The sequence below is a fragment of the Sinohyriopsis cumingii genome, unplaced genomic scaffold, assembly GCF_028554795.1.
Source record: "Sinohyriopsis cumingii isolate HCF-2022 unplaced genomic scaffold, ASM2855479v2 utg002552l, whole genome shotgun sequence".
NCBI lineage: Eukaryota > Metazoa > Mollusca > Bivalvia > Unionida > Unionidae > Sinohyriopsis > Sinohyriopsis cumingii.
This window is the reverse complement of record NW_028316242.1, coordinates 1-130,822: the sequence shown is the minus strand read 5'-3', so window position 1 is coordinate 130,822 and position 130,822 is coordinate 1. Positions and strand designations below refer to the sequence as shown.

General features: G+C 37.3%; 1 protein-coding gene across 2 annotated transcripts; it reads right to left on the bottom strand.

Annotated features, from left to right (window-relative positions):
• Positions 1-60,474: 60,474 nt before the first annotated feature.
• LOC149770173 (uncharacterized) lies at positions 60,475-130,071 on the bottom strand. Of its 2 annotated transcripts, none has more exons than XM_089949287.1 (2): positions 129,945-130,071; positions 60,475-65,798 (listed from the first exon to the last, which is right to left on the bottom strand). In XM_089949287.1, exon 2 carries the CDS (start codon positions 64,906-64,908, stop codon positions 62,557-62,559), a length of 2,352 nt encoding a protein of 783 aa, XP_089805413.1. In that variant the 5' UTR covers positions 64,909-65,798; positions 129,945-130,071; the 3' UTR covers positions 60,475-62,556. The 2 variants fall into 2 exon arrangements, with proteins under 2 accessions (XP_089805413.1, XP_089805412.1); XM_089949286.1 differs by lacking the exon at positions 129,945-130,071 and adding an exon at positions 122,805-123,470.
• Between the last annotated feature and the right edge of the window lie 751 nt (positions 130,072-130,822).

Below are 130,822 nucleotides of genomic sequence, written 5' to 3'. Positions count from 1 at the left end.
AAACATTGCAATAGATTCTATGTTCAATATGGTTATATTCCAACAAGCTGAACAACAGCCTCCCTTCATCTTCTGATACTCCGGACCTGACAGCCTTTGTGATTTTACAGTAAATCTTACTGAAATTACCTTTAAATTATGGACTTCTAGAATAGTAGCAAACATTACATAAATATGATCGCTGTAGTCAAATCAAGATACTGACTTTTGTCCAAGCTTGAGCCAGATCCAGGTTTCATATGAAATTAAGGAGCTGGCCAGGGAACCAGACTGACTTTAGTGGAGTACCTGAGACACTTTAAACTGCCCATATTTTTCATGCAAATTCATGTGAAATTCAGGAGTTGGCCAGGAACCAGACTAACTTTAGTGGAGTACCTGAGACACTTTAAACTGCCCATATTTTTCATGCAAATTCATATGAAATTCAGGAGTTGGCCAGGGAACCAGACTAACTTTAGTGGAGTACCTGAGACACTTTAAACTGCCCATATTTTTCATGCAAATTCATATGAAATTTAGGAGTTGGCCAGGAAGCAGACTAACTTTAGTGGAGTACCTGAGACACTTTAAACTGCCCATATTTTTCATGCAAATTCATATGAAATTCAGGAGTTGGCCAGGAAGCAGACTAACTTTAGTGGAGTACTTGAGACACTTTAAACTGCCCATATTTTTCATGCAAATTCATATGAAATTCAGGAGTTGGCCAGGAAGCAGACTAACTTTAGTTGAGTACCTGAGACACTTTAAACTGTCCATATTTTTCATGCAAATTCATTGCATAATAAAGTTCTTGCTGATAGTATTTTCTAAAAATGGTGTCAAGTAAATGAAAACAAGTTGAAGGCAAAAGTGACAATTAGCTTCTTAAAATGTTTCATCAAGTTGCACAGTATTTTAAAACAGAATATTCAGATTATGGTGGGGGAGAAAATGGAATGGTAACAGTTATTGTTATTGGACAGCATGTGTTGATTTGAGTATGTCTCATGATGGGAGAGATGACTGCCATCACCACAAGAAAATTAAACGAAACCACAAAGATAATGTCAGATTGAATGATACCGCAAGAAGCCATTGAGCTTCATGGGGTTTGGAACTGCAGTTTCTGAAATTCTGCTGGAGGTAATAAAAGTCTAAGTGTAAATTACAAACTTTTTACTTGAACATAATGTTTGCAGCTCAGATAACACTTCTGAACTGTAAATGCATGTTTCCCAAGTTGACAATAGCTGTACCTGGATTTTGTCACACATTACTGAAAATTTGTCTGAAAATATCAACTGCCATACTGAAATCTTGTTTGGTTTGGCAGGTCTGTTATTCCAGCTGGTGATATTAGGAGTCAGTTTCATGAATGGTGGGTGTCCTGAACAGAGCAGTACATCAGTAGTATAACTACAGTGTCAGGTAACCTATAGCTCAGCGAAAAACATTATCTTCACTTCCATCAGACTTGTTTTTCAGTATTGATGTGGAGGAAGTCCACAAGCAGGCTGCCAATCTCACATAGGTCAGTGTCTTAAACCTCAGCTAATCTCACATAGGTCAGTGTCTTACACCTCTGCCAGTCTCACATAGGTCAGTGTCTTAAACCTCAGCCTTCATTTCAGAACAGTGACTAGAGAAACAGGAAGGACCTCTACAGCAAATAGTGAAACTGTCCTCAAGGCCCTGTTACAGGTCAAAACCAGTTTCCAGTGATGATGAGATGTTTGGCAATAGGAATTAATTTTGCCCAAATTATTTTCCACACCAACCATAGTAGTTAGAGCATCCACCTCAGATACATGGGTTCGATCCCCGGCCAAGTCACACCAAAGACATAAAAAGTTGTACTAGCAGCTGCCTTGCTTGGCTCTCGGCAATTAGTAGGTTCGTATCAGGACTGGTCATCCTTATGTCAGAATAATGTGACTGGGAGGGGCATGATGCTACATGTCTGCACCATGATGTCTCAGTGCTAGACATCAGTATAAAACTGACACACTGCTGACATCATAGTGATATGACTGAAAAATTGTTAAAGCATTAAAAGTTCAAATCACAAACATTCTCCACACCAGCCTCCTTTCCATAAGGAATGATGCTATGCTTACACTGCCCTTTTCCCATCTTCCAGTGGGGCAAGACTATGGCACTTTGCCACAGCATGGGAAATACTTTGCCTCAGTGAGTCATGAATCCAGCAAGTTGTCACAGAGGTTCTCCAGACCACATTCAGCATCCTTCCCCCTCCACTGCATTGAATTGACTATTGAGTTACAATGGCGTTAAGGGTAACGAAAGGGCAGATAAAACAGTGTTGTATTTTGACCTCATTTTTACAAACCAGTATGTTCTGTATAGTTGGCAAAATATGTGTAATGTAAATTCTGCAAACAAGCTCCTCATACTAAGCAACCCACCTAAGTGAGGTGGTACTGTACATTCACATATCAAACACACAACCTGACTCCTGCCTACTTTCTGAAGGGTGTATGCCATCAAGAGTGCATAACCTGCTAGTGTCCACTATCAGTGGAACACATTCTTGCCAAGCGTCAGTTTCCAGTGTCTTGTCAAGTGTCAGTTTTGAGTTCCACATTCTTGTCAAGTGTCAGTTTCCACCAACTGCAACAGAAATATTTTCAAGTGAAATTGATGAAGTTGTATGATGATGTACCATCTGAGGAAATGTAGTTTGTATAAAATAATTTAACCATATGTTTTAAGAATTTGACACTGTTATGACTCTATTTTCACAAACTAAATAACAGAAAGAAGCAAATCCCAAATTTTTTAAAAGCAACTTATCAGTTTAGTTATCAATGTTATAAATGAAAATGTGAGAGGAACTTTATTTATCTGAATCTAAAATAATCCTGAAAAAGTTATCTTAAAGTCCAAAAGAATGAAAAGTTCTGTATACATTTCAGAACCAGAAATGTACTGGTCCACCAAGAATTGTGACATCAAAATGGTGTTTAGAAATCCTTTGAATAATTCACAATAGTTCCAGAAAATATTACAGTTCCAGAAAATGAGAACTATTTATTTCCACTGAACAGTCCTCACAAAGTGTTTTCCCGCTCAAATAATATCTTAGTACTACATAAAAATCATCTTCAGACTTAATGTTACAACAGGAACACAAGAAATAAGGAATGACATCTGATTTCTCAATTCTCACTTTATATACACTTTCAAGAGTTTATTATAACTACCAGTATATGTCGCAATAGACCCCAGGTGACATCTTACTACTCTATTTCCAAATACCTATTCATGTGACCTAACTCATCCAATTGGAATTAATTGAATTCTTCTAAGATACCACCTGTCCAGTGGAAAAAAAGGTCAAATCTTGTCAACATATTTGTTAATGATTCTATTATTATTGTCAGCAAATACATAAGCATCTATTTATAAATCCTATGCAATTTTATGTTCTTAACATCATACAGTAGACTAAGCATGACACCAAATCAACTAGAGATAATTAATCAATACATTTTATAACCATGAGTAAAAATTTCATAAATGTTTAATTTGCTGTTGGTCTGCACTTAAAGATAAGCATATACAATATTCTTAATATAGCAGATGGTAGAGATGTTCAAAACATATCAGTTTCCTTGGCCACCTATAAGTGAGAAAACTGCTGGGCTGGGAAGCCAACATCCAGTCCTAATATATGGAGGTCTTCAGCTTACGGCCTTCTCAGGATTGACTATTGCACATCATTCTCCTGGAAATGAAAGCTGGAAGTGAATGCATTTCAATTATGAGAGGAGACTCCGCCTGGAACTTTCATCCTCATTCTATCTGACAGTTCTGCTGTAGTAAATTTTATCAAAAAGTGTGGGGGATTGGCCAAAATCCCCAGACCTGTTCCTCCTGTTTTGGATTTTCTCAGGTGGTGTCATCAATGACAAATCCATGATAGAGCCCATCATAGTCTGGATAAACTGAGTTTATTGGTAGACTAATTGTCCCAATGGAACCCGCTAATCTAAACTGAATGGTCGATCCACCACTCGGTATTCAGTTGAATCTGTGCCCACTGGGTTCAAGCACGATTGATCTGTTTGTGACAAAATGGAATGTGATGCTACAAACCTTTGACTCCTTGGTCTTATTTTCAAAGACATGGGTGGTCAGTACTCTTTCCATGGATTGGAATGGTCTTGATTCATATACTTTTCCTCCAACACTTCTGACCCAAAATATCTTGCAAAAAATGAGGGAAAAAGACTGCTGTCATATCTAGATTTACCCTCAAGTGGGAAAAATCATGGATAAGGATCTTTTAAACATGATTGTTCAAATTCCATAATCTTTCCTCTCCAGCTCAAGCAACTCAAATTGCAGGCATTACATCAGAACCCAGAACTGTTGAACCAGCACATCTGAAAATCAAATGAGCCCTCAGGGGCAAAGATTTCTTAAAAGTGGTGAATAGAATTGCTTGGGCAAGAAGGCCCACCACTCAGAAAGTGTATGTGAGGGGGAAGTGGAGAGTGTTCTTCCAGTGAACATCACTTCACATTAAAGCCTTGATATAATGAACAGCTAATGTTCTCCAGTTGGTTTTCAAAAATAGAAGTTGGCATCCATTACTATAAAAGGCTAACATTCCACAATCTTATACATTTTTCATCACTACAGAAGGGAGAATATGGTCAAAAGAAAGACCTCTCTGACCTTCTGGCTAATTTTTTTTTTTGTTTGGCCATATAACTGAAACAGAATATATCATGAGCTCTGTCATGGCTAAATAAAGTACCGTTTGAACCTCTATCTAGAGCCAGTTATTAAAGCCTTCTTATTAGTTGTTTTAGCTACAGCCGATGATCATTGAGATGCACACTTTGTCGGTTGAGTTTTGTCATGATGGTTCGATTTCATTCATGTCAGCCCTTTTTCATTCTAAGAATTTGCTCCCACTTGTGGTGAATCAGTCCTTTGTTATGAAACTTCTTGTTTGCTGGACCCTTTGCCTCCAGGGTGACTACAGCACCCTGTAAGGGCTTTGAAGTGGTACCTGAAATTAACTCAGGACAAAGTGGAAGATCTTGTATATATCTACCAATGAAAGAAGGTAAGGTAGATATTTCAGCATAGGTTCTATTCATCCTGGATACAGTGGTTTAATTTCTTGTGTATTTTGGCTTGTGAGGCTATGAGAAGAGCCTGTACCATAGCATCGGAGTGCAACAGTTACCTGACATCTTGCAAGCTGCAGGAGACAACTTTATGTACCCTTTACCTCAAGCTGGGCAGATGGAGATATGTCTCTATCCCATACATATTTCACAAGACTTGAAGGAGCTTCACATCCCTTAAAGAGTCAGAGATGGGACCTTCTCTGTAGTAAAGGGATGTAACTCTCACCACCTCTTAGCTATTCTCTTTACAGGTAACATATTTGAGGAAGAAACCAATTTTTGATAATACTTATCTCCTCATAATACGGTCATTCTTACAAATCTTGCAGCTACATCTTAACTGGCAGAACATGCATTTCTGCTTTGGTAGTATATGAAATATGGATGGATTCAGCAACATTTCCTCATCCTAAGGGTTGATTATTGCCAGACCACTGTTTAGTCTAATTTGGCTCAGAATTGTTCGATAGATCAGTCTCTCCCCCCCCACACACACACACATACACTCTTTGCTGATACTGGTGGACGCTATATGGGTCTGATGTCATCTGTTTATTAAAACGTGCAATTTTGCTGCATGCAAATCTTTTTGGAATACACTTGCATACAGATAAGACACCAGTATTTGATTGAAGCCATGTCTAGCACGAAATAGTATGCACATATCACCAAAAGAACCCTTCAGCCGACAGTGCTTAGCAGCCACGAGAAATACCAGAAAGTATTTAAAATACACACTCATGTGTGCAGACATGAGTGGCAGCAGATTTTTGCAGATTTTAATGAATAGGCGATATCAGCCCCTAAACCACCAGTCAGTATTAAAATCTTTAAATGACTTATCAGAAACTGCTCAACTGAATTCAGCAAGATTTGACAAGAATCATTAAAGCTTAAGGCTCAAATGCTTTCAGATTTGTACAATTTATATCAAATAAGGCCACCATTGCTAAAAATGGAAAATCCCTACATGACTTTTTTTTTAAAAAGCACTCAGAAGAATTTTGCAGAAAGTTATCTGGCTTATAGTTTTTTATTTTCTGCAGATGATGCCAAGCTGCCATCAGATATGGCTTCTGTTAATAAAAGGAGCCAAACCTTAACTTCTTGTAAATAACCACTTGACAGAATTTGACACAAAGTTCCATAGCTAGAATGTCTTTGAGATTTTTACAAATGTTGTCATTCTGCCATCAAATATGGCTGCCAGTACTCGAGTAAATTTTTTTTTACACAAATTAACCTCAAAAACAGAATATAACCAACTTTGTAACAACAGTGGCCTGTCATGGGGTCCTTTCTGCATTGGATAAACGATGATGTAGATATGACTAAAGATACAGATACTGGATTAGCCGTGAAACAGTTGTTTTCAAAACCTTTGCAATCAACAGCATTGGAAAAAATTTCAGTAGAAAGCCTTCTGCTTTACCAGATTTCTTGGTAACTGCTCTTGCACCTGGCAGTGAAGTGAATGTCAGCCAGATGATTGATCTCAGGCCCACATGGGTCACTTGTTTAGGAAAAATAAGAGGGTATGTATGTTTAAGCTTTCTTAAAAAACAAAATGCTGATTTTTATTTTGTCTGGCCTTAAGGCCACGTGAGCTTGTGGTATGGTCTTGCATCCTTTGTTCATTGTTGATCATTCGTAGTGTGTCCATCAACTATTCCTGTTTTGAACTTATGCTCAGAAACCACAGTAAGCAACTTGGCATGAAGTGCTTAAAAAAAATTGTACAGATGATGCTCATCGGCGATCATGTATGGCCACTGTTACCAAAAGTAGTAATGCTTTAATGTCAGAAATTGCTGAACAAACTTTTACTAAATTTCACGGTTTGAAATCCTTTCAGGTTTTTTTTTTACAAAGTGTGCCAGTCAGCCATCAGATATGGTCAGCGTTATTAAAACTAGCAAAATGAAACATCTAAACAATTTTATCTCCAAAAAAATGCTGAACAAAACAAAGCCAACTCTGACAAAAGGCATGTAGGTATAGTTTTTCAATATTTGACACGTATGATAATGATGCATTTTCATATATGGATAAAGATACTAAAAATAGAAAACCTTCAAACAGTTGTTTTCATAACATATTTGGAAAATAAGTTCACAGAAGGTATCCTGCTGGCTAAGATTTCTTGGCTATCTGATAAATTTGCATTTGACTGTTTGGCAGATGTCAGGCATTAGAGCAATTTCAGGCTTGTATGTGCCTTTTTTTCTCTCCCTAACTAGTGGAAATATTCATCTTTATACCCCACTTAAATTGTACCTTCTTACTGTCAAATTGTTTTAAAAATAATTTATTTAGTATGCCCTTCAATATGATAACTTACTTTAAAATCGTGGAAATTTTTTAAATAATGACGTGGGAATAAATTTCACTAAATGTGTAGATAAAAATATAAAGCACAATATGACCGTCTCTAATTTAAAACAAATAAGCATGTATGCTTATTATCCTGACTTTGTCGTTGTTATTGAGTTAAACCCGATTTTGCATTGTTTTGAATTTTAATTGTGTTTATAACTGGCCATGTTACAGGAAAAAGTTAAGATTATATTTAAGTCGCTGTCTCATACATGTTTAGCATTGCCAGATTGTATGAATCTTAGCATTCTCTTAAAAGTACTTTGTAATTTTTTAATGTATTGTGTAGGATAATAATACAAATGTGTGTGTATGTATAAATATATATATATATATATATATATATATATATATATATATATATATATATATATATATATATATATATGAGAGAGAGATTATGAAAAAGTTGAGCCCAACTTTTTAACATTTATATAAAAAGATAATAAAGATACAGAAATGAACAAATTTTTATGTTTAATTTCACATAATAATAATAATAATGAGGACTTTGTATAGTGCCTAATCTTTAGAAGCTCTAAGCACTTTACAAAATTAGACAACACCTATAAGATAAAAACATATAATGATATGATTACAAAAACAAACACCATGAAATTAGAAAACATTAAAAAACATGCTGAGAATATTTAAGGTAGGAAACATTATTAGGTTTTTAAGTTTGTTCTTGCAGTTGAAATAAGTGAGTTTTGAGAGCCCTCTTGAATGTGATCACTGTGTCTTTGTGTCTAAGTTCATTGGGCAATTCATTCCATGTTGCTGGGCCCTGGTATGCAAAAGAAAGCTGTCCATATGACTTTGTTTTTATAGTGGGAATAATGAGTATACTATTGTCAGAAGAGGAGTGTAAATATCTTGCTGGTGTGTACACATGGGTGAGGTCAGATAGGTATGTTGGACAAGAGTCCGACAGTGAAATGTAGCACAGAGAACAAATTTTGTATTTGATTCTGTATCGAATGGATAGCCAGTGTAGGGTACAGAGCAGCAGGGAGGTGTGCTCTGATCGTGGTACTCTAAGTATGATCCGAGCAGCTGTGTTTTGAACTTTTTGAAGTTTTTGGAGCAGATATTGGGATGAACCAGACAGGATTGAGTTACAATAGTCCAGTCTTGAAAGTACTAATGAACACACAAGTGTTTTAGTGGCATCAACTGAAAGATATTAACAAATTGAGCTGATGCGTCTCAGCTCAAGATATGCAGCCTTGCATATGTTCATGACATGTTGGTGCAATGTGAGAGTACTGTCCAGAGTAACACCTAGGTTTCGTACTGATTGTGTGAATTTAATGTTGGTGCTGCTGATATTTATTGTTTGAGGTAAAGGATGTGAATGAGAAGGTCTTTATATTGTGATCAGAATGGCCTCAGTTTTATCATCATTCATCTGCAGCTTGTTACATGTCATCCATGATTTCACATTAGAAATGCACCTCTCTACACCTTGGATGGTAGCATCAACTTCAGTTGGGTGGCTAGATTTGTATATTTGGGTGTCATCAGCATACAATTGGTGAGACACTGGATGATGATCTATGACACTTGAAAGCGACTGAGTGTACAGAATGAAGAGAACAGGTCCAGGAACAGACCCCTGTGGAACACCACAACATAGATCAACTGGGCTGGAGTGTATTCCATTTGCAGATACAATTTGTGTCCTGTTGACCAAGTAGGACTTGAACCACAGTAAGGCTGTATCATGAATGCCAAATACATGCTGGAGACGGTGAAGTAATATATCATGGTCTATTGTGTCAAATGCTGCAAACAAATCATGGAGGGTGAGAACTGTAATATTTCCGCTATCCAACCCAGAGAGAATGTCATTAAGTACTGTTAGAAGAGAAGTTTCAGTACTGTGGCTAGGGAGATATGCAGATTGTACATTGCTAAAAAGACTTTGAATTTAGATGAGATACAAGCTGGGATAGAACAACCTTTTCTAAGATTTTTTATATGAATGGGAGATTAGAAACTGGGCGGTAGTTCTTTAAATTGTTATGGTCTAGTGTTGGTTTCTTCAGCAGAGGCTTTACAATGGCAGTTTTGAAAAATGATGGGAATTCCCCAGATGAGAGAGCGGTATTAATAACATGAGTTAGTGAAGGCAATATTGGATCTAAGCGCTCAAGCAGCAGTGATGTTGGAATTGGATCAAGTTCACATGACTTGGGTGCACTCTTCATCAGGATTGTACGTACAAAATCCATAGAGACAGGTTCAAATGCTGCTAATGGTTGCCGCTCAAATTCTGTATCCCAATTGTATGGTGACGACGAGTCAATTCAAATTGTGGTGTCAAGCTTATCTCTAATGGTTTGTACTTTGTCACGGAAGAAATTTGCAAACATGTCCGGAAGGTCGACTAGAGAGAAGGTAGTTGGAAGTGGTGTAGATTTGTTCCTTGACATTAGCTTGTTAGTAATCTCAGAGAGCTCTTTGCAGCTGGAACTTTCCATGATCTTTGTAGTGTAGTGGGCTGATTTCGCTGCATGGACTATATTTGTGATATTCTTCTTAGCGGCTTCATAGATTTGCTTATGAATAGGTGAGTCTGGTGGAAAGCCAAAGCCTTTCAGCTTTACGGCGGTCTCTTTTAGCAGTGCAAAGCTGGTCCCTAACATTGCTATACCATGGAGAACACTTTTGAATTGATACTGTGCACTTGGTAGCTGGTGCATGTTTGTCAATCAATGAACGCAGGCAGTTATCGAGTTGTTCTGCGGTAGGAGGTAAGCAAGTTGTTAAGTTAGCTTGGATGTCGTGCATTAGTTTGATTCTATTTATCATACGGAGGTTTCTCTTAGTGGCAGATAAAGGTGGAGGGTTAGGGACTGATACGTCAAGATGGCATATACTGCAGAGGTGATCTGATACAAGGTCATGGGATACCAGGGAGGACGGTAGAATGTTATCATCAGGTCTATGAAGAATCCAGTTTAAAATGTGACAATGTTTATGGGTGGGTTGGCTAACTGACTGTTTCAGGTTGAAAACATTAATGGAATCTATGAGTTTTGATGTATTTGGGTTTCCGGGACAGTCAAAGTGAAAGATGAAATCTCAAGAATAACCAGGTTGTCACCTATCGAATTTCCATAGTTCAGGAGATTTGGAAACTGCTCCAAAAAGAGAGAGTCAGCCAGCTTGTTTTTTTCTACAAAGAGGAGGGCAGAAAAAAATAGACTGACCTTTGCTCCATTGTGAGTGTGGTTTGGACTAGTTCAAACGATGTGTGTTCGAAATTGAATGTTGTGGTGTGGTTAAGACGTTTTATCATGGAGTTCTTTGTGATGACAGCAATTCCACCTCTGTGAGAATTACGGGGGAACGACTTGATGGATAACCAGTGGGTGTTAGATCCGCACGCTTGGGCTCATCACCTGATGTTTTAGCCATGTTTCTGTCAGGAAAAATATGTCAACATTTTGGTCGTTGATAAAATTAACTGTTTCTGTGCTCTTTTCCGGTGGTCTTACTGACTGGGCATTGAATAATGCAATACGCAGAGGTATCTCCTGGATAGTTGACACAAAGGTTGACGAATTTATAGGGATTTGAATTAGGTTATCTAAATTAACGGTCGATGTTTTTTTTAAATTGTTTAGCTGAAATAAGGGAGATAACTGGAATTCTTCTTCCTGTTCTACGCCGGCCACACACTTCCTCCGGTTTAAGGGTCACTGTCTTTCCGATACATTAATGAATTTGGCAACTACAGATTTCTCAGCCTTTTAAATTTATTATCATTCAGTTTAGTCAATAAACATTCTTAGAAATGACACATAGGAATAACTTTTGCATGCAAACCAAAGAAACGAAAAGGATAGTGAGAGAGCAGAATTTGTGTATTAAGATGTAACATCTGTGTGAAGAGTAACACAGTAACAGGGGCTGCCAGCAACTGGCGCCCCAGGTGAACCATACAGTCGGCGCCCACCCATAACTGATAATTTCTCCTCAGGTTGGGCGCCCAAATTTAACTTTGCGCCCTCGACAACCGCCTTGGTCGTTGTGATGTTTTACCCCAACCCCTTGTATTATACATGTATTTATAAGTCTGTAAGTGGAGCCAGGTAAGCTTTGTTTTTCCAAGTACCTAAGTTGGCTGATCCTCTTACGTAACCCAGTCTTTGAGCTCTTGAGTGGAAATCTGGCGGGAATCTTTGTACATGGGAACACGTGACGTAGACAACTTCAAAGAGCCGGAAGCCGACAATGGTAGGCTGGACAGTACATGGGGACACACAGACTGACATTTTATGATTGACAGTTCGATCAAATGACCAGAGTCCGTCGCCATCCAATCGGGATGCGTTGTAGGTGGGACTTGATTCGAGAAACTGGCATAAGACTTGTACAAGCCTGAAATTCGTCAGTTGGTGTTTAAGAGTCGCAGTGACACACACTCCGTTAGCCATTCATAAAAATTGGCGGAATTTAGGAAATTCATGAAATAGCTTCGATCAGGAAGCTTTCGGGGGACGAAAGAATTTCAGAGAATTTTGGGGGACGAAAGAATTTCAGAGAATTTCGGGGGACGAGAGAAGTTCAGAGAATTTCGGGTGACGGTGAGAGATACCGAGTGAGTTTCGGGTGACCTCAAGGGATACCGTCAAGGGTTCCGGATACTAGAAGAGGAACCGGAAGTCAAGATAACGGCAAGGAACAAGGATTATAGAAGAGGAAGCGGAAGTGGAGATCACGAAAGGAGAGAAAGACAAGGGAACGAAGAGATTTAGATGAGTAGCACTCAAGAAGGGAAAAATCTCCTCACACTGTGAACTTAAATGATGATCAAAGGGATCATTGGGTGAAAGAGAGACATTGACTACTTTAAATTCTTTTAAATTTCATTTATTAAATTGTTATTGTTTAAATTTCATCTTTGTATTTCTTTTAATTTAACTGTCGGCATTGCTGACTGGGGGCTCGTAGCCATAAATATATTTAGTCAATAAATAATATAGTGTCCAGAATTAACCTTCTGAATAAGGACCAGGGGAACTTCTCATAACTCGTTAAAGTCTATAAGAAGAACCCCACCCCTAGACAACCAGGACACCCCCACAGTCGTCTATAAGGACGTGCGGCCCTGCAAAGTAGTTATTCTATTCTTACATTCCTAATTTTGTAGTGCTTTAATAAACCTACTTGTCACGTTAAAAAATGCCCCCAAAATATAATGTCCAATTCGTAAACAATATTTTTAAAAATTGCACAGTGTATATAGCCATCAATAATTTCCAAAATTCTATTTAAAAAAATCCAGTAAGCTTCGACTTACAAAAACAACAGTAGTGAATAGGGACACCCTAGCCTCAATGGGAATAAGCATTACAGACCCCCCTTGGGCAAACCTAGCCTCAATGGAAATTTAACATGGGAAAAAAATCATGGGCAAACCTAGCCTCAAGGGAAATTGAACATGGGAAAAAATCATGGGCAACTCTAACCTCAAGGGGAATTGAAAATGGAACAGGGTTGGGACCCTATTTTAATAGGGTCCCAACCTGAGGGATCTATGGAAAGGGAACAGGCGAAAATTGAAACAGGGAGGGTCTCTATTTTTTGTTTTAAAAAAATAAATAAATAAAAATAAAATAAAATAATAAAAAAGGGTAGGCAATGGAAAGTCAATCTCTTTTCGAGACCTATGAGTGGCCCTGAAAAGGGCCTTTGGATTTATGTTAATATGCCCTTAACATAAAGGGCATCTGCGGCATCTTCTTTTCCTCAAGTTGCGTCTTACTGCAGGGCCATAAATCAGAGTCCTCTTGAGGCATCCTTGTCTTTCCACATAGACTCTTCGTATCCACTGACTCGTGTCTGACTTGTGGACAACTGTCCACTTCGATCGGACATACATTAGCATGTCCGTCCTAAACATCACTGAAGACACAAGGGTGGATGAGTCGACTGTGGTCCACATCTTGAGGCGCTGAGAACAGGTGAATCAATGCAGTGAACTGCGCTTATTTATAGGTAGAGGTAGGATTGAAACGGATTTAGTTCATTGACCAATCCAAACACGCGTTACAAAATTCAGTCAGCCCGCATCCAATCGGAAGAGAGCAGTCTGTGACGTCACGTGGTCTAAATAGATTCGCTAGCGCTTGTGTGAAGTCAATCTATGCGACAGTGATTCAACATGACGGAAACTCAGAAAACGATCCATTGGGGTGCACCAGCAGTGGTGACCACCCAAGGGAACCCGGACTTACTTTCAGAAGAGGTAAATTGGGATTTTGTGGATTTTCTTACCTCGCAAGAATTTGTTCCGGAACCTTCGTCACCTTCTTCATTACCGCACGTGGAGAATTTTAGACAGAGACAGAAAGAAGAATTGGAGAAATTTATACAACGACAAAAGGAAGCGGAACAAGCTTTTCTCCTACAGCAACAGCAGCAAGAAGAAGAGGTAAGAAAAAAACAAGAAGAAGAAGAAGTAGCAGCAAAGAAACAAGAGGGTGAAAATCAAACGGTCACGGTACTGTTAGACATTTTAGCGGAGTTAAGAAGTCTGAAATAAATGTATCAGACTTCTTTATCACGACCGAAGAGAATACGACCTTCCCGAGCTAAACACGCCAACCCTGTGACTAAGCCTCTCGTGCCACCCTTAGTGATTTCAACCAAATCATCATCATCATCAACATTACGCAGTCCAGAAGTAGGCCTTGGCCGTGGCAAAGGCTTAAGACAGTTAAAGTTGATTGCTTAAACTCACCCCTACACCAAAAAAGGCCCTTTTCAGGGCCACTCCAATTTCTCGAAAAGAGATCGACTTTCAATTGCCAATAACTCAAAAAAAAAACATTTTACCCCTATAGTACGTGTCTGTGTATGAGTGCGTGAGTGTACGTTCTTATTTTAAAATCAAAACCCAGAGACACTTACCTTTTTATACCTAATTTATTCTTTTATCAATAGTTACAATCCAATTCACAATTCTCAACAAATCACTTTAAAAAAGTTCATACACTTCTTCTGTCTCATTGTTTAGTCTCTCTGTTTTTTGAATTTCTTCACCGTCACAGTCTTTTCCTCCTCTTCCTCCTCACTTTCTTCCCTTCTTCTTTTCTTCTCCTGTTTCTTTTTCTTTACCTGGCTGCTTTCTTCCTCTGAAGAATGTCTCATCTTCTGAAGAATCCCTCTTTTCTTCTGACTCCTCTTGTTTCTTTTTTGGGCAATCTGGAGACCAATGTCCCTTTTCTTGACAATAATAACAGGTATCTTGACTTTTGTCTTTTCTAGCCCCTTTTTTTTTCTTTTTTGACGGTCTGGACACTCTGAGGACCAATGCCCTTTCTTCTGACAGATATAGCAAGTATCTTGACTTTTATCTCGAAAGGAAGGAGAGTAGTCCGTCGGCTGGTCTGAAGAGAATTTTCTAATGACCCCTCGCAAAGCTCTGATGAAATGTTCGATCTGTCTAGTCTCTTCCATTGTTGTGCTCGGTTTGAGAGTGAAATGAATAGTGAAAGGACAAGACACACACCCTTTTATATACGCTGGTCTGCCATGACTATAAATTAGTCTATGGTGTTTAAACTTGAGTCATTTGACGTTTTGCACTCAAGATGAAACGATCCCATTCATTCGAGAAGAAAGAAGAAGAAGAAAGTAAGAGGCAGAAACGTGATCTATCGCCTCGTACCAGAGCTGAAGTCTTGGCACAAATTCATGCCAGTGATTTTGAAGAGGACATGAGTGAACCAGAATCCAAACCCTCTAAACGAAGTTCACCACCCTTAGTCAACCCTGAAAAGTACTATTCCATTCGAGAGACGGAAAAGCGCTCCTCTAGAAAATTTAGAACCACGGCTTACAAATACACGGTGAAGTTTAAAGATTTCAAGGCTGAAGTACCGTTAGAGAAAGCAGAAGGGTTCATCACCGGGGTGTGGGATTCTTTGCTCACCACACTCAAGCGACAATGTCAACCCAAAGAAAACGATCGCTTGAGACTTTTCATACAACACGACGGTTTGAAATCCCCTGTTTGGATCGAGTTTAGCACCCCTGCAGAATTGACCGCTTCCAAAGTCATGGACAAGATTCAACACGTACAACAATCCAATGACTAGTTTGACATCACCGATGGAAAAGCCACACTGGACATGACCCACGTCTCTCCTCCTCAAGGGACTGGACGAAAAAAGATGTTATTGGTGGACGAGCTTCGCAGCACCAAAACAAGTCTCGTCCGAATTCACAACCCTCAAGACCAGATGTGTTTAGCCAGGGCCATCGTGGTGGGACGAACCTATGTCAACAAGAACGACACGGTAGAATGGAAAAGAGCCTGGAAAACTATTCGTCAATTGGACCGAGCCAAACAACGAAACGAAGCAGAACTCCTGTTACGACAAGCTGGCTTGCCCAAAGACAAACCCTGTGGCATTCCTGAAATGCAAAAATTGCAAGATGCCCTAGCCCCACTCTACACCTTGAAAGTGCATCCTCAAAAAATGCGTGGGTCTGTTGTTTCGAGGGAAAGACTTTAAGGATGGAAAATACATTCACGTCTATCATCACGATGACCATTTCGATACCATTACGACTATCACTGGATTCCTGGGATACAGTTATTACTGTGAGAAATGTGACTATGGCTATAACAATCGAGAGCAACACAAGTATTGTGGATCGAAATGCTCAGGATGTTTGGCCTCTCCACCCTGTCAGAGCGAAGGACAAAAACCAGTACATTGTTTCACTTGTCTGCGCACGTTTGTCAGCCCTGTCTGTTACCAACAGCATTTGAAGACGCAAGGTTCACAGAAGAAATGCGCTTGTCAACTGCTAAGATTGTGCCCCACGTGTGGACAAGGCCTATGTACCAACAGTGCCAAGGGACACATATGTTCAGGAAAGAAAAAATGTCACATTTGTCACAACATCGTGGACTTGGAACACCAGTGCTACGTGCAAAAATACCAACCAGAGAAAGAGGATGGACACAAGAAGAAAGGCAATTTCATCTTTTTCGATTTCGAATGCATGCAAGAGACCGGTATTCACATTCCTAATTTCTGCGTGGCTCATCGAGCGTGAGAAACGTGCATTCAAGAACCTATCGTGAGTCATTGCCCTCACTGCAGCAAGATTCCTGGAGGGCGTGAAAAAATCTTTCGGGGACCCAACACGCTAGCCGATTTCGCTCAATGGGTCTTAGACCCCATCGACAAGACGTGGAGCCAAGAGGACATCGAACTTTACGGAGATTGTCATCGCCATGCCACGGTGATGGCTCACAATTTCTCCGGATACGATGGACAGTTTCTTTTGAGGTACTATACGGAACATGGCACCGAACGTCCTAAAGTCACTTTGAACGGAGCCAAAATCATTTTCATGCAAGTGGGACAAGTACAGTTTAAAGATTCGATGAGTTACTTGGCCATGCCTTTGAGTCGAATGCCTAAAACGTTTGGAATGACAGAAATGGCTAAAGGTTATTTTCCTCACTTTTTCAATACGGAAGCCAATCAACACGCCGTTCTACCCCATTTGCCAGAGGCTCACTATTACGACCCCGACAACATGCGTACCGAACAACGAGAAGCTTTCTACGCTTGGTACCAGGCTCACGCCTCGGACCCTTTCGACTTTCAGGAAGAAATGCTAAAGTATTGTCGTTCCGACGTGGACATTTTACGGCGATGCTGTGGAAAATTTCGAGAACTGTTCATGGAACACGGAGGGGTCGATCCTTTGAAAGAAGCTTGCACCATTGCCAAAGTGTGTTCCTTAGTGTATCGGCAACGATTCATGCCTGAAAACACCGTGGCTGTCATCAGTCCTCAAACTACCAACTATGTCAAACGTCAATACTCGCTCAAAGCCCTACGCTGGTTACATTACTTGTGCGACAAGTAAGACAAATGGATTCAGCATGCCCGCAACGGAGGGGGCGAAAAGACCATTGGAACGCATTCGGTCGATGGCTGGGACTTAGAAAACCCCAAGATCGTGTACGAGTTTAACGGTTGCTTATTTCACGGATGTCCCGTCTGTTACCCTGATCGTGGCACTAAAAATCAGTTTTTACAACGAACCATGGAAGACTTGTACCAGGTCACTTGTCAGCGACGCCTAAAGTTAGAACAGCAAGGATACCAAGTGGTGGAAATGTGGGAACACGAGTACGATCACCGTTTGAAAACCGATCCCGAGTTTAAACGAGTCGTGGAAAGTTACCAGTTCATGGACCCGCTGAACTCGAGGGATAGTTTGTACGGAGGAAGGACCAGTGCCACCTGTTTGCTGTACCAAGCCGACGAAAAGAAAGGAGAAGAAATCAAATACTTGGACGTGTGTTCGCTGTATCCCTACGTGTGCAAATATTGTCGCTTTCCTGTAGGGCACCCACAATTGTTCACGGAACACATCGACCTGAAAAACATTCGACAATACGAAGGCTTGATCAAGTGTAAAGTTTTGCCTCCCACGAACCTGTACCATCCCGTGGTACCTCACCATTGTCAAGGCAAACTGATGTTTTCTTTGTGCCGTACATGTGCCGAAACGTGCAACCAAGACCAACCTTGTCATCACACCCAGGAAGAACGAGCCAAACGGGGACGTGGGTCAGCGTGGAATTGTTCAAAGCTCTGGACATGGGACATCAACTGTTAGAAGTGTACGAAATTTGTCACTTTCCCAAGACACAACAATACCACAAAGGTGACCCCACTCAGAAAGCCATTTTTGCCGACTACGTGGATGCCTTTTTGAAACTGAAGCAAGAAGCCAGCGGCTATCCTTTCTGCTGTCACACTCCCGAAGACCAAATAAAATTCAGAGAGAAATACTATGAACAAGAAGGTATTCCTTTAAACCACATCGAGAAAAACGAAGGCAGGCGATCGTTTGCCAAAGTGATGTTAAATTGCTTGTGGGGAAAAATGGCACAACGGCCGTGTTTACCCAAGACGGAATATTTGACAGAACCTTCCCGCTACTTCCAGATGATTCACGACAAAACCAAATACATGAAACACGTGGACGTCGTTCGCGAGGATTTGATCTTGGTCAATTACGAAGAAGATCTGGACTTTGTACAAGACGACCCCTTTGGAAATGTCATCATTGCCGCTTACGTGACAGCCCATGCTCGCTTAAAATTATACGAAGCTTTAGAACTGTTAGGGGAACGCGTCCTGTACTTTGACCCGGACAGTTGCATTTACATCCATCACCCGAGTCAACAGCACCCTGACATCGAAGGAGACCGTTTAGGAGCCTGGACAGACGAGCATCCCGACGACAAGGTTCTAAGTTTTGTCAGTGGTGGTCCAAAAAATTACGGCTACGAATACCGGGACCCACAACGAGAAGTGCACACGCAGTGTAAAGTGAAAGGATTGACTCTGAATTATCGTACCAGTCGTGTGGTCAACGTTGGGGTATTGAAAGAAGCCTTGCAATCGGGAGAGGATGAACACTTTAAAATGACCACCTATCAACCCAACAAGATTGTACGTTTACCCACTACCACATCGTCAGTCGACCCTTGGAAAAAGTCTATCAAATCGTGTACCAGAAGCGAGTGCGACTGCCCAACCACTTTACTTTGCCGTATGGACATGTTTGTATAAAACATTGGTTGTAAGCGGATAGCCACCCACCAGAAGGATGACTTCGCCACAGCAAGAATCGAGTGAGAAACCCGATGAGAACTCCAAAGTTCAAACCCTACCATTTTCCGGTTTTCTTGCCTGACTATTGTGATTGTGCCCGTCGATTGGACACGTTTCAAGCATGGCCTACGGATAGGAAAGGATTACCTTCTTCGCATGTTTTAGCTAGAACAGGATTTGTCTACTTGGAACCCGAGTCAGGATTGGGATATGAAGTACAGTGTTTCGCTTGCGGACTGAAGTTACGAATGGATCTATGTATCTACAAAGATTCAGCTATTCTGGAACATACTCGATGGTCTCCGCACTGCCCTTACCTTTCTATGGCCTTTCCACCCATGACATTACGGTACAGTGATGACGGTACCTTAGAGACGGTACCTTCCAAAACAAGACATAAAAAACATAAAAAAAGGAATGATGTACAAGCTTGAGACTGCATTACGACTAGTATATAAAGGGGCTATGGTCAAGATCGATAGTTCATTGTGACTACCTACCAAGACCGAGCGAACAAGATGAATACTTTCAGAGAAACACACAACAAGTTTAGACAGGTACACTTCAAGTGTGGGGCTTCTGAAGTGGAATGCGATTGTGAGCCTTGCGATGGGAACGATGCTGTACGCTGTGACCTTAGCGATGCCGTAAAGCATCATGGGAACTTTGTTCTCACTACCCCTATCATGGAAAGTGATGCTGTGCGTGTCAAACCTGAGGGATGCGAAAGCGATGCCGCTCGTCCTCTTGGACATTTTACTGGGTTTCGTTTTAAAGGGGGATGTTCACCTTCACGTCTACCTCCCTACGGATGTCATCCTGCCCTGAGCAAACTCCTGTCCATGTCACTCAACCCTCATCGAAACGAACCTGTGAAAGACGAATATTCGTTTCCTGTGCGTTTGTCGGAATACTGCGACTTTGAAAATCGTCTTCAATCGTTCAAAGGAAAATGGCCTAAGTATCTGGGAGGACCGACCCCCGAAGAATTAGCCAGAGCCGGATTTTTCTACTTGGGCGAAGGAGATAAAATCAAGTGCTTCAGTTGTGGTGTGTCACTTCACTACTGGGAACCGCAAGATTCGGCCTACGTAGAACATGCTCGATGGTCACCGAATTGTCATTACTAACCCTTAGTGGGACCGAGACATTAAAGTAACTTACCATGTCGTTGACGAAGAAGAAACCAGATTGGTTAGGAGTCAAATCTTGGACATCACCGAGACCAGTATTTAAACTTCATTTCAAAAACGATATTGAATCATTACCTAAAGAACTGCAAGAGAAGATTTACAAGGAAGTTTGGCAGGGGTTTGCCAGAGTGAAATCTCAATGAGTGACTGTAGAACTTTTGTGCCGACAAATTCACAAGAGGAAAGTGAAAAAAATTAATCAAAGTGTTAGATTTCTTTCGGTCAAGTGTGCATTCGTCCTATTGTATTACTCTAGACCGTTTACATCAAAAGAGTTCAGTGACATTCTTGGACGTTACCATGAATGGCAGTGGTCAGAAATTACTCACTATGTGGATTACTTTTGCTCTAGGAGAAGATTGTGAATTGTACAGACTGACCTATTCATGGATACTTTACAAGAGAACATTCGTGCTTTGCCTGTGGAGTTGAGAGAAAGGATTTACCGAGAGCTGGTGAAAATACAAGTGAAACGTAAAGAACAATTGCATCCGTTACGTCACCAGATCTTTAACCACTGGTACCTGAATGGTATAAAAGAACTGATTCGTCAGAAATTGTTTCAGTGGTCAGACCTTGTTCAATACTTCCAGGGCCCCGATCATCCACGTGTTGATCATTTTGGTTACTTCGAGATTCACCTAGTGCAACGCATTGAGGAAGACAAGTTAAAGGATTACCAACATATTTTACGTGGAATCTACTTAGCGGAAGAGGAAACATCTAAACAAACTTTGAAGTTTAGGTTACAGTATGCAAGATTTAGATTCCCCACTGGAGAACGAAGATCTCTGGCTAGAAAGTACGTGTATTGTTTCCGAAACAAAGAGACTATCAAAACAGGCTGTCATGCCACGACTTATGTCGTATGTAATTGAACAGATTCCGTGGAAGGAACTCAATGACCATATTCAAACCGTGGATCATTACCATCGATTATTACAAGAACTGTATCCATTCAATTTGGGTCGACAAGTGGTGTGTGTCTTAGTGACTTGTTTTCTGGGATTTCGTTTACCAGCCGATTCTTTGTGGACTCTTTACGAACAGTATTTACCACCCCATTCAACATGAAAGTGGTGCCTTTAAATGTTCACGAGAGACTCCTTTTGCTCAAAGTCTTACGTTTTCATCTGGATACTTCTCGACCTCTACGGGAAAAAAAGATTCGTCAACTTTTAGCTACCCAAGACGTGTATGACGATGTGTGTGTAGCTTGTGACTTACACCCCCATTGGACAGATGTCCATGCCTGGAAAAAATGAGATTTTGATGCTTGGACCCAAGAAGTGGCCCAGTATGCTCGAGAGTTGTGATCCTTCCTTACAACGTCCAAAGACAAAAGTTACTGTTCAACCTGTTTTAGTGACGGTGCCAGAAGAACCAGTCACCCAGGACAGGACTGTCGTGGACAGGCCTGAAAGACCCTTTCGGGAGGACACTTGTGTGACCTTACCCCCTATAGAACTGGTCAGAACTTTATCCAAAACATGTTGTACAGACACTTGTTTTTATTCCACGTTAATGATTTTCATGTGCCTTTTATCGTTGTACTTAAGCCTTTGGCTTTTATGTATTTTTGTCTTTCGTATTCATGTTTAAAACATTCAATAAACGTGCCCTGAAAAAAAGGTATATAAACTCTCGTCTTGTTTGTTTTCGTGTCACAAGTGACATTCCTGGCACTATGGCTACTTCTGCTGTCTCTGCTCCCTCTTCCTCCACTGTCAAAGTCATCGACGAACACTTAGATCGTGCCAGTTGGGAAGCTTTGTATCTTCGCCATCCCTTTAACATGCTCATTGCTGGACCTAGCGGTTCAGGCAAAAACGAATTCGTCAAACGTTTGATCGAACATAAACATCATTTGATCGATCGACCACCTCAGCGGATCGTGTGGTGTAACAAAGAGTGGCAATCGGCGTACAGCCTCTTGCGAGAAAGTCAAGGCGATTCCATCGTGTTTGTGGGAGGCATTCCTAAAGAAGACGAAGGCATCGTCTCTGACTCCTGTCAAACCCATTTGGTCATTTTCGACGACATGTTAGGAGAAGACGAAGAAGAAATTAAACTGTGGTTCACGCGCAAAGGGCATCATCGTAATGCCAGTGTCGTTTACATCACTCACAATTTGTTTCAACAAAGTAAAGCCCATCGCACCATCAGTCTCAATGCTCATTACGTGGTCTTCTTTAAAAGCCCTCGAGATAAATGGCAAGTGCAAGTCTTAGCCAAACAGTTAGGGACGCCTTGGCTGACTCAGGCGTACGATGATGCCACTCAAACACCACACGCCTATTTACTCGTCGATTTGAAACCTACGACCCCCGAGGATTTGCGATTTCGTACCCACTTGTTTCACCACTGGTGCCAAGACGGAGGGTCTGTCCTGTACACGTCTCCGTCCTCGACTTAACTTCACTCCACAAAAAAATCTATAAAAACCTCAGACCCTTTGCGTCTGTCTCACACAGCATCAACATGACGTCCCTTCAATCGCATCTTCCCGTCAAATTGATTCGTGCCTTGTATGGCATCAGTCGAGAAAAAAATCCACAAATACGGGCTCGTGTCTTAGAAGCTAGTCTCAAAGAAGTCTTACGATGGTTCACGGTGACGGCACGTCAATTACTCCAAGGGATCATTCAGATTCCTCATCAAACCAAACGCTTTTTTGATCGAAACAAAGTCGCTTTGACCCAACTGGCCGATCCCCGCAAAAAACCAAAAAAACAAATCATTTTGAAACCTGGAGGGAGCGGTACTCTAGGATGGGTCATCATTCGCTCTCTCTTAAGATGGGACCCTAATGCCCCCAAAGTTCTCCCCAAGAAAAAAAGTCAAACGAAGCTCCAAGAAGAAGAAAAAGACCAGGTCCCCAAGGAGACCCGCGTCTCCAAGAACTTCTCCAGTGGCGGGACCCTTCTCTTACCAGACACCACCCCGGAAAAAGAAAAAAATCCCCCAGAAAAAGAAACAGAGAAAAAGTCCCCAGAAAAAGAAAAGTCCACAGAAGAAAACTAATCGCAAGAGAGGCACTTCGGCCAGGACGCAACCTTGCACTCGCAAACCACGACCTGCAAAGGTGGTGACCGCGTCTCCGGTAGCCTCAGGTTCATTCACTTCCCCGTTGATGTCACCAAGAACTGAAGAGTACTTGGAGACGTTGATCACACCAAGAACATCTCCGTTGATAACCCCAAGAACTTCCCCAGTGGCAGGTCCCTCCAATTTAGCGGCAGTGGCCGCTGCTCACAAAGTACCTTCTCCCAAAATCAAAGTCCAAGAGAGATAGGGCATGTTACAAAGTTTACTGGATTTGTCCAAGCAAGAACTGGCTCGATTTAGTCCGTTACGTACCCCTGCACGACGTGTCATGCCTGTCCTGAAGTTGATACGCCGTAAAGACAACCAGTGGCGACGTGTTCCAGTATAAAGAAGGTGTGTGACCAAGTCGGGGTATCAGTGTTTTGGTGCTCCTGAAGATGTCACCCTCCAGAAAACATCCCTCTTCTAAACAACCCCAAGGAAAGAAAAGGAAAGGACTGACTCCACGTTTAGTCAAACATGGGGACATGTTATCTGTCCTGTCCAAAGCTTCTCCACCCCTACGAAAAAAAACTCATTCAATCAGCCTCCAAAGAGGTCATCGATACCGTGTGCGAATGTTGTTTGAACGTCTTGAAAGGCACGATCCCTTTGTCCAAACACCAGAAACAATGCTTAGGCAAACATCGTCACGTTCTTCGCCAAATGGTTCAAAAGAAAATTCTCATTCGTCAAAAAAAGAAGATGTTGGTCCAACGTTGAGGTATTTTACCCCTCTTGTTAGGTCCATTGCTAAAAGGAGTCTTGGGAACCATGTTGGGAGGACTGGTGGGAGCAAGATAAAAAGGCCCTCTGAAGTCCCAAGATCTCAGAATTGACCCCTGACAACCCCATGGAAGAACGAAAACTAGCTTTAGTGCCTTACAAACGATGGATGGAATACCATCGTTGGCAAGAACAACGCACCCCACATTTACCTCCCAATCCCAATCTGAGCGAGATGTCCCAGTTACAACACGAATTGCAGTCCTTGATGGATCGCCAAGATTTGTCCGAAACAGAAAAACCGCAAAAGTACGGTCAACGACTGCAACTCTTTTACCAGAAAGCTTTAGACGAAACAACTCTACCCACTCTGAAAGATTTTAAGACCTTGATGAAAAGTCTTGCACCATCACCAGTACCACCACCACCACTAACAGTGACCAAGACAGAAAAAAGAGAAGAAGAAGAAGAAGAAGGGTTTCAAACTCCACCAGAAAAAGTATGCAAGTTAACAACACCACCTACCTCCAGAATTGGATGGATTAAAAAGATGATGGCCACCCCTTCTTCATCACAAGAGAAAAAGAAAGTGAAGACAGAAGTGAAACAAGAACCGATATCCCTTGTTCCGACATCCTCCTCCTCGACGCCTATTGCCGGTCGCACACGCAAAGCATTGCAATCCAAGAAAGTACCCCAAGAGAAAAAGAGTAGGATACTCCAAGAGTGGGTGCCTTATTAACACACAAACAAACAAAAAATGGAAAAGTGTTAACCAGCATTTACTACGATCCCTCCCATCCTGCAGGTTACGCAGGAGTTCAAAAATTGTATCGTGCTGCCAAAACTCGACTGAAAAGTCTCCCTTTACCTCAGGTGCAACGATGGTTACAAGAACAAGCTACTTACTCTTTACACAAACCCATTCGACGCAAGTTTTCCAGAAGTCGCACCCGAGTGGAAGGCATCGATCATCAATGGCAAGCCTATTTAGCCGATGTCTCTCATTTGGCCAGTTACAATAGTGGCTACAAATATTTGTTTTGTGCCATCGACGTCTTTTCCAAATTTGCCTGGGTCGAACCCTTGACTTCCAAATCGAGCAGCGAGTTAGTGCGAGCCCTGCAACGGGTGTTGAAACAAAGTGGTCGTCACCTTCTTCGATGGCAAACGGACAAAGGCACCGAATTTCTGAACCAAGCTTTCCAAAAAGAATTAAAGACACGTGACATTCATTTTTTTACCACCGAGAATCCCGAAACCAAAGCCAGCATCGTGGAACGTTTTCAACGCACTTTGAAAGAACGCATGTGGAAATATTTTACGCATCACCACACTCTGAAGTACATCGACATCTTACCGCACCTGGTGCAAGCGTAAAACCAATCTTACCATCGAAGCATCGGACGTGCCCCGCAAGAAGTGAATCCCGAGAACGAAGTGTTGGTGTTTGAGCGCCTGTTTGGTACGTCCCCGACGAGGGCTGTCCCCAAGAAAAGTGGAGTATTGGCCGTAGGAGATTGGGTGCGCATTGGCAAAACCAAACGCACTTTCGACAAAGGTTACTTACCTAACTGGACGACCGAATTGTTTCGTGTCACTGGACGAGTGTATGGCCGTCATCCTGCCGTCTATAAATTGGAAGACATGAACGAAGAAGTGCTCAAAGGAACGTTTTATTTGCCCGAGTTACAACGTGTCACCAAAAAAGAAGACGACGTGTACGACATTGAAAGCATTCTCGAACGCAGAACCCGTAAAGTGGGCAAACGACGTGTCAAAGAAGTCAAAGTACGTTGGAAAGGATATCCACCCAGTTTTGATTCTTGGATCGACGCTTCGCAAGTCATCGACTATAAAAAGAAGAAGTGACCATCATGCCCTTTCACACAGCAGCAGACGCAGCTACGTCGACCACTCCTTCTTCCCCTAGTTCTTCTGTGCAAGATTTACAAAAACAACCCTTGTGGGTGTGGTGTGGAGAACGTGTGCCTAAAACGCAAATCGTCTTTTTCTGCCAAATCTTCGTGGTGTATTGTGTCATCGGGGCAGCCATTGCCAATTTGAGTTTGCAACAAGGAGACAAACAATTGTGGACCATTTTATTGAGCAGTTGCATCGGTTACCTGCTTCCCAATCCCTCCCTGAAATTCTCTTCCAACGGAAACCACGGGTACCTTGTGTCCAGTGCCAGTGTCAGCCACCACTCCAACAACAACAACAACCCCATTTTGGGCGGAGACACGCCTCTGACGTCCAGTAACCCCTCGGACATCCACAGAACTCTGGAATTATGAGTCACCAAAACCAATTTTACTTAACCTTACCCAGTGACAGTTCCATGAAGGTGTTTCCCCACAACACGTTGTGCTGTTACACGGCCAAATTACCTCAGGCCATCCAATTAGATCACGAAGCCCATTGGGAAGTGGCTTTAGTGGAAATGATTCACCCTACACAAATCCAAAACATCACCGAAACTCAAAACACTTTTGAGGTCGAAATCATGAACCAACAATTGCATGAAGCCATGATTGACATCGGGTTTTCAGGGGTCACAAGACCATCCAACAATCCACCCTTCAATATCTACACCTTGAAAATTCCGTCAGGGTTTTATTTTAGTGGCCAACATTTGGTAGATACCATTGCTTCCAGGTTCGAGTTAGCCTTTGGCAAAGCCCTGAATAAAATCAAAAAAAGTGTCACCCTGGAGTACCATAAAGTGGCTCGTCGCTTACTGATGCAATTTCAGGATACCCAAACGTTGTCCATCAGTTTTAATTGTGACTTGTTTAATATTTTAGGTGGAGACACAAAAATGGCTCCAAATTTTAAACCGAAGATCAACAGCAATACGGAATTTTACAAGTTTTTTCGATTCCCGGTAGAACTGAACCAAGGACTGAATTTTATCTTTGTGTATTCCGATGTGGTGGAGTACAACGTGGTGGGACACACCTCCGTACCGTTACTGCATGTCATTCCTTTCAAAGTGGATAGTACCACAACCAATGAGCAGGAAGGTGGAAACACCTATCACGTACACCGGGAATTTGTACATCCTCATTATTTGCCTGTCAGTAAGTCATATTTGGACACGGTCAACATTGCTATAAAAGGAGATCTGGGACAAAATATTCCATTCACCAAAGGAAAAGTCACGGTGAAACTCCATTTTCGAAAACGGTTCTCTAGCGACTCGTAAGTCATGTATCCAGTGTACCGAGGGGTTGCTCGACAGCGAGGACACGGTTTAGGAGATATGCTAAAATCGGCCTTTCGTTCGGTGGCCTCAGTCTTGAAACCGATGGTGACACGCGGATTGCACGCCTTGAAAGATGCCGCACTGACGCAAGGCAAAGAATTTCTCCAAAATGTCATCATCGACAAACAAAATCGTAAAGAAGCCTTCATGAGGGCAGGCAAAAATGTCTTGCTGCAAACGGGTAAAGACCTTTTGGGTCGACGAGAAACACCTATAAATACCCTGCACGCTACCGAGTCAGGCATTCAGCAAGGACAAGGCAGAAAGAGACGACGAAGAAAACACCCTTTCACCAGACTTCACACGTCTAAAGCTAGAAAGGCAAAGAAAAGAAGAACCGTTCGAGACTTAGAAGTTTTCGATTATTGAGAAAGAGAAAAAATGATGCACCGAGAGTCTTGCGTCTGTTCCAAGTCGGAACTGGATCTGTTTGCCATGCCCCCAACGATGATGACCATGCAAGAATCTCAGTGGGTGGAATTTCACCCCGTCTGCTCTTTGACGGATTCCGCTCCCATCGAGTTTGAAATCAAAGGACAGCCCGAAGATTACATCGATCTGAATAGCAGTTACTTGTACTTGAAAGTCAAAGTTCTAGATAAGGATAATGGTGGAATAGAAGACACTGAGAATATAGCTCCCGTCAACAATTTCATGCATTCCTTGTTCAGCTCAGTGGACTTGTACTTGAATAACAAACTGGTTAGCAGCAGCATGGATACTTACCCTTACCGTGCCTACCTGGAAAATCTCTTGACGTACGGAATAGATGCCAAGAGTACTCATCTCAATGCTTGTGTGCTATGGGAACCTGGCGAAGCGAACAAGTTTGACACAATAGATAAAAACAATGACGGCTTTGAGGAAAGACGAAGCAAAATCTTAAATAAGAAGAGCTTAGAACTGATGGATCGTTTGCATTTGGACATGTGGTTGCAAGAGAAATATTTGCTGAATGGGGGTAAATGTCCGCTTCAGACTGAATCGCAGCAGTGCCGCTTTCCATTTGTTGGCTGATGATGATGCTACTAAGACTGGCAATCCTAAAAGCAAAATCGAGGAGGCCAAACTCTACGTACGACGCGTGGAAGTGTTACCTAAAGTGGGGAATGACATCCGTCAAACGTTGAGCAGAACGACTGCCAAGTATCCCATCCGACGCGTGGAAGTGAAAACGTTCACCATTCCACGTAACCATCAATCCATAATCGAAGATCATCTGTTCCAAGGACAGTTACCCAAGCGTTTAATCCTTGGTATGGTCCTGAATTCAGCCTTCAACGGAGACTTCAATGAAAATCCTTTTAGGTTTCAACACTTCAACGTGAAGAAAATCGAAGTCAGTGGCGATGGCAAGCCCTTTGAGCCTAACTTTACCCAGAACAATTACTTAAGATCGTACTTGTCCCTGTACGAAGCCACCGGTCAGTTGGGAACCAACACCAGTCACGGTATTACGTACGAAGATTACGCAGGAGGCTACGCTTTGTGGGCTTTTGATTTCACCCCTGACCAGGGCAGTGACGAGGGACATTTCCACCCTATAAAATCCGGCCCGATTCGTGTGGAACTTCAGTTTGCAAACCCAGCCCCTGATGTAACGGTGAACGTCATCATGTATGCAGAATTCGACAATACCATAGAAATCAACAGTTTGAGAGAAGTCATTCTAGATTATTAGAAGCTATGGAAGACTGTTATCCCTCTTTACCTAGTGGGGAAACTTTAGACATGGAATGTGGGGAGACTGTGGAAGAAGAAGAATCCCAAGACGAAGAAGTTATCATGATGAAGTCGAGATGGCCAGAACAAGAAGCCAATTTAGTCTCTTGTTTTGCTACATTCCTGACAAATGTAATGAAAGAATTGATCAAGGAAGAGTGCTATGGATGTCACAACGATCATCCCAGTCAAATTCAACACGACAAATGTCTGATGTTGAGCCAAGAAGAAAAATTGGACGAATATCTGGACAAAGCTTGGGGTGTCATCGAGATAGAGTTCGTGTTGAACGAGTGGTATAAAGGCTTGGATAAACATTCTTCTCCTCCATTAACGTCTCTGGAGCGCCGTCGCATCGAATCTCTCTTTGACCAGAATAAGAAGTCGGAGCCAAACGCCTTTTACTTGTCAGACATTTTCAAGCAAAAAGTCAGGATCGAATTGATGACTTATCACTACCTGTGAAGAAAAAAACAACACAAATCAGTGGATACCTGGGAACTTTATTATCTTTTGAACCACAGTTCGTACACGGCTTCTTGGAATCTTGTCGTCTGTGCTAAAGATGAACTCCCTCATCGCAAACCTCAAGACCATCTAGCTTATGTCATCAACACGGACGACTGTCATCTCCCAGGAACCCACTGGGTAGCCGTCTACTTTCCTCAAGAAGGATGTGTGGAATATTTCGATTCGTACGGATTGCCTCCTTTGGAAGACGATATCATTGACTTTATGAGAAGAAATGCTCAGACCACCCGATTCAATAATGTGAAATTACAAGGCACAGATTCCTTGGTGTGTGGACAATATTGTGTGTATTTTCTGCATCATCGCAGCCTGGGCTATTCCTTAGAACATTTAATAACTCATTTTGATCCTCGTTCTTCTTCTAGAAACGATGTGAAAGTAGATCAATGGTTTTGTGACCATTATGCTTATCTTTTGTCTCTAGCTAGGAAACGTAGTGTCCATCAATGGCCTAATGACTTCCAACAGTGGAAATCACAATTTCATTCACAACGTTGTCAGCCCTGTTTAAAGTTTTAATTGAAAAAAATGTTTGATGTTATATTGTTGGATTATTGTTAAAAAAATGTTAGAGTTGTTATTTAGTGTTAAGTGATTTTTGAATAAAAAATGCTGTGTTTTGAAAAAAATGCCTTTGTGGTTTGTTTGGCTATAGGAATGTTGATTCATGCTCTTTGACTTCTTACTATCCCTCTCATGACACTCATTGAACGTTACGGCTCGAAAACCATAGAGGGATGTTTTCCTTCACGTCCGCGCTTTGACTTTAAGAACCGGGGGTAGTTTTCAGTCTAACCATCCATTGTCGACTCATCCTCCTACGAAGATGTGCTCCAAACTAGTTAAGTTAAACGAAGCCTACGTGAATTTGCATAGGGTCAGACACAGTCTGATACCGAAGCCAGAAGAGATAGAGAATGTGAGAATGTTAAAAGTCACTGAAGACCTGATAGAAGAGCTCTTCAGAGAAGAAGTGAACAGGGAGAAAGAAGAATGGACAGAGAAGTACAGACTTCACAGACAGCAGCAACAGCAACAACAACAGCAGCAGCAGCAGCAGCAGCAACCTGAACCTGACAGAGGCTTTGTCGATTGTCGTATCGACACCAAAGAGTTCTTCTTCTCTTTCCGAAGAAACAGACCTATCGTCAGAAAGTCTATCCTCAGAGGACGTCGCATTCTTCGAAACTAAAAGATCGCCCTAGCTTCAACTTCGCACACAAAAAAACAGCCCTTTTCAGGGCTACCCAATACTCTAGAAAAGAAATAACAATCGATTTGCCAATGTGTGTATGTAGAGTAGTGTGAATATAAACACTGACTCTTTTGTGCTGTGAGTGTATGTGTTTGTGTGGATAGTAGATCATGATCATATTTTTTTGCTGTTTGACGTGCGTGGAGAGTAGATTTGGGGTTTGATTGGATTGCTTTGGGTATGTGAATAGTATATTGAAGTGATTAATGAAAATTTTTAAATTAGTAATGGGTAGTATAAAAAAGTGAGTGAGTATTTCTTTTAGGTCCGCGCGTTGTTTGGTCATGATCTAGGTAATATCAATTTTGTTTTAGGGGGATGTTTTCCTTCACGTCCGAGCTTTAACTATAAATTGAAAATCACTTGGCAGTCTAACTACCCTGTTCATTCGTTAACAAGACAATGAATACCAGAATTGTAAAGCTTCTAGAACTCCAGATGCACCTGGAATATGCTAGGCGCATACTAAATGAACTGGCCGCGGAGGCCATTGTCGAAGAGGGAAGGATGAAAGAGGAGGAGGAAAGAAGAAAAAAAGAAGAGGAAAAGGAGAGAGGAAATTTCAGAATCCAAAAGACAGAAAATTGGGATTCTGAAACCACTTATCCCGCCTCTGCACTCCCAAGAAAAAAGGTAAAAGGAGACTGGGGAAGAAGATGTGTATGTAGTGCCAGGCCTGGAAGGTACCATCATTAACCAGGTGTCACTGGAGTTCAAAAACAAACAGCCCTTTTCAGGGCTACCCCAAACCTTTAGAAAAGAAATAACAATCGATTTGCCAATGTGTGTAGGTAGAGTAGTGTGAATATAAACACTGACTCTTTTTTTTCTTGTGTGTGTGTGTGTGTGTGTGTGTGTGTGTTTGTTTGTAAGCGCTCACGTATGTTTGTGTGGATAGTAGATTTGGGTTTCATTTTAATGCTTTGCGTGTGTGAATAGTAGATTTGGGGTTTGTTTATTGCTGCTTCACTTATGTGAATAGTATATTATATGAAATGAGAAAAGTAGGTGGATGTTTTCCTTCACGTCCGCGCGTTGTTTGGTCATGATCTAGGTAAGATCAATTTTACGTTTTAGGGGGATGTTTTCCTTCACGTCCGCACTTTAACTATAAAAACTAAAAGTGTTTGCCATTGGAACCCATTCCACGGAATAAGCAAACAAGAAGATGCCAGTAGCTTCAGCTTTGTATAACAACCTTATGGGAAGTTGGTATTGGATGGTGGATGGATTGAATGTAGCAGAAAGGCTTGAACATGAATGGAGGTATGCAGTGACAAAAGACTTCGTCTCAAGACAAGTAACCATCCTCCACTTAGCCATCGATATTGTGAAAGAAATGATAGAGGATGAGGAGAAGAGAATCAGAGGTTTCATTAACCCACCGTATGTGAAAGTGGGCAAGTTGAAAGAAGATTAGTTTATGTGACGAGTGTAAGGTGTTTTTTAGAAGACATTGTAGAATGGACAGATTGGTCTTTTGTGAAGTGGGGTTTAGACAAGCTTCAGAAAGCGGAAGAAGTAATGAGGAAAGTGCTGACCGAAGAGGTCAAGAACATCAAAGAAAAGTGGTCTAAGCAAAGGAAAGAAGAAGAAAAGAAAAAGAAAAAGGGAAGAACTAGAGAAACTAAACGCTAACTGGATGAAAATCCAACAGAAGTTCCGAGCCATGGGTCACCCGGACTGGATACCGGAAAATGAAAAGAAGAAGAAGAAAGGAATGATGGAAAAAATAAGGGGATGGATAAAGAAGTTAAGGAGTTAGAAGAAGAAGAAACCCAAAGGCCCTTTTCAGGGCCACCCACATCTCTCGAAAAGAGATAGACTTTCCATTTCCTAGCCCTATTTATTTTATTTTGTTTATTTTATTTTTATTTTATTTTATTTTTTTAAAAACAAAGAAATAGAGACCCTCCCTGTTTCAATTTTCGCCTGTTCCCTTTCCATAGACTCCTCAGGTCGGGACCCTATTAAAATAGGGTCCCGACCCTGTTCCATTTTCAATTCCCCTTGAGGCTAGAGTTGCCCATGATTTTTTCCCATGTTCAATTTCCCTTGAGGCTAGGTTTGCCCATGATTTTTTCCCATGTTAAATTTCCATTGAGGCTAGGTTTGCCCAAGGGGGGTCTGTAATGCTAATTCCCATTGAGGCTAGGGTGCCCCTATTCACTACTAACAACAACATGATTTTATAAGATTTGTTTGAGCTGCATATTCGTAGGGATTCACATGAGTAACAAGGCTTCAGCTTAAAAAGTTTGAACATAATTTTTATGTCATGGAAGCCTCGTGCAAATAGATTGGTAATAATAACGAAATATTGCCTGAACGTTACATTGATGATATTATTGATGTAGAATGTTGCGTCATATTCAATTCACCATGATATTATTGATGTATAATGTTGCGTCATATTCAGTTCCCATGATTACTTATAACACCGGATTTTGGAGGTGCGAGGCAATGAAACAGCTGGCCAATTTGATCCAACAAAAAAACAAATTCTGTGACCCCCCACCAAATTGAAAAATGTTTGGCGGAACCGCGTATTGGCATACCTTATTGATCGACTATCTTGATTCCGTGACGCAATATTTTTCCTTCCATCAGTCGAAAACTATTTTTAAAAAAAAAAAACCACTTCTTAACTAGCCCCCACGTTTCCAGGTGAGTTTGTTCCCAAAAGATGCAGCGAGGGGACTTTATTTTAGCCTGTATATTTTTCTTATCGGCGCACCCACCAACCCATCACGACCTGCTCCCGATGGCGAGTTAGAGGTGGTGGGGTGAAAAACTTTAGAAATTTCGAGCACGGCAACATGCAATCAAATGTAGCACTCATCAAAAGCTGAAATTGACGTATTTTGTAAGGTTGCTTGATCTGATAATGCCTACCTGTATACTTTTATAGTGGTTCCAAAAGTCGAGAAAGATGGGATATAATTATTAATGACGTGTAAATTCATGGCTAGAGCCGCTGATTTTCGTTATGGTATCGACATTTTCTACTCACAGTGGTGACTGGGAGAAAGTTTCCCGTAACCCGACTGTATCGGGTTCGACACCCACCCAAGTCTACTGCCTCTGTTTGACCTTGGGAGGGCACGTAGGTCCCATTTCCTTGGCATGATGAATACATGCTACGGCAATCTTAGCTAACCGTACCGTCCGCGACTGTTTTAAAATTATATCGGTCCCAGTATATATAACGAATCCTTTGCTTATAAATGACTAAATGAATTAAAGCAAAATAAACTTCTCTTATATACGTCGATGTTGTTACTGTTATTATTATTATTATTACTATTTCGTAAAATTCTTTTTTTTTTTTTTCATTGTTAATTGCATTCAACAGAGAGAGAGAGAGAGAGAGAGAGAAAGAGAACGATGTTATTAACTACGAGATTCATACGCCTAAACTTGATTTGGAATATGCCGGAACAAGGGGTTTTGGCGTCTCAGGTGAACCGTGACTTTGGTGTCCGTACCCCAACCCCGCCTCTACCCTCCAGCCTGGTGCCCAAGACAACCGTCTAGTTCGCCTGTGTGGTCGGCCGTCCCCAGTTTGGAATTACAGGCATTAATGACTTGTCTGGAAACATTAGAAATATCCAAATCGTCAAAGGCAATTTTTTATATAAAAAAACGAAGTGCACAGACTAGTTTTTATCTTGCCTAAGCGCATTTTCATTGAGTCTAAGTTGATGGCTGTTAAAAACAGACACAAACAATGCTAACAGCAAACACAAGAAAGCGCCGAGTTGATAAAACTTTACATGAGTGTATGCCAAAATAAAAACTGTGTTTGAAAATTTTAGATATCGCGCCTTATTGGTTTAAACTGTAGTGATAAACTGGCCACCTAGTTGATATTTACCTACTACAAGAGTAGCAATAGTGCCATCTCTGTGACTTTAGCATCAAGGTTTGCACAGTTGTCAGGTTTGTTTTCTTCATTTATCTTAATTCCTGACAAACGTAATCCTTGCTGTGATCCATTCCATTTGAGGGCCGACCACTTAATATCCGGAAGGTGGGTTCGGCCTCAGAATAGCTCTGAAAAATTATCTGATTTGTGAGGGCAAAAAGAAGAAAAAAAATACTGGTTCGAAAGAAAATGGCAGCTCCCATCCCCTGTTCCCTCTCCACAAAAATTAAATAGTCGATCACTCAAGATGAAATTGTAGTAACACATATAACATACATTAAAATGCCTCAGTGTATCGTAAGCTTTTCTTGGTAGATGTTGTCAATGACGTAAATAAATATCCCCCTTCTTTTGCGGAATATCTGGACGGCTATACCGACGGATTTTTCCTTTAGATTGCGGAATTGCGACAGATTTGGTAATTTTACCGATTTTTTGTCTTTTGTTACACGTACTTTTGTTGTATTGAATTTGCATTGCACTTTTTAAGAAAACATAATGTCAAATCCATAAACATGGAACAACGATTGACCTTTATCTACATGATATATTACTTTTTTACGACTGTATGGTCTTAAACTAACTGAAAATTGCAAAAGCCAACAAGTTTTGTAAAATTCAACAAATAATTTGTTTCCCTAGAATGGGTGAAAATTTAAAAAGAAATTAAATTACAAATAGTTCTTAGAATTATATCTCGAGTCCAAATGTATGAAGTTCCGATTGAATTTCTGTGGTATTCCAAATAAATTCTAATACTGAATGTGTTGATGTGTCTGTAGTCTCAAAAGTGCTGATGTGCAAATGATCTTGAGGTTGTTGATGCTAACATTCGTTTGATGTATCACAATAATTTAATCCAAAATGTCCTTGTCTGAATTCATATAATCCCAAAATTAATGTTCCAGTCCATCAATATTATTGAGCACTTTGTAATTCCAGTGAATAATAATTTTAATGAATAAATAAATGACTTCACCCAAATTAAAAACTAAACACGACTATAAGATTGATTCTGCTGCGGATGTTAAGGCAAGAATGAATAATTCTTCTAAGTAAACAAAATTATATACCCCTCTACCTGACCCAGGTCGTAGTTACCATTTTCTGAAAATACTATGTCAACTTAATTGAAACTTCCAGTCTAGAACTTGATAAGGTCAGAATCAAGACTACATCTTAATTCAAATTCAGTCAAAGATGTTTACCATTAATAATGATCGGAACATTTAATTCACAATCACAGATAAATATTTAGCTATGTATTATGCTGTTTACAAAATAAATGTTGCTGGTGAGGTAAACTCGATTTTTGGACAAGGTAAGGTACAAAATACCGATAGATACAATCAATAAGAAAAACCAAGCAAACAATACAAATTAAAGATACATAACAACATGTAGATCGTGTCAGGTACCCTGTTAATATAGGCATTTTGTGCTGCAAGGAATAAACAAGTATAAAAATGTGCAGGAATTTCCTTTTATCAACTCCTTTAAATTGTATTGGACAGCGAAGTCTTGCATTTTAAAATTACAATTTTTAAAAATGAATGTGGTGCTTTTGTGTCAAATTCACGTAGTCAGTCTAAAATGTGCAGCTTAAAAATAAAAGTACCCATATATTTTCAGTATAAAATTCAAGAAAAATAAAAGACTTAAATTTTGCACGATAATGACATCTCAAAATTGGTTCAGATGTGTTTATATCATGTAATGATCGTACACGATACAGTTGTATGGCGTTATGTACCTAGTAAGTGTAAAGGTCTCGTAGACTACCTTAGGTTGGGGCGGGGTGCTCCAAGTATTATCTTTAATTATTACAGAAGACCCACCCTGGCTCGTTTTTGTTAGAAATTGAAGTAGTGATAGAGATGCAAAGCTCCGAGCCCCCAGTAGCGATGCCGACAGTTAAATTACTAAATACACAAAAAGTGAAATTCAAATAAACAAAAAATTGAATGCCATTCAATAACAGATAGTCCTTCCTTAAATGAAATTCAATATTCAAAACCCTATCACTCGTCTTTCACTCGACCAAGTGACGGCCTATTTCATTATCTGACTTAGTGTGATAGATGTTCCTCCTGTCCTGTGTTTCTTCTCATCTGTAGTATTTCTTGACTGGTACTCAGTACCCTTTCAGTCCAACAACCACGTCCTTCACCCTTCCACTTCCTCCAGTTCCGTTCTCTCCTTTTCTTGTCTCCCAGAGACTCGGGACCAACTGTACCAGGGTATTTCCCTTCTCTGTCTCCTACAGCTCCTCCTGTCCCTAAAAACTTCCTGTCCGAACACACACAAGGACATTAGTATATTCCTCTAGCTATCTAGTTTCACACTAAACAACAATCTATCATCATATAAGTCATTACTTTCTTTGGTCACGCATTCGTGTACGTCGAAATACCCATACTTTCTGGTATGGTATACACGGTATAAACTGCTTATCATGCATATATCAATAGATTCCATCACATCGGTATATATAGATTCTCAATCTTATTATACAGAACAATATCAAATAATCAGACACATTTATGTTCATTACACTTCTACAAAGTGTACACAGATATCCACATATCCATGCGCTGATATATCTTTACACATTATACTTCTAGAAAGTATACACAAATAGTCAAATACCCCTATTAACTAATGTTGCACACTGCAACCATTGTATAAAGCTATAATTCAATTCAACATTTGCAAATCTAGAATATCACATGAATAAATGCACGAGGTTACTACGAATTAACCAAATAGCGAATTACAATACTAATTCTTTACATAAACATTGCTCATATCTCAAAATATGTATGTAGATCAAACACTACACATGAATCAAACCCTACAAATGGTAATTCTACGTACTAACGATTCTAGTAGTGAAGTATACATGCTGCACATAATTAAAGTATAATTATCTTGCCGTAATAAATTGCGACAATCGAGCAAATAAGTCACTGACCTTTCCGAAGCTCCTTTGTAATTCCCAGAATAACAATGTTTCCCGCCAATTTCGAATGACGTCGGAGTAGCTTATAACTAAATTATGTAATTCCCGCAAGACGGTTTAGCGACTACTGACGTTTAGTTTCAAGACACTACATTTAAACTTGCGATTCCAATGGTGGCCAAGCCTTGCTCAATTCCGAGTTGATGTCGATTCAACCATGGTTACATAATTAGCAGACATTGCCCCTTCCCCGGCAGTCTGTCAAGGGTGAATTTACGACCCTCACTTGATGTTCCTTTGAGCCCAAACCGGCAACTCATGCCACTTACCTGTGAATCGCACGCAGCCAAATAAGGCGCCAGTAACAAGTTCCTATGGCCATGCTATATACAACTGGTTCGATGTCGGCTTACACTATCGTAACATAAGCCGGCCGGCCAGCTGTGTACACATCGCTGTGACACTCACTGTTCGCAAGGCTGACACTCGCAACATTTATGAAGCGAATAATTAGCCTCAGGGTCTAGCATATACATGTTGCAATCTGGCTATTGTTCCTTACTTATAACATGACAATAAGCATTTTCTTTGATTAAGTATTTGTCTTGATATATTTTACTTCTTTCATTTTGATATCAATGGGATAATTCAAGTAAAATTAGCCCGTAAAAAAGATACAAATTTAATAACAAGAACGTTACGAATTAACATTCTGCTATTGACAACATTAATTTATTATTTTATAACTTTGTGGCAAGCAGTCACTCTTTATAGAGCATAACATTGTTTATAACTTTGTCCATTGAACAAAAAAGCCCCCGTCCACCCCGCCCCCCCCCCCCCCCGAAGTTAAATCTCTTTGGAGATTAGCGGTTGTCTAACTAGACTCCTTGTTGTTTTTCATTTTAAATGTGGTCGTGATAATTTGAATTAGTACCACTAAACGGGGGCGCCCCGAGTGGCCCAGTGGTCTCAAGCTCTCTCCGTTACGGATCACTGCCATTTCACTTCTGTCTGCGTGGGTTCGAGTCTCGGATTCGGCTAATGTGGGTACGTGAGAAAGCTTGCCTGTAGCTTCTCGTGAGTTGGTGGTTCTTTCCGGGGTTTTCCCGGGTTCATCCTCCACCATTAATACTGGCCGCCATGTATAGCCTAATAGCCTATCGTGTGCTAAAAAATGGCGTTAAACCTACAACAACAACAACTAAACGGAGCAATTTCTAATGCATAACATGTACATGTGCTAAGAATAAACAAGTCAACTGCCTGCACCTGCTAGGAACAAATTTGACATGGAAACACGCGGGCTGGTCAAGGATTTCTTTTGCTTGCTTTGATCTTACCTTTGTGGGTAGAAAATATTCCGTCAGCCAGTCAGTAAGTTTGACAGGGTATGTCAATATGAGGCTTGAGTGGTGGTAGGAAATTGTAAGTACCACGCAATGTCTTACATCGTTAGTATCGTCGCGGGAATGTTTGAGACCTTATTGCCACTGTTGTATTAAGTTTGATGCAAAAGTTTGTATATACATCTTAGAGATTTGGAACGAATTGACCTTCTTTTATCCAACTTTGCCTTAGATGGTATTAATTATTTCCAGACAAATGCAGCAAATATTGCACGAAAAAATCTTGTTGATTTTATGCATGTTGTTTGGTGGCACTTAGGTATACTTGGCGCAAAGAAAAATAGACCTTCCCATGTTATTTTGTGTTATTTTGTAAAGATAGTTGTACAAAAAATATGAAAATACAGCTTGAATTATATTTATATTGTGTTACAAGCTAGAAAAACTTAAGAGTTTTTAGAACGACATATGAATTCACACCCATTTGAAATTATAAAGTAATGAAAACGCCACGACGGTCCATAGAGCGTTTTTGTGTCAACTGTGGGCGATCGTCAGTCGAAACAAGGATGCTTATGATGGTTTCAGCAATGTGTAATGTGTTGATATGGGTCGTAATACAAGTGGCATAGTCAACTTGAGTGTGGAAAATTGCCATTTGTGATGATGCACGTAGCTGGGGTCCTTTGAAAGATGCTGAAATGAACAACAAAATGTTACTGAAGTCCAATTCTGACCACGATTCTTATCTCACAAAATGTGTACATTTGGAAAAATTTGGATCTCGGATAATTTAAGAGTCCGCGAAGTTCTTAAGTCATAAAAATGGTACTAACAACTGCCTCCCTAGGCGCTCAGCATTAAGAGGTTTGTATTATCATTGGTCGCCCTGGTGTCAGGTTAATATGACTGGGAGTGACATTATGATACGTGTCTGCGGCATGATGTCCCATTGCTAGACATCACTGTAAACTGCCACACTGCAGACATCGTAGCGATGTGACTGAAAACTTGTTAAAGCTACGTTACAAATTCAAAAAATCACACACATCGTATCTCAAAGAACATTGTCGGCAGAGTAGTAAATGAACTATATTAATACAAATATTTTCTCTGGCGTGTTTATCATTTGTGCAAATAAAATAAGCTGAAATGTCCCTTATATAGTTTGTTTTGTTTTGTTTTGATTATTTTGTTTCAACGAACGTTCATAAGAAGATGATGGTATGACCATATGCATTGAGATGTTAGGCAACAAAGTATGTTCGAGTCCCTCGCAGCCATTTCTAATTTGGCCATTAAATAAGACAGAGTCTTATCTGAGAAATGTTCAAAGAAGGCAATTACAAAACGTGATGTCCAGTTACTTTTTCTGCTGGGAGAATCTGGGACTATACTGGTGAAGCTGTTACTGACTGGATTGATTAAAATCAGATTAGATTAATATCTTGATAATAAGAAACTTTGTTTTAAGTTTGATTTTCAACATTTTTAGTTAAAATTTGACCGAGTAATTTATTGCCTATGTTTGAGTTAAACATATGCCCTTGCATAATGAAACATTCTTCAGTTACAATATATTGTCGGGGTATCGGTGTCGTACGGACACATTTCTTGTATCAAGTACAGCAACACTGCTTGTTTTAATCTGCTCTAGCCGACGCAATTACCACTTCTGCGACTGCATGCATAATCTAATTGCTTGACATCTGGTAGCGGGTCGCAAGAGTTAACAAGAACCTACACACTGCTTGTATTTTCCACACAACTGATTGAAATATATTTCCAAGTCAAAAATTAAAACCGATTTTGTGTTCTAACTGTATCACAATCTCTAAAACGATGCCCCCTCCTTAGTAACACAGAGGGTGGTTTAATGCGTTGGAATTTCTATGTTTAACGCACGTGTCTGCATAAATATCAAATTTCACTTTTTGAAAAGGGGATAACACGTTGCATCGAGTAAGTCTGCATTCGCCATCTCAAAATGAAGAAAACTCCGGAACGGCCACCCACAAAAATGAACCTAATATATGGATATATCGTATTCCTTTGTTGCGACCAGTCTATACTGATAAACAGTACAAGGGACTTATTTTCATACGAATGCTATACGACTGTTTTTCTGTGATAAACACTAGAATTTTCATGTCATTTTTTTGTTTGGCACCAGACAGATTCCCCCCCCCCCCCGCAGCCAAAAATGGGAAAGTGTTTTATGTATGCTTGAAACCCCCCTGATATGTTGCTCTGTTTATATTTTTTTAAAAAAAGGATTTGGATCAAAAATTTTATGTTATGAATTTTTTGACAGGGTATTTAACTCCTAGTGTTTTCTATAGGTTTATTCTTCCGGTTTGGTTTCTATCACCTAAAACCGGGGTCACTCCCCTATTAAGATTTTGGTGACCTTGGCTAGAGGTCTCCTATGTCCCGTGTTTGCTATCTGTGAGTATGCTATTTGTTTGTTCGTGCTATAGTGTGTCTATGTTGGGACAGCCTTCTGAATCAAATTTGTTCCCAGATTTCTTACCACAGTTTATAAAAAATACCTGTTAATTTTACTTGTTTTATTTGAAATTTTGAATTTTGGCGAAGTTACGGTGTACTGCTTTTTAAGAAAAACAATAGCTTATTGTTTTAATGCGTGCTATATGTGAGTCGTACTTCGCTTTTTCTTTTTTTTTTAATTTTTTGTTTAGGTCAGCATTATTTTGGGCTTTCTTTATTTCCATATACATCGCCCTTATAAGGGTTGCTGCCTTTAATAATTCCATTTTATTAAATCGAATGGTGCCAAAAGGTTGTTAATTTTCCTGAACGAGGTAGCTTATTCAGTCTAACGACTGTATGGGGTTGGTATGTAGAGGGTGCTGGATATTTCTGTTTTGTTTGTCCTGATATTCCTCATCTGGAGAATTTTCCGGACTCAACCTGGGCCTGTTCACTTCGCGTAGCGCCATGTGACATAGCCCAATGGCATCCTCATCTCGTACTTTCTCCACATGTGGCCCCTATCCTTGGTTTTCCCCAAATTATTTTCCGATACAAATTACTTGGCCACAGGCCCTCATTGTTTCTACAATATAGCTTGTTATCATATATAAAGTTTTCTTTGTAAAGTTCCCATCTATATGTAATAAGCGTTGATGTTTGTATATGTTATTTGTATTAATTTCACTTATAACTTTATTTCTCTTAATTTGTGGTATTGGACATTGTACCATTACATGATATTTAGAAAAAGGACCTTTTTTACACAGTGGACATTTTGGCGGTTCTCTGACCATTAGCCGTCTCACTGCTACCTCTCCTGTCAACCATGCATCATGCATGTATTTGAAGCAGAGGCTTTGTATTTTCAGGGAGCCTAGTTTTTTCCAGTGCCCCCATGCTTTATTCCAATTTACGTGTATATTTTCTTTCTCTACTTTACTTTTTATGAGTTTTGTTATATCTTCCCGTATCCAGTCATATGTCAGTTTTTCTTCTCTATCCCATAAGTCTTTTTTATCTCGGTATTTTATCAAAAGTTCTTTAATACTTCTATATTTCCTAGGAACTACTAACATTTTAGTTAGTTTATTACTTTTATAGATGTCCGCTCTATTTCTTAAAGTGAAACCATAACGGTATATATAAATACCTTCCCATGGAATTTTCGGTTCTGCACTTAATCTTTTGAATCTATTAAAAATATTAGTGGCTTTCAGTAGTATGGGGCTGGGGAGTGCAACCCCTCCCCTCTCTGTGGCCTTGTAAAGCGTTTCTTTATTTACGTAATGTAGTTTGAAGTCCCAGATATAGTCAATTATGGTTTTATCAATTATATTTAATTCAGTATTACTGATTTCTAAGGACTTTAAAATACAGTTCATATGAGTGTACATATATGTTTTCGCAACTTGTACTCTTTCCATTAGACATAATGGCGTGAGTGCCCAGATTTTCACACTTCTTTCTATGGCTTCTTTTATTTTTTTGCAGTTTTCCTTTTCTTCTCCTTCCCCAAAGTATATCCCTAATGCTTTGACCTTCTTTTTTATTTGGTGTGGAGATAACCCTGGATGATTACCTCTCCAGTTTCCTATTTTAAGTATTTCTGTTTTCTCATGATTAATCTGAGATCCCGATGCTTTTCCAAAATTTTCAAATTCTTTGATCGGGTGGTTAAAGGAGTTTTGATCCTTTATAAAGTTGGTGCAGTCATCAGCATGTTGCAGCATTTTCACTTCTTCTTTTATATTTGGTATCTTAATACCTTAAATGTTCTTGTTGAGTTTGATGCTTATACTTAGAATTTCAATTGCTATTACATATAATAGCATCGATAGTGGGCACCCTTGCCTCACTGATCTTTTAATGTCAAATTTTTCTGTTCTGGCTCCATTTACCTGTACTCTAGAAGTTGTTTTATTTTACAGGATTTTAGTCCATTTTCGAAAGTTATTTCCGAATCCAACTTTTTCTAGAACATTTTGTATGTAGTTATGTTCTAATCTGTCAAAAGCTTTTTCTTGATCAAAAAGTACCATAGCACCTTTTTGTGCATTGTCATTTATATGTTCAATTATTGTTTTTATACTAAGTATATTAGTTTGTATGTCCCTACCTTGTGGTCCGCATGTTTGGTTTATATTTATTATATTTCCCAGTCCTTTTTTATCCTTTCCGCTAATATCTTGCTAAGTATTTTGTAATTATTGTTAAGGAGGGAGATGGGCCTCCAGTTTTTTAAATCTTCTCTATCACCTTTCCCTTTATATATAATTATTATAATCCCTTCCCTCATTGTTTCAGTCATAACATCATCTCTAAGTGAAATATTATTGAATAAACATTCCAAAATGGGCGACAGCTCCCCACAGAATTTCAAGTAGAAATCCGTGGTGAGCCCATCTCCACCTGGAGATTTTCCTTTAGTAAGACTTTGTATGCTTTTAAAAATTTCTTCTTGCGAGATGAAATCATCACATAAGTCTTTTTGTTCTGTTAATATCATCTCGCATTGAATGTTTTGTAAATATTCATCAATTGTTTTATTTTCAATCCTTTATGATGAGTACATTTTAAAGTAATAATCTTGTATGTGTTTTATAATTACATACCTGTCACTTGTTCTTGTTGTTTCATTTATTTTCATGTTTGCCATTACTTTATCCCCGCCCCCTTTTCTAATTTCCTTTCGCTTGTATAGTCCTGGAGCCTTTTTATATATGTGTGTATATTTCCCTGCCTTTATGTTCCTACCCACACTCTTTTCTTCTATTATTTTGTTTAATTTATCATTTAAAATTTTATTCGTTTCCCTTGTATTATTTGCTTTTAATTGACATTCAATTTCTTCTTTCTCCATTTTTAATTTTTTACTTCTGATTTTCGAGGTTTTGATAGCTATATTTTTTATTTTCTGTTTAAGTTTATCCCATTCTCTAATAATATCCATGTTTCCTTTTTCTACAAAGGTTTTTAATTCATATTGTATTTCCTTAATAAAATGTTGATCCTCTAGCAACTTATTATTCAATTTCCAATTTCCTTTTCCCCACTTATTTCTAGATTTAAAATCAACTGTAAGATATATTAGTCTGTGATCAGAAATCTTAAAATCAATAATTCCTGCCTCTTTGTGTGTTTCTTCATTATAATTGGTGCATAGAAATTTGTCTATCCTACTTCCCTTATTTGTACTATAATCATAAGTATATTGCTTCCTAACTATATTTAGACGTCTATACACATCCGCAAATTTATGCATTTTATTTAAATTTTCCATTTCTATCTTAAATCTCATATCATTTGTTGTTAATCCCCCTTCTCTATCTACATTTTCCCCAACCCAGTTATAGTCCAAAATGACATCTTCCATTGTATACGTTTCTAAATATTTCGATAAAATTCTTAGAAATTCCTGTTTTTGATATTTGTTAGCAGGTATATATAGATTAATAAAATGTATTTTTTCGATTTTTATGTGTAATAGTCTCCTCTTAAAATCTTTTCCCTCTTCTATTCTTTCCCATTGTATCCCTTGTTTGTTTTTAATTAAAGTTGCAACGCCCCCTCTTATGTCTTTTCCCTCCAAATCATTTTTCAATAAAATGCCATCTAAATGACTTTCACATAGAGCTGTCACATCACTGTTGAACCCATTGTGGGTTTCTTGCATGAAAAGAATATCATAATTTAAGTCTTTCTTGAATTTATCAATTTTTTCCTTATTTATCCCATTAACATTTATTGAAAACACTTGGAAGTTCTTTCCTTCCATTTTTTCCCCATCCAGGTTGCCGCATTATTGGTTAATATTAAATTATCTTTTAGATTTTTATTCCTAAAAATAAAAAATAAACAAATATCATTCAATGGGGGCACTGGTTTCAGTCAAAATGGTGGGTGGAGTTTCTTCTTCTTTTGTATTGTTGATTTCTTTGCTTGTTTGTTCAGATATGGTTTCTGCCGTTGTGTCTCTTATTCCTGTCTCTTGTGTTTCTTCTCCATCGCTCTCATATTCGTTTCCGGTTTCGAATTCGTCATCATCATCCATTTCTTCTTCTTCCTGTTCATTTCCATTTATCTTGTCGTTTCGAGTTTCCATAGTTTCTTCCTCTATTGTTTCTTCACGTTTCTTTTTTCTTTTGGTTCTTTTCTTTTCCTTTGGTTCTTTTCTTTTCCTTCTCATTTTTCCTCTCTTCTATTGTCTCTTCATTTTTCCCTTCCTATCCTTCATGTGGTGATTCTAGACCTGTGTCTGCCTTTCTTTTTTTCCTCTCTGATTTCGAGACGGGTGTCGATGTTAAAGGTTTCAGCCCTATGTTATCTTTTTCTGTATGGTTACTTTGTTCTTCTCCCAGACTTTCCTCTTCCTCTGATAGGCACTCATACCTGTTTGCTGTAGTTACTCCCTCCTTGGGTTTGGGTTTTTTTAGAGGTCCTGTTTTATCCGGGCTCAATACTTGCTGCCACTCCGGTGTCTTTGGTTCTTCCTTCTTATTTCAGTCAAATTCATGACCGGAAGTGAGCTGTTTGTTATTTCCTCACTTGTTTCTTTTTTCCGTTCTGATTTCTTTGATGAGTTGTAGTATTGGGTTTTGTTCTATCACTTTGTTATGAGGTGGTGTCGCCACTCTGTTTGCATACGTTCTTTGTTCTATTTCTTTCACTGTATGTTCCTTGCCCGGGCAGTCCCTTGGTTCATGCCCTGTCATGAGACATCTAGGGCATTTTCTATCGTGTTCTGCTCCTTTGTACCAACTTATCAACTTGAAGCCCATGACGTAAATGAAAAGTGGTACCTTTTTCGCATCATCTTTGGCTACATAAATAACTCTATTGCCTGATTTTATTGGTGCAAGCCCCCCAAATGGTGGCCATTTTGTGGGTCACAACCTTTGCATGAAACTCCTTTTCGACCTTTTGGATTATTTGCTCCGTGTCGACCTCCAGTGGGAGTCCCACTATGTGGATTTCCGTCAGCTTAGGTTCTATCTTTCTGATGAAGGGTTCTGTCTTTCGTACGGTCGCTCTCATCCCTTTTATTTCCAAGGATGCCATTTCCAAAAGTGGAGTGTTGTAATTTCTGGTGTAGATGATATATTTGTTTCTTCCACCATTTTGAATTCCATCTATTTGTCCGATGTCTACTCCCATAACATGAAGCGCCATCAACACTTCTGCCTGTCGCGGCGCTTGCTCGGGGTCTCCGAAGTCTGTCGTTTGACATCCTGGTGGGTGATGCACAATTAAATGCATTTCCTCTACACTGGTTTTAAAACACTTGTTCAATTTTTATCTTGTATGTACATTACTCTCGGCCATTTCTTCCATCTTTGAAACTCAAGTCTATAATCTCTGAATACTACTCATATAATGCGAAACTTTAAGAATAGGGTCTGACACCACTATTTAATGAGTCACTGTATATATGATATTTTGTTCAATACCAAAACAGTCACGCTTTGATAAGCCCTTAAAGAAAAGTTGTAGATTAACTAAGACTGAGAATCAAAAGGTAATTATCAAACATATTAAACACAAATTAAACACAAAAATCAATAGTGCATATTTTCCCTGCCGGGCACAAAAACTGTTAATAAATATAAGGCACAATAATTATGAACACAAAATACACTTGCCTTTCACTAGATTATCCTGTTTGAGGTAATTTCGCACAAAATTTCATGTCATTTTTACTTGATATTGCCTACCATGTTGTCTATCTTGGCAGCAAGTCACTCATGCATGGACCTCCCTCTTCTAGGTATTTTGGCCAATCCATTTTGGATATTATTTATTGACTGTGTCGCTCATTTCATTTAGAGGCACAAAGACCCAATTTGTTAGTCAACAGGACCTCAGAACAGAATGCAGCTTCTGTATCATGAGTTCATTTCATGACTCTCTTTGTAATCATTGTTGTTAACTTAAAAGCAATAACCATTGGAATAAACACTCGGACACAAAAAAAACATTTTAACCATAAAGTCCCCGATCCTGTACAATAGGTCTCAAGAACCCAGCGAATGTGTGCGACATACCTTCGTCCTTCAAAGCACACGATACAAGTTGTATATTAAAAAGCAGCCCGGACAAGGACGTTGTTGTTGTAAGGTTTAAAGCCATTTTCAGCACACGATAGGCTATACATGGCGGCCAGTATTAATGGTGAAGGAAGAACCCAGGAAAACCCCGGAAAGAACCACCGACCCACGAGAAGCTACTGGCAAGCTTTCTCACATACCCACATTGGCTGAATCCGAAACTCGAACCCACGCAGACAGAGGTGAGATGGCAGTGATCCGTAACGGAGAGCGCTTTATAAAGACCACTCGGCCACTCGGGGCCCCCGGACAAGGACGTACGATTGGTAGTACACACACGGACTAACGAGCAAAGTCAATCCGATATAAACAGGAATAGAATTAACCCTTAATTTGTATTCATACAGAACTTTGAGAGGAATTCAACTACATACATGCTCGCATACCAAAAACCTATAGAAATGTCATTAAAATAGCAGGCAGCGTGTAGTTTTTTTTTCTTAATTTCTTTTTATTAGTTTGACTGATCATAGACAAGAAGAGTATATGGGATGAACTGTTGTCCGTCGTCTGTCCATCCGTAGCACGACGTTTAATATGGCCGCCACAATACATACATACATACATACATACATACATACATACGCGCGCTCACATAGCTATTATATCCTTCTTTACGAAAAGAAAATTACGAATTGTGTTGACAACATTTGATATTCCCAAGGAATATCAACCTTAAACAGTTCGGAGCTCCTATAAATAAGGTCGAAAGTTAGATCTCTGTTGACTTGAAAGGTGATGTAAATATAAAAAAGGAATGCAATTAACAATAAAAAGAATTAATACAAATTTACAATAATAATAATATATGATCAATATTTTAAACAATTTTTTTTAAACATTTTATTTTCATTTTTAAAGATTTTTTTCCCTATCATGTGTACTATGATAAACAATTTAAATATCGTATATGCTAATTTATCAGTAGAGTCCAAGAGCATATAACATGGACCCTGATCTGCCGTCGCATAATGTACCGACATATTAGGGTCTATGTTGTTTGTTCAACTGGTTGCTCTTAACAAACTGCATAGACTCAGATCATCTGGTGCATTATGCGATGTTAGATCTGTGTTTGTGCCGTTTGTACCTGATCTCGACGCATAAGCGTGTATATACGGTGTAACTTTTTCGGCTCTTACAAGTGTCTTAAACTTCAGCATAAACTTACAATGCCAGTTGCAAGTACTATTTTGTTTATGAAAATAAATGTGAAATTCGGCCAAGTTTTTATAAATGCACCAATTCCGACGAGCAACTCCAATAGTATTATGTTATGGCAGCTAAGGGCGTGTTGTACCCGCAGATAAGGTATTGTCGTTACACATTTATATAGGTGTACATTCTAACTTACCTGAAGTAATGTGTTTGACAAAATGTTAATAGGAAATAAATAAGTTATGTTATATATATATATATATATATATATATATATATATATATATATATATATATATATATATATATATATATATATATATATATATATCCTGCAATTGTTCTCTGCGGGATATAGCTGTACCTTAATGTATATTGTTCGTGTCATCCTTGCATGATTCCAGCTAAAAGAGAAATGTTAAATTTTCAGGACGATATGAATTTGAGGAAAAAAATAAATGAGGATATAAAGCTTAAACAGTGCAGTAATTGCATTTGATACCAATAAATTCAGGCGTAACACGAGTAAAATCATTAACTTGAGAACATTTCTAAATATGTATTTAAATGACAGTGTCGTAAGTACCTGTATATATTAATTACCCAACTGCGAACAACTCATACCAGGATCAGTCATCTTAATGGGGAAAATCACAGATCCGAGTCTACCTATTCGCCTGAGATTATTTTTATTGATGTTCTAGGGTTTAACGCCATTTTTCAGTACACGATAGGCTATACATGGCGGCCAGTATAACTGGTGGAGGAAGAACCCTGGAAAACCCAGGGAAGAACCACCGACCCACGAGAAACTACTGGCAGGCTTTCCCACGTACCCACACTAGCCGAGCCCTGGACTCGAACCCACGCAGACGGCAGTGAGATGGCAGTGATCCGGAACGGTGAGCGCTTTAGACCCCCCGGCCACTCGGGGACCCCGCTTGAGATTATAAAACCAACAGCACATATCCATTCTGACCACTTCGGGTATTTCTGTGAGACAAATGTTTTACCTCGGTTGTATGTCGACACAATCATTTATAGAAAAAGCATACATTCTTTTCGCCGGCGATATTTCGCAAATAGAAGCCGCAATTTATATTCTGACTACCTCGGCTATTTCTATTATTGGATTGACTTTAGGGGGCAGGGGGCAGAATTTTATGTACAAATTTAATGCCGCAATCAGCGACCTAGTATAAATAATCGTAATAAATAAAATGCACAAGTGAAGTAAAAAAAAAGGTCCATGTTTTTGGATACTTATATTAAAACAAAGCATAAGAATATTATCACTTGACCAAAGAAGTCAATGGCAGTTCATAGCAGAAGAAGTTTATGCACCTCAAACCCAAATTTCTACCTGCAATTTTCATGTCCGAATGTTATTTTTGAAACCCTGTGATTCTCACAATCCCTTTTCCTAGACGACAATTATGCAAAACAGTGTGTACTAAACAGGCTGATGCAACTGAGATATTCTACTTGCCCCAAACCCATGTGTTTACTGCTGTGGAAGGCTAGCTCTTCTTCCTAGCCGACTATTGGTATTTCACTATCAACATACTGCAGAGTAACTATGGAAAGTGTAAGTAACTATGGAAAGTGTACATGCCTGACATCAGTTTCAAGTCCCAACACAAGCCAGAAACACTTAGTTCACAAATATATCCATATCTTTAAATAGTAAACAATAATAGCTGAAACAGTCACACCATAGCCTTAAGTTAAGAAATTTCAGGGGCCAATTTTCGAAGCTGGACCCTTTCCACCTTAGGACTGATCGAAAAGTTGGGAATGAAAACAAGTTCGGCGCATTCGCTACTTCTCGGTCAATCCTTGTTTCACAAATGGCCGAACTGGTCAGAATAAGAGCTATCAGCACACATTCGATTGACCTCAAAGTTGTGAAAGAGTGCAGATCACGATATTTCGGTGTATTATGAAACATCAGAATTGAGTTTGCGCTGTTTTCAGTTAAACGCGCGTATCGCCGAGTATACACGATATATAATGGTATTCATTTTGACAATGGCAGATGTTGTTGTTTTTTTTTTTTATTACCTATTGTGTATGGCAACCGATTCACTATTTTGTCCCATCATAGCAGTTATATTATTTCTCACATTATCGTAAAGAAGAAAACTCTCGTTTACAGTCCACAATGCATTGAAGCCTTTTTTAAAAATATGATGCACGTTATGTACCTCTGGTAAACAAAGAGTGGGTGAAAGTTTACGTATCAAACATACCTTCTGCTTTAATGGCGTCTTTTAAAACAATTCCCTTTCGTAAAGCCAAGACAATCCTTTATAATGTACCAGGTTGTTTATGTTGAGATTATTTACGGTCCTTGCTATTTTGGTTGAGTTTGATGAAAATAATAACAAACTAACTGCACAAAGCTTTGAATCGTGGTTATGTGTTCATTTAGTGTAAATTCATTTGTAGACTTGCCGAAAATAATCCGTGTTTCCGAGGGCAAATAAAAGTGTGAGTCGAAACTAATGCGGTAGGTCAGTGGATACATTTCAATAAATAAATAAAAAATATCTTGTACAAAATAAATAAATATTAAAATGCGAAATTTTTCTGAGGCTGTTATTGTGTATCTTTTCTCACATTAATTTCTATGTAGCAATAATTTCTAATTTTTTTAGTATGTAGTATATACGTCCTGTCTCGTTGAATTAGACTTTTGCATGAATCCGTGAGATCTCTGCCATAATTTTAGCAGTCTATTTCAAGCAGCTGCAGAGGAGGTGAACAGACCTTTTGCTCGATTGTCATTTTTGGAAAAAAAAAGTTTCCTACGAAAACGAAAAAAATAAGGTCAATAACGCCAAACCGAAGTCTCTAACTTACAGAGAATTTCTTTAATTAGGTTTGTTTATTTTGTTACTTTATTTTTGTCGTTTTTTTTTCTCCAAAATTTGTATGCGCATTTTGTTTACCCGCCGGACGTTTCATTGAGATCGCCCATCCTCTGCTACTATAAATGTTTGAACAATTAAATCATTATTATATCAATAATGGAATCTTATATCAGTAGATTAGCTCAAGAAAGATTAGGAGCAATTAGAAGATATCTGTCTGTTCATGACACTCTCAAACAAAAACTGCAACAACGACAAGAAGCACAAGTTAAATATGCAGAATGTACAGATTTTTTTTATAAAAAAACCTGTTACAAAGGTTACGGAAGCAGTTGCAGAAGCTACTGAGGGTCTTCTTCCAACGTTAAAACAAACTGCTGAGCAAACTGAAAAGATAGCATGAAGAACTAAACAAACAAAAAAGATTTTAAAAGATATTTCAGATGAAGTAGTTGATACTCAGCCTATGAAGGTAGATGATGCTCAGCTTATTGGCATAGATAAAGAAGTACTTGAAGATACTGAACAAGCTCGTATTAAAAGGATGAAATGGAGGGTAATGCATCAAAACAAGAAACAGTTTATGCAATCGGTAAATTTAGCGATGATAGTGTTCTCTGTATAAGGAATATTAAAGAGGTAGATTTACCTATATTTGCCGTGGACAGTTTTAATGATAGAAAATAATTTTTAAAGCCTGAGTACTCTAATAAATATGTAAATGGTGAAACCTGACACGATTGAGTTATAAAGTAGGCTATAAAACTGATAGGATCGATAAAAAAAAGATGCAAGATATAATGATTTTATTGATGGAGTAAAAACTATATTAGAAAATTACAACGACTAGAATCACACCAACTGTTAGCATTACAAGAGCAACCATCTCAAACAAAAGGTGATGAAGAAGCTGTACAAGAAAGAGAACAGAAAATAGAAGCTAAACGAGAGAGAGAGAGAGAGAGAGAGAGAGAGAGAGAAGGACAATAAAAAAGACCTGGAATTTAAGAGAATTAAACAAGTGTGGGAATTACGTTCTTCACCAGGTAAGAAAGATGTAGAAGAAACAGCTGGAAGTGGTTTTGTTACTCAAGGAACTTGTCCTGACAGTGTTCTTGCCAATGTTGACCGACTAGAAATTATGATCGGAGGAAAACGCGCAGGAAATAATCCTCCAAAAATTATTAATGAAATATCTGATATTTGTCGAAGATCCTTTACAGGCTGCGTTATGGATCGTAATTTTTATCATTCTCTTATTAATGAAATTGTCGATGATTATTACAGCGACTGAAGACAATTAATTAATCAACATGTAACTTAAAAATTGATTATACACAATGCTCAACGTGGGCCTGTAATAGTTAGGGTAGTAAACTTACGATTGCCGACGTACAAAACGGTTTACGGAGATGGACTTGGTGATGTTGTTCAATGTTTATTTAAGAGAATAGCTCCAAAAGCAATACCGATTGCAAAACAATTAAGAATGAAAGCTATTGACGCTATTCGCTAGAAAGATATCAGTGCTGTTGGTTATGTTGCCGGTAAAGCATTGTTAGCAATCAAAGAACGATTAGCCCGATTAGTACGAAGAAAACAGCCAGTAAAATTAACCAGCACTGAAGTTATGCCTGCAAATATCAGTAAAATAATAAACCAAGCTGCAAATAAACAACCAACAGAGTTGGCTAATAACACCCCAGTCACAAAAAGATAAAACATAACAGCAAGTTTAATAGCAAGAAGTGGTCTTCGTGTTAGACGATAATAATTATAATGAAAATGTTAAAACGTGTATCCGATCCAGTGTTTGATACAGACGCACCGGTTCTTAAAGATGAATCTATACGCGATTATCATTATTATTCTTATGACGCGCGACAACCAAATCAGCGTGGCCGAACTGAGCTGCAAGTTCAAGATACAAGCAGATATTTCTTACCAGCTGAAGCGTTTATTGAAGTAGAAGGAGAAGTTATAAAAGCAGATGATATTGAATATGTAGCTGATGTTAGAATTGGTTTTGTTAATAATGATATTATGACATTGTTTGACAGCACTACGTGTATTATCGACGGAAGAAATATTGAAACATTTAAATAAGACGTTGATGTTGCTACAACGAAAGTGGGTCTAGCAAGATATTCAGATGATTATTCAAGATCAGCTGGTCCGTCATTGATGTTTGCCAAAGACACTTTTGACTACCCTGATAACAGACAGTATAATATAAGACGACCAAGAAACAATGACGACACCGCTGATGCTGCTGTGTGGCCGGTGGTTCATGGTGCTAATCCATAATTTAATTTAGGATTTGCTGCACGTAAATCAATGTTAAAAGGTGATCGTAGAAGATATTCATGCGCAATTCCACTATCACATATTTTTGGATTTTATAGAAATGTGAGAAAAGTTATTTTTGGGGCGAAACATACAATTGTACTTGTGAGAAAAGCTACTGATGATGATGCACTCTGGCGTCCTGCCGGTGATGCTGGTAAAGTACTAATAACAAAACTTTCGTTGTGGATGCTAGCAATGACCCCATCGCTTGCTGAAGAAGAAAAATTAATTACTTTTATGAATTCAGGTGGAAAATCATTGTTATCATGGTTGACAATGACAGCAGATAGTGTTCAAAGTAATACCAACGGTTTATTTACATGGCATATAGCATCACAGCAAGGAGTTTCTGCACCACGACATATATTTATTGCTTTACAAGATGCTACACGAGTAAACTCACACATAGCCATATGAGATTTGAAAAATTGAATGTTAGTTTATTTTATTTAAGGATAAACGGACATCAAGAACAATCTGAAGATATATTGTTAAATTTTGATCTGAATCATGTAGCTCGTGCATATCATCGTTTAATGACGTTGATGGGACGTGATCAAATATATATACTGGTTTGCAAATATCACAGCTAGATTTTACAACACTGTATCCGATCTATTACTTTTCGCTGGAGCATATAGAATTATTTCAATAATCTGTCGTTGATATTCATTTTAAAGCTCGTGTAAACCCAGCTGATGGTGTTAATTACAGAGCAATCGCTGTTATACTCTCAGACAAATCAATGATACTTGCTTCAGTAGAAAATATGTATTTCAATCGCTCACGATATTTATGCCATGTCATCATGTTAGTGTTACTCTTACTCCAGGTCAGATTAGAAAGCTTCGGTCAAATTCATCAAATAACTGCGGAATAAAAATATCACTAAAATAGGTCAGATCACAGGTGGTCAGAACGTCAACTCAGACATTTCAATAGCGCAAAACAAATTTAAAAAACAGGCGTTAGAATCAATCTGCCTGCTGGTGCGGTTAAAGACTCAATTAAAACAGGTGATATATTTCCACTTCTTGCAGCTATACCAGCGTTAATAGCCGCTGCAGCCCCAACTGTTGCATAAGCATCTGCACTCGGTGGATTTTGGAACTGCTACATAGATGGCATTAAATAAAGCCACAGGACAAGGATTTTAAAAGGGGGAAGGGGTCTAAGATTACCATGAACCCCTTATCGATATGAAAAAGGTCTGAGACTTCCAGGAACACTTCGTTAATGTTTCCAATGTCAAATTTTGATTTACTTGATGCTGATAAAAATTAAATATTAAAAATTATAGACGTGTTTGTATGCGTGATCAATTACCAAAACAACCAAACAATATTGAAACAGGTATTTTTAATCTTAATAATAGTTCTGATCCAGGTACTCATTGGGTGGCATACACAATTGATCCACGTGCAATTATTTACTTTGATTCGTATGGGTTGGCTCCACCAAAAGAATTTATTTATAAGTTACGTAAACACAATAAAAACTCCAGTCTTCAACATTACCAACACAAACAATAAACGATCCGCCAATATGTGGCCATGAAGTAATTGCTGTACTCGACGCCATATCTTCAGCAACATTACCGCCTCATAAAGTCGTGCACGAATATACAAGTAGCCGCTAATCGTTTTAAACAGATCTTAAAGTATAATGGTAGATATTTACGGAAGATCTTCTCTGAATAAGACTCAAGTCAAACCTCAAGGCGACTTATTAAATATGCAACCCTTAACGAGGTCACGGATGAACTCGCTAATCTTTTGAGTGTTGCAAATGTAGATCAAAATGAAGTCGTTGTTTTTCAGAAATAAACGAGGACGATGGAAGACGAGTAATATCCCGTTGACGGATATTATTCTGCGAGTTCCAGATGCAAAAGAAAATAAGTTAGTGGTGTTTACTAAGAACGGTAAAATTAAAAAAGTTAGATGAATCAGTTCTATCAGTCATGGAAGAAATTGCTGAACGTATCAGAATAATTGGAGATATTATGTACGGCGATCTCAATATGAGTAAAACTACAATTATTAATGAGACAGAACCAAAATCAGGCGATAATGTGGTAAGGAAAATATATGTAGACAGCAACAACAACATGATCAGAACTGAGATCAATGGTCGTCTATTAACCACAGGTGATACAATGACTGGTTCTCTCAATATGTCTAATAATAAAATTACTGGCCTTGGAGAACCAGAATCAAACAATGACGCTGCAACGAAGAAATATGTCGATGACAGCAACATTCCGATGATGAACTCGTTAATGACAATCAACGATGGAATAACAACATTTAGATACGAGTATTCTAATCATGTACAAACGTTTTTAAATTTTCTCAGAAACATAAATAGAGCCATTAACGATTTTTTGAGGAAACCCACCAAACATCGACATTAAGCTCTCTGACATAAAACAATTACCGATCGTGTAGTATATGCGCTAACATCTGGATTAGCATTATGGTCACCAGTGTCTCAGCACCCAAAAAATCCATTAAACATGGCGCTGAGATTACATGTATGTATGTATGTATGTATGTGTGTATGTATGTATGTATGTGTATATATATATATATATATATATATATATATATATATATATATATATATATATATATATATATATTCAATGGATCAAAACGACGAGGGAATATTCGTGGTGGAACCTGAAGAAAAGGGCAAGCCCGTGTTGTATTATTGGTGTCTTGAATTAGTTGCTAAACTACCACCTACTTAAAATATAATGAGCTCCCCAATCAACGTTCAACGTTTTAGATACAATCAAACACGTGAATGGCAAACAAAACTAAAAAAAATAACGTTGACGAATATACAGTAAAAGTATTAAAAAATATCGCATACGTGTAGTTGCTGTTGACATAATTGTATATTCGGCGTATGCTATTATTGCTGGAACCGGCGTATTATTATCAACAGTAACAAAGACATCACCATCAGTTGTAACAATTTGTGTTTCAGCTGCAACAACAATTGTCGGTATTCTTAATATCATCGCGAAAAAATATGCACGTGTACAAACAAAAACATTACATGATTATAAAAAAATTACATACAGCGACGTTATCATACTCCAAATTATCCTCGTTATTATCAACAAGTCTTAGTGATGAAAAATATCAGCTTGTTAGTTCACGGAAATGATTAAAATCGACAAGGAAGTAATGACTTTGATAAAATCCACGCCTGATTTAGAAAATCAGGATTTAAATAAGAATGTCAACTCCGAACGAGTTGCTGCAACAAACTGTGGTTAATACAACTCCACCAAGAACTACGATGACATCAGTAAGCTCAACTAATCCAGAATTTCACTTTCTAACTGCAATTCCAGCGAAAGAAATAGCGCTAGCACAATGATGAGTATATTACAGCTAGCCAAATATCAAATCAAAATCGTTTGGTGGATTGCTAGCAAATAATTCACTTGTATTTGCAAATAAAAATAAAGATGATGGAATTTCCGATTGGCAAGTTGTCAGAATTACCATAGGTAATTATCAAATCAACAAATTAATGATGATTTCCAGAGCAGAAACAAATATATAACAGCAAAAGAATAAAAAATAGATATCACCGTTCACGAACCAACTTTATCAGTTGCGATAGAAATAAATTCACAAGATGATGTCCTGAACATCAAGGACCGCCAAAACCAAAACGTGCAGATTTCCTCACGGATAAGAAAATATTTATAAATCTTCCATGGATTACGATAGGACGAATAAGAAGTGATCATTCTCGTCCTAAAAATTATTTTACTACATCTGATGGTAAAATAAACAAAACTTCATAAATTAGCAAGAACAATATATGATTTTGAATACCAAACCTTTCTTCCAGTTGTCGATGAAAAAAAGACTGTTCGAACTTTTTTCTGACGATATTAAACCTGAATACACACGTGTACTTGGTGACCTACGAAATTTATTTTCTAATATCACGCAATACTATAGTAACGATGTAAAACAACAAATCATCGAAACAATACATCTAAATCAAGCAATATCAGATTTTGAATAAGTCAACTCGCTTATTGTTGAAGAAGTGATGTTTGATGAAGAATTAAGTGGAGAAATCCCGAAAGGTATTAAATTTAATACTACACTAAAAAAATCTCGATCATTATAAAATAACCTAAGCAGATCTGTTAAAATTTGTAATAATAGTACTAACTATTGAAGAAATATAAAAACTCAGTCAACAATCTTATTAATGAAAACTTTCCAAAAATTGTTGAGTCATGGAGACAAATAGCCCCACCAGCAAATATTCTCAAACATAATAATGATCCATACGATGGAGGTCGTCATATTTCGCCAGGTGTTATTAATATCACATCAACAATCGCAGTCAATTTTGCATGTGATGCAACTAATGGCAGCTATCAAACAGATAGTGAAAACTCTAGTTAGGCTCAGCAAGGATATATTTTACACACATTTCCACCTCATGTACCTCATGGATATTTGATCGCGCAAGAACCTATTAAACCTGTTTATCTACGTTGTTATGATCCGTTAATGTCATGGATACATTTCAAACTTACTGACCAATCCAAACGGTTACTTAATTTATGAAATTAAATTTTTTTAAAAATCTCTACATAAACATTTAATGATTTCATGGGTATATTCAAACAATTTCAATACAATGGGATAAATCAAAACAATCATCGAAAAAATAGTATAATAACAATTTCATAAACAAATATATATTTGCAATAGAATTTATTTGTTTAAACTGATTTTTCGTTAGTTTGATGAGGTAAATAATACTAAGATAATGAAAGTCAGTTACATTTTATAATGTTGATGGAGTAAATAGCACTAAATTAATGAACAACAGTTAGATTTTACAAATTTGATGGGGGTAAATAGTACTAAATTAAAAAATCAGTTATATTTTATAATTTTGATGGGATAAATAGTATTAAAATAATGAAAATCTCATCAAAAACAGAAAGAAAAAAGTTACATAATAATCAGGTAGAAAAAATCTGAATCCCTTGATAAATATTATAATCTGAATAAATATTAACTTTCATGTTCGTCACTACTTTCACTTTCAATCTCTCATTTACTATTTTTATTAATAACCTTTTCATTGTTATCTGACATCAACTTTTTCAAATGCCCCACGCGCGTGTTAATACTGTTTTGGGTTTTGTATTCCCGAGCTAATTCTGATCTAATGTTCTCAATCCCCCTGAGAGAGATACGAAATTTTTAACTTTAGTATCTTTCACAGTAGTCAAAGATTGGAACATACATTGTTGGATCTGATTTATAAATCTATACTCCGCTAGTCTTTTCTCATATATTATTTCACTTGAAGAGAATAAAAACCATAAAGAGACAGAATGAGAAACAAAATGGAGGGTACATTTTGTTTCATATTCCTCCACATATTGTGATAAGGTAGACAAAGATATTATTTAAAGACCCTAATTACATCAAACTGTCCACTATAGTCAGCCTTGTTTAGGCAACACTCGAATATTTATACCCAACTAATCTTGGCTAAACTTCTCTCGTGTTGTTTCTTCCTCTGTAGCTCAAATTGCCGCTTATATACCCAGCTGATGAATAAGCTCAGTGTTTGGTTGGCTGATGCGTGGCCAATGGTGTAACGGTGTTAACAGGAAGTAACATTTTAAATCACTTTCTAACATCCAGTTCAATGATGGACGCTACAGACTTGTGAAATATTTATCTGACCAAAGTCATTACGTTATATCGAGGCTGAGGTCCATGTTTCAAACAGATAAATTAATATTCTAGTTCGCTGATGTGCCAAAATTGCGATGACTGTTCAACTATTCAGCTAGAAATCGATGTAGAGCTTAAAATTCTGAAGGGCGAGCTTTATTTGTTAGTTTACGTCTGTTTACATTTTTCCTTCTATAAGACTGGGGATTTAAATTTAATAGACTGGTTCAAATACCTTCGTGCTAGTAACGTGGAAGTAAATAACAATTTAGTTTTCAGTTTCAAGTGCGATGACGAATTTCCAGCATCAACAAAAGCACGACAGAAATATATGTTTACACGTGAAAACCCTCGATATATTGACTTGTCCACTCAACCTTTCACCTCGCAATCGTTTGAAGGTACGAAAGTAATGAGAAAGGCTGTCAACGTACGGAGATTTCGAAAGTTACAATTTTTGTTTCTTACCTTGCATTCGTGTAAGAAAGAATTCTTGACACAAGTACGATAGAACAACAATTTGTACAACTTTTCATGTTTTATTTCACTTCCATATGTATTTGATATATCATATGTCCAATCGATTGGCAGTGTTTTTAGCTAATGTATTCGAAATGGTGATGAAATTCACATGTATATTCTAATATATATTTATTAATATTTATTTTTGTATAGCTCTAATCCAAACGCTAACAGCGTAAACCCAAACATGTCTTGTAAACAGCGTCTACACTTATCGCTTGTAGTTATATGTTGAACAAGTACAGTAAACCCTGGTCTGACGTCTTGAAAACAGCGTCTGCACTTGTCGCTGTAATTATGTCTAGAACGAAGAGTAGACCCAGGTCTGACGTCTTGTAAACAGCGTATACACTTTTCGCTGTATTTGTAGAAAGAATAGAGTAGATCCTGATCTGACGACTTGTAAACATCGTCTACACTTTTCACTTGTAATTATATAATTCGGTCGACATAGGGAAGCCAGCATTGATTCCTTTTTACCTGTATTAACGGGAATTTTGAAAATGTATTGAAACAATGGAACCGTTTTCAAAGCGACACAATCTAGTGCGTCGTGCACGCACATCGATATAAGACTGAACAGAAAATTAGTTTTCAATAGTTTTATCTAAATGTTCCTTATCCATAGTTTATAATGGTTTATTTATCAACAACAAGAAGTATGTACTTCGTCTTGTGGAATAAATGTACGCCATTTCAGGTTGGCATCCTCTATAGGTAGAAAATCGAAGCTAAGGGGAAGTAACTGCGTTGTATACATCTATTTCGAGTAATTAAATTATTATTTCTTCTTCACACTTGATAATTTTTTATAATTTTTTGTGTGTGATTATAACTACTTTTAATCATGTAATGAAATCTGATGTAAAAAGAAAAATGTTAAAATATGGCCGGTGACGTTTAAGTTATTCGTTTCAGCTGCACTCATTTGATGCGAACATACACTATAAAGTACATGTGGACACATGCACAATAGCAAGAAAGGTACAAGTTCAAAAATGTTAAACAAATAAAGATGGTAAAGGTCACGTAACATCAGAAGTAACGCAGGAAACTAACTGCATGGCTAATGTTCACCCTTCTTGACACTGGTATATACAGATTTTGTATTTCATTTATTTATTAATTTTTTAAATCAGAAATCTTGCATCTTCTTTCATTGGTTTGATGTTATCTAAAGAAGAAACTAGTCAAAACGTAATCAAAATTCACTATACGTTCACTGCCCAAGTTATTTCTAGTGGGGGGGGGGGGCGCGGAAAGGGCTTGTCTCTTAAACGTAGGTATTTTACTTATACTATCTGGCTGCACGAACAATTTTCTATGTTTCTGTGCTTTTCACAAAATATTTACCAAATGATATAAAATGTTGCATTTATATAAAATGAACAAGACTAGCAACTTCTACATGAAAATTGTTATCAGCAACAAATGAACAAAGATTCCTTAGGTTGTCATTGTCCAGCACAATACCTGCCAGGTACTCTACGTGATATTATGAGTCAATAACCAGATTACCTATTTACACGTATAAACGTTCAACCCAACGACGAACATCACAGACCCATAATACGCAACCAGGTCAAGGTATATGCCGTTTACTTGTTATCACAGAACGCCACAGACAACCACGATCTACTGGAGAATAATGCTGCATCAAAATTATGGTTTTCAATTCATGATTATTTTGGAGTTTTTACTCTCTCATTATTATAATGATGTATTAAATTTGTTAAATCACGAAGAATGCCACGAGTTAATTTTCTCCGGGACATTCATATTTTTCCCCAAATATACCAATTCTCAGCAGGTTTCAAAATTGTAGAACCATCCCCATGTTCAATCACGGACTCAGCATAACATTTTCGTTGGTCAGTTATTAGATGCCAGCCAGTCAGATGTTGGAATCATGAGCTGAGTTGGAGTACGAGAAGATTGAGTTGCGTAATACTGTCAAAGCTGACATGCCAAATGATGAATTAGTCACAAATAGAAATACTGATGTGAGGTCATGTCAGAAAGGTCCTCAGTTTTGTAGAGTACTGCAGTACACGTTTGATTAACCCAAACTATGTCAAACTAAACTACCGATTCTTGTACAAAGTCTGCGTGCACCTCAGTACTTCCTCCTCCTCCCAGGTCATTAGATACCGACAGATCATCGTGATTATTCCATCGTTTGACTGAGTCACCCAAAGTTGCATCGGACTGAACATGACTGGGTTGACGAGCCGTAGGAAACTCAAAGGGCTCGTTTTTGTTATTTGTCTTTTGTCTATGTTTGTAATTCAGACTACAAAACTTTAGAAACATACCCTTTGGTTTTGGAAATAATCGTTTTAATCTTCCTCTTCTCTTTGTGTCTACTCTGAATTTTTGAAGAGGGTCAGCTCCATTCTGAACCGACATTTCATGAACACTGTTCTGTTCCTGGTCATGATCTTGCTTATCTAAAGTACTTAACCAATGTATGATGTTGTCAGTCGTTGATAACTGATCACTTGGCAAGCTATACATACTGCCTGCATTGAATCCATTGGAGGGTGGCCACGTTAGGGCACCGGAGGTTTCAGAAGACTCGGACCAATCGCTTGAGTCTTCCATTGTGCCGTCATTGACACTGAGGTAGTCCGAATTAGAGATATCTGTTGTGTAGCCACTATGTGAACCATAGTCTGTCGTACTGATTGAACCTCTCCATGGGTGAAACAGTCTCGATGTCCTTGCAGTCTGAATCTGCTGTTCACTCAATGGCGAACTTTGTCTAACGTTTTCTTGAAATGGATACAACTGGGATCCATGGAGTTGTGTAGCGCTGCCATTAACATAAACTATCTTTGACATTGGTCTCCTGGCCACTGACCTATCGTGTTGTCTGCTAGTTTTATAGTGATTACGGCCCCTTGATTGTCGCAACCTGAAACGTTCTCTATATGGATCTTCAAAACTATTATTGTAGTAGCTCTTTACACTCATTGTAATCGTGTTGGTATTCCTGCTATTGGACGAGGCAATGTCACCTAAACTATCTGTTGCTTTTAGCACATTTTTACTTCTAGAGTAAAATTTCTGTTTTCTTTTCTCAAGATCTCTGAAGTTAAGATTAGAATCAGTGATAGTACTATCCTTTCTGCTTGTGCTGGAACTACTAGAATTAATGGGTTCAAGAGGGATGTCCTCCACGTAACCTTGGTTGTCATGGTGAACACTGACCATGATCTGACTCACATTTACACGTCTGTCCTTGTTCGAAGACGTAGTACTACTTCTTTCCGATGAATTACTCCGTCTTGCAGTTCGAAGTCTGTCTTTCCTAGGGATTTCAATATCTAATCGTTCACGTGGATCTAAGGACGGACTAGAAAGATCAGATATGGAATGGGGTTGCTCGTTTGCCTGTGATATCGCGTTTGTACCATCCATTGGAATGCGATCATCTGCAGTTGGATCCTCAATCAGATTTTCGGAAGGATCCTCGTGGATACAACCACAGCTCGCAAGCTTAATTATCATCCCAACTATAAAGCTCATTAGCACAAGCGTGATGGTTCCCAACTTGAATACGTACCCTGTATCTGAATTTAGCACCCATATTGCACACATCACGATATTCTGAAGGAGTATCGCCGTGTAGAACAATACATATTTACATTGCACTCCCCTGAATCCCTGATCTATGAGATCAAATATATTAATAACAGAAACGTAAATTCTTTGTAGCAGTTTGACACACGTCAGTTTTCCTTTGCATTTCAAATGTAATGTTGTACACAGAAAGTATGTAATATAGTGTATTCCTAACGGAAGAGCTAACCAATAAGGTTCAGCCAGAGTGAAAAGCACTATGGAAGAGCACCGTGATATGAGCACTAGAAGCGTACTGGCCATAAGAAGCAAAACCCCTGAAGTTCTTTTTAATCTAATACTTGTCTTCTCAAAGTCCTCAGACTCATAAAGTGAGGACCCATAAAAATAGGTCCCTAGTGAAATGGCACTTGATAGCATGCTGATGATGACGGTTATGATAAGAAGTGCGCTGTCGCTTTCGTGTATTAACAGACTGTATGATAAAACGATCGCGAAAGGAAGACTTTGAAATCCAGTATGAATCAGCTTCAAGTTCAAGTACTCCACTAAATCACGTTCTTCGAAAAGAATCACTAATTTCAAACTTCTCCACACCAACCCGAGCTGGAAGGAATGAAATACAATACAAATTGTCCGTCCACATGTCTTGTCTGTGAAATCTTGCGTAATTGTGACCAGAGTGGCGGAGATAAAGTTGACAATAATGATGGGCGTCACGACAATTGTTAACAGCAGAATGAAAAGAACCTCTGACAAATTTCGGTGTTGAGCGACGGAACTGATCTGTAGAGCTGTCTCTACAACGAACAGTACTGACCCAATTAGCATGTACAGCGTCCCCATGGCAGGGATCCACTCACTGTACTTGCAGAACGCTTTCCGTGTTTAATGTTCCTTCCGCTGAAAAGTACACATTGTTTATCCGATGTAAAACCTGATAATAATTCATCGCTACAAAAATGACTCATGGGAATATAATACGCATTCCGCAAAAGAATACTATTCAACAAAAATAGAACATCAACTACTTGCAAAAAAGCATTCCACGTAAATTCGAAATTTTGAAAATAAACATAATTAGAATCAGAACATGGGCAACGCCACGTCGACGGAATACTCCATTACAATTGCATTACTGACCTCCTTTTGGAAGAATGTCAACACTTGGGGGATGGGCGCCTTCATTATGTAACTTGGTTTTGGCATGAATCATTTTTGCAATCATTTTACATTTTTTTTTATATCTGAGTAAATGATATAATAGTTTTATATAGCTAGGTACCAGGTAGCTACTTTTAGGTTGTAATCATTGTGATCATAGATTGTGCGGTTGAACAAATGTTGGCGTTAATCATAACATCGGTCCTGAATAAGTCGATACCCACAGTAACGCTCCTAATTAGTTACTATTCGGTAAAATCCTTCTCGATTCGAGCACAATGGAATTCTTATTCAGAGTAGCACACAATTGTTTTTTTCTGTAACAAATTTGCCAAAAGATACAAAAGGACCGTCCATTTTTATTATGCTCTGCCAAGTTTAAAGGCCTATTCTCAGGATCTGATATGATATCTAAATTCCGGGTGACAATTCTGGTAGTTCGCACTTGACCACTTCGGTATCCTACTTCTTCCCCACAGTGATAAACATCGAGGAACTGTCAATCACCCGCGTCCCAGCCTTTCTAAGGAGGTAATTTTGTCGAAATCGGTGACCCTTGCAGAACTGGTGACCTGAAAGATGTGAAGAATGGCGGTATATTGATATAAATCATAAACTGAGATTCCGATATTAAGTCGTGCATAATACGTATCCGTTGTTAAAATAATCTTAAAGATCGCTTTACACTATATCTAATTTCTTACTGTGGTGAATACGTGCGTAATCAAAAAGAACCATACTGGAGCATTATGTGTCTTTATCAAATTGATATACTGAACACATTCAAATTAATGTAACTCAAGCCTAAGATCCATGCTATAAATAAAACAGAAGTCCAGCTTAAATCGATTATGATATTAACTTGCTGACACTATTAAAATATGGGATCTACAAACTGTTCCCAGCATGACAGCTGTGGCAGGCAGTTGACCCTTACATTTCAAACAAAAGTCGCCGTGAAGATACTACATTTAGAGTCATTGTTCCGTATCATTTGAAATTCATTTTCACCGTCCAGTATAACGATTTCCGATAACTGTAAACATAACAGTATGAAGCCCTGTCCTCATTTATTCATATAGAACGCGCACCTTAATTGGCAAAAAAACATGTCCTGAGAGCCCATGTCGTATAATATACATTCACACACACACACACACACACACACACACACACACATATATATATATATATATATATATATATATATATATATATATATATATATATATATATATATATATATATATATATATATATATACAAACACAACTGCATAAGTGGTAACAGAGCAATTACAAAAATAGTTTTCTAATATTAAGAGAAAACCAAGGTCTTTGTAAAAGGAATAAACAAATTACAGGAACTAAATAAACGATAAACACAAACAAGAAATTCTGGATTATGACATGTCCGAATGACTGAAGGGTTCTACAAAACATAAAAAGAGTTTTAAAAAAATAGTTTTAAAATGAGTAAACCACATGTCTAGTTTGTGTCATTGACATAATATCACAGTGGGAGGGGAGATAACAATATTTTTTCAAGATATGACTTTCCATCCAGGCGGAGTAGCAATAACAAGACTTTTAATATAGCTGCTGTACTATCCATACTGAGCGTCATATCGGCACCATTTTCATGAAAGACAAACTGGATAAAATAGGTAGTCTTCTGGTGAAAACCCCATGTCAGGGTGGCTTTCTGTTCAAGTAAAGTTGTAAGATTTTGAACATTGCTGCCATTGTGGCCACATTGTATGTCAGACTCAAATCATTTAATTTAGAACCTGCCAAACATCATAAGAAGTCTTTTAGTGGAAACCCTTTTTTGATATGACAATTTGATCAGGAGGCGCAGCATTAACATTTTCAAGATGGCTGCAATGGCGGCCTAATTGGACATAAGATGGGCTCCATTTTCATTTATGCCCAACTAGACGCAAAAAGAACTCTCTTAGTAAAGCCCCATCTTGATATGACCATCTATTTGGGAGGAGTAGATTTTCAAGATGTCCGCTGTGGCAACCATATTGTATACTTAAACAGCACAATTTTCATATAGGACCAACTAGACCAAGGTATGAATATCTGTTTAATATTTCAAAGCAATTCTCCAAGTAGTTCAGGAGTAATAGCGATAATAAACTTGTTCTAAAAGACAGACAGACGACGGACGGAAAGCATAATATACCATGTCTTCTTCTGATCTATGACCAGTATAGCGTAGTAGTAGTAGTAGTAGTAGCAGCAGCAGCAGTAGTAATAATAGTAGTATAAATAGCTAAGAAATATTTACTTGATAAATATTGTAGCAATGTTTGTGTACGGGTGTTAATCTGATAAGTGACTGATTTTTTGATAAGATGTCATTGGGAGGGTTAGAGCCGCGGTAGCTCGGCTGGTTTAGCGTCGGACTCCTAATCCAAGGGTCGCGGGTTCAATACCCGCCCAGACCAGCACGGGTTGGCGGCTCCGGTATTTCCCTGGGACATATTTTTCTTCACTTTCCTATATCTTCGGCATGATGTAGCCAATAACGTGTTAAAAGTGCCCTTACAACCAACCAGCCACCACCACCATTAATTTAGGACAAATTATGTACGTGTGCATTTTATATTGGACCAACGCTGATTAGACTGTCGGTAGCATCTCTAATGTCCAGATAAATTGTGTTGATTTTGGTGCAAATCTGTTTTTGGGTGAACTCAACAGTTCTGCCAACATAATGAATGGTACAAATTTTGCATTTCAGGGGACATATGCCATTTTTGGCTCGACAGCGAAACCCTTTGCAGTTGTATATCTCTGAATTGTGGTCTTCTACAGTTACATTATGTACACAGCGTATGTAAATTATCACAACTGAGTATTTATCATTGACCCATGGCAAGTGATGTTGACTGAGCTAGAACAAAATGCGAACACAGCAGTAAATCCATGACTTCAGCTTGACCAAATATACTTCATGTGTTCAGTATTCACTTTTCTTTCTTTCTATGTAGTTTAATCTTTATCCCAGAAACAACCAAAACTGTTTATATTAATAAGATCTCTGCCCTTAAAATATATCCCCAATACCCTCAATGGCAGCCGATTAAAATACAATGTCGAAAAAAAATGCAGTAATTTAAGATGGTAAATTGCTCATAAGCCTGCCATATGCTTTGCTTGGCTACTTATGCTTCATTTTTATAATGAGGCTATTGTTTGGCTACTGATGCTTTATTTGGCTATTGAGGCTATTGTTTGGCTATTGAAGCTACTGCTTGGCTATTGAGGCTACTGTTTGGCTACTGATGCTTCATTTTTCTATTTAGGATACTGTTTGGCTATTGAGGCTAAGGCTTGGCTATTGAGGCTACTGCTTGGCTATTGAGGCTACTGCTTGGCTATTGAGGCTACTGTTTGGCTACTGATGCTTTGTTTGGCTATTGAGGCTATTGTTTGGCTACTGAGAATACTGTCTGGCTATTGAGGCTACTGTTTGGCTACTGATGCTTTGTTTATGATGCATATTTTACAATACAAATTTGTCCCATTGCCAACAGCCCTACAACCATGACAGATCTAGAAAGGGGGTGGGGGCATGTCTTATTGAATGATATACAATATTCAATTGCACTGTTACAACCGATTCGTCCAAAGAACTGCAAGCCTGTTTTCAAGAATAGTTAACACAGTTTGCAGCCAATATCGACAATGTTTAGTCTAACTGCTCTAGACTTGTTGTACTTACTTTGCCTTTTTTGCTCACCGAAAAAGGTAAAACAGATCGCTGTACGTGACTATAACTTTGTTGACTTAGGTCATACAACAATATACCAAAGATGTTAGGCTGTGTGTTCATATATTCGTTTCGTTAAAGAAAATAACGTGCTACCTCAAACACAAAACATGGTAACGCAGATTGAAACCAATTTCTTCACTGTACTATGATTTCTAACGTACGGAAAAAGGCATCAAAGTAAAAATAGTAAAAAACTAAAATGGATACCAAAGTGGACACGAGTGAAATAGTGCACTTTTTACTGTAATTCGAATACATGAAAACGACACAAATTAAAAGTTTTCTCGTCTTTTATACCTAGATGCAAACATGAAGGTATGTGTCCAGTGCATAATACAAAAACCACAATATAATTTTTATGGATATTAACATGGGTGATAAATGTGAAAGAAGGATACAACAGTGTCTAGGAAACTGAGATGCATGAGAACATTACGGGAATTTCAACTATTTTATTACGTTGTCTATAGCAGTTAAAAGTATTTCATTATCACAGACATTAAAACGTGAAAGCATTTCGGGGTGTAACTGTTATAAGTGATTCATACTACGCTTTAAGGCCTCACATTACTATATTACTCATAGTCGGGTTCAAATTTTTTACGGGAAAAACTATGGTGGTTTAAGCTGGACTTTTTCAGATGCGAATTTCAGCCCGAACACAATCTTAATTTCAAGACATATAAACACTCTGAATCAGACACAAAAAAAGACAAAAAATAAAAACAAATGCAAAGTAGAATTTAAGAAAATGCTCACAATGCATGCACATGAAGCAGAAAAGGGAAATATAAAAAGTAGATTCTTGTCACTTACACTGCCGTTTGTTTAACTTTGCGTGAACTGGGTACACTATGGTCCTATTTATAGTATAATTATAAATTACATCAATGCCCAACACAATGTCGGCAACAATTTTTTATACATCGCACGTGCCGAGTACACCATTCTGCTAGTATGGTAAACCTTTCTCTATGAGCCTGTGAAAGACAATAGAACAAGAGTGTACTCTTTTACTTCAGGAAATATCAACAGTTGAAAATACTCGAATGTATAATTCCTCTGCCACATCAGAGCAACCATGGTCGACGTCATACACTGCCAAATGTTCTGGAGAACAGGGTGATGAATGGACTTAAAATCGGACCAAAAAGTACTCGTGTATACACGTCTTTACAGGTACGTTTTTGACAGTTTGCGACTAAGCAACAGACTAAAAAGACCAAAGTTTGTCCAGAAAATCCTCTACCGAAAAAGCTCTCATTTAAAAAAAAAAAATCAAAAAGCGGACTTGGTTGATTAGAGCATTTGCTATGAGTGAAAATAATAGTTTCCAGAACTACTCAACCTTAAGCGGAACGAGATAACATAGTTAATCATATTATCATTGATTTGACTAGATATTTCGCAGATAAACTATATATATATATATATATATATATATATATATATATATATATATATATATATATATATATATATATATATATATATATATATATATATATATATATATATATATATATATATATATATATATATAATAACATGGCATTTAAAGTGTTGGTATAAAGCAAATTCATACACCAGTACTAATTGTAGATCAAACTGTGATCCGTCCATGGCGCAATAATACGAATATATAAACATTCTTCCAACGGCAGGCCTATAGATGAACGATGAATTTCTACTAATTGATTAATCATAAATGACATGAAAATAACGATAAAAAGTATTAATAGTGTCTGTTTTCTAAAGAAATTAAAATGGTACACAATTTCATCAGAATCCATTCTTTTTTTTTTTTTTCTCAATTCTCCTCTCCTCTCTCGTGCGTATGGGACAAAAAAAGCAGATATCTAAAGTGAGAGAGAAAAATATACGGCGCTGGAGAAAACATTAAAACTGAACTTGTAAAAAGTAACCTACAGTAATCTGGTTCGTCGTAACGGTATGTTTACGCTTTCCTTGGTATCTATCTACAGTGTACATAATATCGATGATACACATTTGCGATCTTCAGTCGACACTAGGCATATATGTTAAATTCGTCGGTTACGAAACACACATACTGTAGCGTATTTAATGCTTTGTTGTCTTTGTTTCTTAAACCTATTATAATGTTCTAAAACTCAACTAATAATTTTTAAATATAAAAATGTCCAAATGGTCGCATCAGACCTCTCTCTCTCTCTCTCTCTCTCTCTCTCTGGATTATCAAAGCTAGATACGAGCGAAAATTCATGAAAATACGAGCGTTGTTTATTGTGGCTTGTGTCATACGACGATGTCTCTGGACCTATGAATGATGCTAAAGTATGGTCAAACAGTCCAAAGGGGGAGGAGAGAGAGAGAGAGAGCGCAGTGGTGTCACTAGGAGGGTGACACCAAAGTGACTCTATACATTTTTTGAATGTTTGTCCAGGAAGGAGGTCCATGGGGGTGACACCATGAGTTACCACACTGGGTGACACCAACCCTAGTAACGCCAGAGAGATAGAGAGAGGGACAGATAATTTTATAATCTTTAGAAATGTTAGTTAAAGCAGAATAATGATTTAGATCAACTGTCAATATATTACAATATTTTAATTACCTCTTGTTGGTTCGTGATTTTACTTAGTTTATATTCCACGCTAATTTCCATATGCCAGTACCTGAATGCCTGACAGTTCAGGTTCAGTATACAAGAGGCTAACCGTCTTTGTAGTGCACTACTTACTTCATAAAAACCATATTTCATGTTTAAATCATGTCTTATTTTGATTTAATAAATCTGAATAAAAATAGAAACTCAAGAAGAAAACAATCAACTTATCAATTTGCAAATGTGATTGTGAACAACAACAAAAATCGTAGAACTACATTTTGTAGCGGACACACTCGCAGGAATGTGAGGAGTTCATTCACTCATTCAATAGACAGTTACCCGGAGCATATCGTAACTCCACTCCAGGTGCAACTATGTGTATTTATATGTGATATAAATAAAATATACGTATAGTATATACGCTGTATCAATGATATACCACTCACTGTATAAATTTTTCATTAAATGGAAACTCAACAAGCCTCGTTTCCTTTTACATTATATATGATATGTTTCGCAGAGAAACTATATATATATATATATATATATATATATATATATATATATATATATATATATATATATATATATATATATATATATATATATATATGCTTAGCGTATGTTTTCAGTTCTCAGTAGTAACCCAAATATACTTTCATTTATGGGCTAGGAATCATGAGTGACAGTGCTCAAAGAAGAGAATTAATTATTTATTAAGTCGACAAGCGAGCGGGTCTGCTACCACAAATACCATCTGGCAGGATCTAGAGATAGCACTTTCCGCTCTGCTTAGCGTATGTTTTCAGTTCTCAAAAGTAACCCAAATATACTTTCATTTATGGGCTAGGAATCATGAGTGACAGTGCTCAAAGAAGAGAATTAATTATTTATTAAGTCGACAAGCGAGCGGGTCTGCTACCACAAATACCATCTGGCAGGATCTAGAGATAGCACTTTCCGCTCTGCTTAGCGTATGTTTTCAGTTCTCAATAGTAACCCAAATATACTTTCATTTATGGGCTAGGAATCATGAGTGACAATGCTCAAAGAAGAGAGTTAATTATTTATTAAGTCGACAAGCGAGCGGGTCTGCTACCACAAATACCGTCGACTTTGTACAATTCATTTTTGGTGACGTCACCATGTATGGTCGAGATGATGTAGCAAAACATTTAGACTTGTTTTGTGATTTAACTAAACAACGCCTTCAGATTTCAGGTGAAAATGTATCATGTCAAGGAGATCGTTTACTCGAAAGACCTGTGCTTAATGTGATTTTGCATAATTTTAGTATTTTAGTCACTCGTGAACCAATACGAATGAAAAACGACTTTTTTAAGAAGAAAGATACCTGGATATCTTTATTTTATAAATAAAAAGCAAAGTTGGAAATTTATTCTTTTCTTACAATTATTTTTTTTCTTTTTGGATAAAGTACTTTGGAACGTGCAAATGAATACGAATTTATCAGGATAAAAATGGTTCATGAAAATAAATAATGCTTTTTAATAGCACTCGATAGGTTAAAATTTCGCTCAGTTCTTTAAACATATGTCGATGGTAATACAAACAAAACACGACGCTTAAACTAATTCGTTTAAACTAATTTCGATCGTGACCATGGGCATACGAGAAAATGAGGCTGAAAAGGAAGTAGTTACTAGATGAGCGACGGACGATCCAAAAGAAAATATCAGATGAAGAAGGTAATGCTATTTTACACGTACTTCTTCAATGAAATTTGGCAAGTCTGGTATTAATTAAGAGGAATATCTGAATTCTTTCAGTATATGTATGGAACATCTTCAAACGTTTTAACAACATAATTAAAACGCTCCGTGTGTGAATCACACCCTGATGTTCCATTGATACATATAGGTTCGTTTTAGTGCCATGTACACGAAGTATGGGTACTAACATTTCTACTTTGTGTATCGTGGGAATCAATGGATTCCATCGAATACGCCTGAGAACTGTTTGCTCGTGCAGTTTCGGTGAGAATTTATCCAATAAAAGCATTCGAATCTATTCAGTGCGTAACTGCACAACAGTTTGAGCTAGAACTCTTTTCCAGCGGAAGTCCTGGAATCGTCGCTAGCCGGGACCACAAAATATAAACAGGCAGCGCCGGATGAAAATTCGAATGCTTAAGATAAACCTTGGTACGACGTTTCTCAAGCTACGCGTGGTATAGCTTGAGAAAGCAGTTTAATGTGAAAGAGTCCTCTCTTGTGTTTCTAAATACTACTGTACATACAGATTTCGCATTTACATGATATAAAAAGAATTACTCAATCGGTCACATCAAGTACCTATTCCATCGCATAATAACGCTCGCCCGACTGCGAACAATCTAGACCAAGATCTAATCTAGCATAATGAACGACATATCTGGGTCTGTCTTGTTTTTAGTTCGTAAACATAATGTTCTGTAAGCCAGATATTGCAATGCAAAACTAAGGACAGCCCTTTTACTATTCATTCACAACGTGTACACCTTAAAATGTTGGACGCCAGTGTACTTCGGTTTTGGTGGACAGTACCTCAAAACTCGATACCTAGCCCTGACAGCCGTTAAATATTCTCAACATTCTGAGGTTATGTATATGGAAGAATTTGCAAAGGAGTATTAGATCTCAAAATAGTTATAGGAAGGGATATGTAAGAATTTTAGACATGAAATTTTAAGACAGGGCATGTAAGAACTCAATGTATGTCGTGTGTGAGACGGGATATATAAGAATTCAAGATTTGTCATGTGTAAGACGTGATATGTAAGAATTCAAGCTACGCCATGTGTAAGACGGGAAAAGTAAGAACTCCAGGTATATCATGCGCAAGACGGGATATGTCAGAACTCCAGGTATGTCATGTGTAAGACGGGATATGTAAGAACTCCAGGTACGTCACGTGTTAGACGAGATATATAAGAACACAAGATATGTCATGTGTAAGACGGGATATGTAAGAGCTCCATGTATGTCATGCGCAAGACGGGATATGTAAGAGCTCCAGGTATGTCATGCACAAGACGGGATATGTAAGAACTCCATGTATCTCATGTGTAAGATGGGATATGTAAGAACTGGTATGTCATGTGTTAGACGAGATATGTAACAACTCAAATTATGTCGTGTGTGAAACGGGATATGTAAGAACTCAAGGTATGTCGTGTGCGAGACGGGATATGTAAGAACTCAAGGTATTTCATGTGTAAGACGGGATATGTAAGAATTCAAGATATGCCATGTGTAAGACGGGATATGTAAGACCTCCAGGTATGTCATGCGCAAGACGGGATATGTAAAAAACCCAGGTGTGTCATGTATTATGCGGGATATGAAAGAACTCAAGATATGTCATGTGCATGACGGTGTAATGGTGCAAAATTGTTGTAGATGTCTCTCGCAGAACTATTTGTCGTGGTCAGCGTGACATGCAACCATTAAGATTGACGTGGGGCTAGGCTCTCAATAAATTGGTAACTTGCAATGATTCATCTCTCCTGTTTGGATGCATAATTGTATTTTAATTAGAGACCATTAGAATGATGGTCTCACAGACACAAGAGTTTATGTTAACGTAGAGTCAAGCAATGGAAAATGACAAAGTTGAGACAAGCCACAAACAATCTTTGTTCATTTGAAATAGGCATCATAAAATGAAATTCTTCAAGAATATTTATTACAAAAGGCGGACCAGAGAGAATTACTCTGACTTTGATGGGAGTGTTACAATTTTGGCGATTAGAGAAAGTTAATGCTGATTGGCTATGCCAAACGTGGGGGGGGGGGGGTACACGAAATTCAATGTTTTAAGCGCTGTCCCTTGCGAAATTCGGCAGTCCAAATTTTCTGCCAAAAGGGAAATTGGGGGGACTTTGAGGAAATTAGAAGGTTTTTTTTTCGTTGAATAAATTGTCGAAGGGAGGGGGTCTGGAAGAATTTGAGAGACCAGGCACCAGAGAGAGACTCTGCTGGACAGAAAGAGCTATTCTCGAAAAGGCACAAAGGTGTTGTCCCAATCGCGTACAATATATTCATTTATGTAATTTTCTAATTATTTCTTGAATTTATTCATTTCAAATTATATTTCCATTTTCCTTGAGTTCAGAAGTTAATTTTTCATTCAATGATCTTGAAAATTATATAACTCCTGTATTGTAAGAATATCATAAAATATTTCATTGATATAAATGTGTTCGGATTTTGTGGTTTGTATGCAATATAAATCATACGTCGAAGGAATCTCATGCATTACTCTGATACAAATTGTGAGAATTAATTTATCTGTCTTAAATGATTCGTATCATGTATGCTGCGAGTTGATTTTACTATGTTTATGTCAAGGAATCGCTAGTTAACAAGTAATGTGATTAAGACAAGATGTGAAGTCCATTAATTCATTTGTATAATTAAAGCTGTGACTTATCTTAACCAAGAAAATCGGTGTGTATCGACTGACATAGCTTAGCTAGTAATGTACAGCCCACACTGGGATGTAATACTTTATCTAGGAGGTCTAGTTATGTCATGTTTCCAGTTATGAATGCGGCTAGCAGCTAAGGAAAATGGCACTAATTTTATGACAATAGGGTTGTGTGTATCAGTATCAGGTTGTGAAATGACCATATTAACTTAGTTCTGTTGAATTATGAAAGACGATATCTGACGTAAATAGAGTGGGAATAGTGTTCGATCTTGGATCCCTGAAAAATATTTAGGCTGTGTATTACATTTATTGAAAAGGAAAAAAAAAGCACTATACCTGTGATAAACAGTGGGAAAAAGGAAAGCAAACTACACACAAATTAGGGTTGTTTGATCAAAAATGCAGAGAGACAGAGAACAAAGCAATGCTGACCTGTCACCAACAGTGCTTGGGAAAGGACTGGAGGCAACCAATTATGCTGATATGCTGGCAATTTGAGTTCGATCATTCACTCGATTCTACGATGAAATAATGTTTTATGTGTGTAACAGAACAACAGCTAATTGTATTTCGCATAAATTTTGTAAAAGAATTTCTAAGAGAAGTGTATCACTCAAATGTCATGTTCAATTTCATTTTATTTAATTGATTAAATTGTTATATTTTACATACAATTCGTATTGTTCTATTCTATATCCCTGCTCAGATCTCTGTTATTTGATCCATTAATTTCATAAGCTATCTGATTGTTTACTCAATCAAGGCAACAACACAGTAGTCGGCTACGAAGAAGAGTTTGCCTCCCATGGCAGTAAAAACATGGTTTTGGGGGCAAGTAGAATATCTATCTATCTATATATATATATATATATATATATATATATATATATATATATATATATATATATATATATATATATATATATATATATATATATATATATATATATATATATATATATATATAAACGGCTTGGATGACAACTATTTTCAATCGCATCAGCCTGTTTAGTATACACTGTTATACAGAACTGTCATCTAGGAAAAGAGCTTGTGTTTTCACTGTGAGCATCACATGGTGTTAAAAATGACATTCAGGCATGAATATTGCAGGTAGAAATTTGGGGTTGGGGTGCATACATTTATTCTGCTATGAACTGCCATTGACTTATTTGGTCAATACATAATATTCGTATGCTTTGTTTTAATATAGGTATCCAAAAATATGGACCTCACTTGTGTACTTGATTTTTATGATTTTTTTATACTAGGTCGCTGACTGCGGCATTAATTTGTACATAAAAACTGGCCATGCCTCCTAAATGTATCCTCAATTATCTTTAGTAACTTTGATGAGCAATGCTGAATCTGAGTCTATATTAGTGCACGACGACCAATCATCTGTAGATACATACAGCGAGTAACGACTGACAAATCAGTATACTGGTTTTGCTTTGCACACTTTGTCAAAATATATCCGGTTACTAAAATTAAATAACGTGCTATAAATGTATCAGATTATTAAACCTACACAGTGATCTCAAACACGTGCAATACAATTGAACGTCTTTGGCTTCGTTGGAAGAAGGCAAATGGTCCAGTATATGTGAAATGTGAAACAGTCCAGGTGATATACTTACTGGATCGCAAAGAGCACCTAAGTGAATTTAATTATAATGTGATTTAATGCATAGGTTATAATCGATCTCTCAGGTATGAAAAATTGCTTCAGGTAAGAAGTGATTTTTACAGTATTTTCGCATATATAAACCTCCCCCAAATGAAATGGAGAGATATTAATCAATTTGCTGTTCACAGTTCAGTGCATTATGCGCACTAAAATATGGTATAGATTAGGTATGATCTCATATTCCTCATGTAAGGAACTGAAAAGAGCAATCGATCGAACAGGAAGGACATTTAAAATGGATTAATTTCCAGTAAATGAACATGAGATTTCATTATAAGACATCAAAACATATTATTACTTAGATAAGACTCGTAAACACAATAGAATTGCTTAATTGTGAATGTACTGACAATCTATGAATGTTATTTTCTCTCGGACGCACAGAAACCTTTAATTCTCCAATTTATTATACGAAATATATCTCGGTATTAGGCGTCCGGGGTGGTGGCGGTGTTGGCATTGGCAGCAATAGCAAAGTAGTGACGATAGTTGTAGAAAAATAAAACTGCCAAAAATTCATGAAAATATCATTAGGAACACCATTATTTATCAAACATGCTTTAGGTGTATTTATACGTAACACAGCATTAATTTTCTCCCACATCACACTGTACTAAGCAGAACAGAAATTTAAACTCGCCCTTACCAGGCAAGATCGTCCTTTAATTTTTAAAAGAAAGTTATCCCTTGAATTAATATAAACACTTCGAAGTAACGATAATCACTACGAAGCTCGTTTATAAGATGCATATAAAAACAGCATTTAGACATCGTTAGGCGCAAATGCAAGTTAATGTTGTTTTTCTCCATTAGAATTGTAATATATTCATAAAAATAACAAGAGTCCCTTGAAGAGACTGGCGCTCTACTGGGCGAAAAGATTCAACATAAGACCAGTTTATCCTTAAACTTGTCAAGTGTTGAAACCATCTCTGACATTTGTCAGCAATAACATGATTTTCAAAATAATGTTGTGGTACACACACACGGGATGCCAGCGTGGCACTATTTCTATTTAGGACAAAGTCGTTTGGTGTAAAGAAGATGTCATAATTTTCATCGATTCAGTGGAATTAGAGACAAGATTTGGAAGAGTGTCGGTGTGTCAGTTATATTGGATGTATGATTGACACCATTTGCATTCAGGACGTGGTGAAGAACTCATCATAATGATTTCCCATTCAAGGGAACTAGTGACAACAAGACTTTTAAGACAGTAATCATGGCGGCCATATCGGATACACAAATGGCACCATTTTCATTTAGGACCATCTATGTAAGACAAGAAGTCTATTGGTGAAAACGTCGTGTTGATATAGCCATCGGCTTGGAGAGGAGTAGAGATAACACATTTTCAATATACGACTTTCCATTCAGGAGAAGTAGCAATAACAAGATTTTTAAGATGGCTGCCACGGGGGCCATATTAGATGTCAGATCTGCACTATTTTCATTTAAGACCAAATGTACCCCATAAGAAGTCCTGCGCTGAAAACCCACGTTAATATGATTTTCTGTTCAGGAAGAGTTGTGATAACATGATTTTTTTAAAGATGGCTGCCATATTGGATGTTAGATTGGCACCATTTTTATTTAGGAACACCCTTACATTATATGAAGTCTTTCAGTGCAACCCACATTTATACGACCATCTATTCAGGAGTAGCGATAACAAGATTTTAAAGATGGCTGCCGTGCCAGCCAGTCAGACCGGCAACATTTTCATTTAGGACCAACTGAACATCATAAAAGTCTTTAAGTAGAAAACTCGTGTTGATATGATCGTTCATGTAGAAGGAGAAGCAATGACAAAATTTTCAAGATGGCCAATGTGGCGTCCATATTGGACCTTAAGTCGACACCATTTTAATTTAGCACCAACAAGACATCTGACGAAGTCCTCTATGGATAACCCCATGTTGATATAACCATCCGTTCAGCAGAAGTAGCAATAACACGATTTTCAAGCTATCTGCCACTGAAGCCATAACGAACATCGTCAGATTGGCACCGTTTTCATTTAGGACCAACTAGACATTATAAGAAGTCTTCCTGTGAAAACTCCATGTTGATATGTCCATTCATTCAGGTCAGAAGGAGTAGCGATAACAATATTTTTAAGATGGCCAATGTCTCAGCAATACTGGAATTTAAATGGACATCATTTTCATATAGCACCAAGTAGACATCATAAGAAGTCTTTCAGTGAAAAGCACATGCTAAACCAACAATCCATTAAGAAGTAACGATAACAACATTTTCAAGCTGCCGCAATAGCGGTCTTACTGGACGTCAGATTGGCACCAGTGTTATTTAGGACCAACTAGATATCACTGGACGTCTTTTAGCGAAAGCCCTTTGTTGATATGACCATCCACGCAGCGATAACAATATTTTCACGATGGCTGCTGTGGCTGCGTTATTGGATGTCCGAGTAGCTCAGTTTTCATTAAGGTCCAGCTAAACCATCGGATGAATGTGTGTGACGTTTCAATCCTGCAAACAGTCTAGAAGGAGTATCGATAAAACACACTTGTGCTGATGAATGAACGGATGAACGTCAAACGACAGACGGCGGTGAACGGACGTATGGCAACAGACCATCCCATATGTTATTCTGGTCTAGGACCAGAAGAGCTGAAAATAACTGAATAAAACGGGCGGATAGTGCAGTTCTTCCTCGCAGATACGCACCGTCATGTATATTTTATTACGAGTTGTTCTAAAAAACATAAACAATGCACAGACATACTACAAGTGGTGTCTACGAAGTTTTAAAAAGCAATGAACTGAACAGAAGTTATATGGAGAGAGAGAGAGAGAGAGAGAGAGAGAGAGAGAGAGAGAGAGAGAGAGTTTTACCTTGAGATAAAATGTATTATTCACAGTATCTGAACAGGTATGCGTGTATTCTCTTACTGATGTGGATGTGTCGACTTTCTGTCGATCTTAATGATAATCTGTGAGTTAAGAAACGACTGAATGTCATCAAAAATGAATGGAAATGAGATAAATTTGCCGCACAGTGTACCAAAATAAGACGGCAATCCAAACAATTACCGGAAAAAATTATACAGTCGCACCGGTTCCGCTACTGTGTAATTGGTCTTTTTTTTTAGGAGTCAACATTTTCATAGATCATTTCTGTGGGCGAAAAGAAAAGGGATGGCAACATCAGGCGGATACACTTTTCACACTGCATACCGTATATTGTATTTGTAGTCACCGTATTCACAAATCTCAGCTAACCGTGCGTTGTACTTGTAATAACAAATCGCATCTGTTAACTGTACGTTTGCTTGAAATCACAAATCTCTCAAAATCTGTTGATTTTGATCAGCTTGGTGTCAGCAATCATACTGACACAGGTCTCCCCATATAACAGTTCAGAGCCTTAAAAATATGACAGTCCGAGACGGAACTGTACTCCGATTATGCGCTATATTTGCCTGTACATGAGGGTAATAACATTTGACAGTTCAAGAGGGAACTGTTTTCCGAAACATATACAAGACAAACAAATAAAACAAAAAAGCTGTTGTGTTTGCAAAACTTTACATGGCTTTTTCTACAGGAATCAAATCTTTAAATGTATCATGTTTCAACTAGTTTATTTCATATATATATATATATATATATATATATATATAAAGTTGAGCGTTTTGCATTTTATATTTGATACTGTTGTACTCAAGTTTTAAATTTTTTAAAGGATTTAATTTCCAATCTTTTCTTTTTTTATTGCACATTTTTCGAACTTAACTCTTTATCGGCAGTACATATCCACTTTTGTGCTGCGGTACCATAAAACACTAACACTATTAAATGCATACGCCTATCTGATGATAATAAAATCTGACAGAGAGTGAAATATTTTCAGATCGCACTCTCTATTTACCCCTAACAGAGGACAAGAAATGACATTCCGATTGAGAACTGTATTCCAATTGTGCGCTCTGTTTACCTTTAGCGGAAGATAATAAGATCTGATAGTTCGAGAGTGAATTGTACTTTGACCGTGTTCTCTATTTACCCCAACCCGAAGATAAAAAGGACGTATATTCCGAGAGGGAACTGTACTCCGATTGTACTCTCTATTTGCCTCTATTAAGGATAATAACAACTAACAGTCGGAGTGGGAAGTGTATTCTTATTGCGTTCTCTTTTTACTCCTACCCGAAGATAATATGATCCGACATACTCAGAGGGAACTGTATTCCGACTGTGCTATCTATTTACCTGTGCCTGTCCAGACGGAAACGGCATTCCGACTTATTCACCTGTACCTGATGATAATCACGTCTGATTATCCGAAAGGAAACTATATTCCAATTGTGTACTGTATTTACCCTTTACCCGATGATGCTATATTGATCGCAATAGGTATCAGAAAATAACTACATTCAGAGTACAATGGAAAGTGCCATAAACACCCATTCAAGTGCCTTTTGAGCGGAGATAGTGGAAATATCAGATGTGAAAACAGGTCTTGTAAGAGAGAGAGAGAGAGAGAGAGACAGAGACAGAGATTGCTTGACGGGGCCGTCAACTTTATGCGTATCGAACTGTTTTAACAAGCACATTTGAGCAAATCTTCCCGACAATGCGTCCAATGCACTTCTAAAGACGGTGTGTTATTCATCTTGTTAGTGAAGCAATTATTGGATGACACGAGGTCTCTAAAACACGTGTCGTCAGTGAGACGCTTGACACGAAATTTGACGCAGCCAATTTAACTGACAATGCTATTACAACAAAGCCATTGCTCTTGCAACAATGGGCTACATGGTTCCACTCCAGACAATCGCCAAATCTGGCACAAGTGGCTGAAGAGTGTCGATCAAATTGTAAAGCTCAAAAATAACTAAGTAGTTAGTTCCCTGATATTAAAATGGCGCAACAGGTGCCAGTATTGATGTTTCCGGCCATCCAGGCAGAGTCATGTGCTGCTCCATTTGACAGAAGTAAAATAAACTCGGCTTGAATCGCCCTAAAGCATCAAAGACTGTACAATACAATTAAATGTATTCTCGTTTTAAGCAATCAGGCAAATATGCTATTCAGAATATAATCCTCTGCTAAATCAGGGCATCTGTGTGGCCTCTGTGCGGAACCTTTTTTTTTTTAAAGAAGGTTTAACGTTAACTGGTTAAATGGAACACTGTCTACACTGATGCGTCGAGGCGGGTGTTGTTTACGAGTTGCGTTGAAATTCTCAGATGTAATTTTGACATTCAATGTGATTGGTTTGGCAAAAGAGGACACGTCTAACATTTTGAATGTTTCGGGAGAGTCAAAGGAAAAGATCATTAGTAAGTGGACATTTTTCCACATATTTAAAACTTATGGCGACTGTCTAGCAAAGGCCATTGAAAAATATGCATCGGTATCGTATGACACTAACTCTTTCAAGGACAAATCGTAATTTCTTTGACGTCACAAAGAGCATGATCACCATTTATGTAATAGTGCTATTTAGCTTGTTGCAGACCTAAGACTGTTATTGTTGGATCTTTTTTAAATCCAAGGAGAACTCGTTCAGAGAATCTTAAGTTTACTAAGTTCGTAAATACTTTCTTTGCATGACGGCTTGTAGACATCTTTGAATGAAACGTCAACAATCAAACGAAAAGAATTTGTAAAGAAACATGCAAGTAGTTATTGGAGGTATAAAAAATGACAATGTGGCGGTTATGGGAAATAATATTAGGCCACCGTATTGAAAAAATTGTACAAGGGGCGCGGGGGAAGGAGGGGTATTTAATAGTATAAACCGACACTAAAAATAATAATATAATTCCGAAACTGACACAGACTCTGGATGACAGGAACAAAACATCATAACAATGGCTAGGAATAAAAGCAATACTAATATTCCTAAATTAAAACGGATGTTGATGGAGACTAAAAACGCCGGAATATTTTTACAAAAATGGACTGGACTAAACTACAATACTAAAATTACGAAACTAGCACGGCATATATCAGAGACAGAAAATTATAAAATTATCATGAGTATTTTATAAATCTGACTTGTGCTAACTACGACATGAGGGTCGGGGCAGGTGCGTGACCTGGTTTTATCCTCTTATATACATTATAGGGTGTGACTTTAAAATTGCCCATTCGGCCCGCACCCTGGAGGAAATTGCACTGCCTAGTATAAATAATATGACAGAAACTAAACGTCGTACTAAACTGACGAAACTGACACGAAATGTATCACACACTAACAAAAAACGTAATATCTTATTGAGAAATATGATCTACACAAACTGTATTAAAATTATTCGATACAAAAAGGTGCTTCTGACGCAACATAATAAATTCCTGTGATTTTTATACTAATATTGAGATTTTAACTCCTCTGATCGAAGTTTCCCATTCTGCTACTCATTTTGTAAAAGGGCATTATGAACCCAGTCAGGTATGAGTTGAAGCAATTAAGTCTAAAAGTTACAAAGAAATAAGACGATGAATAACGTTGAGTGATGGGGCGTGAGATCAAAAGTTGCTAGTTTTAACATCGAGAGTCTGAAGAGGAGCAGAGCATATAAATCACTTCGGATATTACTAATGAATATGTTAGCAATAAAGAAACAGAAATCTAGAGGAAAATGGTGATGCAGATCGACACCTATCTGCATACTGTTAACACCCAACACGCACGATGTCGTACCAATGTCTCTTTCAGGCCATTTGAGTATTTTTTCGTGAATATATAATGTATCATATTCCATTTTGCTGAAGGCTTTACGATTTATTGTTCTCCATGCAAAAAGTTGATACTAACTGGTTCAATGTTCAATGAAATCTGATTTAAAGGACAACTACATAAATGACAGAGCATTAATTATTTTGTTATATCATTATGGGGTTTAACGCCATTTTTCAGCACAAAATAGGCTATACATGGCTTCTAGTATAGCTGATTGACGAAGAACCCGGGAAAACACCGGTAAGAACCAACGACCCACGGAAAGTTACTGGCAAACTTTCTCACGTACCCACATTGGCCAAGCCCGAAACTCGAACCCATGGAGACAGAGGTGTGACGGCAATGATCCGTAACATTGAACACTTTATACCAGTCGGCCGATCGGGGTCTCTTAAGTATTTTAAAAGTAAAGAAAAGAGAAACCTTCCACATCTAAATCAAAAGTCGAAGTGATTTGAGCAATGAATGCCTCTTACAGGCATAAAATTGGAGCGCAGCAGGCAAATGTCATTCACCTGGTATTCGAACATTGATCAAACGGCATCATCCGTTTCCAAAACAACCGCAACCGAATACCAGTCTTTGGCCTGACAATCTGTCTTGTTAATCATATCTGCTATTAATGTTACGAAGATGATCCAGTTGATAAAATTGGGTTTTCTTTTGCCAGTATTTATTAATTCAACCCGCTTAAGCTATATGTTCTAAAATGGGATGAGCGTGTCCCTGTATGCAAACGGAGTTCGTGATGATGACGGTATGATACAGACCGAAACAAATGAGCACCTGGCGAATGAATATCAATTGTGCGCTTTCAATAGTTTGACAGCGCCCGACATTGATTGTTGGCACCATTTCGACCTCGTGTGTAACTTTCAGCAATTCTATTAATAGATTTTTAAAAGTCCGTGGGGGAGGTACATTCACACTTACGATTTGCAAGTATAGGCCATATTTTCTACCTCTGGAGACAAATGAAGCGTATGATTGCACGTGTCGAACACAGTCATGATTTGCAAGTGTGGAGCTGATCTACTTTCTTTGGGGAGTATAATTTGCAAACGCTCAACGGTTCTCCTATTTTGGGGCCAATCACACGCATGATCTGCAACTGTTGGACATATTTACTTAATTTGGTGACAGTCACAATTTTAACTGCAAGTGTTGGGCAAATATCCTTGCTCTGGAGACAGCCACAAGTATGATTGCTAGCGTTTAAAAGATCTCCTTCCATTGGAGACAGCCACGAGTATAATTGCTAGCGTTTAAAAGATCTCCTTCCATTGGAGACAGCCACAAGTATGATTGCTAGTGTTTAAAAGATCTCCTTCCATTGGAGACAGCTACAAGTATAATTGCTAGCGTTTAAAAGATCTCCATCCATTGGAGACAGCCACAAGTATGATTGCTAGCGTTTAAAAAATCTCCTTCCATTGGAGACAGCCACAAGTAGGATTGCTAGCGTTTAAAAGATCTCCTTCCATTGGAGACAGCCACACCTTAAGACTGTGAGTGTTGAACAGTCACACGTATCATTTGCGACTATAGATCGCATCTCCTTAATTTGGCGACAGTCGCACGCTTGATTACGAGTGTTGAGAAATTCACCTATCTTTGAAGACAGTCACACATATGATCTGCAAGTGTTAAGCTGATTTTCATGTGCATACTTTGGAAGCGCTGAGCAGTTCTACTATCTTTGGGGACAGTCACGTGTATGCTTTGCAAGTGATGAACAGATCTCCATTCGCTCAATTTAACTGTACATTATTTGTTATTCCCAACTCCACCGAATAATAAAAAAGATAAAGATTCTGACCCATATAGTTTCTTTCCATATCCCATATACCAAAAACTAATGTGACAATGAAACTATTGTAATCAAATCTACATCAGCCTCTTTACTTGTACATCAGTATTTTTCTATGCTAATTTACCTTGCAGTTTGTCAAGATAATTGCAAAACGGTCCCTGACATCTATGGGATAATCCATTTAGATCAGGCCAAAGAATGCTTGTCCTTTTAGATGTCATACCCGCAAAGCATCGTTACCTTTAACATTCTTGTCAGGATTGTTATTCACTCATCTTTCAGTATCTCCATTTAACACGTTTTAAACTCATTTATATACAATAAGTGGGAGTTCACAAATCTTGACTATGGCAACAAAACAACGTCTGATGGTATGTCCTGCTTAAACTACACATTTATCTTAAGCTCACCTTGAAAACGTTTTACTAGAGTTATTGTGAAAAGATCATTTATTTAAGGGGGGGGAGACTAATCCGCGCTGATTAAACCAAACAGGGACGGATGGTATGAAGACTTCAGAGTTAAATTTTTCAAGTACCGTCCCCACGTAAACTACGCAACTACCGTAGCATATGCTGGCAAATTCAAGCATACGATGTTAGCTTTATGTTAGTATTAGAACGGACATCATAAAACCTTGTTTTCTGCGCATAACGCGACGGCAGACTCTGGTCTGTGTTGTTTGCAAATTCTATGCGCATTAGACTGGTGCAGAAACGGTCGTGTCCCACCTGTCACATTTGCATTCGCTTTCCTTGCATTGCCTAATCGACTTGACACTACTTTATGTCATCTAGATTTATTGCAACCCCTTTTCAGCCCCTTAATGTTCGATATGGAAAGACAGGTTACCCTATTAAATGACCTGGTATGTCAGCTTTTTTCCTTAAACATAAAATTAAAACACAATGTAAATCTGGCTACACAGAACATACCCCTGTCTAGATTACCTCCGGAAATGTAATAAGAAGAAATCGTGCAATTGTGAGGCTGGCATCCAACTGTTAAGTTGTGATGATAATGTGTAATTGTGATGATAATGTGTAATTGTGATGATAATGTGTAATTGTGATATTTGTGGTCATGCACTAGAGGAAAATTATTTAAAGTATGTGCGCGTTGGAATTTCCAGTAGACAACGTATGTGTGTGTGTGTTTCAAAATTTGTTTCATTTTGTTCATTTTATCATACTGACGACACGATCTACAGATTGATGACACTGGCGATACGATCTGATCAATATATTCATCAAACTGACATGATCTACAGCCTGATCAAAGTGACGACATTATCTATAGCTTGATCATACTGACAACATGATCTACAGCCTGATCATACTGACGACATGATGTACAACTTGACAATACTGACGATATGATCTACAGCTTGATCATACTGACGATATGATCTGGAGCTTAATCATACTGTCCACACGATCTACTGAGTCATTATACTGACGACATGATCTACAGCCTAATCATACTGACGGCATTATCAATAGCTTGATCATACTGACAACATGATCTACAGCCTGATCATACTGACGACATGATCTACAGCTTGATCATACTGACGATATGATCTACAGCTTGATCATACTGACGACATGATCTACAGCCTGATCATACTGACGACATGATCTACAGCTTGATCATACTGACGATATGATCTACAGCTTGACCATACTTACGATATGATCTGTAGCTTAATCATACTGTCCACACGATATACTGAGTCATCAAATTGACGACATGATCTACAGCCTGATCATACTGACGACATGACCTACAGCTTGATCATACTGACGACATGATCTACAGCCTGATCATACTGACGACATGATGTACAACTTGATAATACTGAGGATATGATCTACAGCTTGATCATACTGACGGTATGATCTGGAGCTTAATCATACTGTCCACATGATCTACTGAGTCATCAAATTGACGACATGATCTACAGCCTGATCATACTGACGACATTATCTATAGCTTGATCACACTGACGACATGACCTGGAGCTTAATCATACTGTCCACACGATCTACTGAGTCATCCAATTGACGACATGATCTACAGCCTGATCACACTGACGACATGATCTACAGCCTGATCATACTGATGACATAATCTCCAGCTTGATCTTAATGACGACATGATCTACAGCTTGTACATACATGATATACAGCCTGATCATACTGACGACATGATCTACAACTTGGAGCTTAATCATACTGTCCACACTATATACTGAATCATCATATTGACGACATCTTGATCATACCGACGACATGACCTACAGATTGATGACAGTGACAACACGATCTACAGCAGGGGTCGAGAATCTACGGCACACTTGCCACAAGGTGGCAAGTCAAGACGTTTTGTGTGTCACGAGAAGGGCAGCCAAAAATCTCGATTTTAACAGTGTTACACTCTTACTGGTGGCACGCGCAAGTTCATTTTGGAATTAATCCGGAAAAAGTGGCACGCAATGTAAAATAGGTTGTCAACCCCTGATGTACAGCTTGATCATACTGACAACAAGATCCACAGATTGACCACACTGACGACACGATTTATAGACTGATCATAATGACGACATGTTCAACAGATGGATCATGCTGATGACATGACGGTTAAATTCATTTCATTAAATAATGTATGAGCATACTACAAAGCTTATCCTTAAGAAAACATTACGATGCTTAACTGTCAACCGACGAGGTATTGGAAGTTGTCAGTTAAACAAATCAAAAAATAACTACAACCATACATGATCTTTGGTATACAGACCGTCCCACTCTTTCCAAATATCAAATAAGATATCAAAAGAGTACTGATAAAATATTTTGCAACTAAGCTGATTAATATGTCCTATTCATCGAAATTTCTCGTGAAAATAATCGAAGCAAAGAGGTCATAGGTGTTGTCAATTTAATGCAGAAGACAAATTTCAGGAATCGAAGCAAGCCTTTGTTCTTCTAAATGACAAAATGATTGAATAAACATATCTTTACTCTAATCCATGGAGATGCCTGCAAAATATAAAAACATTCCTAACTGAATATACTGCAACAAGAAAACTAAATTTGGTCATTAATATTTACATTTTGGCTGTCATGGAAAACATATACGTCTTAAAAATTCAAGAATTTCTTATTCATTGTGTCATTGTTATACACTGATTATATCAATGTAAAGTGATTGAGATGTTTGACAAAATGAGAATATACAATATATTCTTTACAAACTAGTTGCACTCATTTTATATACGTGGCTTCTGCCTGAGATATTACAATGAAACGTCTTAGCAGACCCGTCGCTAAAGTCACGGCATCAATAGAAAATACTGGTTCGATATCCGTAACATATGTAACGTATATGGAAACAACACAGACCCCGAACAGCCGCGGCATAATGAACTGGCAGATCAGAGTTGACGATCTTTCTTCTACCGGTTACTCCTTATATCCTTCATAGACCCAGATCTACTGGCGCATATGGCAGATATGGGTCTATGTAGTTTACAGATGGCGTCTATATATAAGTGAGTATATACAGTAAACCCGTGTTACTGAAGGCTTATCATGCTATCCTTCATTTTAATTTTCTAGTTCGTAGAGAAGTGATAGCACGTTCAAATTTCTAATTATATAATTGTTGCATAAGATTATTTCGCATCCTTTTAATACGGTATTTCTAAAGGTCTAATCGGTTACCGAAGAAGGTAATGTCTAATGAAGCTCAATTCTGTAAAGCGAGTTTTTGTTTTCTCCGACCATCTGGTACAATAATACTCATCTTAAATTTTGGCAAGATTTATGTTAGCGAGGGTACGTGTAGATAGGTCATCATATATATGGTGATACATTTTGACGAAATTTATTACGATAGCAGGTGTAGGGAGGTATTCATGTACAAAGTAATACATTCTAACGAGATTTATTTTCACAATCTCATCTGAGATTACCGAATAATTAAAACTGCACAAAAATATGCGACATCCCGTAATTGCCATGAAAAAAAAACTGCACTAAGTAGTAAGTAGTTTACCATATCGTATTCCTACAACAGGAACTATCTATCCGGGTAAGAAGGGGAAGACAGCAAATGCAACTCAGAAATAACATGTGATACGACTATTGCTGCAAACCTTTAAAGTCAGACTGTGTTCCAAACAAATTCGCCAATTCTGAGCTTCACATTTGTCAAAAAGGTCATAACTTTGTGAACTGTTGATATATATTACCTAGCGTCAAATATACTGGCCAAAGAAACTTAGACAAAATTCTGTCATACTTGAGGTGTTTAATTATTCCAAAGATAATACTAGCCAGTTGTAAATCCATCAGGATTTAAGGCATCGTCTTGCCAAATCAACTTAAACTCCAAGATATATAAAATCGTTTCAAACGTTTATTTGAAAGGATCAATATCATGTTAATTGGATTTGATTTGTCTTTGTATGTAAATAAAGCCAGATTATTCCAAGAGGAAAATGACAGGGCGAACGTGGAAAATTGTTAAATACTCACCTGTTGATTCAACTAGTTCCAGGTGGTATTCACATCCAAAACAAGAACTCAAATCCCAAAAAGCATTTTCTATTGAAACACCAAGTTATATGCCCAGGATAATGTTTTATTTTTTAAAATCTTTTTTCGGGTATTATTTTTCGACTGTCTTCTATGTCACTATGCCCGCAAACTGCCCTGTAATGTTCCAAGGCACAACCACCGTTCAGCAATCGGCAAACAAACGGAAGGTACGGATGATCATGTGTTGCCACTTGCAACCTCCCGAGCAGGAAAATTTTGTTTAGCATCCATTCACACTGAATTTCTGGTTTTCTTGCTTGGAATGCACTAAGTTAAGTGTCCCCCAGACCATTAACATCCCTTAATGGAGTAAATATCAAGCAATATATCAACTATAATTTACAACATTTATTACCTAGTCCTTGTGTCTTTGAGTCTTGGCAATTTCTTATATGAAAAATATTAAAAATTATGCCGAATACTTGTGCACAATTATGATTTAAATGAGCTACAGTCATTTTTTGATCAACTTATTAATGGAATATGTGGTTTATTACATAATGAATTGTTGGTACTGAGCGCATTCTCAGACCACAATATTTCAACTATATGCTTTGATAATCTAATCAGACCGGATCTATTTTCATCGACAGAAAAGTCTTTGCCAACATTTCCACTGTTGCAAAGCATTTGGCTTTGTATACTTTGAAATGATACACGTATCCAACAAATGTGTACTGAAATTCCTTTGTGCTTTCAATAACGAGTTTGCACACCCTTGCATTTTTTATTATTATTAAATAATTATGTCGCTCGTCTGTACTTAGGTCCCGATTTTAGAGCTGAATGCCTACGACCATGCTTGTTGAAACGATCAATAAGTTTTCACATGTCATGTCAAATATTCACTGTTTGGACTAGACTTCAACAGGTGCTCAATGCAAATAAAAAGAAATATTAGAAAGGTCATATCAGTTTGCGAAAATTTATGCTTTGGGTACAATTAATGTTGGTGCTGTGTGTGAACTTAAGGCCTTTTGCACTGCTGTTATTAGAAGCACATGCATACTTCAAAACATTTTGCGCTTTACTAGCAAAACGATACTTGCAGGAAGTCCTTCTGTTTTGGTTTACTTTTATTACTTCCAATTGCTGAGTATTAAAACCGACAGAGCTATTCAGAAGAAACTCCAAAATACCGAAGTTGGTAACAAAACTATTTTTGTCTTGCCTACTATTTAATAAGTTCACGACACAAAGGCAGTAAAAAAAATCTTTCAAAGCACCAGTTACTGAATTGCGTTATTCCTTGCGTTTTTTCCCCCACATATAAACAGAGTTCGATTTCTAGAAAATATCTTTGTTATCACGCTCATAAACCGTTACAACTAAAATCCCGAGTCTTGACCTTCGACCTTAAAATCGATTTCTGAGCGCTGACTTTCAACGTGAATATTGAAAAACAGCTAAATATAGGGCTTAGTAAAACAACCATTTGTATTCATAAACTCAATAAGTACACCAATGAAAGCAGTGACCTTTGACTATATCTCATGGTCAAGTAAGTCAGATATACTAACTTCTTCACCACGACGTGGACATGTCTGTGGTTAGATCTGAAAAATGTTCATTCGAGACAAATTAGATACTGCATGAAGCGTTTCAGTTATTCCCATGTCAATGCTGCCATGCATTCTAAAGGACTAATGATAAAACAAACCTTTATAAAATGGCCACTTTGATTGTTACGTGGGTGGTATAATCAGTGCCGTTTTCTTTCAGGAGCTATACATTGTTACAGTATCTTTGTGAATACCAAATGTTGATAAGACCATCAATTCAACTGAAATAACCATGAAATGTTCTTTCAAAAGTGTCATTAAGGCAGCCATTCTAGATGTTCAATAGGCATCGTTTGAATATAGGAACAAGTCCGTATTGCAGGAAGTTTTTGGAAAGTCAGATATTGGCACTAGTTGTACGCTGGACATTAAATATACTGCGAGGAGTGTGTTAGTGAAACCCCCATGTCAATATGACTATCTGTTCAGAAAAATAAAGATAAATTTTAAAGATGGCCGCTGTGGATTGAGTTTAGATCAGCAACACACTGTTCAGACAAGCCGCGTATTATAAGAAATGTTACGAAGGAAATAACATGTCAAACCTACGATCCGTTCAGGTGGTAATGCGCTACAAAGCAAAAGTTTTAAGATGTCTGCTCTGCGGCCATTTTGAGACGTTAGATTGGTACATTTTGAAATGGGATGAATATATAGTTGAAATTTGTTCGTAACACTCCATGCTTATGCGAACAGCGGTTCAAAATTTGGTAACCGCAGCAAGATTTTCACGATGGTGAATATGGCAGCTATATTGGTAGTCATATCAGAACCATTTTCATATAGAATCAACCAGCTATCAAAAGAAGACTTTTAGCAAAAACCGCAAGTTAATAAAACCATCCGTTTAGAAGGAGCGGTGATTTATTACAATGTCCACCATCATGTCAGACTGACCCTACGTTCCTTTAGGACCAACCATCATGTCAGACTGACCCTACGTTCCTTTAGGACCAACAAGATATCATAACAAGTCCTCAAATTAGACCCTTATGCCAATATGATCTTTCGTTCAGGGGAAAATAATTCAACATTACCACCGTCATCGCTATGTTGTATGTCAGATATGCAGTTTAGTTTACAACCAATTATAGATCACACCACGTCATGAAGATGAAATTCCCTTGTCAGTACCTCCATCCATTCCATAAGAGTAGCGATACTAAGATTTTCAAAATGGCAGACATGTCGGCTATGTTGTACGTGAAATCAGCACAAATTTCATTAATGAACATCGACATACGATAAGAAGAGTGTGATTGAAAATCCGAAGTCGATTTGATCTTTGGCTCAATAGTAGTAGTGATAAGATTTTAAGATGGTCGCAATAGCAGCCATATTTGATGTCCGTGGGACACCATTTTCTTTAAGGATCATCTGGACCTCAGGGTTTAGGAGCAATAGTGATAACAAACAACCGCTAACTGATGTCGGACAAACGACAATCACATAAACTATTCTTGTCTTTCACCAGTAGAGCTAAAAATTTGCCAAAAAGAAAAACAATCAGTTGATCAGTGTGTTTCTTCAGCTGTTTTGAAGCCAATATCAAATTACATTTACAATGTATTTATTTTTGCTCAGCAATGCTCTTCACAAAATGTATCTGCGAGTTAAGTACGTAGTTGTACCTTCCTTATGCCACTTTAATATGCAATCGAGTCACATTTTTGTGCCCCAGGCAACTGACCTCTCGAGGAGGGTACATACGATCCTTATTAATTGAAAGATGTGTCAAGGGTGGCATAAACAATTCCAGGTACTATCGCGATCAACCGATATAAACCGTACATCCGTAAAACGTGTAATATGAAACCAGTACCACCCTCAGCTCAAGTTGTAGATACCGTACTATGCGTGCCGTTAAATTACTGCTTAAAACAGTAGTAACTATACACGGTAGCACAGTGTACCATACATGAACTAAATTGTCAGGTAGCTGAAAGCTAATGCGTACGTGATATTATTCCTCAACAAAAAAGAAATTCATAGTTTTCTTTCATTACTTAGATGCCGTTTAGAATGTGTGCATGCAGTTGTCAAGGTTTACGAGTGAGGTTTATGAGAAAATAGCATGAAGGTATTTCCAGTCTAATGTTAGCCCCGTGCGATTGGCTGTTAAAATCAATCAGTCCAAGTATTTCATATAATTCTTTCAACCCGTTCACGCAAACATTGCGCGTTCGATTTAAAATCAAAAGTTATAGGCACGCGTAATGTTCACACTGTCCTCATGTTGTAAGAACTAAATTATCAGCAAGTGTAAATAAGTCCCGATGTCTCAGCTGACTTCAGGTTATTTACTTTATCATGTGGCAGTAATTCTTCATATACGATCAGTTTTTGAACCGTATACGGTGCCGGTTGTCGATTATTTACAAAAAGTAAGCTTACAAATGACACAAATAATTGACAGTATAGCACAGGGGTGGGCAAACTACGGCCCGCAGGCCGCATGCGGCCCGCCAAGGGCTTTCATGCGGCCCGCCAAGGGTTTTCATGCGGCCTAGGAACAATTCATCATTCGCACTGACTCTGTTCATGTTACTCTGTTTATCAAATAAATGTGCTTCTTTTGAAGTTTAAGTTTAAGTTTTCAAATATTAACAACATATTAACAACTGAAAATTAATTAGATGTTATTTAGAAAAACCTTTTGTTTTTGCTATTTCAAATATTAATTATTTTACTTAATGAACTATGCGGCCCGCGACAAGGTGTAGATTTGTGTATGCGGCACTTGCACTGGAAAGTTTGCCCACCTCTGGTATAGCATGTGTTTGTTTTGTTTTGTTTTTTTTGTTTTTTGTTGTGTTTTTATTTTAATTTTTTTTTTTGTCAAGAAAATTAGCCCTTAAAGTACGGAAAGTCTTTGTGGACAAAAACAAAATATTTTTCTAATATTATGATACTCAATATTAAAATATTATTTTATAATATTAGCGATTTAGTAATTTCTAATAATATAAAGAAGCACTGGATATTATTATGTTCATTTTTTCATAGATGTGAAAATGATTTTTTTTTTGAAGTTTTCATTCTCTAACCTTACAAAATCAGACATACTTTCTACTATTAGAAAATCAATTTCTAAATATTAGAAGATCGAAACATATTGTAATGAGAACAATTCTTATATCAGACAATTGGTAATTTGAAATAACATAAAAAGCAAAGGATATTCTTAAATTCATTTTTGAAAGATAGAAAATGATTTGTATTATATTTTTTCTATATAGAAAGTCATTTTCTAAATATTAGAAAAGCAGAACATTTACTAATGTACAACATCAGCAAAACCTGAAAATCCTTATAACATCGTATATTATTTAATACTCATTTTATCCACATGATAAATTATTTCTTTTGTACAATTAAAAATCAGACATATTGTCTTGTATTAGAAAATATCTTCGTAATATAAGAAGAAGAAAAACTTTGTAAATATTAGAAAATCAAAACAATTTCTAATTTAAAAAAAAAAAAGATTTTCTAATATTAGCAAATTGGTATTTTGTAACATTTGATAAAGCACTAGTATTCTTTTATATTCATTTTTCTCATATAAAAGAAATTATCGTTTTGACATAATTTTGTATAAGATTAACAAATCAATTTCTAACATTAAAAAGTCAAAACATTAATATTAACAAATCTAAATAAATTTCTAATATTAAAAAGTCAAAGCATTCTTTATTGTAAAAGTGTAATATCAGAAAATCATTTTTTCACTTAAAAATTAACTTGTATTATATTAGCCACTCTTAGTATATGTTTAATATTACTAATTAATTTTATTATATTACACTCAATTTCTATATTGTTATAAAATCTTTCTTTCTAATTTCCCCCATTTAAAATAGCAGAAAATGATTTTCTATAATGGAAAATGAGTTTTTATTGTTACGACTCCATGGTCTTAAACTAAGCAACAGAAATGAGAAAAAAACCAGCAAGTTTAATAAAATTCAGCAAATAATTAATTTCTCTAGAATACAACGTGAAAATTTGAAGTTAACGTACAGTATTGTGAATTAAATCCAAAATATCCCTAAAAGTTCTATTACAAGTCCACAAGTATAGAGTATTCAAAATGAATTCCAGTTGTGTTCTGAATGAATTCAAATCTTGAATGTGCTAATTTATCAATATCTTGGAGTTGTTCATGTGCTGACAGTCTTGATGTATCACAATGATATAATCTAAAATGTTTCTAAATGAACTCACAATAATCCCCAAACAGTAATTCAGTCTGAAAAGACGCAATGGGCTCTTTGTAATTCCAATGAATAATTTAAATAAATAAGTCCTCTCAAATTAAAACTGAACTTAACTAAAAGACTGATTCCACTTCTGATCCTAGGATAGGAATAAGTAATTTTAATATAACAACCTTAATATAAAAACCTAAGGCAAAATAAGAGGACAATGACGATGGTCTTAAGATCATTACGGGAACATTCTAAACTGTCAACAAGATCAGGTCTTTTTTGCTTAAGTATAACAAACAGCAAGGCAAATATCAGGTACAACAGGTATTCCCGATGACAAACACAATGTCCTGAACTAAAATCCAAGTAAACATGTTCACCTACAAATAATAATAATAATAATAATAATAATAATAATAATAATAATAATCTTAATATATAATCTACAATCATAAACAAAAATTAGCTATGTGTTATGTTATTTACAAAAAAGACATTAGTCAGAAACGCCCAACTCCTTACCTCAGTTATGGACAATGGTCAATCACACATAAAAATTAAATATATAAAACAATATATTAAGACTTGCATATTTATGTCCACAACGGATTTAGGTGCTTAAGAGATATACCAATTTCAGGTCATACTTTCAGGGCACCAAGATCTTACATGATAAGTACATTGAAAGTCAACTGTGAATCAAATAAAGTAATGTTTGTGTGGATGAAAGAAGTTTAAAACTATTAAAGCAGGAATGAAAGAACGATTTTTTGTCAGTTTTTACCGGTAACACAAATGTGTTGTTTTTATGCATTGTCGAGCCTTCATGTAATGCAATCACCCACGATAGAATATATAATGGGATGGCATGAAAATTAAGATTCTATACATCAAGTAATCGTGTAACTAGAAGTTCTATAAATCAAGTAATCGTGTATCTTTAAATCAAGTAATCGTGTATCTTTAAATCAAGTAATCGTAACACTAGAATTGTTATAAATCAGGTAATCGTGTGACTAGAATTTCTTTCCCTCGGTGTCAAAATCTTCATGCTAGTATCTCATTAGTTTATGACCGGATTTACATACCTTTCCGCAATATAATATCATTTTCGTTGTAGCTGCGGAATATAGACCATTTTTATAATGATAACAATTATAACTTGATACACATGGTTTATCTACATTTTCTGATCAAATGCTAAACTGTTTTCTCCAAGTGGCTGTGGTAAATGAAAATTTAAAAAAAAAAAAAGATCGCCGAAAATTTACAGGTATCTCAATCTCTTTTTTTTGGGGGGGGGGAGGGGGAGGGTACAAACTTTTCTAGCTTAACTGCAGATAAAAAGCTTGCTTATTTTGCTAAGTCTTTGTGAACACCATCTATCATTTTTTTAAAATAGCATTTATTCCACGATGCTTTCGACTACCGTTGACCGCCTGACCGCTCCGGTGGCCTAGTGGTTGGAGCGTCCGTCTCGGATGCGGGAGGTCGTGGGTTCGATCCCCGGTCGAGTCATACCAAAGACTTACAAAAATGGTATTGATTGCTGCCTCGCTTGGTGCTCAGCATTAAGAAGTTAAAAATCGAAATCACACACACACACACACACACACCTCTTTGACAGCATACATAAATAGTATGGATTTAGATTAAATCATGATAGTGTGTCATCGTACGACAGTATGATGTCCATACCTTGAGCGGAAGCCGAGGTAACCAGCAAACGATAACGGAACTGAAATAAACTGACCTAGACATGAGAAGTAAGGATTCTCTTACATTGGCACAGCCACCAATTCCTCTCATACACCGCAAAATGCAGTGACAAGAAAAGTGTGAGAGACCTTTCAGTTATGCATGAGTGGGATCTAGTAGCTATCTTTCTTTAAACGCGTCAACTTAAAAATGTCTAAAAGTGTAACTTGACTCTTTTATTTTCTTATCTAAGAAAACTGTTCTGACTCTAATGATGAAGTGTCAGCATTTCTCTTGAAATAACATGGTCTGATAATAAGCGTGAGAGTTGTCTATTACCGCTTTATGTACAATCAGTCAGATATGACTTTAATTACGGCACCAAGAATTCCTGGAATTTTGTTTGGGAGACAACAATTGAAAAGCGATGATCTGGTCGTCTCGCATTCATATATTTTCTACGCGTAAAGAGAGACATATGTTTAAGTGGGACAATAAAAAGGTTCGTCGGCAGACAATTGATAATTATTATATCTTCTCATTATAGCACTTGACCGCGTGTGCTAGCGATTGCTGATCGTGATTGGTGAACGAGTACGGCGGTAATTTTATCCGATGGTATGTATGGAGGGGGATTACCGCCATAATTATATGCGTGTATTTTCTAATTTTTCTTGATGCATTATTGTAAATGGCTGCTTACAAGTACTACTTTCATAATTCTATCCTTGTACATTGCATTCTTCATTGATGCAAATTATACGTGGACGTTTGCAAGTGCTACTTTCCTTCTGCATTATTGTCAATGGCTGCTTGCAAGTGCTACATTCATAATTCTAGTCATGAATTTTCTATTCTTCATTGATGTAAGCTGTAAATGGCTCCTTGCAAGTGCTTAAATCCATTTTCCTTCTGCTTCTTTCTATCTTGCAGTTTGCCAACTACTGAACTGATTCTGTAGTTTGTCGTATGGCAAACGCTATGTCAGTTATTACAAGTTTTATATATATGTATATATATTCTGTTTATAAACTTGCCATATTACAATTACATCATTACATCTGCTGTTTCCATACAGATTTGGCCTTAAAACAATATTAATGCTAAGCTTTATCAATATCGTCTTTGTTGTCTAACTCGTGTCGCCATCTGTTGTCAAAATGTTATACTAGAGATTAGCATGGCATTATGACAACAAACGGCGCTCTAAATTTTTAATTTTTTCCTTCATCAACAATAATTTAATGCTAGCGGAGCTTTACGGGGTGTTCATTTTATGTAGATACACAGGGCACTTCTTTAAGTTCCCTTTTTTAAGGTGTACGTTAGCAACGAAGTTTTAATCGTTCTCTAAAATCATGTGTTTTCTCGAAGATCTAAGTGATTTATAGCACCTTACGAAAACAAAAACGCATATTATTACAGCAGTGTAGTCCATCCTCTTCAACCCCAGTTTTGACGCACTTAAGTATTTACTTTTACCGTTTAAAAATCTACTTCTTAGTGATTTCTCTCATTACATTGGGAAACATTAGTTATTTTAGCAAAGTAAGGATCAGAAACGACAATGATATATTCCCTCCAAACTGTTCTTAACAAGCTTTCATCAGACGACCCCATTTTAACGCACCTCACAGACGTCCATCCTTTCCTGTGATACTATTGTACATAAGCTCAAGCGAAAATAATATACTTGATAGCAACATCAATAGCACATTTTTAAAAAAATCATAGGTAAAATGACATTAAAAAGAAATTAAGAAATCCTATAGGTTTTCTTATTCTTATCACAATCTTCATTTTGGAAGATATTTTGACGCAAAAGCCGAAATAATCAAATTGTGGAAAATCATGTTCGTATCGTGATAATAATGTTTACTTGCGATTAGAAGTTTTAGTGTACGATTATTTTTCAATACTTAATTTGCATTGTTAATGTACAGAACCTCAACCTTTAAACTTTGAATGTATTTATAAAAATAACAGCCTTAAAACAGGTTTGCATCCTTTAAAATTTGTGTCTCTAAAAGTGGAAATAATTAGAGACAAAAGACATAATGTTATAGGAGATTTTACTTTTATTTATTGTAATTCTTACCTTTATCAGACCAATTAAAAATAATAAATTGGTTCAATAATTTAAAAAATATAAATATAGCACCCTAAAGTTCTAATTATTCAGCTGCTCTTTGTCACATTTAAGATTTAAAATGAACTTTAAAAGAATTTTTGAAATAAGAATGTAGTGACGCATTGTTCTGACCTATTAGGTGTTGTGATCTTTGCAACATAAAAGTAGTTTAGTGAATTATCTATGGAGAGAGAGAGAATGCACCAAAACTGCATATTTCATCAAGTTATTGTAATTGTATACATGTATCCTGAGCCGAGGAGCTTGTTTTGGGGCAGTCTTAGGGTCTTTCCTTCAGCAAGTATCAATATGAGAAAAAAACTCTCCTGATCTTACTTGATAATTATACAGGGTAGAAATTTACTGATCATTGTCTTTTTATTTGGTTTGATTTTATTTAATTGCCTACATGTATCCTGGGTAGTTGAGGGTGTTTTGGGAAAGTCATTGCTGTTTTAGGGTAATCATGGGGTTTTTAATTTGGTGATAATTACCAACAGGGGAAAAAAAAACCTCTCCTGATCTTACTCGATAATTATACAACTCACGATTTTACTGATCACTGTCTTTTTTAAGGTTTGATGGAATATAATTGTATATATGTATCCTGGGTAGGTGAGAGTGTTTTCTGACAGCCTTGCACTAGCCCCGTGACTTTGAGGTGATAGGCAGAAAAATTAAACTGCTGGATGTCTAATTCATGCATACGTTCTTGGAAATAATCAAACATAAAATAGCTGGACAGCTTTGGGGAGCAAACAACTGTTAAAAACATTGCCTAAACTTTTAGAACAGTCTTTACTTTAATATTCATTAAAGGAATAGCCTATATAAATCTTGAGGATTATGGTCAACAAGTATTGGTTGCTTGATTTGGTATTAGGTAAGGAACCGACAGACTAGCATTTTTCTGCTAAATGGCTTGTCAAGTGGTCAAATGCAGGAATAGGTTGCGGATGTGCATTGTATATCTTCTGATTGGATTTCTTGCCATTTGACAAGTGTGACAAGATCTATGGAACTTATAAACATCAATTTTAATTTTCGGCAAATGAAAATGATTCAGTCTTATTGACCCCAAAATGACCAGCTTGAAGAGCTTTAGGGGCTAGACTATGAATTTCCTGTCTATACGACTTAGGAACAACAATTTGATTTTTCACTGACCACTCATCAACAGCAGATACATCAGCTGGTCTCCACAAAGTAACAAACTGGTACTTGTTTGGCTTCAAGACAATACAAACCAGGTATTTGTTCCTTATAATTGCCTACCTGGATGATATTTTTTCTTTTAGACTAATTCATCTAACAATATTGTTTTTATGAACACCGGTTTACGTTAAATATTTTTTTCTCTAATATTTCTTTTGAAAAGTTAAACATAGGACTGTAAAAAGTTTTTATATATTTATTTTGCTTTATTGCATAGTTGTATTGTGCTGATATTTTCTGTGTCATGTCAATATTAACTTATCGGAAATTCCCGGTGAATCTAGTCACGACTTAAATGATAGTAACATCGTGTTTTCGTTATTCATGACCAAACAGCTCAACAAATTAACTTGCTTTTTTACAAAAGAAAATGTTTCTCTGTTATATCTTAAAGGTGAATATTACAAATATAAATTATTACCCATTCATATTACATGGCTGATCTGGCGTGCGATACAGATGTTCAATCTGTGATTCCGTATCGAACACCTAAAATTCCGTATCGCATACACAGCCTGGAACTACTTTTACAACTTGAAATATTAAATAATAGTCCACTCATAAAATATCCGGAAAATTTATTGCTATACATTTTAAATTATTAAAAAATGCCAACATACATTTGTAATTTTAAGAAATGCTGTCATATTTTGTTAAAATGGACACGTTTGTCGCTTTGGATAATGTGACAGAACCATTAAGGAGCGACGAGCAGTTTTTTTGCATATCACGGTATGTAGGCCGAGAAATTAGAGTTAGCTGAGGTGGACAACACTATACTGGTCAAATTGAATGACAATCAGCAAACATAAGAGAGATTATGGTTTATGAAACGTTATTTTGCTTAGTAGTCCGCAATTATTCGTTCATTTTTAGAACTGTAGATGGTGTGATAAGCTTTCGTTTCCGTATTGTCATTTTTTGATACTGTTTTTACATCAGATATGCGGAAAAACTAAGAAATCTTCAACGCTCGACCGATATTGATGCAAAACCTAAACCGTGCATTTTATGGAAGAAACTTAGAAATCCAGAACAAACTTTCCGACTTTAGACTAGAATTCCATGATGCATAGACATTTCCTATACATAATTCCATGATGCTGAGACATTTCCTGTACATTTTTCAATGACGCAGTTATTTCTTGTAACAATTCAATGACGCAGGTATATTTTCTATCCACAATTCCATGACACAGAGACATTTTATGTACAAAATTCCACGACAAAGAGACAGTTCCTGTGCAGATTTTAAATGTCATTTAAAATTCACTCACCATTCAGTAATTCATTTGGTACATGTATAAGAGTATTTGTTTTCACTGTTGGCAACTGTTGGGGAGACAGTGGAAGCCCCAGATGTGAAAACAGGTCTGAGAGAGAGAGAGAGAGAGAGAGAGAGAGAGAGAGAGAGAGAGAGAGAGAACAAGTATTATGCTGCTAAAGTCTTGTATTTAAAGTTTTAAAAATTAAAAAATTCAGACAAAGTAATAAATGCTCAGGAGTCATGTCAACATTCATGGCATGGTTAGAAATGCCCCAAATTGGAAGAAAACTGTACCCCAGGTTTAATTCCGGGCGGACTCGACATGCCTACGCCTTATCCAACTCGATCTTTCCGCCATTTACACCTTCAAATATTTAATAATAGTCCACATATAAACTGTCGGGAATGATTTATTACTATACATTTTAAACTATTAAAAAATTACAACACGCGTTTGTAATTTTAATAGTGGGTGAAAATGTAGCTTGCTGCTGGGGAGAATGGGAGAGTAAATTAAGTAGTGTCGAATAGTTTATGAGTATTTCACGGTATCTATCGCCAATAAATTAGAACAAGTTGAGACTGACAACAACGTTTTAGACAATACATTTGACAGTGAGTTCTCCAGTTTCCAATTGACACCAAACATGATAGAGAAGGATAGACCAATTACTTTGTCGATGAAATCTTGCATTGAAAATTTCCAGACAAATTTAAAAAAGCTTTAGGGAGTCATGTCAAGATTATAGGCATGGTTAGGAATGCCTCCATTTTCGGAGAAAACTATATCCCTGTTTAATTAAACACTTAAATTGGTGCATAAGTGATTACTTTAATGAAACCGGAGGATGTACATAGAACCAGTCTTAATAGTTAAAACACAGCTATAGACCGATAATTAAGGGACTGTAACTGGGCTACAGCATTATATGTTCAGAGAGGTTTACTAATTGCCACAAAGTGCTGAATTCTGAATGCAACGATTTTAAGCAAAAAGGTTTAAGAAATCGGAGAAGAAAAACAACTTTTGATCCATGCACATCATTCCCAGCTTCAGAGTTTCAAAACTATGGACTACAGAATATACAGTATTGGTATAAAGGAAATTGATTTACCAATACTATTGGTATATCAAATTGTGATCCGCCCATGGCTTAATAATACGAATATATAAACATTTTTTCAACCACATGCCTATGGATCAGTGGTGAATTTCTACTCATTCATTAATCATAAATGACATACGAAAATAACGATAACAGGTATTAATAGTCCCTGTTTTCTAAAATTAAATTAAAATGATACACAATTTCATCGGAATCCTTTCTTTTTTTCCATTCCCTCTCCCCTCTCGTGCGTAAGGGACAAAATAAGCAAAACTCTGGAGTGAGAGAGAAAAAGATATTGCGCTGAAACGAAAACATTAAGACTGAACTTGTACCATGTAACCTACAGTAATCTGGTGCGTCGTAACGGTATGTTTACGCTTTCCTTGGGATCTATCTACAGTGATCATAATATCAATGATACAGAGCTGCAATAGTCAGTCGACACTAGGCCTATATGTTAAATATGTCAGTTACGAGGCACACATACTGTAGCGTATCTAATGTTCTGTTGTTGTTGTTTTTGTTTTTTAAACCTATTATAATGTTCTAAAAATCGATTATTAATTATTAAATATAAAAATGTCCAAATGGTCGCCTCTCTCTCTCTCTCTCTCTCTCTCTTAGCTACGGGCGAATATCCATGAAAATACGAGAGCTGGGGATTTTCGCTTGTGTCATACGATGATGTCTCTGGACCTATGAATGATGGTAAAGTTTAGTCAAACCATCCAAAGGAAGAGAGAGAGAGAGAGAGACAGACAGACAGACAGAGAGAGAGAAAGAGAGACAAACATTATCAATTTGCATATCTGATTGTGAACAACAACAAAAATTGTAGAACTACATTTTGTAGCGGACACACTCGCAGGGAGGTGAGGAGTTCTTTCTTTCGATCAATCACAGTCGCCCGGAGCACATCGTAACTCCATTCAAAGTGCAAATATATGTATTTATATGTGGTATAAATAACATATATGTATAGTATGTATGTTGTATCATTAATGTACCACTTTTATAAATGTTTCATTAAAAGAAAACTCGGCAAGCCTCGTTTCCTTTTAATTAAAAATTTATACATCAAGTGGTATGTCACTGATACATCGTACATACTATATATATAATTTGTAAGTAGTAAGATTAAGTGTAGGAACTTTTAACGTTACTGTGGTATCGAATTTGTTACGTAAATCGTGAGGTAACACTGACATACATTTCCATCATAAAGGTTAACGTACCTTAGAGATCAGCTGATCTTTTGAGCAAGTAGAATTACATCTGGTCAGACTATTGTAGTTGAAATTTTGTTCCATTACTCATGCTGGGAATGGTAGGGTTGTTTATATTTTAAACAATATTGTAAATCGTTTTGAATTTTCTTTTTAAAAATATCCATAATTACTCTTACAAATCTAGTCCGCGTTTTTTTTAAAATAAATGCTTAAATTATCACTTTTTAGTTCAATGCATCAATAATTGCTTGTAATAAAATGAAAAATATAGTTTGAAATACTGTAAATAAATCGGCTTTCTGAATTCAACTGAATGTATTTAAGTACTGTTATTCTGTGCGATTTGCCAAGAAATTTACTTGGAAGTAAAGTGTGTATTCAATATGAATTGTGTATGAATAAATGGTCCAAAACCTACGTTACTTTAGAGCAGTAAGAAAAAAACCCTCTTGCCTGTGAGTTTAAATGAATTCATATATCCTATAAATTTTTAAAACATTCGAAGCTAATGACTAAATCACCATATCAGCAATGCAGACAGACTGATTACACAACTGCACCGTGTATATCTAGACCTAGCCCCAGTTACGTAAGTCACGTGGGCGATTTTTTCAGAGGTTGTACAATGTTTTTCATAAAACGCCAAATGCCTATTTCATATCTTTCAAAGTATAAATTAAAAAAATTAAAAATAATGTTTGACTAAAACGGGGATATGCAAGAAAAACAAAACCACATAAGTGTTTTGTTCTGAGTCGGGGAAAGACTTCGTTTAATACGGCGTAGGAATATACGTCTCGGCATGACGGCCTCGACATATTCATACGCCGCATCAAACTCGTTCTTTTGCTCACTCTAAATAAAACACAAATGTAGTTTTGTGTATATATTTATGCTCATTTAGTCACAGGTTCGACACGCGTCACGTGTACCAACGCACTGGCCAAATTAAATATTGTGAAACATATTCGAGCCAAATCCAGCTATCGCAAAAATTGCGGATTAAAGAGGAACAAAAGACACGTCATGTTTTCTTTATTGGCTGACGTATGTGAATGTGTTAAGTATATGCTGCTAATCGTCCCACGATTTTCAGTTGCAAACTTGTTTCCTGTCTGAACTTTACGAAAATTTCTTAGGTTCACTAAATATTTTCGTGTTGATATGTGTGTGTGTCTGTGTGATTTGGATTGTGAACGTAGCTTTAACAGATTTTCAGTCGAATCGCTACGATGTCTGCAGTGTGGCAGTTCTTAGTGATGTCTATCACACAGACACTTAGCATCGTTTCCCGCCCGGTCACATTATCGTGACACCAGGCCGACCAGTCCTAACACCTACCTCTTAATACTGAGCGCCTAGCGAGGCAGATGTTAGTACCATTTTGTAAGTCTTTGGCATGAGTCGGCCGTGGTTCGAACCTCGACCTCCCGCATCCGAGGCCGACCGTTTTTGAGTAAGCGTGTTGCATGTTTACTGTTTTGTCCCTATTATACCAATATTATAGCTAGTAAATTGTTGGCTTCAGTATCAACACTTACTATTTTTAACATTAGGCTCTCTAATGTTAGCAATATGTCTTTAACAGTATCAGCTATAGTGTAAGCTTGGTCGTCCTACTTTACTTACAGCTTTTAGATTTCAACTTATAGAACAGTTAGACATAGCAAACTCATGTCCTATAAAGTGTTAGCCTTTTCATTTTCGGGGTGGGGGTAGACCGTGATTTTCTTTTGAGCTGAAATGTTTTCTTTTCGTTTTTTTCAAGATCATTACTATCTTTCTTCGAAATAATATCATGGATATAATATGGTTTTGTTTTGCTATCAATCAGACCAAATTTTTGTTACAACTATTGACAGACAGAAATGAAACAAAAGAGTGTCAGGCCCCTCCCCAAAAATATCGAATTCTTAGCCCCGAATATAATTGCGATATACCGTCGTACGTATCGAGGTACGTTCATAAATACCGCTATACCGCAATGCAAACTTTTTCGGGGTACCAGCTTTAATTATTACAGGCTAGTAGAAAAATTACACGGTGCCACTACCTTTTAAGAAATATATAATTCACACGGAGCCATAATGCTTCATTAAGTCATTTGATGATTCAAATTTATCGGGAAATTGTTACTCACTTGCTTTCAATTACTGCTCTTTAGGTAATTACCAAGCCATAAAATGTGAAGACCCGTAATTTATGAAACGAAAAGGAGATAAACGAAATCATTTTTATCGAACCAGTTCGTGTACGAAGATAATAGTGGGAAAATCTTGAGTGTAAAGAATAATCTGGAATCGTTTAGGTAGGAATGATGAAATAGAATGAGATAAATACAAGACGATGCCATCAAACTATGGTTCGAAGAGATTAAAATTAAAAAGGTTCTTAGCTCTTAAACATCTACCAAAGTGAAAAAAGTTGCATTTTTACATGAATAATTAAAAAACCCGTATGTTATACATGCCACTTACATCGCATTTCATTTGCTTAAATGTGCAGCTGTGAAAATGTTAGGAAGAAAAATGTAACTTGTTTCCCGGTCACTAAAATACTGTGTTTATACATACAAAAGAATCCCCTCGCCAACAAAGGCATTATTTTGAGTATCCGATAATATATCGACCGGTATGAGGACTGGTGCCGAGGGGATGTAATTTAAGGGCCCTGCAAAGAAACACCCTATGCCAATATACAGACCGGCATGAGGACTGATGTCGAGGGAATATAATTTAAGGGCCCTGCAAAGAAACACCCTATGCCAATATATAGACCGGCATGAGGACTGATGTCCAGGGAATATAATTTAAGGGCCCTGCAAAGAAACACCCTATGCCAACCAATATATAGACCGGCATGAGGACTGATGTCCAGGGAATATAATTTAAGGGCCCTGCAAAGAAACACCCTATGCCAATATATAGACCGGCATGAGGACTGATGTCCAGGGAATATAATTTAAGGGCCCTGCAAAGAAACACCCTATGCCAATATACAGACCGGCATGAGGACTGATGTCGAGGGAATGTACGTTATTTAGTTTAAACCATATTTATTTGAGAAACTTTGTCAAATGCAATAACAAGCATCTGATGCTTGGTGGATTCCGTAGAAAGCATAAGCTTGTTAGCACTGTCTCCCCAACAGTAACAAACAAATATAACATCAGTGATCTCGATGCCGGTACAAACGGTTATACAGAAAATGTGCATAAACTTAAATACAAAATATAACAAAGAATAAGAACTAATTGCGATTCTTGGTCATCCATATATAATTTTGCTCGTTTAAAAAGATGCGTGCTATTTTCTACAGTTAGCATATGTTGCCAATTATAATGTTTCAATCGTAAGATTGAATGGGAGTGGGTATAGGATTTTATCTCCAAGATTTGTATATTTGCGACAGTCTAGAAGAAAGTGTTTTGCATTCTCAATGTCATCGCAGAAGAAATACTTATTATTAGAAACATGATTTATATATAAATCATTTCTACAATTTGTTATTAGCCTAGCATAAATGGTAGTGCAGAATGCTACCTGCTAAGTTCTGTCATCTGTGTTGATGGAAATAAAAATTGATTAGCCTGGATACAACGGATCTGACAAATTTTTGAAAAGTCACTAAAGTATAAAATAGGTCACGATGACCTACTTTCAATAGTGTTAAAAACATAAATACTGCAATCATTTTGCATGTGTATGTGAAATAGGGTACATAATATCGAGATGTAACAAACGAATAGACTGAAACACTCATCAAGTTATTCTAATGTAAAAATCCGGGTTACAGTGATTTATTTGGTATGCTTAAGTCTCTCTTGTTGAGATACAACCATATGCCAAGATTATCACATGTTTTACTGATTGCATATGTATGGCATTTATCTTTTATTTTATATACGTTTTTTTAGAGTTAACAATCTCAACGTTTGATATTTTATATCGTACTTCATGTTTACATTTTTTTTGAAAGGGTTTATCTTTCAAAAAAAAATTTGCATTTGACTTTCCATTTTTTTTAAAGCTTTATCTTTAGCTGACACAACGAAGTCATGATCATCCAAAAGTGACGTGAAGCGCTACATACTTACAGAGAAATAAATAAAATTTTATGAATGTAGGTGAATGTTTGCAATATTGAGAACGTGACGAACGGATAGCTGAAAATTACAATTTACACAAATTAAGACATGGGTCACAGAGATGTACCTTTGGTATAGCATAATAGTCTTTTGTGTTTCATGTACACAATAATTTGCTTGGAGTGGGTGAAATAGGGTACACAATATTAAGTGCGTAACAAACAATGGCTGAACATACAAAAAACAATACAAGATAAAAACTGGATCACAGAAACCTAGTTTTGCTATGGTCAGAGAATAGACATCAATCCACATAACAATTTGAATAAGTGTAAGTGATATAGGTTACTAACAACTGAGGCTGTATGAACGAAAAACTAACAAATACAAATGTCACTCGAAGGTGAAAACTGGGTCACAACGACTTTGTTTGGTACAGTTGAACTACTCTTGTTGAAATGTATTTACAAACCAATTTTCATCGTGTTCGGGAATAGGGTCCAAGATATCGAGTATGTAAAGAAAGAATGACTGAAAGATTCAAAGTAACTCAGGCACCCAAATTACTTCACAGTTTATTCATTTTTATTTGGTTCAGTTATTCATGTTGACATGCATTGACAAATTAACAAACTAATTTATAACTAATTGATCCTCATATCGCTCAGTAATTCTTGTTGACATTCATTGACAAACTAATTAACAACTAATTAATTCATTATATGGCTCAGTTATTCTTCTTGACATGCATTGATAAATTGACAAGTTAATTTACGGCTCATTAAATGTTACACGATTCAGTTATTCTTATTAGCATGATATGACAAACTAATTTTCATGATTGTAGACGACACGATCGAACTAACTAAAGAGAACGAACAGGCAAATGCTATATCCTTTCTCTAGCTTCGTTGCCGAAGAAATTATTACAATTTTTATCTATAAACGAACATATCTTACCTGTGAGAATCCATGGACGTGCTTTTTGTTTCGAAGTACACATATATGACCAAAATTATTCATCGACGTGCTTTTTGTTTCGATGCACGCATATATGACCCAACGTATCCATAGACGTGCTTTTTGCTGCGAAGTACACATATACGACCCAAATTATTAATGGACATGCTTTTTGTTTTGAAGTACACATGTAAGACCAAAATTATTAATGGACGTGTTTTTTGTTTCGAAGTACACATATATGACCAAAACTATTAAAGGAGGTGCTTTATATTTCGAAGTACACATATAGGACCAAAGGTATCCTTGGACGTGCTTTTTGTTTCAAAGTACATATATATGACAAAAATTATTAATGGACGTGCTTTTTGTTTCAAAATACACATACATGGCCAAAATTATTGATGGACGTGCTTTTTGTTTCGAAGTACACATATAGAACCAAAATTATTAATGGACGTGCTTTTTATTTCGAAGTACACATATAGGACCAAACGTATCCATGGACGTGCTTTTAGTTTCGAAGTACACATAAAGGACCAAACGTATTCAAGCTACGTGCTTTTTGCTTCGAAGTACACATAAAGGACCAAACGTATCCATGGACGTGCTTTTTGTTTCAAAGTACACATATATGACCAAACGTATCCATGGACGTGCTTTTTGTTTCAAAGTACACATATATGACCAAACGTATCCATGGACGTGCTTTTTGTTTCAAAGTACACATATATGACCAAACGTATCCATCGACATACCTTTTGTTTCGAAGTACACATATATGACCAAACGTATCCATCGACATACCTTTTGTTTCGAACTACACATATATGACCAAACGTATCCATCGACATACCTTTTGTTTCGAAGTACATATAAAGGACTAAATTATTAATGGACGTGCTTTTTGTTTCGAAGTGCACATATATGACCAAACGTATTCATGGACGTGTTTTTTTTTTTCGAAGTACACATATATGACCAAAATTATTAATGGGCGTGCTTTTTGTTTCAAAGTACACATTGGACCAACACGACAATTATGTACAGACTGTGTATTCATTGCCACTAATGTATCTTGTGAAAATAAATTATTCAGAACTTTATGCAATTTTAAGTTTCTTTTGCCTAATTAGGACCTTTACAATTTCTTGCTATCACATCAAACTTGCCAAGGACATCACTCAGAGCTCTTTGTAAGATGTTAGGCTGGCTACAACGTGATCATTACGATAGAAATCAATGCCTAAACGGCTAAAGTCTACCCTGAAACATCTGCAAACCGAAACATTTGCTGTTTAAATCTTATCAAATTGTAAATAATGCAGATATCACCTACACTAGCTAAACAAAATGGAGAAGGGTGCAGGGTGCATTAATTTCAGTTTTCATTTTCTCCTCTCGAAAGAAAAAACTCGCATTATTTTGAAGACGCATTGATTTTAGACTAAACAGAACAGCTTTTCTTTCCTTTATTCTAACTCTTGACACGAGAACGATAACCATCGCTCCAGTACGGTCTACTGAATTATTATTCTTGTCTATATTATTTTTCATAATGACCTCGTTAAGCTAAAGATAACGAGAACGCTAATTACTTCTCCAAAATCGTATCCATGTCACCAAATACCAGAACTGTTTGTAAAAACGCACGTTTATAAAAGATTTCCATGTTGTGAATGGGAACGGATACATGGCTATCTTTATGTTTGAACTTTTGACAATCTCTCTCTCTCTCTCTCTCTCTCTCTCTCTCTCTCTCTCAGACCTGTTTTCACATCGGTGATCTCCACTTTTTCCGCAACAATTGCCAGCAGTGAAAACAAGAACTTTTAGACAAGTACCAAATGAACTACTGAATGGTGAGTGAATTTGAAACGATATTTAAAATCTGCATATAAACTGTCTCTGCGTCGTTGAATTGTGTGTAGGAAATGTCTCTGCGTCGTGGAATTATGTACAGAAAATATATCTGCATCATGGAATTATGTACAGAAATATATCTGCGTCATGGAATTATATATAGGAAATGTCTCTATATCATGGAATTCGGTATAGGAAATATCTCTGTGTCATGGAATCATATATAGGAAATGTCTCTTTGTCATGGAATTATGTACGGGAAATGTCTCTGCGTTATGGAATTATGTAAAGAAATGTCTACCTCATGGAATTCTGTATAGAAAATGTCTGCCTCGTGGAATTCTATATAGGAAATGTCTCTGCGTCATAGATATATGTATATGAAATGTCTGCATCATATAAATTTTTATAGGAAATGTCTGCGTCATGGAATTCTGTATAGGAAATGTCTCTGCGTCATGGAATTCTATATAGGAAATGTCTCAGTCATGTAATTATGTATAGGAAACGTCTGCGTCATAGAATTCTGTATAGGAAATAAGAAATGTCAGTGCCATGAAATTATAGTCTAAAATCGGAAAGTATCCTCTGAATTTCTACGTTTCTTCCATAAAATGCACGATTTAGATTTTTGCATCAAAATCGGACAAGCGTTGAAGATTTCTTAATTTTCCGCATATTTGATTTAAAATCAGTATAAAAATTACAATACGGAAATGATAAGTTATCGCACCATCTAGAATTCCAGAAATGAACGAGTAATTGTTACAAGTGTTATTCCATATGATATCAGGGACTACTGAGCAAATTAACGTTTCACAATCCGTAACCACGGAATCCTGACAGAAGGAACCACGAAATCTTCATTTTTATATTTTAAAAAATCTTCAGTTTGTCTATTAACTTGGTCAATATCCTCATGATCTGATGAACTTTTCATTATCTACAATGCAAGATAAAAAATTATAGATATAATTAGTACCTTCCGTCAGCAGTAAATTAATGAGTTTAAATATGTCATTCAGGTTTTCTTTCTCTCAAAACAGTATTAATTTTAAATATGTCTTTGAGTTCAAGTAGTTTCTTTTGTGTATAGGTGTGCGTGTGTACGTCTGTGTATGTTTAAACATAATCTTTTTATTCAAAAAAAGCACATACGGTCGGAAGTTTTTAAGACTAGCTATTGCTCTTTCTCAGTAAATTCAACAAAGAATTTTTGTGCAAATATGGCCTAATTTCAATTTTTGAAAAGACCTGGTTCACCTACGAAAGCATCCGAAGAGCATGCATTTAAACAAATCCATCCATAATCTACATTATGTCTATATAGCAGAATAATATTCCTCAATTGCTTTTTTATCTGACCCAACAGTAAGAAACAAAGGAAACAATCAAATACAGAAAATAAATCCAGTCTTCCCCCTTATCAGGCTAAAAATGATATGTAGTATTGCACTTAAGAAATCTTCAACGCTCTTCAGTCCACGTGACCTTTTTCTTCACCGTAAAATGCCAGTTCTCATTACTTATTCATTATAAAGGCACATAAGTAATTTGACAGTTCAACTAAGAAACAATACCATCTCGCCAAGGGCTCACAGGTGGCCGAGTGGTCTAAAGCGCGCCTTTACAGATCACTGACATCTCACCGTCCGCGTGGCTTCGAGTCTTTAACACGATTTTGGATCGTTTAATCCTCTCCCAAAGACACACCGTAACGACTGACTCGGGCTGGTCTGGACGGGTATCGAACCCAAGACAGATGGATTATGATTCATACGCTCTACCAGCTGAACCCATGCGGTTCCCCATACTATATTCTGACTACATCCCCGTTTGTTTGTAAAACCCCCCACACACACACACACACACCGATTTCAATAACGAAAACGTTTAATGTGATAAAAAGTGCACAGAACTAAGTCAATTGAATCATTGATTTATAATTTCTAACCTGACTGTGACCAGAATGGCACTAATGATGGCATCCCCTGCACCTTTCATGCTTAACGGACTTTCCATCCTAACATAGGGCCATACGCGTACACGTTGGGCTAGTTTATTTCCATCAGTCAACATAATGACGTAGTTCATCCTATTAGGTAACTGCCGAATAATTCTGTAAATTACCATTGCGTTGAGTGGCCGAATGGTCTAAAGCGCTCTCCGTTACGGATCACTGATATCTCACCTCTGTCTGGGTGGGTTCGAGTCTCGGATTCAGCCAATGTGGGTATGTGAGAAAGCTTGCCAGTAGCTTCTCGTGGGTCGGTGGTTCCTTCCAGAGTTTTCCCGGGTTCTTCCTCCACAATTAATACTGGCCGCCATGTATAGCCTATCGTGTGCTGAAAAATGGCGTTAAACCCTACAACAACAACAACAACCATTACGTTGAGAGGTTGGAATTATATCCCTTTGCACACATGAACGTAGAAATTAAACCGTTTGTTAAATCCACGTGAAAGGCAAATTTGTTGTTGTCATTCTTTTCCTTTGCTGATTCGACACTGTCCATATCGGAAGCAGACGTTATATGCAATCGCGCACACACCCCTTTGCTGGAAATGGACTTGTCCAGGAACTGGAAATGGATCTCGGGCATGTCCGTCTATTAAATTGAAAACTTCCATTAAGCGTGAAACGGGCAGATGATCACGGTGTTAGGGACACTCTACTAACAGTCAGGTTAGAAATTGTAAATCAATGAACGAATTGACTAAGTTCCTTGCACTTTTTATCACATTAAATGCTTCCATTATTGAAATCGATAGGGGGATACAAACAAACGGATGCATAGTCAGACTTATAATGGCACACATGCAATGCAGCTTATGAAATGACTAATGCATCGGCGTTGATGTGTAACAAATGTGCAGTTTTCAATACGCAATGTAGCAGTGAGTGTTTCAGTCTCACGATTAGCAAGGTTTTTGCACTGAAGAAAAGGCGTTCTTTTTATCTCTTGCACAAAAAATTATATTATTTGTCCATAACATAAAAAACATAGAAATATATGCATTTTTCTTATTATAATATTTGGCTACTGACATTTGCTTGGTAGGACACGTGGCCCCAGTGACCAATCAGCAGCTTTACCATAATTATATTTTGCCTTATTTTAAGCCTAACACTCTCATGTATAGGGTTCCCTCTGGGGTTTCGCAGCACCGCTGAAACTGTGGAAGACACTGGGCAAAGTTTTCTGCCCTCCAGCTCACAGATTGAAAAAATTAACATACAGTAACATGTCCATCACTTACTTGGATTGACAAATGTGTTTGATGACTACTGGGAACACCAATGCAATGTCTATTCCAGGATGCGCGATGGCGGGCTCCGTGTTTATTCTAACCAAGAGTCCCTCTATGTGACTGACACTCTACTTATAATGGAAATGAATTTCCATGAATTTAAGATAAGCCCATTTTTTCCTTTTAACTGCGGAGTGTTGAAACTATCTTTGATATTCTTCAGCGATAACAAGATTTTCATATCAGCTGATGTGGTGACCATAACGGATGCAATTGGCACCTTTTTCACTTAAGACCTACAATGCACCATAAGAAGTCTTCTGGTGGATACCCCATTTTGATATGACTTCCGTCTTGGACAAACAACGATAACAAGAGTTTCAAGATGCCATGATGGCGACATTCGTTATTATATTAGCACCATTACTATTAGTACCAACTAGAATCATAAGAAAACTTTTGGTGGAAGCTCAATGTCGATATAACCAGTCATCAAGGAGAAGTAATAATAACAAGATATTCAAGATGGCTATTTTGACAGTCATATTAGAAACCGTATCGGCACAATTTTCTTTTAGGACCAACTAGAAATCCTCAGAATTCCTTCTGTGAAATCCCCATGCCGATATGGCCAACCATTCAGGAGCACCAATAATAGCATCTTCAAGATGGTAGCTGTGGTGGCCATATTGGACATCCGATTGGCCGTTTTCATTTAGTAATAATTTGACATCACAAGAACTTGTCTGATAAAAACCCCATGTCAATATGACTCTCCGTTGAGTGCGATTAACGATAATTAGAGTTTTAAGATGGCTGCTGTAGCAGCCATGTTGGACATCGATCGGCCTTATTTCATTTAGGACCATCTAGACTTCATAATAAGTCTTTCAGCGAAAAGTCTATACTGATATGATTATCCATGCAGAGGAAGTAGCGATAACAAGATTTTCATGATGGCCACTGTGGCCGCGATATTGGATGTCTGTGTGGCAGCGATACTGGATGACCGAGTGGCAGCCATTTTCATTCAGGCCTAAACAGACCATGGGATAAATGTGTCTAAAGTTTCTTGTGAATCATTTAAGCATTTCATGAATAGAGGAAATAAACTTGTACTAGCGAACGGACAAGAAACTATCCCATGAACGCTTCTGATCCATGACCAGTAGAGCTAAAACTCGTTCTCAAAATCTCAAAAATGAGCCCAATGAGCAAAAGTTGCACACTACACTTATTTCTACACGAAATTCATCCCTTATTCAGAAAATTTCCTTTTTTTTTACAAATAAAGAAGAGGAATTTCCCCTACAACCATTTTAAATTCTACAATAAACCATGATCACGTGCAGTCTGAAGCAAGTACCTGATGAAAATGTCTGCTTCTGTGTAAGGTGGAAATGTATTTGAAAAAAGCACAAAGTACACTAACGTTGCCTGTCTTTGAAACACAACAACGAATTTTGATCGATGTCAACTTAACTATTTTCCGAAAGTGAACTTACACAACTAAATATCCAAAAACTAAAACTAATGTGTCCGCTCGTTTAAATATATATAACTTATCTCTTAAGTTAAAGAAGTAAAAAAATAGCTATGCAGACGAATATGCGAAAGAAGGCTTAGCTGCGTACTCTCAAACCCAAATCTATCCCTTCGCCCAGATATCATATATAAAATATTTCCATTTTTATAATAGGTTAAACTAGCGGTCGAAAATTATGTGAATATATTTCTTTAAATTTTGAACTCTGTGCAAAATGGTGGAACTCCAGACCAGAATCATAAATCTTTACCAGATGCACGCATTGAGTAGATATTAAAAAGCCAAGCAAGAGATCTGGTTACATGAGACTAAACACACCTGAATAAAGATTGAGATCTCTGACAATGGCACTTAAAAATAATTTAGACCAGTTCACGTTTGTAGTTTATTCCAGCTAGGGCATCAAATTCTATAGGACTCACGGTACTAATTCAACTCCAATAGTAAACATATGGAAACACTATCATATTCAAAATTCAATAACTTAAAATTTCTGGATACTGATGATGAGACCTATAATTCTCCATGCACATCTAACCTTGGTGCAAGCTTATGTGTGGAGAACACCATATGAGCCGCAGAATTTTGTTTACATACATGTGCATGAAACACATGTTATTGATTCTGCACCAAATGAATCAGGTGCTACTTTCATTACTGAGTACTCCTGAGTCAAGCCTGTAAAAATGCTAAAATTGCATCAGTAGAAATTTGTCTATATATATATATTAAATTACATAAAGGATAAGCTCTCAAAAGATATTTTTACTAAAATTTTAATTTTCATTATTAACTAATTATGGACCACCAAGCCCGTAAATACTATATTATTTCACCCATTTCTTGACTGGTTCACAGTTCTTCCGTATAATTAGTACCGTGTTTCCTATAGGGGGTTTCACGGTTGCAACCGCGTTACTGATCGTAGCGCCTAAAATTACCTCATTTAGCTCCAAAGCGCATGCCCACAAAAAATGTCCCATTCCCGATATTTCACCGTTCTACACTTGGTTAGCGAAACATAAAGTCAACAAAGGAAGGAATCTTAACTGTACTACAGATCATTATGGTTAAACCAATGAATCAATTATATATGCCAAACATCTTTTGTTCATACTAGGAGAATAATTATAGACATTAAATCAGATAATTAGATTTGGTGTCCATACTTACATTATATCAGATAATTAAATAATATTTACTGTTCTAACTTAAATGATGACAAATAATTAAATTAAATACACTGTCCATACCTGATAATATATTTTCATTATCCATAATTTCAGATACATTTGTAGAAACATTTCACTTTGCTGTCCGATTTTAAATATTTATTGCACAGTTTTGGCTATATAACTTTAACGAAAACAATCTCAAGAATTTGCAGTCTTCATATGTTGATATATCCTTCTTCTCAGTTCCTTTCGCAAGGCAAATAGTTCGTTTATAACACAAGTTAAGAAAGTTATAGCACAAATTCGATAGGAAAATTATAACACGAATTCGATACGTCAGCTGATTTGTTATGCTGAATATTTTAAACCAGAAAAGGTGTTTTATAAACAAATGGAACTCATTATTTTAATGTATTCAGAGGAACTTAACAAAGCAATAATTACATTAGCTATCATAACGATAAAGGAGTGTAATTAATGCAGACGGAATACTTATTCATATTTGGGTGTAAATATCGTACAATATTCAGATTAAATAACATGCCCAATGACGTTTTTTTTTGTTTCATTTCTTTTTTACTTTTGAAACTTCAAGCATCGGACGGTATATGCAATAACTTTCAGCATGATTTTTCTTTGCTTATGCTGACACGTAATAACTCTCAATTTGCTGGGGTCTTTAGACAACATTTCTGATTGCCACCAGCAAATTCATCTAGAACAGCCTTATTAAAATTAGTTTAATTGTTTAACTTTCCTTGCATCAAATACGTAAGTTTTAAAGATCCAATTATTTCACAGATTCCGTCCTATTACTTTGGTTCGCCTTTTAAATCAATATTGATTCACGTGACCGGATGTGAAATTGCAAACAGTATGATTTAAAAAAGAGACTGCTTGTAAGAACATGCTCTACAAGTCAATAAAATAAATGGATACGCATAAATATTCATATTTGTTGGCTTTATCTATCAGTCACTCTTTTTATCTTAGCATCATTTTATACTCGTTTTTAACCAGAAGAAGAAAAAGAGATGAAAAAGTACAGAAAAAGACATAGTGTGAGATGAAACAGTTAGCGCGAGTCCGAACATATTGGGTTTGAGTTTTTAATTACCACAGAGTGTGATGTCAGCATTCAAATAAGTATGTAAATAAGGCATAAAATCACAAACTTTCGGGTATTCAAAAACAACTGATTCACTCATCTTCGCAAGCCAATGTTTCGATATGTTAACCCTATCTACACCTTGGCTGATTTTCCACTGCCGGTCCATGTTTTAACAAATACATTTTTTAAATACACTTGTAATTGATTCTCTCTGGTGCGTAATGATGCTTTCGATTTTAAACTAAAAATGTATCCTTCTGAAAAAAATTGCCGCCACCATTTTCGGCCGATGTACAACGCACTGCTGTTACACGCTATTGGATACATGACAATGTATACAAAGGAGGCAACTCATGAAGTCTGATAGATGTCGCTAGGAAAAGGCTTTCAACTATCTGATCGATCCGCCAAGGTGTAGATAGGGTTAACATATCGGAACCTTGGCTTGCGAAGATGCGGTTTCCGTATGATAAAGATTCGTATATAACGCTGTGTTCGTCCGTACACGGGCTGCTTGCTGGCACCGTGGGAAAAACCTTAAACTGCCTGTTTTAGTACACTTTTTTGTTAAATACTTGGAGTGTCTGTCAATTTAAACGTCATCAATCATACAAGCATGTTTAAATGTATTTAATGTCTTCTACGACACTGAATGATATGAAACATTGAACGGAATGTTGAAGTCTGCTTGTATTTATTTATATGCAGTTCGCTGTTTTGTTGACAGCAGCGTGCTTCAAATGTTAATTAAAGATTCGATTTACGGAAAATGTCTCCAACTTGAAAGAAGTGACAAGCAGTGTATTATATACTAATAGAACTTGTAAATTTGGTATTATCTTAAATTGACTGATATGACATTAAACAAGAAGACAAAATAATTTATTCATTGTAAATTCGGGCGTAAAACCACCATCTAATATGGGACATGAATACAGATGTTCTGATATGCTTGGTGTGTCGAAATCAATGAGAACACCGACTTTAAATCAAGTATAGTGCTGTAAAGTATTTGAGCCACATATAGTTTGATGACAAGTACAGGGTTAAAGGATATAATGAAATTCGGTCTTTTGTAATTTTAAAAAGAAAACTTTCAATAATGTAGCCACTTGTACTGTACCAACGATTGAACGTGGACTTTAGAAACAATAGCTTTTATTATATCTTGTAAATTTACAAAAATAGTGTCACAAGTTCAGACCCCATAAACTTCTTCGACAAAGAGCTTTGACTGCAATTTTATCTTACGGATCTTCTAGTTAGCTGTTATTATACAAAAACAGCATTCAGCACAGTCTAGAAATGTATGAAATAGGCTACTGATTGTTGAGATATTGTGGTTAACATACTTTAAGAGAGAAGTGTGCAATTTTGGAAGCATTTGAGCTTGTTTCCCTTAAAATAGTTATGTACTTTTTGTATGAATTTCCAGAATACTCCTTCAATTCTAAAGGAACATCCAGTGGACATTTTGGGACTTTAAGAAATTTTATGACACCACAAGAAATTACGGCATAATGAATGCCCTATTCAACCTAGGTCTATGTTATTTTATATAACATTCTTCTGAAAACATGGATATTTCATGGGTAAAGAAGATACCTCTCTTTCTAAAGGCCGTCATCGGGATATGGGTTCTCCACAAGGCAGCATACTAACAGCGATCCTTTTCAATAGTAAAATTTAGAACAAAGTCAAATGTTTTAAAACATGTTCAGTATACGCAGTGGACTTTCTAATTTGCTATATATGTAAGGAGTATGCATGCCACAAAGTGAAAATCAACAACGTGTTTAAACAACAGTCCAGAAAAGGTCAGGGATATAACAGGTTCATACTTTGAAAATTAAAACTGTTTGCATTTACTTTTCCAACAGCATAAAATGTATGATGACCAGTGGCGTCGCTAGGGGGGTGCGGAGGGTGCGGACCGCACCGGGTGACACCATCTCAGAGAGGTGACACCAAAATGAAAAACTGCAAATTTTACAGAGCACACACTGCTCGGTCTAGTCAGATTTCATAAGCGGATAACCGATCATAGTTAAATACATGACTAGCAGGCACAGCAGTGGCGTCGCTAGGGGGATGCGGGGGTTGCGGACTGCACCGGGTGACACCATCAGAGGGTGTGACACCAAAATGACATTACTAAGGATTCTGTATGGTCTGTTACGGATTGAGGACCATGGGGCTGACACCATGAGCTACCGCACTGGGTGACACCAACCAGAGTGACGCCACTGATGATGACCCAAATCTCTACCCTCACGTGTCTCTAATTCTCGTTGTGGGTGAAGCCTAATTCGATTTATTTTGCACCGTGAGTTATTTCTCCTTCAGCTACTAAACAATTATGAGACAAATGTTAAAAAAGCCATGGTGTTAATTAAAGTCGTGGCAAACACAGATGGGGGAGTCGTGGCAAACTCAGATTGGTGAGTCGTTGCATGCACAGCCCGGGGAGTTGTTGCAAACACTGACGGGGAAGTCGTTGCAAACTCTGATTGGTGAGTCGTTGCAAGCAAAGACAGGGAAGTCGTTGCAAAGACAGACTAGGGAATCGTTGCAAGCACAGACCGGGGAGTCGTTGCAAAATCAGACCGGGGAGTCGTTGCAAACACAGACTGTGGAATCGTCGCAAACACAGACTAGGGAGTCGTTGCAAGCGCAGACGGGGAATCGCTGCACACACAGACTGGGTATTCGCTTCAAACACAAACTAGGAAGCATCCCAAAATGGGTTACTTTCTGGTGATCACCGCTGGTGATACCGGAGCTTTAGTATGTGCGCGAATGTTTGAGGAAACAAGAGAGTCTTTGGCAATGTGATTAATACTTGCAGATACCTTGCAATTCCCATTTTAGTCACAGTCCTATTTAAGACGTCTGGAAATAAGGAAATCAAAATAAATAAAAATTACCCTGAAATTATGTGGCGCCTATACCGGTTGTGATGTAGTACATCAGCCATGATATGACGTACTGGCTGTAAATATTACATTCCGCGGCATATATTGCCTACCTGGAAAAATGTGAAGAACGAAAACTCTGCAACTAATATTCGTCACATCAATATAATTAATGAAGAGTACTGGAGCAATGAGACTGTACATGGCACACAAATGGTTCTGCTTACCAGGGTGAACCTCGAAAAGCGAATGTGCCCACTGACATGGGACAGGTCGGTTTCGCGCAGTTTCACAGGTGTCCTCTCTCAGCACTTATCTCAAGTGTCAATATTAAGCTTGTTACCTTCATGTTTTCATTGACAACCCTATGCTACCTTTGTTTATGTTTATGCATGTGTGTGTGTGTGTGTGTGTGTGAGAGAGAGAGAGAGAGAGAGATGGACCTACAACGGGGGTGAGGGTATTGTGAATATTTTGCGGAAGTGATACTGATTTTGTAATTTTAAATCAAGTGCCTTATGGGAAATAAGGCAATTTATAACTGAGAGCGACATGACAGAGTGAACATTAACAGCGAGTTGTCTGAACAATAATACCTTTAAAAACATACCTGTTGCTGTCAGTACTGGCGCTTCAAAATTCAGTCACTGTCTGCAGGTAAAGCCATGACACCCTGAGTCAACTTCTATCCTCCATTACCAAGTTTCTGTATGACCAAAGATGCTTGATTGTGCACAATATAAAACCATGTTCTGTTTTGTAGTTTTTTTCCTTCTCCTCTTCCTAATGTAACAACACAGCTGTACATGCCAAATACTATAACATTTCGAGGGGAAATCAATAGTTACACCTATGAAGGTTAGCTTCGCAAACAAAGCCGCTTCAACAGTGTGTGGGCTTGTATGCTAACATAATCAAGGTGAACGAAACCGTACACGTCCGAATGGGATAGTAACACAAGCTAAACAAACTTTCGTAGATCAAAGGTTTAAGGAAGGAGTCCTTAGAACTGGTAAGGAGAAAAAGTCAATGTTCGTCCACTCTTTGCGCTCCTAACTTAAATACTCTGTTATATGCCAACGTGAATCTATGTACAAGAAGAAACTGAAAAATAGTTCACACCTGGAATGTTTGTAGTTTGAACAAGAAACCTCCTGGGTAATACTACCTTGCTGTCAGTATAGATACATGCCGACTTACAAATGTAATAGTTAACACAATGCATCAAATACCGTACTGTCACGTTTGATGTTTAAAAGTCCGGGTCCATTTGAAAACACAATCCCAAAAATGTGTTCCCCCAAACACGAAAACATGCATTCTAACAGGTCTGTTTCGGTATAAACTGTATTTAGGAGGAAAAAAATTGCGCCGGGTCGGGTGTGTTTGTTGTTATTGTTGTTGTTTCATTTTACAACACTGCAGATGCAGGCAGGTTATATCGTGTCGAGACATGTAAAATGCTTTGCTCAAGGACACACAGCGGTAGACGATCCCGGCTGATGTAATGGTGGGAATCGCAGGATCATTGAGAGCGATCACGGGACCTGGGGTAGGAAACACCCGGGTCTCTCCTTGCTCTTGTTCAAACAAAAAATATCTTTTATAAAATTAAACGGGTTTTGCATGGCCCGGGCCCCGGAGATATATCCCCGGTTGACCCCCCACCTCTTGTCGGCCATGGGGAATCGTAAAAGCATCCTTCAGGTCACGAGCTCAATACTGAGGTTCCTGTGGACTGGGTCGGATGAATGATCGTTTTATTTATCATAAATCAGTCTCCCGTAAAAATAAATCAGTTGTCATTTAGTAATAATACAATCATTTTTTACAGGAGCGTCACATCACAACACCTAAAATACGGTAAAATCAAAAGCGCGAAATATTTTCACCACAAAAGGAAAGAAAAAACCGCCAAATAAAAACAGTATATAGTATCTATGTATTGTGTTCTTATAATTTGAATTTGTTTATTGCAAATGACATTTTCTTTTGACAAGCAAAGAGAAAATGGGGAGAAAAAACGTATGACATTTTTGCTGGCACACTTGTAAAACTCTTGGCATGAGATTTGGAGACCTTGAGAATAAACATGTATAAATTATGATAATTATAATCTGATTTGGCACTTCCATGCGTATTGAACTCTCTGTCGTAATTAGCTCTTATTAAACACGTTTAAAAGCGAGAAGCTGAAAGTTAACACAGCAGAACAATTTTATGTTAATTTCAAATAGCATGCATAGTAGTTCAAGAGTTTATTGTCGGTTGGGAGGAACGCACTGAAATATATAGCAATCGACACTTGTATGGCTCGTAAGTAACCTATAGGTCACACTCAAAGTAAAACAGAGGTTCGTTTAAGATTTAAATATCGTCTCAAAAATTTCTAAGAGTATTTCTTTTTATTTGCTTCCGATAAAGTTTCACGGGTCAAGAGAAATGCGGCTTAGTGCAAGGCATTTTTCGGCTTACGGTGCGAATTACTACCGTTGTTCATTATACCGACGAAATTATGAGTAAGGTAGGAAGAATGGAATGACTTTTATTATAAAGTAGTCGTAACAGGTACTTTCATGCAGCCTGCACTTCTTGGGTATAAGAGAGGTGTACTTCACGTTCACATTATAATAATATTTTATTATTATTATTATTATTATTATTATTATTATTATTATTATTATTAAATATGTGAGTAGATCTTTTACTGGATATTTAAATTGATATGTTTTACTGTAATCGAATCCTCGTTTGAATTTACATCATACACGTTACGTGATACTCGCTTCATCGAGCTCTATGTATGTATGTATGTATGTATGTATGTATGTATGTATGTATCGTTGCACATTAAGCGCGGGATTTTTTTTATTCCGATATCCCCTAAATTCTGCTTGGGCTTGCTTTTTGTCTATTATAGTTCATAGGCAGAAAAAAAATCTTAAATTCCCCCTAGTGCAAGTCGATTACGAATGTACATGTAAATTCACTGAGACACTGTGTTATGTATATTTGATTTAATTATATCTGATTTAAAATATATTTATTTCAATTTAATTGTTTGTCATTTTTTTATTGTTTTTTATTACATGATATTGTAATGTAAATTTATTCTTTAGAGATGAAACATTTTTAGAAAATAGTTTGACCTTGGCTGTTTGTTTTATAAACACCGGGTGTTGATCTAAATCCTGACCGTGTTTCAAAATTTGCGTGAACACGTAAACATGTTATATCATCACTTCAAAATGATTGGTTGTTGTCGAGGTCATGATGGGACTTCGCATTTAAGATGTAAATAATTTTATTTTTTTATTTCTTAGAGTAAAATGATTGGTTTTCGTCAGGGTCACACTGGGTGTACGTGACCTTTAACAGTTACTTAGTTTCTAAAAGCTTCCAGAACATGATCACGTGACCCCTCCCCCCTCCCCGTGTTTACGTTTAGAAGACGATATAACCTGTATTTTGGAAAAGTATTCTCAGTAGAAGCTGAGTTGTTAAACTGCAAGTTGTATGTTGTGCTGTTTGGAGTTATTTCAAATTACTTGGATTCAAAAGGATTAATTCTTTTTTCCCTGGAAAATACATGTGCTCATATGAGATTTTTAATCAAAGACTTTTCTTATAAGAAATGTATTCAGCTATCAGAAACCGGAGTGATAATGCTTGTTTCTATAAGAAACTGTAGAATTCAACACTACATATTTCACCATGCGTCATCGTTTTCCATCTTGGATTCTTCGTCGGGATTCGAACTTGAAATCAGTAGAACATTTTATTATTAGGAGTTCAAAAATGTTATTCTTGGATTATTTTGATTTTATTCTATAAAACCGTAAGTTCATATTTTTTTAATTTTTACAGAATTTTTCCAGGGAAATAAATTATTGTATTATTTTTTCAAAGCTTGTTGTTTTCACTCTTTCTTGTGTTACTGTTTAGTCGAGCCTAAACACGTGACATAAGAACTTGTACATACCGAATTCCATGTCCTACATCACTTGTCAGTGTTCACAAGAGCGCGGGTAAATTTTAACTGTATAGGAGTGTTATCCTTTTATGAAATATCGTAATCAGTTGATGCAAGCATGGTTTCCCTATGTCATTACTACCTATACTGATCACGATAATTGGTCCAAAACTGTTACCCTAGCTTTATTTGGAGATTCGAATTTGTCTGCTTAGCGGCAAAAACAAACCACCAGTCAACTGGGCAATACTAGCTTCGAGGGATATGTGCGATTCATGCCAACTCCGAAATTAAAGAGCTTGACAATTTACACAAACTACGCACCTCCGAAACTGAAAATTTTACAACTGAAGTGCTCCACTGAGCACTGGTCATTTTACGTTTTGCAAAAAGACATGTTAACATTTACATTTTTTAGAAGAATTGTACTTAATAGAAATTACAATCAAGACATATTTTAGATTGACATTAGCAAGTTATCAATAAAATACGTAAAAGAGCCAATGTTTGGAACTATTTTCTTACATGCATGCGTGGTTGGTCGGCGTAGGAATAAGTCAATCGCCAGATAGCAGAGATACTTACTTAAAGGCGATGATGCAGAGTACTATTCAGGAATATTAGTTATAATAATATAAGCGATAGGAAGATGGTCGTGTAGGCGACTATAACAACAATGGTGAAACCTCCCAAATAGATGGTGCCTTCTCATTTCTTTAATGTTAAAATGATTGAATCAAGAGAAGATTTTATCAGTGAGCAATCAAATGAGACAAGCAATTATATTTCCAATGATAGAGTAGTCCTGAATCGGACGTTTAAAACAGACCAATCAAAACGCGTTGCTACCTAAGACGGTGGGAAACAAACTTCCCTGGCCTTAAAACAAACGAGTTTAGTAATATCCAATATTAATTTGTTTTGATTTAAAATTAAAAATTTCAAACTCTTTTGTGACTGAACAGAAATGCAACAACAGGAGAAGCTCGACTATTACTGTTCACGAGGCAAGCGCTGATCCCAGGTGCGTTGAACGTGCTACGAAAACGCACCATGCAAGTGTGTTGTGAATCGTATGCTTAACTATATCGAGGATACTGTGGCCTGGCAATAAGAATTGTATATTAAATAGCAAAGGTGAAAATACGTATCAGAAAATAAGGGTCTATTATCAATTTGTTGGATTTGCAAGCTCTGAATGGCATCAACTGCTCCGTACAGATCACGTGGGATAGCTGTATAGGTTTAGACTGTTCTAAGCCGAGGTGATGATCATGAGGTTGACTAAAACATTTATAACAGTAATTTCTTGTCAATGTCATGTGACGAAACTACATATAATTGTGACTTGCAGACTGATAGTGTTTTCAAGAACTGTTGACCCTTGCACACTTGAAAACGGCCAACTAGTTTCCTGGGTACCATAACATAAACTTTATGAAAAACGTAGTTAGAGGTGGTAACTATCCCAAATTCAGTTTTCCAGCCCTATGGAGAATGCTCGCAAGCTTGCTCTTGTCATTCCTCTCCAAACAGCTACATGTAAACGATTAGCACACGAAAGGTCAAAAAGGCAGTAAAACGCAAACGACTGTCAGAAAATAGATTGACGTGTTTGATGAATATCTGTCTAACAGGAGAGTAGAAGATTACCATTTCTTACCAGCTCTCGTGATGTGGAGAGCAGAGAAAGACAGAAAATTGTCTTAGTAACTGAATAGACGATAGATCTAAACGAAAGGAAAGATCTGTATGATGCAAAACTGCATGTTAATTTGGATCTTTTCATTACAAAATTCAAGATCTCCCACAGGATTTGACTTTGACCCTGTGAAAGATTGTCAATTCCTGTTAATGTGGGTCTGAGGTACACCATATACCTGCCCATAGAATGTTAGGTACAACACTATGTATGTATGTATGTACGTATGTATGTATGTATGTATGTATGTATGTATGTATGTATGTATGTATGTATGTATGTATGTATGCATGCATGCATGTATGTATGCATGAATGATTTTTCCCATCAGCTGGGAATATTGAAATGTACCTGAATTGTTTCTGAAGCATATCCAGCTAAATGATTGTTCAATTACATACGTTTTTGAAATTCGTGCATTTGATTATGGTTAATAAAATGTAAAGATCAGCATATATAAATATCAATGATAAATATGTGCACAAAATGTATAAGTATCAATATATATGTATCATTAATTGTAACGTAAACATACATAAGTATCAATAACGTAGTGTACACATATATATGTATCAATAATTGTAACGTAAACACACGTAAGTATCAATAACGTAACGTACACATATATATGTATCAATAATTGTAACGTAAACATACATAAGTATCAATAACGTAACGTACACATATATATACATCAATAATTGTAACGTAAACATACGTAAGTATCAATAACGTAACGTACACATATATTTGTATCAATAATTGTAATGTAAACATACATAAGTATCAATAACGTAACGTACACATATATATGCATCAATAATTGTAACGTAAACATACATAAGTATCAATAACGTAACGTACACATATATATGTATCAATAATTGTAGCGTAAACATGTGTAAATAGCAATGCTTGTAACGTACATATATAAAAGTGTCAATAATTGTAACTTACACATATAAATGTATCAATAATTGTAACGTAAATATGCGTAAGCATTGATACTTGTAACGTACATATATAAAATTATCACTATTTGTAACGTACACACATAAATATCAATAATTGTAACGTAAACGTATACAAGTATCAATAACGTAAACAACAGAGCAGAAAGATTACTGGCACCTTCCGTCGCTTCACAGCTAATATACAGGTGACTATGTGTGTATGTGTGTGTGTGTGTGTGTGTGTGTGTGAGAAAGAGAGAGAGAGAGAGAGAGAGAGGAGGGAGAGAGATGCATTATCTAAGAAGTTCAACCTTCGCTCACAAACGTCGCCTTAAATAGTATTCGTCATGAGTAGGCGAATACTCCAGCAACAATACTGTTTCACTTTCTGCAAATTCAATTGTGTATGTGTGTTTAATTCTTCCCAACATAAAAAAAAAATCTTTTAGGATTGCTTAGTATAAATAACAAAATACTCTCCCAACATCGGGGCCAATTTAGTCAAGTGTTTGGGGAGGAGGGTGTTCCAAAACTTAAAAAGAGCCCTTACTTTTCTCAAAAGAACAGCAAAGCAAAAGTACTTATGTCTGTTTACTCAAAGCGTGCATAATATGCAATAAACGTGCGCAAGAATAAAACGATGGTAAAATTTAAAGTGACAAATAACTGTACATTTGTGTGTACACGTTTTTTTTTGGGGGGGGGTAGCGTTGAGGTGTTCCGGACCCCACCCCCACCCCTTGTCCGGCCCTGAACAATATGTTTCACTTGTTGCAGATTCCAGTGTGTGTGTGTGTGTGTGTGTGTGTGTGTGTGTGAGAGAGAGAGAGAGAGAGAGAGAGAGAGAGATGTATCGTGTAAGAAAAAGTTTAAGGATTCATACAAAGGCATAATGTGGCATTCAAAATTATTTATTATCAGCAACAAATTACTTTACCGACATTTTGTTTGAATTGTTGCAAATTTCATTACTCATATGTCGCATGAGTCAAGTTGATTGACAAGATTTACAACCAAGTACTACATGAAATTGACGAGAGAAAAAGAAGCGATGATAAGTGTTGCACGCAACATACAGTGGTATGTGCACACTATTTATGATTGAACTTGAACGACACTTACCTGGCGCTGACAATAATAAGCTTTCCACTTTAGAAACCAATTTACCACTGCTGTTAAACGAATGAAGTCCCCAAGCAAGCGATCTATCCTCGAATGAAGTCCCCGAGGAAGCGATACTATCCTCACTGGTGTCCATCAAGCAACTGCCTGTATTTAACAAAATACCCAAAGCTCATTTTTAGCTTTAGTTATGGGGTGAACACCGTCCAATGCCTTCCGTAGAATAAAAACCTCAGTTGTATCGAGTGAACTCACAATGAATTGCAAACTGGAATTTTTAATGGGGATACGATACAAACAGAACAGTTACACCAATCAGGTTAACTTTGTTGGGAATAGGGATTGGACTGTCTCAAGACTCACGACATTGTGTGCATCAAACAGCAGATAGTATGACGAACCGTACGGATAAAAGCTGGTCCAATGAGAAAGTTGGAGTTGAAGTGTGTGTGTGTGTGTGTGTGTGTGTGTGTGTGTGTGTGTGTGTGTGTGATTAGGATTTTTAACGTAGCTTTAACAATTTTTCAGTCATATCACTACGATGTATGCAGTGTGGCAGTTTATAGTGATGTCTTGCACTGGGGCATCATGCCGCAGACATGTAGCATGATGTCCCACTCAGTCACATTATCCTGACACCAAGCTGACCAGTCCTAACACTAACCTCTTAATGCTGAGCGCCAAGCGAAGCAGCTGTTAGTACCATTTTGTAAGTCTTTGGTATGACTCTGCCGGGTTTCGAACCCACGACCTTCCACTTCCGAGGCGGACGCTCTAACCACTAGGCAAAATGAGTGGTCAAATTTCGATGTCATTTGTCGAGAAATCCAATATCACGTGTTGGATAAAATTGCATGTCCTTAAAGTTCCATTTTCTA

Bases quoted from the DNA above. Each gene is read 5' to 3' on its own strand.
- LOC149770173 (XM_089949287.1), bottom strand. From the start codon at position 64,908: ATGGGGACGCTGTACATGCTAATTGGGTCAGTACTGTTCGTTGTAGAG.